The sequence below is a fragment of the Ascaphus truei genome, chromosome 2 (genome assembly GCF_040206685.1).
Source record: "Ascaphus truei isolate aAscTru1 chromosome 2, aAscTru1.hap1, whole genome shotgun sequence".
Classification (NCBI taxonomy): domain Eukaryota; kingdom Metazoa; phylum Chordata; class Amphibia; order Anura; family Ascaphidae; genus Ascaphus; species Ascaphus truei.
The window spans coordinates 421,901,108-422,023,410 of NC_134484.1; the positions used below are offsets into that span (position 1 = coordinate 421,901,108).

Here is a 122,303-nt window from a genome sequence, read left to right on the forward strand (position 1 = left end):
TTGCTGATGACAATGAAATTGTGTAAGGTAGTACAATTAGAGCATGATGTAATTTCTCTCCAGCAGGACTTGGAGACACTGGAAAATTGGGCAGGTAAATGGCAGATGAGGTTTTATACAGATAAATGTAAGGTTATGCATTTGGGGAACAAGAATAAACAGGCGACTTACAAATGAAATTGGGATAAATTAGGGGAATCCTTGATGGGCGAGAATTTAGGAGTGCTTGTAGATAGCAGGCTTAGCAATAGTGCCCACAGTCATGAAGTAGCTGCAAAGGCAACAAGATCTTATCTTACATTACGGACAATGGATGGAAGGGAAGTAAACATAATTATGCCCCTTTATAAAGCATTAATAAGACCACACCTTGAATATGGAGTACAATTTTGGGCACCACTCCTTAGAAAAGACATTATGGAACTAGTGAGTGCAGTGAAGAGCCACCAAATTAATAAAGGGGATGTATAATCGAATTTATGAGGAGAGGCTAGCTAAATTATTTTGTTTACATTAGAAAAGAGGCATATAAGAGGGAATATGATAACTATATACCAATATATTGGGGGACAGTACAAGGAGCTTTCAAAAGAACTATTCATCGTAAGGGCAGTACAAAGGACACTGGGTCATCCTTTAAGGTTGGAGGAAAGGAGATTTCACCAGCAACAAAGGAATATACCTAATAAGAAAACATGGGAAGGAAGTTGATCCAAGGAGTAATCTGATTGCCAATTCGTGGAGTCAGGAAGGAATTTATTTTTCCCCATATGAGATATCATTTAATGATATTTCACTGGGGTTTTTTGTTTGCCTTCCTCTGTATCAATAGTAAGTACGGATATAGGAAAAAGTATCTGTCGTCTAAATTTAGCATAGCTTGAACTTGATGGATGTATGTCTTTTTTTCAACCTCATCTACTATGTAACTGCTACACCAGGGGTGATGGAGGTGAAAGAACACAAGATTTTTCTGGTAATTTCAGACCCTGTGGCTGGTGACAGGGTTCCCCTACCCCCTTTTTTCCCCTTCATTCTTTGTCTGTTTTTCAGGTACATTATCATTAAGATTTCATTCACTTTAAAAGGTATTCAGGTTTCCCCGACGCCCACCAAACGGGACAAAACATACCCAGGATTCTCTCCACTGTGCCCTAATGCAGAGGTCCCAAACTCCAGTCCTCAAGGACCGCTAACAGTGCAGGATTTAAGGATAGCCTCTCATTAGCACAGGTGGCCCAATCATTTTGACTGAACCACCTGTGCTCTAGCAGGGGTATACGTAAAACCCGCACTGTTAGTGGTCCTTGAGGACTGGAGTTGGGGACCTCTGCACGGATCATACATGGATAAGCCTTTTTAATTCATGTACAGTGAGTGCATTTTTATTGTTTTTTATCATTAATAACCATGTTTTATAGTCTGTACTATGTTTGTTTGCGCCTTTTAGTATTTTCGGGCACCAGGCTGGGTGTAGAGGACCCCTTGACTGTTTCAGGCACACCTCACATCCCTGTGCCCTGTTTACCTTCCTGGGTTGTGCTAAAGCAGGGAACTTAGTGGTGAGTCACGCCCTATACAGCTTCTGGGTGACCTGGGCATTAAATGAGTATCCCCCTTAACCTAGGGACCTCTTGACTGTGTCAGGGACACCTCACATCCCTATGCCCCATTTTACCTTTCGGAACTGTGCTGAAGCAGGGAACTTGGCGGTGAGTCGCGTAACTGTTTTCAAGGGAGGATTTTGACCAGAGGTCTGTGCCTATATGTCCCCGGGAATTTGACTTGATTCCCGGATACATTTTTGGGGTAGCCAGCAACTCTGGGCCCCGTCTATCTAGACACGAGACAAAACTTTTTGAAGTGAAACTTCTTTAGTGGCACCTCTGATGGGATAAAACTGGATGGATGTGGGGCGAAATGTGAAACGGAAGTGACGTCACGTAATGGACGCCGCTCCGCTCACACCGCCCCTATCGCCGCCGCTCCTAATCACCCCCCACACCTCCCCCCCCGAGCCCCACACCCCCCACACACCGTGACATATGCGGCGGCGATAGCCGCCGCTCCTAACGGCCGCTGCCATGCCGCGCAGCCTCTCTCCTCCCTACCTCTGCTTTCCTGCGTCCCGCTGAGTGTGAGGGCATTTGTGGGTGAAGGGGGAGGGAGCTGCTTACCTTATGGCAGACCGCAGCAGCTCCCTCCCGCAGCCCGAGCCGAGAGGAGGGGGGCAGGAAGGGGAAGAGTAGCGTGTCCCGGGTCCCTTCGCTCAAGCCACGCCCTCCCGCTGACTGAGGGAGCGGGGCCTGATTAGCCTCATGGAGCAGAGCAGGAGGAGGCCGGCGTCCTGCTCTGCCGCCGTGATCTGATGTGCAGGGGTGAGGGGAGGTGATGTGAGGTGAGGTGGTGCAGGGGAGGGATGTAAGGTGCAGGGGGGGTGATGTAAGGTGCAGGGGGGGTGATGTAAGGTGCAGGGGGGGTGATGTGCAGGGGGGGGGGATATGTGATGTGCAGGGGGGGATGTGTGATGTGCAGGGGGGATGTGTGATGTGCAGGGGGGGATGTGTGATGTGCAGGGGGGATGTGTGATGTGCAGGGGGGATGTGTGATGTGCAAGGGGATATATAAGGTGAAGGAGGGGTGATGTGCAGGAGGGGTGATGTGGAGGAGGGGTGATGTGGAGGAGGGGTGATGTGGAGGAGGGGTGATGTGGAGGAGGGGTGATGTGGAGGGGGGGTGATGTGGAGGGGGGGTGATGTGCAGGGGGATATGCAAGGTGCAGGAGGGGTGATGTGCAGGAGGGGTGATGTGCAAGGGGATATGTAAGGTCACACTCAGTCACAGTCACACGCACAGTCGCACGCTCGGTTACACGCGCAAACTCGGTCACACGCGCGCACACTCGGTCACACGCGCGCACACTCGGTCACACGCGCGCACACTCGGTCACACGCGCGCACTCTCGTTCACACGCGCGCACTCTCGGTCACACGCGCGCACACTCGGTCACACGCGCGCGCACTCGGTCACACGCGAACAATCAGTGCAAATAGCTAATACAGGGGATGTGTGCCGAGCACGCGCATTCTGTCAAATTTATTTGCGTTTTGTCAATGAACTTGTATTTTGATTTTTAATTAAAACATCACCAACACAAATACAATTTCTGTGACAAAAGTCAAAGAAGTTTCACTTACTATGCGCGTGCACTCAGCACACACAGCTTTTTTTTTTTTTTCACAAAACCCCCCTTGAAACTCATAGCCTGTGAATCTCCACTGGTTACCACTCCTGGAAAGGTAAAACACACATACATTCTTTATTGTTGCACAATCACATACATTTCATGTACAACCATTGGGTCCAAGAGCTGAAACTCTAAACCCACAAATATGGTTCAGCCGGGCGTAATACCTTTATTGATGGCCTGGTTACCCCTTCACCGTCACACCTCCCCCCTCAAGAGGAAGGCTCGGTTGCAGCCGCCACGTCCGGCGGTTCAACAAGCCTGACACCTCTTGAGGCTTTTGGCTCGCAAGGAATGTTTTGTCAGGAAAGTCCATCAGCGTTTCCATGCTCGCTGCCTTTCTTGTGCTGTATAGAGAAATCAAATTCTTGCAGTGCAAGACTCAAGCGAAGCAATTTGCCACTCTCCCCCGATACCCTCTGGAGCCAACTTAGTGGGTTGTGGTCCGTGATTACAGTGAATGTTCTGCCATACAAATAGGGCTGCAGTTTCCTCAAAGCCCAAACAATGGCCAGGCATTCCTTTTCAATTGTGGCATAAGCCACGTCCCTGGGCAGCAGTTTCCTGCTCAGGTATACCACAGGATGTTCACCCCCCTCCTCCACTACTTGGCTGAGCACAGCACCAATACCATAGTTGGAGGCATCAGTTTGTACCAGAAACTTCTTGGCATAATCTGGTGCAGCCAGAATTGGAGCACTAGCCAGTGCTGTCTTCAATGCTTGGAAGGCACCTTTATTGATGGCCTGGTTACCCCTTCACCATCACAACTCCTTATCCAGAAGCAGCAACAGCGCACCCACTAAGACTGACTGATATACATTCTACTATACTGTAGAACTCCTGCAACTACGTCCAGAGAGGTAATACTGGACACATACATGTCTAGTATTACTAAGGTGACCAGATGTCCCGTTTAGCCCGGACAGTCACGGTTTTTAGGCCTCGGTCTCGACTTTTTCGGGTGCTGTCCCGGTTTTCTATCCCGCTGGCCGCACATTCGCAATTGCGATTTGTTGACTGCGCATGTGCGAATGACGCTTGCCGGCTGCTCATGTGCGAACGACGCTTGCCGGCTGCTCATGCGCGATCGACGCTTGCCGGCTGCACATGCGCCTGCTCGATCGGCGTTTGTCATCATGCGCATTACACGACAAGTAAGGTTCGATCGCACATAGGCGACCGGCATACGCCGATTGCGTATGTGTGGCCGCCAAGCTCTCTTGGCGCATGCACAGTTGGTGCTCGCCACTCGCGCATGCTTGACATTTCTCCCGGTTTTTGCCGGAACAAATATGGTCACCCTAAATATTACCTCAAATTTTTAATTGACAGTTTCCAAATACAGGGCAATCCAGTTAAATACTGGACACCTTGCAACCCTACCAACATATGTTCAGTTGGAGAGTATGAGCAGATTATTATCCAAGAAGTCATCTATCTCCTTCATTAAGTGAAGGATCCGAACTTCAGCTACTAGGAGAAATAGGTACACAAGGTTCAGTTGAATGTACATGACATGACAAAGAGGTATAGTGCCTACTAAATAGGTAAAGGTATGGGTATGGTGTCCCTATTAGAAATCATCAATTTCCTGTTATTATATAACTTTATGGTTCAGAACCCCCACATTTTACTACATTTTGGTCCCTACAGATTGTTTCACAAATACCTTTTGGCAACCGAGAGGCACAATGCGACAAAGCAGCAGAAAGAAGCTGTTGACAGAAAATGCTGACAGACTACAACTACCCATTACATTCATAGGCACAACCTTTCTGCTCCAGGAAAACATCATCTCAGAAATACACAAGATGGCGTCACATGAGGCGCTGGTGATTGGTTGCCATTGGGCTGTTCTGTTCGTTGTACGTTGCTCTGTTCTTTTCGTTGTTTGTTTAAATAAAGTTCTTTAAAAAAAAAAAAAAAGTACGGCCTGGGTGTTCACGCGTTGCTGTTCCTATTGTTGGGCTTTGAGAACTACGTTTCCCGGCATGCTGTGCGCGCGGCGATGGCAGCGGGGGTACCCTGTGACAGCTATGTGCGGGGGTCCGCAGGTGCACTGACAGGTGACCGCTCCCATCACAACCTCTCACCTTGCTATGTGGCCGGAGGGCAGCGGGTCCTCCGCTCTCCAGGAGGGAGGTCTCTGTTTAATGTCCCTGCAGCTCAGCATCTCCGACCTTTGTAATCCTGGCGGTAGTAACACGACCCGTCACAGGGCCGGAGAGGGGCACAGAGGAAGTGTGAAACTGTGACATGGGACTGCTACTTCTGCTGTTGCTGGAGGGGACGCGATTGGTTGCTTAAATATATATTTATCTATCTATAGAGTGTGTGTGTGTGTGTGTGTGTGTGTGTGTGTGTGTGTGTGTGTATGTATGTATGTATATATATATATATATATATATATATATATATATATATATGCGCAAATATAACTATATATATATATATGTGTTTAAATATAATGTAAGCTTAAGGCTACGCTTATAGTGTCGGGGAGGCGACGGTGACGTCAGGCTGCGGTCGCTGGAAAAATCAAATCGAGATTACTTCTAGCGATCGCGACCAAGCCGTCGTGCTTACTATATAAGCGCATGCGACGGCGGCAATGCATTTGTTTTGACGTGACGTTGCTGTCGCCGGCACTGCAAGCGCAGCCTAACAGTTATAGGCTGATTAGCTGTCAGTTTGGTTTGTGTGTTACTTCCTTCGTCCTTTCCTGTCATGTTAACCCCCAGTAAGTGCCAGTGTTGCAGACTATGTAATTGGGAAATGCTGCCATCCTGATGATCATCTCTCTTTAGTTTGATGCAGGGTTGTAATAGTGCAGGATTTGCTGCAGCACTTTTCTCACCCAAGATATGGCGGACACCAAACCCCTTCACCAGACGAGATTTGAAGCAGCGGTGAATGTGATACAGAGTTTACCCAAAAATGGTAGGCACCGGGAAGCACACTACCTATGAACATACAGCAAATGTTTTATTATAAGGACTGTCAGTCAGCATATTGAGTATGCGCAAGATCCTCCTTAAAAGAAGGATTTGCAGAACGATGTACTTATTTAACAGTGTAGGAAACAATTCCTTGTACGGGATCGGCACAGCTTCAATGTGGATTGTACGTGTGTTTTCTGGATTTCACAAGACTATACTGTAGTTCACATTCACACCGAAAGAAAATACTTGTTGTAATGTCTTACAGTTTAACAAATCCATTTTTTTTAAGGAGCTGACATTTTGACTGCTGCTGTTCTTAAAAGTATTCAAAAACCTCAATATTTCTTTATCACATCCAGTTGGATTTGAACATTGTATTGCTATATTTTCAGATTTATTACCGTATATAGCTCTTAGAGTAGAGAAGCACACAGCAACATCACGAGCTAGCCAACAAGTTCTGCTTTTGTTGGTTATCATTTTTTATTTTGGTTTGGACTATAATTACATGGTGTTGAGTTATAGGCTGTGTGTAATTATGTGATATGCAAGATCTTTATAATAGTGCACATTTTATTTTAAAACAAGTGAAATTTGTTAAATGTCCCTATCATTTTACGGAACCCTTTAGCTGCCATTGACAAGCGACACACACACACACACACACACACACACACACACACACACACACACACACACACACACACACACACACACACACACACACACACACACACACACACACACACACACACACACACACACACACACACACACACCCCCCCCCCCCCCCCCCCCCCCCCCCCCCCCCCCCTCCCTTTTAATCGTTCCTGAACTGCAGGGTCCCGCTGAGCTGATTGGTAGTCCAGGGACTGTCTGTTTCTGGAGAGATGAGTCTGAGGGTCCACCTGACAAACAGGAGGATCCAAAATGGCTGTGGGATCAGGGCTCCCTCCGGAGGCCAACAGAAAAACACCGTCCATCGCTGCTTTCTATTGATGACATTGTGGCGGCTATCTTTGTTGTCTGGATATATATCTATATATCCAGACAACAAAGATATATTCCTTACTTATATATTACCTCCAGGTAATATTGTTTTATATTAATATTTATGGGACAAGCACCTTCATCTGCACTGACTACCAGAGTGGCAGTTGGTAGTCAGTGTAGGAGCTGGTGCTTGTCCCATAAATATTAATATGAAACAGTATTACCTGGAGGTAATGAAGAGACAGCACTTAGAGTTGATGAACAAATCAAAATGTATTCTCTGAGTGCTGTCTCTTCATTACCTCCAGGTAATATTGTTATATATATTATTATTTATTTATTTTTTAAACTGTCACACAAAAAAATCAAGAATCAGGGGAACTGAAGGGTCCCCAAACACCTGGGGACAACCGATCAGCTCACGTGGACCCCTGGTTCAGCTAAGCTAAAAAATAATTGGAATATGTTCTTACGTAGGATTGCTGCTTTGGTAAAATTGTATTACCCCGGTAGGACAAAATACAATCGCATACAGAAAGGAGAGAACCGATTTTAATGTAACATTTGCATCTTTTTGTAGGCTCATTCCAGCCATCTCATGAAATGATGCTGAAATTCTACAGCTTCTATAAGCAAGCAACACTAGGACCATGTAAAATTCCAAGGCCTGCATTTTGGGACCCAGTTGGACGATATAAATGGTAATTTGAACTAAGCATTATTTTGTTTATTTTGTAATCTGTATCTTCTGGTTTCAACTTTTAGATATATTTGTAGATGCGGATATTTCAAGCACTCGGTGAAAATGAATCAATACAGCTATCAAAATTCATATAACCGTTCATTAAAACGGACTAATTGAAATAGGCTAAATCAGTCTTAAATATGTTTGTGGTTTTATCTTTCTGACAAAAACAATACAATTATTTGGAGGACCCACTATAGCCAATATGTAGTAAGCAGAGCTCTGCCAAGAGAGACACTTTCCAACAACTGGCATAAGCCATGAGGTGTCTTGTGGCAGAACACCATTTAGCAAATGATTGGCCTATATGACTACACACGATAGTTTATTGTCTTGCCTTTTTAGGGACGCCTGGAGTTCCTTAGGGGAAATGTCCAAAGAAGATGCTATGATTGCTTACGTCGATGAAATGAAAAAGGTACGATTTGTAGAATGAAACGTCTACTCTATAATATGTTAATACTCCTTTAGTATATTTTTACAATATTACTCGGTGACTTAAGTGAATTTGTTCTTACTGCAAGCCTTGTATCCTCCGAGTTTCTGCAAAACGGCTCCATAAACTGCATGTCAGGCGATACATGCTCAGCTTTAAGTTTAATGTTCAGCCTTTCCTGCTGTGCTAACTCTAAACTGTGTGCTCTGGCTGAGATGTGGGATATTCGTCTTTAGTTTGAGTCTTGACGCTTTTGTAATGTTTATAGAGAAACCATTCTAAGTAGAAGTTAAGTGATTTTCTTGGTTTGTAAATCTAGAATGTGTAGTCAGATCTACTCTTTAAATACACAAATTCACAATGACTGTATATTACAAATGTGTTATTACTTGCTTAGGGGCGCTGCTAACGTGTGATCAGGTAAGTATGCAAATAATGTAACTTATTATTGTATCCATATAACAATGAATTCATTAGTTCACTTTTCATTAAGTGTTTTGTATCTTTGTGGGAAAAATTATTTGACCATCCAAGCTAATTGAAACCACCTATATATACTATTCACTTCTACTCTGAATATTTACCATGCCAATATGAGTTGGTCCCCCTACTTGTCACTGCGAGAAGCACTGGGACCTTTACATTATACATGGGAGGTGCAGCTCCCCCTGCACGTTAATTTAGTTTTAATTCTCTAACCATATTATACAGTCTGTTTCCACCTCTATAGTTTTTTTTTTTTTACATCTCCCTGATTTTGAACTGTTTTATTCCTAGAAAATAAGAAACGATCATGGCCGCTCATCCCCTCCCACTAAGTGACTTCAGTGAGACCTTTTTTAGAGGTTTAGGATAAGACCGTTTTCTTTGATATATTCATTTTTTGCTTATGTCTTCATGGAAACCCGCTCTCTGCTACCTGGTGTGAGGGAGCAAGTAAGAATTGACAGTATATGTTGCCATGTCAACACTATTGTAGACTTTTGGCCTTAAAAACAACCAGGAAAACATAAGAATTAGTCGGTAATCTAATTTGACGGGCATCACATTGAGTTTAAGAAAAATGTTGGGAAGGAACTGCACTTGTATTTATTTATTTTTTTATGAGAGAGAAAAGCAGATGAGTACATGTCACAAAAGGAATGGTACTTTATTTAGTGTAAAAACTATTTTTCCACTGTTTAACATGCTGTGAATGGAGCAAAGCTGAACTCTACCCTAGCACGGGAGAGGCGTCCTCACAGCACATGGAATAGAGACCTTTTGTGAGAAACTAAGCCAGTTTACTAATTGGAATAAACGATGCGTCTGTGGTAGCATAACTGAATGAAAAATAAATTTTTGAAGCCTGTTCCTTAGCCTTTACATGGGGTATGCGCTAGTGGGCAAAGGAGCATGAATCCTATCCGTATGCCATTTTGACATCTTGCCTTTTGGACACTAGATCCTTGAGACCATGCCAATGACGGAGAAAGTGGAAGAATTACTCCAACTCATAGGTCCATTTTATGAAATAGTGGAAGACAAAAAACATGGCAGAGGATCTGGTGTAACATCAGGTTGGGCTAACTCCTGCTTTGTATTTTAGTACACACGTAGTCAATGCTTTCCTTCTTCGCTTTCTGTCCATTTCCAGCAATCAAATCTTTCTGTTCTTTTTCCTTCCGCATGTCAGTACGACTGGACAAAGTTTCCAAATCTTTAGAAGGTAGGAAGTCTAATGAAAACATATTAATCACTTCTTGTTACTTTTGATGTCTACTTTAGCCATGTTTTGTTTGTTTACGTATTTATTACGTCTTAAGAGGGTAATTCGCTTCTAAAGAATGGCCAATCTTGTAAGGCAGTAGCCACAATGGCTTATTGAATGTTTAGTGATGCTTTCCCATGAATGTATTTGAGAAAGAACCGTAAAATAAATGTACAGATGTGTGTAAGTGTAGTTATGTATATGCTTTTTTAAATTTTTTATCTTAGATCAACACTTTGTTTTTGTGCCTCTTCCTGGAAATTATACAACACAATATGAATGGTGTGTGCACGTGAGCTAAAGATATGTATTGCATTATATTAGACCAGTAGAAATGGTGACAGGAATGCTGCCTTTAATATGGGAGGCTTCTGCTCTCCTTGCATGGTGACCGCACAATATTAGACCATCTTGAAATGCATTTTTGTTTATGGGCTCAGTCACCACGGTGATTCGTTGCCAAGTCAGTAGCCATCCCAAAGGGCGGTACATAAAGATCCAGTGTTGACGAGTATCTTTTGCAAACTGTGTTTTTGATGTGTCCCTCTGCGGAACTCTTCCTGATAATTATCGCACGGTGGTGTCACTACTTGTATATTCCCAATGAACATCTCTGGACTATAGGTGGCTCTGATTTCCAAGTGCTCCATTCAGAGCGTGAAATAATATAAAGGACCATTCATGTATTTGTGCAGCTGTTGCAGCATTATTGCAAGTTTAAAAAAAAGGGAAACTATTCAATTTTTAAGATGCATCAAAAGACCAAAGGCTTTCTATCCATTACACTGGTGCTTTGCAACTAGTGAAGAATTATTCTATATATACCGGAGTGCCAATTGCCACAATGACTATATATCAAATAGTACAAATTGCTGATTAAATTTTAAAAAAATATTTGAGACAATCTATCTGCACTTGAACATGCTTATATGTAATTTAACCTGTGAGTTTAGTACATGAATATCAGGTGTTGCCTCTCATGCAGGCCAAAAAATGTGCCAAATAAAATATTTGGTTAAAAAAAAAAAAGGTGTTTTCCTTTTTTTACGTTTTTCTTAAGCAAAATGTTTTCATTTGTGAAACCAAAAATAGGGAAGTCCCCAAAAGGATGAGAAGAAAAGTGTTTATATCTATATATCTCTATCAGAGATACTGTCTCGATCTTTCGAATGCACTGTAGTTTAGCAGATGTCAAGTGAAAAGATTAGGCTTGCTGAGCGGTATCGCCATCTTGGAATCCACCACAAACGCACGTTTCACTTCCTCCTAGGAAGTGCCAGCATTATAATTGTGAAGATATTTTGTATGAGAAAATGTAAAAACCAAAACACCTCCTTTTTTGGGGGGTTGGCGCTCTGAGAGGCTACACTTGATATTCATGTACTTTGAATCCTGAAATCCTGCAGCTGAAAATTATATAAAACAATGTTCTAGGGGAAAATTGAATCATGCGGATTATATTTCATAATATTTGTATGATATTTTGTGTATATATTATTGTTCTTATCTTTTGAGCACTTTTTTTTTAATAGTCATTTTCTTTTATTTATAAAAAGACAATAATGCAACAACTAATGGAATGTGAATATTAACCTGATGTGAAAGGGGACTTGCTTTGTTCCAAACTTCTAAGCCATATATCCTTGTACTGTATGTCTACACAATTTCACCTGCAAGTGATATAAGTATGTATTTGTAGTGTCAGGCAAATTGTACTCGTGGTTTAAATAAAATGTTCACAACCCTTTCATTGCTGCTTTAAGTAAGTTTAGGCGTAGTCAGGGATAGGCATCACAGACCTTTAATATTTAAAAAAAATAAAAATAAAGTTTATTTTTTGCTGCAGCATGCTCATTTTCTGATGTACTCTATACAACAGAATGGGAGTGTGCAGGCGGTGAGTGAAGGGCATGGAAGAGAAGCAAAACAGAGAAACACCCTCTAGAAAACCGTTTATTGTTTATATGGAGTGATTTGTGACTGATTTACAGTATTCACTTCCCTCAGAAAAAAATGGATGGAACCCTAGCACTCAATGAACACACTACTCCGTGAGGATTTAAAGAAAGCAACACTTTAGTATAGTTTATATCGGAGAATGAGAGTGTACATGTAACAGATATTGCACCCTATTAGAGATTAGTCACACCTGCAGCACAGTATAGTCCCAGAATGTGCCAAAGAGTAAAATGGTCAAAAGTAAATGTTTGTCAGCAAAAACGATGGCACAAAAGGAAAAAGGTTACCCATCTGGCAGGGGTGCTCCTTGTCTCGATGGACAGATTGCAATTTGCAGACAAATGGATATATGTATTCCCTGTCGGGTAACCTTGGAGTCGACTAGTAATTGCTTAAAAGATAAGCCAACAAAAGATCAAGAGTCCTGTTGAGTCAAGAGTCCAAATAGTCTGTTGGCAGAATACACAGGAATAAAGTCCTGCAACATCACTGTTGTAAAGCAAATCCTCTGTTGTGCCCCCAAAAGAGGAAACATCCTGCAATAATAAAACTATACCACTCCATCAGATCACATCTAGGGGGACACATGTTTTCAAGCGCAACTTGCCCTCTTGGCCCGTTCCCACTCAGAAAAAAATGTGATATTTTCCTGTAATCACAGTCCTTTTGAGTGCATCTGTAGGAACCCTCAGTCCGCAAATACAGCTCTCTATTGAGAGCAGCAAAAGTGTTGTTTTGTACGCTCCGAGCCGTTGTCAGGGATATCCTGCACCATGACTCCTAGTGCATTGCGGTGCAGAACATCACAGACAACGGATTGGAAACGTACCGACAACTATTTTGCATTTTACTCTAGCACATTCTGGGACTATACTGTGTTGCAGGTGTTACTAATCTCTAATAGGGTCTGGTATCGTGTGTGTGTGTGTGTGTGTGTGTGTGTGTGTGTGTGTGTGTGTGTGTGTGTGTGTGTGTGTGTGTGTGTGTGTGTATGTACGTATAATTTGATTTATATGGTACTTGAGGAGAGGGGTTCCTTCATCCCGTGCACTACCCATGTTTTGAAATTGATAGTTTCATATGTTATATGACGTGCTGTCTTTTTACTATTGTGTATATATATTCACTTCCCTTTTCTAGGGTTGGGCATTAATTTTTTCTTTTAAATTTTCACAATGATATAGAAAAATGTACCCTAATATCAATATTTATCACAATATATAGCTGTTAAATAGGAGGGGAAAAAAAACACAACGTTTTTACATTTTTTTTCAACACAGAACATGTTTTGGAAGTGTATTACAAATTAGAGGGGTCTGTGAATTAATTATATTTTAAAATATGTAATCTATCCCTCTGCCTATTGGTGAACATCAGAGATGGGATTGGGACGACAGTAAGAGGAAGGGGGCAAACTGATGTGGTCAAGTGCAGGAAAGAGGGTGCTGTTATCATTGAGGACTGGAGAGGGAAAGATAGGGGCCAAGATGCCTGTTACATTGGCAGATATGCCTTCTATGAGGATGCTGTGTCTTAAATTGCAGAGAACCAACTGTCTCCATGACATCAATGACTCTCTTGGTTAACTTCCTGTAGTATTGCAATACATTGATATTGAATTTATTTATACATTTTTTTAAATTTTTTTATGGGTTATTACTATCCTATCGATATTTTGCCCAACTCTGTCCCACTTTTGGACAAGGAGATTTAGATGGAGTAACTTTCCTGCTAAATTATAGTCACAGTTTGTGATGCCATGTGAACAGTATTTTATGCAACTCGCTAAACCAGTGGTTCCCAACCCTTTTTTTTTTTTGGTTAGGGAACCAACCCTACGTGAAATTCTGAGGAACCCCAACCCTCTCTAATAGCGCGTCTGAGATCAGATGCATTGTAAATTCTTCTGTATTTGATACAATTTTCAAATGACCAGAAAATTGCAGGGAACCCTTCAGGGGTGCCCGGGGAACCCAAGTGTTCCTATAAGCCCTTGCTGAAAAACACTGTAGTTACATGGTACAATAAAGCAAGTTGAAATAAGTGTATTTGTACATTGGGCAATAAAATAGCATGTCCTTTACCTTTTTATAGGTCAGCTGAAAATCCAGATTCTCACTAGCTTGCTAAATCATGAGCTTTTCCACTTTTTTTTTCTTCTTGTATATTTTTTTATTTTTTAAACATCATAATATATATGCATTATGTATAGATTAGAGGAGGATAGTAACACTCCTAATGTGTATTGTCACTTTTTCAGGGTGTTGGAGTTCTTACTGGAAAGTTCGTTGTTCAAAATGATTTAGATGGGGTATGATTTTCCATGTTACTTAACTGAAAAAGAGTGTCAGTTTACTAAAACATAAGTGTCTACTGTACAAACTTTACTTTGAGTTTAAAGCTGCAGTTCAGTCTTTTTTTTTTTTTTTTTTTTTTTTTTACTTCAATAGTTTCATGTGGGCAATCTCTAATTACCTAAAGAACTGTATAGCTGCAGGTCAATTCGTTCTCCATGTATTGATAGGCGAAATTTGGTGACATAATTAGAGCTGGCATATGTTTTTCTTCTGCTTCTGTCAGTCAGTGGAAGCTCATGAATATTCATGAGCACTCCTGCACTGACATGTGCTAGAGGGAGGGCGGGGCTGACAAAGGGCTGTGCCAGGGCTTGTGACAGGACATGAGGGGGCAGTGCCTTAGCAAATGGCTGTTAAAATAGAATACAAGAAAATTGGTCTTTCAAAGTTGTTTTTTTAAAAACAGAAAATGCTAAAAGTATTTTTTCTTACTACAGAACTGATTTATTAAAAAAAAACACACATGCAGGATATTGACTGAACTGCAGCTTTAAGAGAAAAAAAACCAGAGGCAACATTTGTTTTCAGTTTAAATGTGCCGACATTTAGAATACAATTAGTCAATGTATCTCGGTTTTGCAACAACAAGGCAAGGAGCCAGTGTTTCCTGCACTGACTCAGTCCAACTTTGAGCCCTTTCTTGGCAGTGCTGATCTTTAATCATTAACTCCTTCTTCGAATATGGTACAAAGAGTTTTCACAGCTTTTTGGCAGGTTGTAGAGAATACTAAAATAACAATCCTACCAAATTTTCCCAGGTTGAAAACAGTCGTCCTATTTTTTTATTATTATTATTATTATTATTATTATTATTATTATACTGCTAATCTTCAGGTACTTTCCAAATTTGTTACAACTTTTCATGATCTCAATAACAATGATCACAAAAGGAAATCTGAGAGAAATGTAAAACAATTTTTTTTTTTTTTAAATCCCATGTCATGATCTCCACTCGTGTTTCTCGTTCAATGGCTCTGAAAGGTCTGGTTCTGACTGGACTGCAGCAGTCAGGGGCTATGTGTTTGCTGGCATCAAACCTTAGTTTAAATTTGAAGCTAAGTGAGTGTAGGACTTTGATTAGTACTTTCTTTCAGATCAATAAAGGCCGCCCCAGAACCTTTGTAGCTTTATTGGAAGCATACACGTTATGGATTTGTGTGGCAAATGCTTTTAACATTCAGTTTTAAAACGTATTCTTTCAGAATACAATTTCTCACTGCTGTTTGCAGAATGTAATGCCATAAGATTCAACTTGTGACTCTGGAACATTCTGCATCCTTAAACATCACTTGTTTTCCCCCCCCTCTCTTTGCCTTCAAGCACATGTACGGTAATACTACAGAGGGAAATATACAGACTGGTTACAACACAAGTTCACTAAAATGTTAAGTTGAAAATCTGAAACACTGAACAACAAAAATAAATGAATCCAGCTGCAGTCTAAAAAGTTTCTTCTTGCATATTAAGTAGTTCATACTTGAGCATGGGTTTATCGCGAAAGCCTGGACATTTCCCACCACACGGTCCAAGAGAACTTCCTCCTTATAAAAACAAAACAGATTACATGGAGAATTGTGTGATTTTTAACACGAGGTTTGGAACATTGGCAGACTATGGATATCACATGTTGTCATCTTCAATAGCTATCTTTTGTTTAATGTTTTGCTGAAAATCCAAGGGTTTAGATATCTCAGAGGTCATATTTATGGTCACTGTGTCTGAGCTGTATAACATTTTTAGCTGAGGTGGGGTTGGATCCCCTCAGTGTTTGTGTATTTTAATAAATTACAATTATCTAATCCCTGGTGCGCATTTGTGCATTTTTCTTACTTTGTTTTGCTGAAAACTTTATTCCATAAATTTATTTTTATTCAAATTACTTCTCCGCTAACTTTCTTGAATTTCACCGAAACACTGATGTCAAATAGTTGCTTTTGAATATGGGATGTCAAATAGTTGATTTTGAATATGGCAGCCATTGAAGGGGAAAAATGGCTTACACATTAGCCTAAATCAGCATTGTAGGTAGGAGTCTTCATCCAGTCTCGAATTTAACAAGTATATTTTGGATAGCACTTAAAATATGTTGCTGCTTTTTTCACAGTTGGACTCTGGCTACATTTTGTTGAGCATGCATACATGCACACATGCATACATGCACAGATACAGCCTCAATTGGGACCCAGGTTAACATGCTAGACAAGGAGTTCTAAGCCTAAGTGCCTTCACTTAGTTGCGCATCAATATGTTTGTTAGTGGATATGGGGCATAACACTATAATTTTATAATGTAGCTGTATTATTATTTTTTAATTGTATCAATGCTTTGTCTAGTTGCTCTAATGTACCTGACAATTACGATAACAAATCTATAACTCCTTTCAATGCAGACAACAGAGGCTTGAAATTATTTGAAGTGGCAATCTGGACTGCTCTGATTTTCAATTTATTTATTTTTGTTACTTAAATTTTTTATTGATCATTTTGTAAACATAAAGAAATAGGGTATACAGAAAAGAAAAAAAAAAGGGGTGGGGGAATACGATAATACAAATCTACTGGTTGTGAAACAATAAAGGGGAGGTAGGCTGAAAGTTTTTCCATATAAACTATATGCCAAATGTTGTTATTTATTTGGTTTAAGGATGGCGGGGGGAGGGGTCAGGTTGTTTCCAATTTTTGGCAATTGTACATCTTGTAGCGTTTAAAATTTGGGCTATTACCAGTACTTTAGCTTCTTTTTTGGTGTGATTGGCCATTGGTTTTCCTAACAATATATTTACTGGGTCATGTGGGACAGTGATTTCTAGAATCTTGTGTATTAGGGCGAACACTTCCGTCCATGTTTGTTGGATTTTGGGACATGACCAGAATATGTGCAGTATATTCCCCACTTCACCACAACCACGCCAACACAAAGGGGAAACACCTGGTAGAAAAGAGTGCAACCTGGCAGGAGTCATGTACCATCTGAATATTAACTTGTAAATATTCTCCTTTATCACGACGCACGATGAGTTTTTGGAAGTGGCTTCCCAAATATCTTTCCAAATATCGAGGTCTATACTGACATTAAAATCCTTTACCCAGGATACCATATAGTTATCAGGGGCTTGGTTGTTTTTGATAGGGGATAAACTCTGGTATATTCTGGAGATAATGCCCTTTGTAAGGGGCTGGCGCAGACACCAGTCCTCATATAAGGTTAAAACATGGGATTGTTTTGGTTTGTAGACTGATTGAATGTAGTGTCTAACCTGGAGAAATCTGAAGAATTCAGAAGAGGGGAGATCATGGTTTGTTTGTAGCGAGGCGAATAAAGGGACTTTCCCTTGAGTGAGAATATCATTAACTCTTATGAGTCCTTTTTGAACCCTGATTTTGAATTGTGGGTTACCTGTGTAAAAAGGAAGGGAGGGGTCCGAGAATAGGGGTTGCATGAGGGAAGGGGTACCGGGTTAGTTGGAACCTGGATTTGAGGCAATGCCAGAGATTACAGGCAAAAGATATCACTGAGTTCTTGTAAATCTCAGCTGGTCTAGATTTTTTATTCAGCCAGAGAAGATTCTTTATTTTAAATGGGGAACAAATCAAATCCTCTATTTCGACCCATCTTTTGTCAGTTGGGTTTGAATGCCAGCTAATGAGTTGTGCTAGTTGTGCAGCTCTATAATAGTTTTGTGTATTCGGGAGGGCTAAGCCTCCTTCTGATTTGGACTTACAAAGGATATCCTTGCGAACTGTGGGTCGCCTGTTTTGCCAAACAAACTTCAAAAAGTATTTTTTTTACTAACCGGAGCCGAGGTCCGTATTCTCTCTCCTTCCCCTCCCCCCCCTGATGTCTGAGGACCCCCTGGTTCCCCTGACATTTAGACCAGAGCTGACAACGCCAGTCTTCAAGGGCTACCAATAGGTCAGATTTTAAGGATATCCCTGCTTCAGCACATGTGGCTCAGTCAAGGACTAAGCCACTGGTTGAGCAACCTGTGCTGAAGCAGGAATATCCTTAAAACCTGACTTTTTGGTGGCCCTTGAGGACTGGAGTTGGCCACTCCTGCATTAGACATTTTGTCCACTGGGCAAGCATATTTGACCTTGCCTCTGGCAGCCTCTTGTCGCTCGGGGAGTGGGGGTTGGGGAAAGGAGGAGGGGGGAGGGGAGTGTGGGCAACTACTCCTTTACCCAAAATGTATCCGATGCATGTTTTTGATTTCTACATAACACATTAGATACATTCACTGTAATAATCACAGGTATTTTTTTTTATCGCGATAGGGATATATATTTATTTTCACTGTGCATCTATATCCCTCTTTAGACCTCAGCAGTGTCCTGACCTCTACACCAAATGGCAATGCCGTTAATGGTAGGGCAGAGAGCAGTGACAGCGGAGCCGAATCGGAGGAAGAAGAGGCAGCGGGGCAGGAAGAGGAAGAAGAAGAAACGGAGCAAAGCGAGCAAGGTATTACAGCAAATGTGGTGTTTGGAGTCATGTATCATAGTCTGATGCTGTAGGACCCATACCTGCCGAGACATTCAAGAAATCTGCTGTGCATTGTCTGTCTGCTGTTTGGAAGACTACATTGAGATTATACATTAATTTGTGTATCTACATCAGCAGTGTCCCTCTAGAAAACAGACACCCAACATCTTTCTTCTCCTCTTCCTTTTGTTTATTAACCAAAGCCTTGAACGATTCCATTGTACCATAGTTTAATTTAAGTAACCCACAAATAAATCATCTTAAATTTTTTTTATGTTGCTTTACAGTGACTGTTATTTTCTGAAAACGGAATTTTTTCTTTTGCTAAATAACATAGTGTGGAAACAACTTTTCCCCACTGCATTTTGCAGCCACTTAACACTGCAGATGCTAACTGTTCAGTATATGCATTATATATAATGTTTGTGTCTGGTTTAGACTGTACAAGTTTATTGAATACATGCGCATACACAGGTAGCATGTCCAGGCTCCTCTTAAAAGTGTTACTGAATTTCCTATAATGGATTAATCTTTAGTCCATGTAGAACAAAGTACAGATGAAATCTATGTCTGCTGTGTATTCTGATAGAAGAGAAGTGTGTGGAGCAGGACTCCGTTCCTGAGCAGTGTCCGGACAGCATGGTGGCAAGTGGTTTACACGGAAATCACACCGACTTTGTTCCAGATGTGTTGAATCACATCCCCACAAAATCTGCTCTCAACGAAACCAGCGATGAGATGGGCGCAAAGGAAAAGGAGCTAAACAAAGAAGGTGTTGTGAATGATTTGGAAGGCGATAAAGGTATTTGTGCAGAAACATTTCATTTTGATATCTAACCTCTCAATGCAAAAAATGTTGTCTCAAAACTTCAAAAGGCTATTAGTGGCCTTTGAACGCGGACAGCCTAGTTTCAGCTCCTTTCAGTGTTTGGGCAGTCGTATCCCATGCAATTAAAAGTTACATTGCAAGACTTTTGAAGCAGATTCTCATTTTTCTTGTAAATTGTAATGTCCGTGCTCTATAAGAAAAAATAATATTTTGAAATGAAATGGGGATTATATTTTTCTAAATCTCTGTGTTATGTACGTTCTGGTCAGTCTGCCCTGAGAGGCTCATGTTGGCATAGTTGGTATTACAGTGCAAAACGATGATATGCAAAAAATATATCTTGTTGGCTCCTTGTTGAATCAACTAAAGAATAATGTATGGAGTCGCGTAGAGATGAGCACTCTGTTATTCCTGTAGAAAAGTGCTGAAGAGTTTGAAATACAATTGTGATTGAGACCAAGACATCCCCACAATCAATATCCATTATTCTAGTCTTTACAGTGTTTTGAAGATGTATGTTTGCATTGTATGGTTACAGATTAATTTTAGTTCCCAATTTTTTTTTTTTTAATGGGTTTTATTGCATATATTATAACACCAAAGCGAGGTGAGAAGAATATGTATCGCTGATACAGCCCACAGAGACATGGAGCTGTAACATATCACTTTAGCCCCTAGCCCACTGATGACAGGCTGACCCACTATCACTGATGTGTTCTACATGCCACACTTGCCATTTAGAAGATCTAGGTCCGATTCATTCGTCACCAACACCTAACATGAATTATAATTACATATTAAATATTTTGACAAACAAATGGGAATGGTGAAACTTGAACTTGCAAATGCACCTAATCCATTTGCCTAAGTTATACAAAATAATAAATAGACATGTCAATGATTCACTGTAGATATCCTTGTAAATTACAGCCAGCTTCCTCAGTAAACGTAATTCAAGTAATGGTGCCTCTAATAGTATATGTTGAGAGCTGAAAACGAATGAACATGAGAACATACAGCAGGCATGTGAAACTAGTCAGTGTCATGCACTTCCAAAGTCTACATTGTTAATTTAATTTCACTTAAAGGGACAACTTTTTATTTTATATGCTGAGCTTCACCACATCAGTTAAGAAGCCATCTTACGTTGCCCTTCTGCTCACCACTGCCCTCTAATTACATGCTAATAGCCATTAGAGGATTCTAAAGAGCAACTTGTAGGTTGGTTATTAATTGGTGTAGAACAGGGGTCGCTAACTCCAGTCCTCAAGTGCTACCAACAGGTCAGATTATCAAGATATCCCTGCTTCAGCACAGGTGGTGCCATCATCTACCGAGTCACTGATTTAGCCACTTGAAGCATGGATATCCTGAAAACCTGACCTGTTGGTAGCCCTTGATGACTGGAGTTGGCCACCTCTGGACACTAGAACATTTCTTTTGAGAATTCCTATAAATACACTGTACTGTTTTTATTTTTATTAACCAAATGCATTAACGCTGTACTTGATATTCCATCGCTCTCTGTGAGAAGCGTTATCTCTTGGTCTGCCTGAGAACTGTTTCTAACAAAATACCACAGAGAATAGGAATTGTGTGGAAGGGACTTCTGAACAACAATAATTGCTTTGTGATATAGAAGTGTAGATATGAACTGATGACTGGTATTTCATACCTATTACAGAAGATGATTGTGCAGAAGACCTTGTTGTAATGCAGCATCTGACGAGTGACTCGGACAGTGAGATTTTCTGTGACTCTATGGAGCAGTTTGGACAGGATGAGGTAAGCAGAACCAGCCATTGTATCTTTATTGTTTCCGTGCCATACAGATATTTTGAATTACCTGATTAATCCCTTTTTTATCAGAGGAACCAGCTACACATTGTCATATGATGCTTCTCGTGGCAGCAAGGGGTTCCTTACTGTGCTTTTCTTTTCCACATGTTTCACACCACAAGCCAATGTGTTTTATACATTTCTCAAATGGATTCCCCCCTCCCGCCCTCTCCCCCCGCTCGACCCAGACGGCAAATATGACGCGCGCAGGGTCATGTGACGCCACATCGCCATGGTAACGTCACGTGACCCCGCGGCGGGTTACCAGGACATGTCGCTGGAAGGTAAGTGTATTATAGAGGCCTCGCGCGGTCCCCCGGCATTTCATTTAAATGCCTGGGGGGAGAGAGTGGGACCTCTATAACTGCCGCTCCCCCACCCCCCAGAAAATCTAGCGCCCCCCAGTTTGCGCACCGCTGGGCTAAGGGTAGAGTAAACACTTGACTGTCGTCAACGCCATTTAGAGGCCCAGATGAAAAGAAAGCTTGATTTTCTTCCATAACACCAAAGCAGCTAAATATGTGCCTTAAATATTATTACATTTGTTTTAGGAAGACAATTAGAATTGGATTATATTTACATTCTTTTTTTTAAGATTTCACCTACAAATGAGACTTCAAAACAAATATAAGAAACATCCAAGAAGATATGTAATGCTTTGCATCCCCAGTATTAACACTGCTGTTTTACATCACCGAAAGTTCTCTGGTGGGGGAATATTAGTGCAATAAGCGCTCCGGTTCAGCTCTGTTCCTGTAGTGCTCTAAAGAAATCTACAGGAGCTGAACCGGAGGAGCAAACACCAGAACGGGTTTGGCTGCTATTAAGAACATTTCCAACAAGGATTATCCGTCCGGTTCTGTTTTCTCACCGAACGTTCTCTGTTCAAGAGATATCAATTTTTATGACACCTGTAAATGGTAAAAAAAACAAAGATGGCTGATGGGTTTCCCAGTGATATTGTCTTATTGGCCCTTGAGAGAAAATGACACGAACAGACATGTAGTTCTGCCTGATAAGTATTGATGTCTGGATCCGCGAGTACCGCCTTTCAGTTCCAAGAGACTCCTGTTGTGGATAACGTGAAAATAGAGGAGAAGCACCATTTGCTGCTTTAACAAGTCATCAGGAACCTGAGTCTGTACCTGGGGGCTTTCCATCAATATTGGCTGATTAGTGTGGTTGGTAGGAGAGGTTAGGGAGGAGTTATGTGGCACACATTGCTATGATGGACTTTGGATTGTCACTTTTGTGTTTATCAGAACCAAACAAAAACACCTGATAAGTCTTCCAAAACACAAATAAAAGCATTATTTACTTTCACCAACTGAAAAGTCTGGCTCAATAATCATCATTAATCAGTGCTCAGTGTAGTTAAGCCAGCAAAATACATAAAAAAAGAATACATATTATTGATAGTGGAGTTCTCGGCGAAGTGGTTTTTGTTGGCTTGCGTACTCCTTGAAAAGTTTTCTGTTAGGCTTTGTCCATAGTGCAGGCTACGGCGTGAGCTATGTAGCTCGCGCCGAAACAAACACTACGATGGCAATGTAGTAGTGCATAGTGCGTGCTCATGCGCTGCAGGGAGAGCGGTGCTTCGCAATACAAACAGGTTTGTTTTTCAAGCGCGACGCCGGGGAGGAGTAGCGCGGAAGCTAGCGCGTCCTACTATGGACAAAGCTTTGTGTTTCTTCCCCCTTATAGACGAGAAAATATGCTCCCGTTGATGTTTGGTTAGCCCACCATTTATAAACCGATACCTTAAGACGAGATGCACATTTGCAGAGCAATGGGTAGCAGTAGGGTCTGATCCCTCTGACCCATTCTCATATTTATCTCATAATAATTGCATTATATGGTACCAATGGTCATACATTTGGATTATGCCACCATATGGCTTAATTTTTGACAGACTCATATGTGAAATAAAGCGTTTTTGGAGATTCCCCAATATCCTGTCCAATAAATCTAGTTTTAGAAAATTCCTGACCGATTACATGGAATCAATACCGTGACAATAATAATTCTCATTTGGATAATTTTGCTTTGTTTTGTGAGGTAGGGAAAGTTATGAGAGACAAGGTCGTGACCTGTCTACTGTATTAAACGCAATTGGAAGCTCAACAAAAAATAGATAGCTTCAAATAACATACGCACTGTGGCTTATAATACATCTAACAAGCATTCCTCTCCCAAAAATACAAACCTATTTTCTCTTAACAAAAACACAAAGCCAATGTAATTTTTTTTTTATTCAATTTAAACATTACAAATATGGAAATAAGTTGAGTAAGCTCCTAGCCAACTTAGTCAGGGGCTTACATCCCCAAGCATTTATCACAGCCATAGTTAATAAAAATATAAATAAGCGAAATACAGTCTGAATATATTGCCTTCTAATTTTTAAAGAACTATACTCTCAAAGCCCCATTACTTTTCTAAATCAAATATTTGGAAAATAATCTCTGAGGGGTTAGAAATTGTAAACTGTTTCTTACAGGACGAGGTGGTCTGGAAAACTCCCAATTTCTTAACATGTTTAAAAGCTCCTGGTCTGGACGATTTCCAGGCTGAGTTCTATAAGCTGGGCACTGGTCGCCCAACTAACTAAATTATCCAATGATCTCTTAAATGATTCTGGTTGCCTAGAAAGTTTTAAAATGACTGCATAAAAGTAATTCATAAAACTGATCGAAACCCAGAGGATGTCTCCTTCTATAGATCTATTTTCCCTACTTAATCAGGACTACGAGATATGTTCTAAACTATTAGCCAATGGATTAAAATTGAATCTGCTATCTGGTATCTTCTCAAACAAAACAGGTTTTGTGTGGGGAAGAAGTTTACGTCCAATATTCGTAAAGTCCTTGCCATAATACAATTTCCGAAAAACTGCAATCCCATACTATCCTTTTCTCCCTGTCTACTAAACATGCAAAAAAAACTGTGCACACATACAAAATCAAAATGTGTGTGTGTGTGTGTACTTTCATTCAAATGATAAGCATATATATTGAAAATACAGGCAAGAACTAACTGCTGTTGCTTGGTGTGCTTACTGGTTTACCCTTGGTTTTCCGATTTTGATAAGCCTATTTGGGGTAAGGCTAAACCTTGATTACCCACGTATGTATGTATGTATGTATGTAAGTATGTGTGGGTAATCAAGGTATAGCCTTACCCCAAATAGGCTTATTAAAATCAGCAAACAAAGGGTAAACCAGTAAGCACACCAGCAGTTAGTTCTTGCTTGTATTTTCAATATATATGCTTATCATTTGAACGAAAGTTCATGATTCACCTGGAAAGAGGCACTTGTCAGGGATGTCCCCTCTCACCTCTCTTGTTTTCTGTTATGCATTTCAGAAAACAAAACACATACAAATTGTATTGTATGTCTTTATATAGCGCCATTAATGTACATAGCGCTTCACAGTAGTAAAACATGTGGTAATCAAATAAATAACAGAGCATGGGAATAAGTGCTTTAGACATAAAAGTAACATTAAGGATGAGGAGTACCTGCCCCGAGGAGCTTACAGTCTAATTGGTAGGTAGGGAGAACGTACAGAGACAGTAGGAGGGAGTTCTGGTAAGTGCGTCTGCAGGGGGCCAAGCTTTATGTATCGTGTGTTCAGAATATTCACAGTGCTATTCATATGCTTCTTTAAGCAAGTGTGTCTTAAGGAGGGACTTAAAGGTGGATAGAGAGGGTGCTAGTCGGGTACTGAGGGGAAGGGCATTCCAGAGGTGTGGGGCAGTCGGTGAAAAGGGTTTAAGGTGGTAGAGGGCTTTAGATACAAAGGGGGTAGAAAGAAGACATCCTTGAGAAGAACGCAAGAGTCTGGGTGGTGCATAATGAGAAATTAGGGCTGAGATGTAAGGAGGGGCAGAAGAGTGTAAAGCTTTAAAAGTGAGAAGAATGGAGGGTGAGATGCGGGATTTGATCGGAAGCCAGGGGAGGGATTTCATGAGGGTAGATGCTGAGACAGATCTAGGAAAGAGTAGAGTGATTTTGGCAGCAGCGTTTAGGATAGATTGTAGGGGAGACAGGTGAGAGGCAGGAAGGCCGGACAGCAGGAGGTTACAGTAATCAAGACGGGAGAGAATGAGCGCCTGAGTCAGTTTTAGCAGTCAAGCAACAGAGGAAAGGGCGTATCTTTGTTATATTGCGGAGGAAAAAGCGACAGGTTTTAGAAATGTTTTGAATGTGAAGGGCGAATGTGAGAGAGGAGTCGACTGTGACCCCTAGGCAGCGTGCTTGGGCTACTGGGTGAATGATCGTAGTTCCAACAGGGCCAGGTTTGGGAGGAGGTATGAGGAGCTCTGTTTTAGCCATGTTGAGTTTAAGGCGTCGGAGGGCCATCCAGGATGATATAGCAGAGAGACATTCAGAAACTTTGGTTTGAACAGCAGGTGTAAGGTCGGGTGTTGAGAAGTATATTTGTGTGTCGTCAGCATAGAGGTGATAATTAAACCCAAAAGATGTTGTTAGGTCACCTAGAGAGAGTGTGTACAGAGAAAAGAGAAGAGGTCCCAGGACAGAGCCCTGGGGTACCCCCACAGAGAGATCAATAGAGGAGGAGGAGGTGTTAGCAGAAGAGACACTGAAAGTACGATGGGAGAGGTAGGATGAGGTCCAGGATAAAGCTTTGTTCCGAATACCAAGAGTATGGAGAATGTGAAGGAGAAGAGGGTGGTCCACGGTGTCAAATGCTGCAGAGAGGTCGAGTAATATGAGCCGAGTGTAATGACCTCTGTCTTTGGCAGTATGGAGGTCGTCAGTTATATTAGTGAGGGCTGTTTCCGTGGAGTGAGCAGTGCGGAAGCCAGATTGTAGAGGGTCTAGGAGAGAATTGGTGTTGAGAAAATGGAGCAAGCGAGAGAATACAAGACGTTCAAGGAGTTTAGAGGCAAAAGGCAGGAGGGAGACAGGTCGATAGTTAGAAAGACAGGTAGGGTCAAGCTTGCTGTTTTTGAGTAATTCAATTCAATGATATGGAGTTAAATTTCGTTTATATGCAGATTACATTTTTCTCTTTTTATATGAGCCTTCTTTTTGATTCTTTTAAACTATTTGGTTCCTTTTTTAGGTTACAAAATTAACATCTTGGAATCTGAATGTAGTCTCCAACAAAAACGCTGATTGGATGGGGAACGGCACCTGTAATATAGTTCCAGATGCTAGGAATAAATATCCCCTTAAAACTAACAGAGTTAAATTATTTAAATCTTGGTCCAGCATTCTTCAAGCTGTAAAAGGTCTATGTAGTTGATATCTCTCCCTTTAAGGCAGAATAATTTTACTAAAGATGTCTTGCGCCCCCAAATTATATTATCTTCTCATGATTTAAAAAAAATGACCAGTCTCTAAACGGAGAGGTTTCTAAATTGCTGTGAAGATAGAGGAAACATACAGTAGGATTAGTCTAGAGAAATTCAAATTAATTAAACGATGGAGGGTCTCTCTTGCCTAAACTTAGACATTAAAATTGTATACACTGTTCTGTAAAACCGTTTATTTCTTCTCTTGTATCCATAGAGGGATTGAATAAATATCTAGATAAGGTTTCTACTATGCCAGACCTTTCAATTAAGTAGGGAAAATATTGATTTTGCTAATCAAGATGGAGCTTTCACTCTCCGGCTTGCTCATGACTGTGGAAGGCATTTTTAATCTAATAAGTATAAAATGTATACATCCATGACTATACTGTATCACGACCCATATATTTCATGTTTCTTCTTTTCATTATCTCTCTACACTGGTTTTTACTACTTTATATCCCCATGTTATCGCCATTAGTTTGTACAACTTAAAAATCGTCTCCTGACCGCTTCCAAGAGTTCCAATGTGTCCTTGGCATGAACCATGAAATACACTCTGTATTAGGATGTATGATAGATATAGAAACATGTATTGGTTCATGTAAACCCTCTTTTTTTTTTTTTTTTTCTAGCTTCACTTGAACTATTAACCAATTTTTTTTTATTCTGTTTTTTAAATTTGGTATCCTATATGCCCCATTTGATTTTAGAAATATTGCGTTGGTATTGTTACTATTGTTATTATATTACTAATAACAATATATAATTGTATTAGTAATAACAATAGTACAACAAAGCATTTCATTTTGATTTATGGCTTGCTGTACAGAAAAGGTAGTCTTTCAATTGCTAAGCAAGGAGTACTAATACTAAGGTCCTTGTTTTTCTACGAATCATTCCTTTGTTTCTGTATCCTTGCAGTCAAATGACCTAATGATGGATTCTGCACTCATCTCAGAGGTAGATCACAGTCAGCTGCTACAAAATGCAATTTTCACTGGGGGTACTGTGGAAACTTCAGCTGGCGGAGAAGTGAAGGATGGAGGAGAGGATGGGAAACCATCTGGCCGTGGGCCCCACAAGGAGAAGACCGGAAATGAAAAGACAGAATACTTTAGTTCCAGGCGAGGAAGAGGTACATGTTTCAGCAGTAATTCATTATTTCTTAATGTAATCCAAGCACTTTAATTTGTGGAATTGCATGTTTCCTTGTAATTGATTAGTCTAGTTTCCAATCCTGCTTTTGAAGAATATATCAGATGTGCGTCCTAAGTTACTGTTGAAAAACAGGACCAGAGTTTACTGTGTGGTCAACTTAATTTTTACAAGGACACCTTTGCTTGGGCATATCCCCATATAGATCCCAACAACAGCAAGTTAAATAGTACAGAATATGGTTTATATCATTAACGCAGCATGACTTGTTAGCATGACTTCTGAATGTCCTGTGCAAACAGGTAGTGTTCAGTGAATGTTGGTCTACAAATGGAGAGCGTTATTTAGCTGCAACACGTTGGGATGAAGTGTCGAGTAGCTGTCAGATAAGATGTGTGTACACAAGATTGTGGGTTAATTTACTTCATCATCGACCATCATGCTGTATCAGCTTGGTCAAATTATTCCTGGCACCTCAGCAATTCCACCCATAATGGTTCTGTAAGAATAACATTGTCCATGTAGTTGAGGACACCCGATCTGAATTAGAATTACGCTCCAGAGGTGGCCTAACCAATATTTCTGAAGTTATAGTTGTAATGGGTTTGGCAGTGAAAATAGCTAGTGAAATAAATGATAGTTATAGATCGGTGATTATAATCCCATTACAATACTGTTTTGTAGCTAGTCGTTTGCAACCTGTGGGTGAAGGATCCCGAGGTGGACAGATGGGCAGTGGTGGAGATGGAGAACGTGGAGGGTCAGAGAGAGGACCAAACAGCAGCTTGAACGAGCAAATTGCAGTTGTACTCATGCGGTTACAAGAGGACATGCAGTGTGTCCTTCAAAGACTTCATACATTGGAGGCCCTTACTGCCTCACAGGTATCAGTTCATCCAGCAGAAGTCTCCACCATGTGTCACTCTCTTATGCCTTTTTATTGTCTAGCATTGTATTATTTTTAACAAAAAATAGTGTAGTAAAAAACTTTGTGCGTGTAATGGTAAAGTCAGAAACAGTCTTTAACAGAAAATCCCAAATATGTGTCCTATTTTCAAGCAAAGAGAATATTCTTCATACTTTAAGGCACATTCAGAATTTTTTTTTTATAGTGCTTATCTTACAAAAGCAGATCTGTCATAGGCCATCCTGCTCTGTGAGAAAGATGTATCTTGGATAAAGGAGAGCTATAATAGAAGTTCAAGAACTACAGTTTGAGAACCAATGCTGTCAGCATAAGACTTTTTTCCCCCCACAGTTGATATACGCACTTCTTACAATATTCTGTCTGTTTCTAGGCAAGGTCGGTGCTTGAGTCTAATCATCAACAATCTGTGAACAAGGTAAAAGTAAACTCAAATGTATTTCATCATTTTGGTCTCTGATTACAACCAAAGAGAACTTTTTATTAGGACAGTGTTAACCTGAAGATATGCATGTCTGTTTCTCAGTGATGAAATGGAGATTGTTTAAATACTCCAAAGCTTCCTGTTATCAGGGGAATCATTAGTTTAAAAGTCAATTAAACTATTCCCATTACTGCCATTTGTTTACTTTAGCCCTAGTTATTTTAAAGGCACATTGCCTTTAAAAAATAAATAAAACTAATAATATTCCCCTTTGGTTTGAAGCAGGGAGTCTTCAGAGCTGAACCGTGTTAATGTCAGTGCACTGCTCCCTTAGATACATGCATCTGAAGTTGAAGCCGTTAACTCACTGCTTTTTAAAGGTCACGCGGCCAATAGGAAGCCATAATGGAAGATGTTGCAGCTTCCTATTGGCCCGTGGGACCTTTTTTAACTTGACCTTTTCTGTGTGGAGTCGGAGCTGCCCCGGCAGCCGCTTATGTAATTATCTTGGGAAGCTGGGGGCTCCCAGAGCTGAAATCAACGCAGTTCATCTCCAGAGACCCCCTGCTTCAAACTTAGTAAAACAAAATGTTAAGAATACCACTTTGCAACTCATGCTGGCTCCCCTCTGAAAGCATCTAACATGAAAACAATTCCCAGTGAAACTTGAATACATTTATTTTTTGATTTGTTGATTTTGATTTGTTACGGTCTTTTTAAAGTAATATGGTTTTTGAGGAGTTACATCCCCCCCTTTCCCTCAACAAGATAGGGGTTAACATATGAGCTTCCTCACTGGTTTATTTTTGGATGTTGCATACTGTAGATGTTTTATTCTGACCCAGGGCATGTATATTGTAATTCAATGTCATAACATTTGAAGTAATATAGAACATTATATCTTCTCAGAAACCCTCCTGGTGGCCCTTTGGGATATCTCCTGGCACTTTGGCATTTGCTATCACATGGCCATTCATTGCTCACTGGTTAATGCATGTATACCTTCAAAGGAGGAGAAGGTAGGTCGTTCTTTGTTTGAAGTCTCTTGCATGACTTCTTGCACGCTGGTTAGTTTTAGCAGCCCAAAAAGTGCACATTTGTCTTTGCAACTTATCATATGATAAAGAATTAAAGATGTAGAGAAAGTATGTCATGTTTGAGCACCTATGTTGTGTCTGAGCTGTTGCTTAGCATTTTATGTGAGTCTATTTTTGTTTAGAAACTTAATATGACCTAAAAAACAAATCACTTGGGTATTCAATGGGGTTTATCCTTTTGCTCACCTTGGTAAACTCAGCATTACAAGAAAGCTAAATTTTTTCCTGCATGCTAGCATCTAGCTTTAGCATTCACTAACTAAATCCAACACTTAACTATGTTTATTTCATTCTTTAGAAAGCCGACCTGAGCATGTGGTTCAAGTCTACTTGGTATTGGAAGACCTAGCGGGGACGACATCTAATTGTCTTAGCGTTGGCTCACAGTGGCTCGAAGATGTTCTTCTATTTGCTATAGTAATTTCCTTGCACTACACGAATGATGATAATATAAGGACTCATTTTTACTAAAGCTTGAATAAGCAAAATATATACTTGGTTGATAGAAGGATTAATCTGTATTATTACCACATTTGAACTGAATTGAAACTAAATTATTTTTAAAGCTATTGAACGCATGTAATATATCTAATAAACTCCTCTAAGGGCAGAGGAAAGTGCTTAAAGTATCATGGTTTTGATGTAAAAATAAAGTATGACTATGCAATTGGGCAGTATAAACCTAGATTTTTTTTTTTTTCTCTCAGAACGAAGACTTATAAAAAATATATCTATGCTAAGGTAATAGCAGAATATAATATAATGATCCAGTGTGGAACAATTTACTGTGATATCCATTTGGCCACTAAAATGTGGTGGGCAACTTTTTATTGGCCCTATTTGTTCTGCAGCTGTTAATCGAAAAAAATGTTGACCCGCCACTAAGCGAATGATTTAAGTGGTCACTCATCCCAGCAACTGATGAATAAGAAGCCATATACTGTACTGTCGGGCCAAATAGAACATGCTGTACAATGCCTGTAATCATGTCAACCAGTCCAGATTTTGTAACTCTAATTTTATTAGAGGGCAATCGCCACTAGTAAAAAAATAAATATATGATATATACACACAAAAATAGTCTCGGCACTCCGATATCATTAAAAAAAAAAAAGTATTTTAAAATATCAGCTCTTCTTTATTATCGCAACAATTGTTAAAAAAATGTTTTCAACAAAATACATAGTGAATAAATATTTCAACTTACAGATACAGCCTCAATACACACAGATTCAGACTAGACCAGGAGAAGGGTGGGTGAAGCAAGAGGCGCTAGTTTCAATCAGTGTGTATTGAGGCTGTATCTGTAAGTGGAAATATTTGTTCACTATGGGTTTTGAGAATTTTTGTAACAATTTTTGTGATAATATAATAAAGAAGAGCTGATGTTTTAAAATATTTTTTTGTGAGTGTGTACACGGTGAACGGACAGTCTATGGGTACCCACTGAATGAATGACTGGTAGAAACCATGAGTGCTGTACCCCCTGCAACTTTACACAGTCACCACTAGGTGCAATATACTGAGGTGAGATGTAAAATACCAAGAATGTGGTCCTGTACTTATTTCTCTGTAGTTACTTAATCACACTTAGGCCCCGCGTATAGTGACAGCAACGCGACATCGCGGCAAAACAAATGTTGGTCGCGATCGCTGGAAGTCAAGTCAATGTGATTTTTCCAGCAACCGCAGCGTGGCGTCGCTGTCGCCGGCACTATAAGCGCAGCCTTAAGGCGTCCTTGCTTCAAAAAGTACATTCTGTTGAAAACGATGTACCCCACAACTACAAACCGCATGGTCTCAGAGAAGTCACAGACTGTGGCCCTGCACAGATGTCTATTTTCTTTGGACTGCTGGAACTATAATGTGCAGGGGCAGGGCTACACCATACTGCATACGGGGCTATTATAGGAAGTCAGAGATATGTATTGGTAGTCTCAGGACTAAATTCTTTATTTCCATTTTCATAACAGTGTACATACATTTCCCAAATTTCAATCCTTATACCATTCTGTTATTGTGTTGTGTTTCTTAATGATAGCATTGTCCTGTGGTTGAAAATCTGAGCCATGGAAAGTCATTACTACTCAAATGACCACTTGCCCAGTTAGAAAAGCAGAGATGGGTTGGATGGCCGAGCACCAATTTGTGAAAACAAGAGAAGCCTGTTACACTCGCGTACGCTTACGTCCCATGTCTCTTCTTGTTAATCTTTCTTGGCTGTCTCTTGTGCTGCTTCCTGCCCATGAGTACTTAGTTCTGCCATGGGTCTTCAGGTCATTCTGTTCCTGGCATGCACCATCACGCAATAATGCAGCTAGTAGATGTCATGCTGTCGACCCATGGAAAATCTGTACTTTCTAACCTAATTTATTAGTCGGTTATATGTTGGTTGGCTGTTGAGCTACAAACAGTTAATTGTTAAAATGAAGTCACGTCGGCACTTTACATAATGTGGATATATTGGGTATAAAGCTTCATCCAGGTATCATTTATATACTGTATATCATCCTTGTCCGTCCTGTTCTTTTATTAAAAATGCAAACAGTGTTTCATAATTTAGTGAGAATGAGTCTAATCTGAAATCTTCCAATATCGCTTTTTTTCTGATCTTTTATAAATAAGTTTATAGCTAGTCCTATGACTTTGTGTTGTGTATCCCACAGCAGTCAGTTGAGGACAATTCTGAGCATGCTGTATATACAATTATTAATTGCAGTATACATAGTACTAAACATGTTAATTTGCTAGATCTTTGTGTACTTTGTATGGGTGGGACCAACTGATCAGAATACTTCATTCAGTACAACTCCCACATCCCTATATTCCAGCCAACACAAGGTTCAGATGCATAGAATGTCCTGAACTAGATCACATTGGCTCAGGCAATTGTCACTGATGTAACTACTGTATATAGTTTAAAATTGCTCTAAGAATGTGTTCCATTATTCATGACTAATGGGGGGAGTGCATAGGACATTTTAACCTCAAGCACATGAATGAAGGTAATAAAGCTAGGGGAAAGTGCCTTGATACACCACTCTAAAATATGTTCTTGGACCCTCTGGCAGTGAATGTTGGTACTTTAGACATAATGTGATATTCCCCAACTAGTAAGGTAGATCATAAACATTTGTGTTATTCATGGCAGCGTTACCCCAGCCAGGGCATCAGTGACCAATAAATGCTCATTCAAATAGCTAACTATTATTATTTTAAAGTTGACATTTCATGGGACAGTTGTATGGGTAGAAATCTAGTGGTCTCAATTTTGTTAGCAGAAATATAAATTGAAGCATTTGTCCAATTCACATGCATTTGTTTTATGACACCCCCATGAATTAGAATTAGCATTTCATATCGAGGAATAAAGTCTATTGCTTTTAACGTGATTTTTGGGTGATCCTGATGCTGTGCTTTGCACCAGGAACATTTTGATCAACAGCATTTTGTGGCTTTTAATCACTAAGCTGAAATACTGGTGATCACAGGAAAAGCGCCATTTGAGTCAATGGGTGTTTTTCTGCCAATCACGCTGCAATCTGCACTATTTAATGAAAAGGCCCTGTGTGTTTTGCTCAGAGTACACTTTTCAGGGTTCGAACGAGCACATGTTCACATTCCCACTGCCGTAATAAGGCATTACTTTCCACTGGCAATTTACCCAAGCATGGAGCTGCAATCACAGCCCAAGAGGCCTGCAACAAAGTGCAGTGTATCGCAGGCCGCTCTAGAAGTGGAGGGGTTAAAAATGTGCCCAGTAGCTTTACAAATGAAGGCTTGAAATCCTTTAGGTCCGTTCTATACTGCACGCGGCCGTACGTGCCTATGCGAATGCGCGTTCACGTGCCGCATGCTTTTCCGTTATAGAGCCGGGAGCTGCAGGTACTGTGTGGGTTGTGTGAGTGAAGAAAGTCACAAATAAGATTTTTTTAAAGAAAAAAAAAGGTTTAATAAATATTTTTTTATTTTATTTGTGCAATCACACACACACACACACGCGCGCCGGTAGTGGCGCAAAATCATCTTTTCCCCGTCTTCGCCACTGTCTGTTGGCTCCCCACTCCCTGCCATGCGCGCGCGGCCCTTGTATAGAAGGGCTGGCTGACCTCAGCCATCTATAACTGCGTGCGCGCACGGCGTAGCACGCCCCGCCACTATAGAACGGCCCTAATACAATTGCTCAGCATCAAACTATCAGTACTTACTGTATACAGTGTATATTGTTTCAATAGTGGCACAGAAATTGATGGCAGATCAGACCCACTTGGCCGACCTACACGGTGCACTTTCCTTCTGTTGGGAAACCTTGCACCAGTTTAGATACTTGCATCTTTCATATTTAGAATATCCGTATGTTCCAAACAGTTTTGAATTCCTTTACTGTACTTTCTTTTATATCCTCCACTGGGTGGTTGTTCCATGAATCCACCACCCTTTCTGTACATAAATACTTCCTCACATTTCCCGTAAGCCTCTCACCCTCCAGTTTTACAGCATAACACCTTGTTATACGGGGGGAGGGGGAGAACCAGGCTCTCAAAGGTTTTAGCCCGTTTGGTTACCCGTAATAAGGGTTCAAGAAGAGTCAGCTCTTGAGCCCAGTACTGTGTAATACATAAAACGTATTGTGCGACAAAGTATTTTGTGTTTTTACCTTTCCAGGAGTGCCAGCAAGCAGAGATTGCTGTGGTATGAGTTTCAAGGGTTTTTTTTGCAGAGAAAGTGTTGTCAGATTGTGCTTAGCTAGTCAGAGTCTACAGTTGCTGATTCCCCTAAAAATGTACCCAGGAATCCGGTCTGATTCCTGGATACATGTAGACACAGCCTCCCGGCAATATCTCCCCTTTTGCGACTCATCACTAGGGATTCCCTGCTTTTGCACAGACCAGAAAGGTAAAAGGGGCATAGGGATGTGAGGTGTCCTAGGTTAATGGAGATGCCCAGGTCATCCAGAACTGGTGTAGGGGTTCTGAGCTGGGGTGCTCCAACCATACATATAAGGTTGTGAGGGGATTCTTAGAATCCATACTTAGTCTATGCAATAGTGTGTGGGGAAAATGGCTAGTGTAAAGTAAAGTGCAGCTTTTTATTCTATTTCCCATACCAGAAAGACTTAGGTTTTTAAAGTGTATATTTTATTAACAAAGTGTGTTAAGTACATATATGCTTTGTGCACAGTAAAATGAGGCACAGGGATGAAAATGATCCCTTTAGCTGAGGGTATCCCTAGGTTAAGGGGGGTACCACAGTTGGTGCCAAGGTGTCCCAGAACCTGTATTGGGTTTGTGTGTGCCCCAACCGAATGAGGTACCCCAAAATGTGTGCTGTAATAAAGTATGACACTTATGGTGTTTTGTTACAGTTGCTATAAGTCTCTATGCAGTCAGCCTGGGCATATGTTTAAGGTGCCAGCTAGTCTGCATAGAATCTGTAGGATGAAAGAGGAGACGGGATGTTGAGAGATGTCAGGGTGCTAAGTGGACGGCAGGGCGGAGGACTGGATCCAGAGAACAGAGACCCTCTGGTCTGCTAGACTCAGTGGCGCCTGCCCAGCGGGAGGCAATGTGCTGGCTAAGGAAAAGATGGCGATCGTAGGCGCTTTTCCTATTGGCCAGAACATATGTCCTGCCCACTGGGCGTCCCGAGCCGGCTCAACATGCCTCATGCCTCTGACATCATCAGACAGTTGAGCCCTGCTCTGATTGGCTGCTGAGAAAGTTCTCACGCTTCTGATAGGGCTGTAGTATTCTGTGAATTAAACTCAGAAGTATTCTAAACCCCTGCGCCAATCAGATTTTCAGTTCTCTAAGATTCTAAGCACCAAGTCCAGTGAGTTAAAAATCCAGACCTCTGGAGAGAGGGGAGGGGTGGCGTCTGGAACTGTAGGTTTTTTTCAGTTCCACGACATGGCAGGCTAAATCTCAGTCGGGAAAATTCTCAGGTAGAATTCCATGCACCTAGGAGAGTAGTTTTGTACCCCAGTTCCCAAGTAAGTGTGTCTTTTCTTATGTCGTTTGTGTAACATTGTGTTTGCCTTTTCCTGTGAATAAATGTACAATTTATTTCATTAACTTGTTTTCCTCAATGCATGAACCTGGTAAAAAGTGTAAATGCCTGGTCTCCCGTGACAGTTATAGCACTTCACTTTCTTTGAAATATGCTTCCCTCCTGTACCTTGTTGCTACCCTTGATGTATTAAGTTTATATATACTGGACACCTAACAAGCTCCTATTGAACCCCCAAAATAACCACAACACATATATATATATATATATATATATATATATAAGCATATGAGTGTCACATAGGAGTGCTACTGATATATATATATAAACTCATCATGTATCCCTCTTCTTTCTCTCTTCCAAAGATTACATGTTGGGGTCCTTTTAATCTTTCCTGGTGAGATTTATGATGTAGAGCAGTGGTGCATAACCCATGGGTTGCTGGCAAATTTCTGGGGGTTGCCGAAACAGGATTAACTCTTCAGGGGTCCCTGCTTCTGAATAGGACCCCCCACAGCGTTCGTTTCAGTCAGAAGATTATCTTTCACTACAGCAGCAGCAGCCCGTCTCTCTACGTGTCTGTCTCCACAGCAGCAGTCAGTAGGAGTCTCTCCGACTGTTCATTCAGTCTGGATGACGTAGATGCCCAAGTATGGGCATATCCATATTTGGGCATCTACGACGTCATCCAGGCTGACTGAAGTCGGAGAGACTGCTACTGCTGCTGGGGAGACGGAGACACAGAGAGAGAGAGAGAGAGAGACGGGCGGCTGCTGCTGCACAAGATAGTTTTTCGATAGTTGGTCAGAATATTAACGTTGTGGGGGGTCCCATTCAGTAGCAGACACCTGCAGAGTTAATCCCACTGTGTTAGGGGGCTCGCCTAGTGTACATTTCAATTTTAGGGGTTGCAGGTTAAACAAAAAAAAGTCGCTCTCCACTGATATAGAGCATGTAGTGTTTTAGTAGCTCTTCTTCGCGCAACATCTAGTTTATTTCTGTCCTTTTGCAGATATGGGACATATTTACTAGTCTTTACAATAAGGCACTTTCTGGTGCTGGAAGACCTCTTACAGCCCCATGACTGGAGTGGGCTGTATAGTGTCTTCCAGCGACATAAGGTGTCTTATGGCAGAAGATTGTTTAGTAAACAGTACCTCTTGGGATTGCCACCTCTATTTCGGCTGCTAATAAATTTCCTTACACAACCCTGCATCCTAGTGGCTTTTCTCTTGCGTTGTTCCATTGCTTGTCTCCTTTAAATCAGCTGAAACAATGACTCCCAGGCCCTTTTCATCAGTTCTGGTTGACATTCTAGTGCCACTATTCCTGTATTCTGCCTTTCGTTGTTCTCTTTCATGTTTTCATTGTCTAACTCATGTTCTAGAACCGTTTTTCTATAATAAATATTTCACTAATGATTTTATTTTTATTCAATAAGGTGAGGTGCAGAATCCATGATGCACAATCTTGCATTCATTTGAATGGAGGTTAATGAATAATTTACTGGGCATTGAGCCGCTTCTCACCATATTGAATATACAGTAGGGCAAATAGTTCAGTTTACCTCGAACTGTTGGGATTAGAGATACATTTACAATTCAGTGGTCACAGGTAAATTGATCCAGTTCTTGCGACGTATAGGGTGATGAACGTGAACCACTTTGTGGGACATTATCCCCACGTTTTAGGATTTAAACCTGCATCTTTAATAGCCATAGCACCCTTTAGGAGCTCCGGAAAGATATTACTTTTTCTAGTAAGGGAATATGACTTGCTTTATAAGATATTGTGTGCATTATAAACCTAGAAAATGTCTGAATTATAATTACAGATCAGTCAGTTAGGGGCAACTTTTGCTCTTGAAGTCTCAGATTATACTGTATCATCTGTAAATAGATTCCTCCTTATAAGTATGTGTATAAAAATGAGGTGTAATTTAAGGAGTGCTATATTAAGTCTTTGCAGTGGAATGTAATGTCATTTTAAAAGCACCAATTCCTTATTCCCCACTTGTTTTGAAAAATAAAACCTGTATGAATCTTACCTTTATACTTTATTACTTTAGTTTAACTTGTGAAACTACAATGGTTGAATATATCCAAGATTCCCTTCATTATTAAACAATTTTTCACTTGTATACACCCAGAATTCCTATATCTTTTCTAGGAAACATTTAATTAAAATATAGTCTTATGAATAATTTACTCCCGTTAGAAATGCAAGGTTATGTTCCTAAAGCTGGCTGCAAAACAAATGCCGTTTCGAATAACAAAATAATAAATTAAGTTATTAAAACCAAATAATCAAGAGGTTATTGCCAGTTTTCGGATATATATGTAACTATCCTTTATAGGTTATCATTTGCTAATGTTTTCATAAAAGGATGAAGCTGCCACAATTAAACAACTTGTCAATGTACTTGATTTTTTTTTCTTCAAGAAAGACAGTCACCCTTAAAATAAGGTTCACATTTGCTTAATTGATTTGTAATTTGTAATTCTTCTAATTGTTGTACTTACTTTTTTGTTTGGCTAAAATTACATCACAACTACTTTACAGAAATTAAAGTGTAGATAAAATGGTTTACAGGTAAATTATTTATCACATATTTGGTAAAGATCCTCAAACATTTGAAACAAGAACATTAAAAGTAAAAATAAATAAATCATACAAGTATTTTTAAACATTGAGTGTCGATAACTTACATTTATGCTATTAAACACATCGCTGCTATTAGTGATTTTTGGTCCTAGAATAACCATGCCATTTAACCCTTTGAGTGCACCAAAATGTACCCTGAATGCCACGTGGGCTGATACGCTAGGGACCGTATGACATACAGCGTACTCCATGCTAGAAATGCTAGTTTTCTAGGGAGAGATTATGTTCAGTGGCGAACGCGATCCGAAGGGGAGTATTCCCCACTTCAATTCCTGTACTAGGGGGCATATTTGCAGCCATGTGATTGCTACAACAAGCTAAGCGTGGTTGAGATCAAAAAGGCTGGTGGTACTCCGGTTCTGCTGGTCTGGCACTCAAAAGTTTGAAGGTGTATTTATACGTAGCCAAAAGGGAAAATGTGTACACATTTCATTTACTCTCATCCTTTCAATTCTGGTCATGTGCCACATTGAAATCATTCAATACTTTTCAGTTTGAGAAAGAAGAAAATTTAAAACAATTTACCGTAATTTTCTTTTCCTGGAACCATGGCAGTGGGCACCTTTGGGTTAATCCCTTCTCACTCTAGGTAGGACAGGAAATAGACTTTTGCAGGTTGGCCATATAAGGCCCCTTCCTCTACCTGCACTTTAGTCTTACGATTCTTCCATAGCTGAAAAATATAACTGATAGGCATTAGACATACACAGGGAGGGTAACTATGTGCCCACTGCCATGGTTCCAGGAAAAGAAAATTACGGTAAGTTGTTTTACATTTTCTCCTTTCCTGATCACCCTGGCAGTGGGCACCTTTAGGACATACCCAAGCAGTGACAATTTTAGGGAGGGATACATCAGAATAAACACCACCAGTTAATGCCTTTATCAGTTTGACCTTTATTAATACACTTTACTTCACTACAGATTCTAACACTCTACGACCAAAGCTTGCGTCAGCTGATGATTGTACGTCTAGTCTGTAGTATTTCAAGAATGTATTGAATGAGGACCAGACTGCCGCTTTGCATATCTGTCCTGGTGTAGCCTGAGCTTTAAATGCCCATGAAGTAGACATGGCCCTTGTAGAATGAGCTTTAATGTTCAAAGGTTTATCTTGTCCTTTGCTTTCATAAGTTTAATACAAGACACTGTCCACTGGGAAATTGTTGTCTTTGATGCTGCTTGACCTTTCTTCGGTCCCTCTGGTATGATGAATAGTCTGTCTGACTTTCAGATATCTCGCATCCTTTCTATGTACACTTTTAGACATCTTACCACGTCTAATTTATGCAGTCTTTCTTCTTTCTTATTCTTTGGTTCTGGGCAGAATGACGGAATCACAATTTCTTGATTCATATGGAAATGCGATACAACCTTTGGCAGGAATTGATGCACTGGTCTGAGAACTGCCTTGCCTTGATGTATGACTAGGAATGGTTCCTTGGCTGATAGAGCCTGTAGTTCTCCCACTCTCCTTGCTGAGGTGATTGCTATCAAGAACGCCATTTTCCATGATAACCATTTTAAGCCTATCTCCTGTATCGGTTCAAACGGAGCTGCTGTTAGTACATCCAATACTAGGGACAAGTCCCATGTAGGTACCCTGTTCTTGATTTGAGGCCTTAATCTTTTAACTGCCTGCAAGAACCTGATGACTAATCTTTCCATTGCCAGATTTCTTTCCAATATGGCTGATGGTGCAGAAACCTGTACTTTCACCGAGCTGAGACTGAGACCTTTCTCAAATCCTTTTTTCAGGAACTCTACTATTGATACAATTCTAGGTGAAAGGAAATTTTGTTTTTCTTTTTCACACCAATCGCGAAAGCAAAGCCAGATTCTATGGTATACTTTCGATGTGGAACCTTTCCTTGCTTGTAAAAGTGTCTGGATTGTTTTGTCTGAAAACCCTTCAGTCTCAATGTTTCCCGCTCAATAGCCATGCTGTCAAGGCCCATTGTTTGGCGTTCGGATGACATATTGGCCCCTGTCGCATCAGCCCTTTGCGATCTGGTATGTGCCATGGTGTATCTACTGCCATATTTACCAAGTGTGTGAACCAAAGCCTTCTTGGCCAGTATGGTGCTACGAATATCACCTCTGCTTGGTCTTCCCTGATTTTCCTGATTGCTTTCGGAATTAGGAGAATTGGAGGGAACAGGTATGCCAACTTGAAGTCCCATTTGAAACTGAGAGCATCTGTACCTTGTGCGCTTGGATGAAACTGTCTGGCACAGTAGTTCCTTACCTTGCGGTTCTGATGTGTCGCCATGAGATCTATGTCTGGCTGACCCCATCGCTCTACCAGTTCTTGAAACACCTGTGGATCTAATGCCCATTCTCCTGGGTGTATGATGTTCTGACTTAGAAAGTCTGCTGTGACATCTTCCAGTCCTGGGATATGTATGGCTGTAATTTCCGACAAGTGGCGCTCTGCCCAAAAGAGGATTTCTGCTGTGAGGTTCATCAGCTTTCTGCTCCTGGTTCCTCCTTGCTTGGCTATATACTTGACAACTGACCTGTTGTCTGATTCTATTTTTATATAGCCACCATTTATTTGGTCTTGGAAAGCTTCTAGGGCCCTTTGTACTGCTTTTAGTTCCAGCAGATTTGATGGAAGATGCTTTTCCTGGTTTGTCCAGGTTCCTTGCACCAATGTTTCTCCCATTTGGGCACCCTAACCTGCGTTGCTCGCATCTGTTGTAATTCTTACCCACTGCACTGGGTGTAGTGTTTGTCCTTTTCCCAGGTTTCGGGTATCTTCCCACCACTTTAATTCCTGTTTTGTGTGTGGGTGTAACAAGATTCTTTGTCTTGTGTCTTTGTGATTCCCGTTCCATTGTTGCAAAAAATTGTTTTGTAATGGTCTCATATGTAGTGCTGCCCATTTTGTGACGCTTAATGTTGACGCGAATTTCCCTAGGAGCTTCATGCATTCTTCTGCTGAAGTCCTGGCAGCTTTCCTGAGCTTCTTTGTTTGCATGGCTATGTCTTGCCTCTTTGCATCTGGTAGTCTCACTTCTCCTTTTGCTGTATCGAATTCTACCCCCAGAAATCTTAACAGCTGAGTGGGCATGAGATGACTCTTGTCTCTGTTTATTAACCAACCGTGCTGTTCCAGGAAGGTTATTACCATCTTCTGGTCTTGTTGTAGTTTCTCCAGACTTTTTGATTTTACCAGGATGTCGTCCAGGTATGGGTATATTTCTACCCCTCTCTCATTTCTGCCACTAGAGGGGCTAGAACCTTTGTAAACGTCCTTGGGGAAGTCGCCAGACCAAATGGCAGTGCTGTGTACTGATAATGATCTTGATTTACTGCAAACCTTAGAAATCTTTGGTGTCCCTTTGCTATGGGCACATGTAGATAAGCGTCTTTTAAGTCTATCGCCGCCACCCAGTCTCCTGGTTGTACTTCTTGAATAATCAGGTTCAACGACACCATCTTGAATTTTCTTATTCTCAAGAATAAATTTACCTTTCTTAGGTCTAGGTTTGCTCTGTAATCCCCTGTAGGTTTCTTTACTAGAAATATTCTGGAATAAATGCCACTTCCTCTGTCTTCCTGAGGTACCTTCTTTATTACTTCTGCTTGTAATAACTTCTTTAAAGCCGAATTCATTTGCCTTCTTTTTTCCTTGGACTGTATCCATGTTATTAGGCCCATATTTCTTCTTGGCATCTCTCTGAATTCTAAACTGTACCCCTGACGAATGGTTTCTAATACCCAATTGTCCTGTATTGTTTGGGCCCATGTTGCGAAAACTGCTTCAGTCGCCCTCCTACTGGCAACTGCTGGGCCCTCTGACCTTCATGTGGACTTGTTCTTTGCAAATGATCCTCTTCCTCTGGCGCCACGAAAAAGCCGGTTCTGGCCGCCCCTCCATGTTGTTTGTCTTGGAAATGACCTGCCAGGTCTATATGCCTTTGCTTCCTTATACTGGTTTCTATTAGCCTGTTGGAGACCAAATCTTCTGGCCCTGTTTTCCTGAGGTAAAAAAGTGATTTTACCTCCTGATGCTTTTGTTATTATGGCATCCAGTATGTTGCCGAAGAGGAATTCACCTTCAAATGGTAGTCCACATAAGCTGTTCTTTGATGCTGTGTCAGCCATCCACTGTGAGCCATAAAGTCCTTCTTGCTGATACCGCTAGCGCCATAGATTTAGCTGCTAATTTTACCGCATCCAATGAGGCCTCCGCTATGTAGTCTGTTGCCCACTTTACTTCGGACAGTGCTTTAAGAATAGCACTTCTTTTTACACCCTAGTCTATTGCCTCTTCAATGTTGGCAATCCACACTCGCATAGCCCTTGCTGTTGACGTAGTTGCTATGGCTGGTTTGTAGGATGTTCCTGCTGTAACGTATGCTTTCTTCAACACGTTATCCATCTTCCTATCCATAGCGTCCTTTAATAACGCAGCTTCCTCTATAGGGATTGTGGTCTTTTTTACTATTCTGGAAATAGCAGTATCCACCTTTGGGCTGACATCCCAAAATTTTACCTCCTCTTGTGGGAATGGATACATCTTCCCAAACCTTTTAGGCGTAAATACTCTGGCGTCTGGTCGCGCCAACTCCACCTGAATGAGGTCTTCAATTACTTGATGGATAGGAAAGACTCTACCTTTTCTTTGTCTCGCCCCAAAAAGTTTATCCTTCTTGTGGGTTAACTCCTCAGTATCTTCTAGTTCCAATGCCTGTCTCATGGCTTTGATGAGTGGATCCACCATTTCTACGTCAGATTCAGATTCCTCTTCCTGAATATCTTGATCTGATGAATCCATTTCACCCTCTGATACTTGAAAACAATCAATGTCAGACTCATCTGATGAAAAACCCTTTCCCCTTATCCAGACTGGTTTGGGATCTAGATCTTTTCTGCGCCGGGTTAACTGCTTGCTGGACTGCCGCATCAACACTCTGTTTAACAGCCTCCTTCATCAATACAAGGAAAGTGCTCATTTGTTCACTGGTATCACCTGCAGGTGCCTTAAGACAATCTTCACATAATTGCTTCCCTATTAGGGCTGGTTTCTCGCAAGCTGCGCACCATTTAGTTTTCTTAGCAACCTTTCTTTTATGTTGCAGGGATTCCCCCGTACCCTTTGAAGATTCTGCTTCTGGGAGGGTAACTGCCAAACTATTTTATAAAAACAAAATAAATACTAAACATACACCCTAATGTATATAGACCTTCTCTCTTTCCCATGTAGAGCTAAAAACTAAGGACTCACCTAGTCTTGGGAACTGAACTTTTAGGTGTCTCCATTTTCAAATCCATTTCCAGCACTTGGCTTCTCCCTGCTGAGCGTTCCATGCTGCAGTACCTCACTCACACATACACAGTGTGTCCGTCGCTTCTGTGACGTCATCAAGTGCTCGTGCACGGCCCACGTGTCTGTGCACGCATCTGCCGGCCGGAACGTGACGCGCGCGCTCCCGTGCACTGTTCCCTCTACCGCAGCGTTCCCGACGCTAGCGCGGTCAATTTGAGCATTTTTTCCGGCTCGCAGCTATGGCTGTTCCCCCCTCCGCGATGTAGCGGGCTCCTGGGGTTCCTTTTACCGCAGCGTACCAGACGCTAATGCAGTGAGTCTGGGTCTCCACGGGCTCTCAACTGCAGCTGCTATGCTCCTCCTCCTTTCGTTTGGTACTGGGGCTTCCTTGCATGTAAGCTTCCACGCCCGCGGCTGCAGCTGCTCCCCACCCCACGGATGTACTGGGTTCCTGGGGCTCCCCCGACTCTTATGAGGTCTCCGTCTTGCCACCAGCAGGGCGCGTCGACCGGAGCTTCAGGGCAGAGAGGCTGAGGTCCCTGGATATCTGCACAAGGTGCAGTAGGTGAGTCCCTTTACAAAATAAAAAATCCTACTCCTAGCTGTGAGGACAGGAAAAAGACAAAGGTGCAGGTAGAGGGAGGGGCCCTATATGGCCTACCTGCAAAAGTCTATTTCCTGTCCTACCTAGAGTGAGAAGGGATTAACCAAAAGGTGCCCACTGCCAGGGTGATCAGGAAATATCGATGTAAAAAACTTTCCTCTAGAGCAGGCCTGCACAACATACGGCCCGCGGGCCGCATACGGCCCGCCTGGACTCTGTGCGGCCCGCAATGAGATGAAAAAAAAAAAAATGGTGGCGATTCCCCGCGGTCCCGGGGGTGATGTGAGCTGCATTGAGGTGAGGTGCAGGGGAGGTACAGGGGAGGGGTGATGTGAGGTGCAGGGGGGGGAGAGTGGTGTGAGGTGCAGGGGGGGAGAGTGGTGTGAGGTGCAGGGGGGGAGAGTGGTGTGAGGTGCATGGGGGGAGAAGGAGGTGCAGGGGGGAAGAAGGATGTGAGGTGCAGGGGGGAGAAGGATGTGAGGTGCAGGGGGGAAGGATGTGAGGTGCAGGGGGGGTCGGATGTGTGTGGTGTGCAGGGGGGTATTGTGTGTTTGATGTGGAGAGGGAGTATTATGTGTGTGGGTGGGGGGGAGAGATGGGGGTATGAGAGATAGATGGGGAGTATCGCAAAGGTTGATAGTGAGGGGTTCTGGGGGAGATATGAGGATGATGATGAGGTGCTGGAGGAGAATGATGATGATGATGATTTTACCCGTGCGGCTCAATTTTTTTTTTCCTTAGAGCAGTTCGGCCCTTCTCGCTTTACGAGTTGTGCAGGCCTGCTCTAGAGTTTATTAAATATGGCTACCATGGTGACAAAGAAATCAGCACTGATCTTTTTAATACTGGAAATAATGCATTTTGTTTCCAGTTAGGCATGAGCTTAACATGCCCTTAATAAAAGCGTATGTTCTTGAATATTTGCTACAGTGCTTTTCACGTTATTTTTCTCTTCTGTAACTTTAGAAAGCTAGTAAACTTGCATTCGGAAACAATCAGTAAAAATGGTACAGAATGTTGTATTGCTTAGATCTGCAAACTTATTGCCATTTCCCTACATTTTTACCATAGTGCTCTTCTAGTTTTTAAATGGTCCGGACTCCACTTTTGGGAGTGATGATACCGTCTGGGTGGGGCCAGTGGTAGGCAGGTGTGAGATGAGAGGCAGGAGGGGACTAGGCGCAATGGAAATTAGCAGGAGATTGGATTGGTGAGTGGCTGTGCCCACGATATCAGGAGATAATGGGAAGTGGAAATACTTACCTTCTGCTGCACCGGAACAGGGGCAGAGCTAACTGTATGTAACAAATAATTGGAGATTCTCTCCACCCCCTTGGATCTTGATTTTTTTCCCTTCAGTTTATAGAATGCATTTACACTTTGATAATTAACGTGACCACTAATTTGCCCTTAACCTCTAGCATACCACACCCTCAACTACATTTCAGCTGTCTTATTTTTTTTGCAAAATTTTTAAAATAAATAAATAATAATAATTTAAATACAGTTTACATTAACTGCTCATTTATACAACATACTGAGCATCAAGCATACTGTAATGAATTTACTTACTGCAACACCATCACAGGACGGTGTAGGTTTTACCTAATCTTACACCAAATAATGTGTCCTATATAGAGTGCTCGATTCACATCAATTGTAAGAATTTTGTAGTAGTGTCACTGTAAGGAGAACCTTCTTCTGCAATAAAACTTAAGCAGGCGTGCATGACTAGTGCAATGACCACCAGGAAAACTGCCAAGGAGGTCACCGCTTCCGCACTTGTCACTAGTTCCTGGCTTTCACCAGCTACTCCAAATGTTGTCGGACATACCAGAATGTCAGTCAGTTAAACACCAATGCTTCCTGCGTAACACCTTTTGCAGCAAGTAGAGTAAGAGTTGTATTGTTGCTGTATAGCGTATACCATTATTTTTGAGAATGTTTGAGAGGCATATTCCCATGGGGTGGCATTGTTCATGCCACTTGTGCTGCAGAGATCCTGGGGGATGTGATTAACCCCTTTACTACCCAAGGTCAGCAATGCACTCAAGTCTCCTCTGGCCAAAGGGTTAAGATTAAAAATCAAGGCAATTTATGCAAAAATACAATTTCACCGCTGCTTTGACAGTTGACTCACAATTTAAGATACATTAGACCACCAACTCCAAAAAGGCACAACACACTAGTGTTGTTAGTAGCTTGTAAGAAGCTCATGCATATCTGAGGTTAAAATGCTGCAATTATTATAAAGTACAGTAATCGCATACAATATATACTGTACTTTCTAGAAAATACATGATTGCAGACAGTGTGCCAAACTATATCAACATTTCTGCAAAAAAATAATAATAATTGAGGACTTCTGTAATCGTGAGAATGTACATTGCAGATATTGTGGACTTGGTAAATGGGATTGTAAAATTAACTAAAACGGAACATACATGTAACCCATGTTTCCCCCCCCCCAGACACAGATGCCATATCTAGGGTGTAGTGAGGGCTGGCTACATGTATGTTGGTGGTGCATACCTGCCGGTAACAGGAGGGCCTGAGTCTCCTGCGGTGATGTCGGGGATACAGGACCAGGCTTCTGGGGTTTATGCCTCCATCTTCTCCTTAGCAACGGTGCAGCGCCTCCATCCTCTATAACTTCCCAGAATGTGGGGTAGGACCCTTATAGAGAAGTAACCCTGGTCCCAGGGTGAATGCTCCAGAACACACACACAGTCTGATGTAAAACCCAATGTCCCTTTATTGTCTCTGATCACAGCAGCAGCACACAGTAGCAGCAGTTCAGATATATGGGTATTCCTCCTCGCCTTCCCTCCAGCAATGTCTCCAGACAGGATGGTCTGGATGGGGCCTCAATACCCCGGCCTCCACCTCCACCAGGGTAGGCCCTGTGGGTGAGGCTAGATCTCCTGCCTCTCACCCCCTGAGCATGGTGAGGGCATTGGTCCACCTCTATATAGGTCTGTCCTTATCTCCTCTTGGTCTTACAGCACTTCAGACCGCATACTCTCCTCAGCTCCCATCTGATGCTCCCAGACTGACCAGCTACCCGCGCAGCTGTCACAGGGTCATCTCTCCTTTCTCTGATTCAGCAGACACTGCTCTCCAAAGACTCCAAACTCTCACAGGCCTGACAGACAACACTCAACTCCATGCAGAACTGACTCTCCAACAGACTGAACTTTCCAACTGCTCTCTCAGAACTGACTCTCCAACAGACTGAACTTTCCAACCGCTCTCTCAGAACTGACTCTCCAACAGACTGAACTCACAAACACACACAGGACAGCCTACTAAATCGACTCAGCCCCGTCCCCTATGATGTCAGCAGGACCTCCCCTCTGTCTAACCTGCACAGAGCTCAGGGGCCTGCCTCCACCACAAAGGCGGGGCTTGGTGAGGGGGAAAAACCCATGGTCAATACTGGCGCCTGCCCTTACCAAGGCTTACTCCAGTAGTAGAAGGATAAGTAGCCTGTTCTGTTTACAGGGGGCTACATACATAATTAGGGAAAGTATTTAAACAAATTTTATTTAACAGAACATAAAATGGCAAAGTAGATAGAACAAAAAAAAAAAAAAGTGCGCGCTGAGCACGTGCATTTTAAGTGCAACTTTGTTGTTTGTCACAGAAATTGTATTTGTGGTGGTGATATTTTTAATAAAAAAAGTCAAAAACTATATTTCAGTGACAAAACGCAAAGAAGTTTGACTTCGAACGCGCGTGCTCGGCACACACCCCGTTTTAGCTATTTGCCCTTCTACTATATGTATACAAACTGAATTCCGTGTGTGCGTGTGCCTCGGCTCTTTCACAGCCCCGGGGCTTGGTCCCTTCCTTCTTGCTCCTTTTTATCCCTGCTCCAGTGTTCGCGTCCAAGCGGCATGCGCGAGAAAATCAGTCAAACTGATTTCTCAGCGCGACAGACATGTCACGTGAGCGGTTCGCCGAATGAGGGTGAACCAGCTCCGTGATATCACTAGGAACACCCCCCACAGCCCGTCTAGCATGGCCAGGGAAAGCACCCGCTTTCCCTCAGCCTCTGCGCGCAAGAAGGCACCATGGCCCCAGCCTTACATGTTGCGCATATGCACGCGCTGCGCATGCGTTTAGTGTAAGCTCTGTGCGGGCTAGAATTTTTTTGGCGCTTGCGCGAGCACCGCACACCCATTGGTTCCATGATGTCACCTGAGTTACGGTTTTTCGTTACAGGACGAGGATTTTTTCCCCCCATGAAAACCCTGTGGGTGACAAAAAAGTTTCACTTAAAAAATAGTAAATTCTTAAATATTGTATTACTTTATTTTAGTGTTAGATTTACAAATGCAACAATGGAGTTTATGAGCTGCATATTCTGGGACACCAGCCCTGTAAAGCAGAAAATATTTACATGCATAGCTTTGTTTAAATTCATTTCAAACATTCTTTTTAACGTGAAATTACACATACATGGTTAAAGAGATCAGATGGTTAAAATAAAAAAAAAAGTAAACGGTCAAAAGATGTCGAGCCCCCTTCACTGCCAGAGGAGTCGCTGCCTTGCTCAATGCATTTACAAGCCCCTTTGGCATTGATGGGCTATAAAAACACAGAAAAGACAGACAAGGACAAATAATGCCATTTTATAGACTGAATCCTGACACTTTGAGATGCTGAGCATTGTTTCTGGCTTCAAAGTAAGTAGTGTCTGTTTCGCTGTCTGGCTGCGGTATGAAAGACCTGGGCTGGTGTTGTAGGTCGTCCCATTTAAGGCCATGAAAGAGGGGGTGAACTTTTAGATCTACATAAGAAAAGAAAAACCATGACAACACAAGTGTGTACCTCAAATCAATTCTCCTTATTATAAGCAACACAAATAATGAAGTCATACATTGGTTAAAAAAACAAGTCTTTTGCGTTGCTGCCCTACTGTAGTAAGTAAACTGTGCTAGGAAGCAACCCAAAAAGCCAAGCAGTCTCCAGGGCAATACACAAAACCAGAGAGGAGTTGCAAAGGATACAAAGAAGCTTGAGGTAGACCAGAAAATCAAGAGAGACATACAATGAGAGGGAAATGGGGGTGAAGGAACAGCATAGACATGGGACATATAAGAAAAAAGGGCAGAGATATGAGGCACATAGGGCTTCTGAATGGTGGTGTATTACAAAGTGGTCAGCATCATACAAAAGGTGAGAATAAATACCAGATGAAAACATTCTGAAACCCCCTCCATATTTACTAAATGAAACACACTGCAGTCATGCTCTGCCAACAGATACATGTGCTAATGAAGCTGCACTGGGAAAACTGAACACACACTTTGAACTGGAAGCTAACTGTACATCAGCACAGGACACCCGCAATTAAACAGAGCAAGGAGAAATAAGCACAATATATAAAAACCACGTACGTTTTAATCCAGCCCTCTTAGTATTATCAATGGTGAGGAGAATGTCTATTGCCCCTTGCGCATTGACTGAAAGGGTTTCTTCTTCTCCTGGCCAAGGAATGTCTGCAAAAACAAAAGCTCAGATACATGCACAGGACACATCTCAGTTCTTTAGAGATTTACATATTTTTATTGTTTCGAAATATGTCCTGTGTACAGTAATGCGCTTTCCCTATAAAACCACCAAACCGGTTGTCATTTTAAACAGAATATGGCAAGCTGGAAATGGTTTTTAAACTACAAAAAACATGCATACAATATATACTGGGTTTCAAATCAGTTTTAAAGAGCCGTTAACTTTCTAAAAAGACAAAACATAAGAAGACATACCTCTCTTTAAAATATTCTGGAAGACTTGGGCTGGAGTGTCGTCATTAAATGGGGGAATGCCGGTTAAGAACTCAAACAGGCAAACTCCAAGGGCCCACCAGTCCACACTCGGACCTAAACAGACAGACAGGCACATACTGGTGTCAGACCAATGTTGTCCAGGAAACAAAAAAATTAAAAAGGAGGACGACTGGTCCTACAAAATTGTACCGGTCATTCTTACAATTGTAATAACGTTGTAAAGGTCGTTTGGGCTCTTGTGCGTTACCAAACCAATCCAACCCATGCATACCATGCGACATAACCCAGCAGATGTAGCTTAAGCCGGTCCTATAGTAAAAGCATTCACATGCGACAGTGCTAAATGCTTAGCATTGCTGCACAGCTGAAACAGATAACAAAATACACTAGTAGATAGTGATGTTGATCAGCCTTCACCATTTAAAGAAGAGGGTGGTACCATCGTAACCCGTAGAGTAGACCGAAAAAAAAAAAAAAGTCAGGTAGAAGTGATACCTTTAAATGGCAAACTGATTGGAGGAAAAAAAAAAAAGGGGGGGGGGGAGCGTTCACGCTTTCAGGACAACTCATGTCCCACTGAAACTTGATCGCACATACAAAATCAATACCATAAACACATCAAGATGACAAAATCCTAGACTGCTTTTCCTGCTGTCTCATGTGCATGTATTGCCCCAACATAGGACTTTATGTGGGTGCAGTGGGACAGACTGTGAGAAAAGGATGAATATGCATCGCCACAACACGATCAGAGAGAGAGAAAAAAAACAGTGGGAGAACACTTCTGCAGGACTGGTCACAACATTAAAGATAGAAGTCGCCATACTGAGGGGAAACTTCCAACAACCAACAAAATATGGGAATATAAACGAAGACAAAAAAAAGTGGCAGTCTACATGCAAGCTTGAAATGGGATAAGTATGAATGTCACATTATTCTCTATAACAGCGCTGTGCAAACTTTTTGAGCTGAGCGCCCCCCCTTACTGGGAGCCGGAGCGTTCGTTCCCCCTCTTTCCCAATGTCGCTGTTTCAAATGACGTCGCGAGTCATGTGACGTCACATCACGTGACTTGACCCACGTTGCCATGGCGGTGCGTGACGTCACATGACCCCGTGGCGTCATTTGATGCCGCGTCGCCGAAGATCCGGCTGGCAGGTGAGTTACAGAGGCCTCACGCCTCCCCCGGCATTTAATTTAAATGCCGTGGGGAAGAGTGCGGGGCCTCTAATCGCCCGCGCACCCCTATGAAATTCTCCTGCCCCCCAGTTTGCGCACCGCTGCTCTATAAAATAATTGTAGCATTCATTTTAGATTTGACTAATCTTATCTTTATCTACAGTCCATGGGAGATTTTTCTGCACCAAATACTCAGACACTTCATACCTCTACCATAACTATAGAACGCCGCTGCCTTCACTCGGGAAGTAGTGTGTGACACTAACCATTTGCATGACAACGTTCACATATGCACTTTACGTTTGATATATTGTGCCGTGTATACATATATCTTACTGTATCAGTTTATATTGCAACATACCTGAAGGGACACGAGTGGTCCTTAAACACTCTTTTTTAAACATCAGTTAGCCATTAAACAAAACAAAAAAAAAAGTGTATAATTTCCATCTTACTATTGTTTTTATTAGAAAATACTTTTTATGTATCTAAAAAGGAGATTCTATGAAAAAAATACAGGATTTGCAAAGCAATAATCCACATACCACTCTTGGCATTTAAGGCGGTGTAATAAAAATGGCAGGGTATTTTAAGTATTAAGTATTTTAAGCAATGTGGCTATAGTTTGACTTAAAAAATACAAAGATATCGTGTTTATGACAGGTCAAGACCCTTCTTGTGTCTGTGCTGATCTACTAAGAGGGCTCAATTTGGGGGTTTGGAAAGCTATCGACTATAGCCAGATGATGCTCCGTGTGTCTCAAAGAAAACCATTACATTCTTGAAATATCCCAAGTGCATCACAGAGAAGTGTGACAAACAGGTCACCACTTGGTTGGAGGGCTTTATTAAAAATGAGGATATCATGTGATATCTCTTCTGAAGAATAAAGTTTAGATATTTGGACTCATATGCAACAGATGCAATGAGGCCAAACACCAAAGGTTTAGGAAGTGGCAAGGGACAGATATCCATTTGTCACTTAAATATAGGTGCACAGCAATCAAAATTCGTATTGTTACAGTTAGCAAACTCGCCTGAACCTATTGATAGGACTCGTGTTTGTCCAAGTATTAGAGAAATAAAGATATGAGGTCTTTTATATATTCAGTCAGATTTTAAACATTACAAGAGAGGAGTTTTACTTTTAAGTCGTAAAATTGTCAACGCAGTGGTTTATTGATAACGGGTGGGCTTATGTTGTTGACTTAGGTTGTTTCAAAGGGGAAAAAACAGTACATAAGTCTCACCAAGTTAATATGAAAATCAGTACTCAATAAGGTGTGTTTTGGGCTCCGACACGCGAGTTCTCATCTTCCCTACGCCAGTGACCTCTCTAGGAAAAACCTAGGACATATGGTAACGGGATTTCTGTATTTAGGTTGGTCAAGATAAGTCAATAAATCGCTGTACACTTTTTCCCCAGAATATTTTTCACCGTCATGGATGACCATCCTAACCCAACCATTAGTTCTCTCGTGACTTTGTCCAGATCAACTTTGTGTGCAAGGGTGGCCGGATAAGGATGAGGCACTTTCACAACTGATGTCTTTGATCTCCTACATGCTGTGTAGGTGGGGGAAGTCATCTGATGTCTCCCCCAGTCTTTTGGGAAAGTCACTATTCCAGCAATTACATTTAATGACTTGGGTTTAAAGTGGATGCTGCCAACTCCCTTATTGGTGAACAAGCAGCAATGTCACCAGACACACCCACTGCTTATCCTAAGACTGTATATTAGGAACAGGTCCAATGCTGCTAGCACTGGCTCAGTAGCAAAGAAATTAACGGTATGAAGACGCAATGTATTCAACCAAGTGTATTTAACTCTGTTTTCTAAATAGTGTCAGTTTAAATTTAGCTGCTAAAGCTTGGGTACGGCTGGCACATTAGAATGTATAATTAATCTTAGTACATGGGGAAAAAAAATATGTATATCCCAGAAACTTTTACCAGTCTACAGCATTGTGCATTCTTCTGAAACTTAGCTAGTTGAGATTCGGTCGTCTTGCTTTAAAATGGCAAATACAGGATTAGTTACAGAACCTTCAGAAAGCCTCCAGAAGACAGTCAATGTGCAATTTGGTCACATATCCAGAAACAAGATACAAAGTTTCAGTGGTTATAAAACATTTAAAAAAGGGGGGGAATGTTGTCCAGATACATTAATCGCTGAAGCCCTGACTGTAATAACTATTAACAAACATTTCACAGACATTGGCTCATCTTGTTGCTAGAAAGGAAATGCATCTGTAGCTCAATGTGCTTCGTATAGTGCAGGCATAGAATATGTTTTAAATCGGGGTTAAAGACTAAAAGATTGAGCCCCTAACAGCAGGGCCAGCAAAACATTGTATGCAGAAGATAAACTAAAACAGATGTTTGATTTATTTTGTCTATAGTGGCTTTGTGTATTAAGAGTTGGGATTAAGTGTGATTTAATTCCACTTTGACTGTACATAAAGCAGCCTCCAGTTAGCACAAAGCGGTGATGGGTAACTCACCACATGTCAGCAAACCTGTGTACAAGACAAAAAAGGTTACACAAATATTTATCTACTAATGGTCTGAAATAAACAAGCTCTTTCTTTCAGGGAGGAGGTGGGGGTCGAGGTATAGAGATTTCCATATTTTTGAAAAAATATATATTAATCTCAAGTATCAATGTGAATCCTTGGCTACAGACATGCAAGATGGAGGCGGTTTTGTGTTCTAATGCCATCAACTCTTCCTCCATCTTGCCACCAGGTGTGGTTTAAAGTTGCACACCCATCTGGCAACATACTGCAGTTGCAATTAAGTAGCGATTTTTAACCAGGCGCGATTGAGCTTCCTCATGAAGTGCTGAAAATACATAAAAACCTCTTAGGTTGTAAATGGTAATATGCACATTTATAACTCCCTGTAATATGTATTTTGGAAAATGATATATATTTTTATATAGTGCAAATGTATGTATCAGCATCTTTCTGAATTTGGAGCCAAGAGGCTACATGCAGTATAACTGTCATGGAATGCACAATGCAGACTCAACTTCACTTGAGGCGAGAGAAGGGCTCATACGCAACAGAGAAAAAAAAATGCAGTTGCAAAGTTGCTGCGATTATAAATGCCAAAGCAGCTTTTAGAAAAATCACTGTAGCGGCCCCCTTTTTAAATTCCCCACCAAAAAATAATTAAAATATATGACCCAACTAATTTCTTCAGAGTATAAAACTACACAGATTCCACAGTAACTTGCGCAATAAGAAATTAAATATTGTAGCGGAAAAGGACCAGCAATTTGTAGACTAACTATATGTAAACAAACTAAGCAGAACTACATGATGATAAAGATAAAAAAAAATTAAAAAAATTGCCATATCAAAAGAAAATAGAAAAGAACATTCTGCCTCATGTAGTAATTTCTTAAACCCTTCAGTGACCGTTATTGGATAGGATGCTGTTCTTGACATAGTATAAGGTGATTGTGTGGCACATTTTGCTTGGACTTCCAGAAAATATTACTTACCATGAGTCTTTCCTAGAAGCAACTCAGGTGCCAGGTAGTCTGGGGTTCCAAGGATTTTCTCCATTTCAACTTGTGCACCCCTCCGCACACTCTTTGGAGTCCTATAAGGCGTTTCTGCAAATCCCTTGTGGGAAGACAAGTATTTACAATGTGAGTGGTTTCCCCACCATTTAAACTCCTACATGAGCAGTTTTCTGTTGCTACCGAGGAAACATGTCGGGAATAAACCAACAGAAGAATAATGTAATTCAGTATAATAATAATAATATATATAAAAAAACTATAAGGCCATTTTGAAACAAACACAAAAATCAGTGTAGCAGAGCAGCTCAGTTGCACCCATATACAGGCATACCCCGGTTTAAGGACACTCACGAGTAAGGACATATAGCCCAACAGGTAAACAGCAGCTCGCGCATGCGCCTGTCATCACGTCCTGAACAGCAATACCAGCTCCCTACCTGTACCGAAGCTGTGCGCAAGCGGGAAGACTATACAGCCTGTTACAAATGCGTTATTTACATAAGTTATGCACTTATATGACGATTGCAGTACAGTACATGCATCGATAAGTGGAAAAGAGGTAGTGCTTCACTTTAAGTACATTTTCGCTTTACATACATGCTCTGGTCCCATTGCATACGTTAATGCGGGGTATGTCTGTACATTAAAATAGAACATTTTATTCAGGTCACCCAATGTTTTAATATGCAGGGCTTACTGTCCTATATATTTTTTTTACTCTGTAATATCCTTTAACATTCTACCCATAACAAAGAGAACAGGTCTATGCACCCGACTTCATGGAAGACCACCTGAGTATTGCCATTTGCCTTGAGTGCATGAAAAAATAAAGAAAACCTCACAACCTACAAAAGAGCGAACTTTCCTCCAAGTCTAGTACTGCTATCATGCCTAATGAAAGTCATCAATATTGTAGCAACTTGTACCTGGTAAGCGTGGTTAGGTCTGCCATTTTGTGCTGGAGTAACAGCCATGGGATAAGAGCCAGTACAAACCAGAGACAAATCAATGTTGTCTATTGAACCGATACTGATTTTGGAAGGTTCTGAGAGATTGGACCCATTGATAGGGCTATTATAACTTCGAAAAGCTACCATGGCTCTCTTTTTGGGATTGGTTAAAGTTCTGGCCAAAGCTGGTGAGGCCCAGTTGTCATTGAAGGGTTCAGGCAAAACAATTTTCACAGGCTCCTCGAGCTGCAAGTGTTCACTATTATGCTCAGGCCTTTCTGTGTCCTCCGATATGAAGTCCACACAGCTTTCAGTTTGTGACTCCTCAAAGGAAAGCTCTTTCATGCTTCTATCCACCTCAGAGATCTCCTTTTCAATCTGGTTTTCTGTAACAGACATACTGGGGGAGAACGAATCAGAATCCTCACTTTGGCTCCTCAAACATCCCATGTCCTCAGATACAGAGTTCCGATCATCCTTCTCGTATTTTTCACAATGCTCATCTAGCTCACACAGCAAATTCTTGGCTACTGCATTTTCGAGACTCAACTTCTCCAGCGTCGGAGGAGCAAAAACATGCTCCTTATCCAACTTTTTATCATTGGTGTCATTTTCAGAACGACTTCCGAGGTCAGAAATTAAGAGGGACTCTATTACCATCGTTAATCCTGTGCTCTGGCTGGCCTGAAAATCTGATATTTCGCAACCACGTTTGTATTCTGCATTTTTCTTCTTGCCCTGAAGATCTTGACAAGGACTCTTCTCAACTAGCTCAAAACTCCTTTTGACTCCCGTTTTCTCTGAAGCCTTGTCTTCGTTATATTTTATAGGATCTAGAGATGAGCTGGCCAACCAAGGTGGAGATTGTAGACAGCTAGATAACTTTTCCAGCTCACATACATCTTTGCCTATATCCTGTGCCTTGTTTTCATAAAGGCATTTCCTGACAAAGCCTTTTGCATTCAGAGCAGTAGGGGGAGTGTCCCCAAGATCACCAGCCTCCTCTTGGGTGTCAGGCTTCTTGTCATGGCAGCCATCAACAATAGGGGAGATCGCACACTTCAACTCCTTTATCTTCCTGCTTTGGGCAAGTTTGATATCCATATGCTTCCTTCTGCTAGGTTGATCAGATGTGCTGTTCTTTAACCGTCTGGAGCTCAAACATGCAGGTGCTTCAGGGTCCTAAAGGAGGAAGAGAGAACAAAAAAAACAAAAAACAAAAAAAAAAAACTTTTGTTAATAGCAATGAAAATATATATTTTATAAATACACTAACAGGTTATGCAAACACTGAATTCCAGCAAGGAATAGCAATTTCTTTGGTGCCTTAGGGTGGCTAAAGATCTCCAGTAACAAATATTAGGTCTCAAGCCAGGTTTTGCCGTGTCAAGTACACATTCATAATACACCAACATTCTAATGGAATTAAAATATTAAAACGGCAAAGGCTGAATCCGCTGCCTAGTGAAAGGGTGTGAAACACCTATTGCAACATGAACATTTTCTTGCCTCTTTATACTTAACTAAATGTGCTACCAACTTCATTAGGACATATTTGACAATATTTTATGTTCTAGGTTTTTACTTTTACTGGAAAGAACAAACAGAACAAGACCTTCTGTCCATCCCATTTGTAACAGAAGTCTATGAAGGACCTGCAGTTTTGTGGAAATTTTCCCTAACCAAAGGGTTCATTGCTTCTTCTTTGGTACCTAGAAGAATTTTGGTACGCCATCCAATCTTCAGATGTAGCCAGACTTACTGGCCCCGGTGCTGAGATTTACACTCCTCTGGTGCAGCTACAGCTCTCGGCCCTGTGCACAGCAAGCTGCCCAGCAGGATACACTGTACTGGGTTCCATTCTTCTGAATGGGACTCGCGGTTCTAATGCTACTGGGCAATCTGCCGGGAGAGAATACTGGTACTAACCTTACTAACCTTTTAGGTGAGCGGTGCAGCCGTCTCTGCAACTCTCCGTCTAGATCCATGTCCCCACTCACTGAAGGCAAGCAAGACTGCAATTCCTTCCGCCTGGATAATGTATATGCCCTTATTTGGGGCTCGAAATCATGAGCAGGAGGCTAGATGGCCATATTTTGTCACCTACATCAAGGGGGCTGGACAGGACACGCAACACTGTCCAGCCCCCTTGATGTAGATGACCAAATATGGCCATATACCTCACGAAGTAGGGCCCCATGTAAGGGCATCTACAGGTAAGGAATTACAGTCCTGCATTTTACCTTCAGCGAGCGGGGACACCGAGCCAGGCGGAGCAGCTAATCTGAAAGATGAATACCGGGTATTTAATTCCCTGCAGATTGCCCATTCAAGCAAAGGTTTAATGCTGTGGGGTCCCATTCAAAAGCATGAAACCCTGCAGTGTTAAGCCTTCTGGACCACAAGACTTGCTGTCGTTGTGGTCATGGGTTTCCCCCCCCCCACCTTTATTTTTGCACCCGCAAATCTGGCTACATCTGTATTACACGCCATCCATTCTATATCAAACACAAAGAACACTGTATAAGGCAAAGACACTGTACATACAGATAAGGCCCTATATAGTGCACTCGGAGTCTGAAGGGAGAGAGTACCCTTTCCTTGTCATCCATTTTATATGCAACCGAGGATAGCCAGAAATACATAAAAAGTTACTAACCTGATGACCATTTTCCCACATAGGACTGCTGCAGCAATCTGACTCCATGCTGGACAGACCGGCGTGGGAGTGACTGCTATTACTGGACGTACCAAACTGAGACCTGCACTTGAACAGGTTGGGGGTCAGACATTTCACAGGCATACTAGGACTGGAGATTCTGGCATTAGCACCTACACAAAACAACATGTAGAACTATAAGCTCTAGAAAATAGTCACCAGTTGAAATCGAATATGTGGCTGTCCAAGTGGAATGTCTACAGTATGTACACAGACTACCAAATACAAGTATGTAAACAAACCAAATAAGCAAACCAAAGCAACAGGAAACCAGTTCAGCAGACAGCATGCAGTCTGGCACGAGACAAAGAGGCCCTCTTTTACATGTTTTATTTCCACCTGACACAGCGTAGTGCATATAATAATTGCATTCCAAGACAGACAACTTACCCTAAGCAACTCACATGTACCAGTAAGGCCCTTTTAGAGTACTGTATTTACATCTTGAGACATATATGATGCTCTAGTTTAAAAAAAAAAAAAAAAAAACACCTATCCAGCCCTTTGTCAAGGGCTATTTATGCTCAAAACATCACCCGGTTTAGTACATTACATACTTTTTATGGATTGATTAAAATAAATTTTTTTTTTAAATGGGTGCTGTCCCAATTCCTGCTTAAGCATCCAAAACCCTCTATCTGCCAATGCTTTGCAGGCCCATCTGGCAGCAGATGGGTTAATATAAACCCTTCATTTTCCCCCCTGGAAATAAAGTTTTTTTTTTTTTTTTATAACTGCATGATGCCGGTCAATTAAAAATATGCAATCTCAAATAGTTGGCCAGTTGAGGTTCTTATGAGCCTCTGAATTAAGAATTGTTTGTCATTCAAGTGTTTTCTTTACTCTAACTCCAGGGTCTTATCAGAGAACAAATAAAGTTAAGGGGGGGGGGGAAAGACTATACAAGCACTTGCTGATCAGAGTGACATCACAGGAGTAGCCACAGGAATATAAACCCCTCCCAAGCTTAACTTTAAATAAAAATACTTCTGAATGTCATATTTGGGTTAAAAAAAAAAAAAAAAAGTATCAATTCCAGATGAGCCCCCTTAAATAGGTCAGTGGAATTAGTGAACTTTGGTCCTAGGAGGGATTGCAACTTTAAATGGTCACTCCACCCTTTGTCTATCCCATCCTGGTCAAGAGGACACCAAGCAGATAAGTAGCCGGTGAAAAGGCAGCAGATGATGCGCCTAAATATAGGGCCTGGCTGGTTCGCCAAATAAACATTTGCTCGTTAGATTAGGTGCAAATAAATGTCCCACCTTTCAATTTGTATCAAATAGTCCACTGTCTGGTTCTTTTCTCAATTTAAATCAGAGACAATAGAAAACATCTTTCACAGCATCATTTCAGTTGCATCATTCAGGCATATAGAATTTAGTTAGAGTGGAGAATCTTTAGCTTTGTTGTTCTTATATTGGTGGTGTTAAATGTTACTGAATTCTATCAATCCAAATGCAATCTTTATAGATTTGAGCAATACCTGTTTCTCTCACAGCTAACCAAAATGTTCTTAGTCAATAATTAACATTAGAACAGTTTCTTCATTTACTTTGATTTAAAAGAACCTATTTGTTCTGTCACCAAGTAACTATAGGTAATCCTATGTTCCTTATCTTTTAAGACCCATCTCTATTGTATTGTCTTTTACTACTATCGATTTCAAAAACCTTTGATTCCAAACTCATGATCATATACTATTTAACTCAGAAGCATTAAACATACGAAGTTTCTAAATCACATATAACATGTCTACTGTACATCTGTCCGTTTTCAGATTAATTTAACTTCTCATCTTTGTAGAGGCAGCTTATCATTTTCCAATATAATTTCTAACTTAATACTAAATTACTTATTTTAACCAGTTACATAATACAGAATATATATAGGAATATAGAGAATATACAGTAGCATAATATTTAGGCTTGAAATGGTCCTATGTTCAGCACCCGCCATGATATCATGCATGAAGGTAAAGGTAAGGTGGTAAAGGGCAGTCAAGACTCACGAGTTGAAGGCCATCCTGGCATTGACGGGTTTAAATCAACCTGTCTTATTTGCAACACCTAAAATTTCTACTGCCTCCTCCTACTTACTGGATATTAGCAGTTTGCTGCGATTCACTGAATTCTCTTTCCTTTTCATTAAAACGGGAGTAGAAAAGTTTCCTCGGACATTCTCAGTTGGCATGGGGCTCAGCGGTGAAACAGGGGCCTGGATTTTACCTTGAACAGGAGTGTTCTAAAACAAAAAAACAACGAGCAGAATTCAGTACTAGATTTATTTTAAATCTATTATAATTGCCTAAAAGGGGATTCTAATGCATTGCAGAAAACAAAGAAGAAAAAAAAAAACCTCACACGAGTACTTTTTGAAGTGAAACTTCTTTAGTGGCACCTCTGATGGGATAAAACTGGACAGAACTGGACAGATGGGGGGTGAAATGTGAAATGGAAGTGACGTCACGTAATGGACGCCGCTCCGCTCACACGTCTCCTGTCACATGTGGCGGCGGCGATAGCTGCCGGCGCCGCTCCTAATCGCCGCCGCACCCCTCACCCTCCCACACACCCCACACCCGGTTGCTCACATATGCGGCGGCGATAGCCGCCGCTCCTAACTGCCGCTGTTCCGCCGCCATGCCGCGCATGCGCAGTTGTGATGGCGCCGCTGACGGACGCCACACATGCGCAGAAGCGGCTGGCAGCGGCGTCGTTCCCCCCACACGCTCCTAACTGACGTGGGGGGGGGGAGGGGTGTGCAGAATTTGCGTAAGTGTGGGTCGGGGGGGTTTGCGCAGAATTTGCAGAAGGGGAGGGGGAGAAGTGGTGCGCAATTTTACACCCCGCCCCTGGCTGAAGCAGGACACACACACACACACTGACTGACCCCCCCCCACACACACACACACTGACTCCCCCCCCCACACACACACACACACACACACACTGACTGACCCCCACACACACACACACACACACACACACTAACTGACCCCCACACACACACACACACTGACTGACCCCCACACACACACACACACACACTGACTGACCCCCACACACACACACACACTGACTGACCCCCACACACACACACACACTGACTGACCCCCACACACACACACACTGACTGACCCCCACACACACACACACTGACTGACCCCCACACACACACACACTGACTGACCCCCACACACACACACACACACTGACTGACCCCCACACACACACACACTGACTGACCCCCCCCCACACACACACACACACACACACACACACACGTGGAAAATAGCTGAAGCGCTCAAATGCAGGTATAATATCAAAAATAATAAGCCAAACCACTAAACCAGGGTACTAACAATTAATATAGTACCTATTGTGTGATATTGTGGGTACTATCCTCCTGAAGACAGGTGGTATGTGGTGCAACCCACTCACCATCAGTCTCATTGGCAGGTTCCCCTGAAAAATATGCAAATACTCACATCCTGGTAGGGTAGGTAGGCAAGCTGTGCAGCTACTCAATGCAATACAGGGAAAAAGGAGACCAAAAGCGCACCAGCACAAACGGAGCAGGAAGGACCCTAAACGAAAAATGATTAAAAGGGCATTTTAATGTGACAAAAGACCCATCCAACGCGTTTCGAACGTCACAGCGTTCTTTTTCAAAAAGAACGCTGTGACGTTCGAAACGCGTTGGATGGGTCTTTTGTCACATTAAAGTGCCCTTTTAATCATTTTTTCGTTTTGGGTCCTTCCTGCTCCGTTTGTGCTGGTGCGCTTTTGGTCTCCTTTTTGACTGACACACATACACACACACACTGACTCACTTACAGACTGACACACACACACACTGACTGACTTATACATACACTGACTGACAAACATACACACACACACACACAAACACTGACTCACATACACACACACTGACACACATATTCACACTCAGTGCAAATAGCTAATACAGGGGATGTGTGCCGAGCACGCGCATTATAAGTCAAATGTATTTGCGTTTTGTCAATGAAATTGTATTTTGATTTTTAATTAAAACATCACCAACACAAATACAATTTCTGTGACAAAAGTCAAAGAAGTTTCACTTACTATGCGCGTGCACAGCACACACAGCTTCTTTTTTTTTTAATTTGTGTTCCAAATATATGAAGAATTTTGTTAAATAAAATAATAATATTACAACGCAAGTGCAGATGCTTGAACTGTGAAAGAGACCTACCTGTGTAGTCTTGAAGGTCAACAAACAAAATATACAACGTATGTTCTGCACATTAGTTTTTTCAAATACACGCATTTTGCATCGAGTCACGTATTTACCGAATGACAAATGTAGAGAGATTAATTTTGCCGTTTAAGAGCACTGAAGGCCTCACTGTGGTAAGCCGGTTTTTGCTCCTGACTAAATGAGAACAGTCTGGCGCCACGCACAGGCCAGTGCGAGTATTGAGAGTCCACTTCGTTGTGATATCATCTCCCGCAACATGTCGGCTGGCGCACGCAGAGGAGAACCGTAGCAGCAGGCCAACAAACGGCAGTGTACTGAAGGACCGGCTACAACGTTGGCCAGGCGGGTGTCCACAGGTGGGAAGAACAGATTTCCTGTTTAATCATGTTTTTTAATGGGAGTGCAATTCTTTGCACCTGAAATAATAAAAGTTACTATTCTACGATAGGTGGTGTGTTGTGCTCTTCCATTATCTAGTTATTATACGTACAAGGAGTTTGGGAAGGATTACTCCAGGAGGCGGCACCAACCACACCTTCAACCAATCTTAGGGACCGATTTTTACGGACGTTTCATTCAATGACAACCACCTGTGCTGAAGCAGGGATATCCAGAAAATCTAACCTGTTAGTGGTCCTTGAGGATTGGAGTTGGTCACCCCTGATCTAGACTACTTGACATTTTACTTTGCGCCTCGATTTTTAAAGCGCATTTGGGTTTATTCAATGTATTACCCGTGAGTGATCCTACATTATGTTACTTTTAAGGCCGCTCTCTTCACCGGCCAGAATTCCTCCAGAATTGTAAAAACCTATTAACACCTTCATGATCTGTCTCAACTCTGATCAGTTTTTAAATTAACCGCCTCATTGCCAGATAGGCACAATTACAACCCAACATAAAAATATACATATACTTTATAGAAAAGAGATACTTACAAAGCCTAGAGAGCTTATTAGGGAAAGCACTTGCCCTGGGGTACGGAAATAATCACTCTGAGGTTTAGCCATGGACGGTGTTGTTAAAATATCCATCATATTGATATCTAAAAACAGATGGGTTAATGAAAACCGTAATAATTTGAGGCATGTATTAATAAATATATTGGCAAAGTAAGACTGAAATGTCTTGCTATACGATAACTACCAGCCAAATACATGCAATTTTAAAGCACGTTCAAATTAACAGAATAGTCCACATTTCTGTTCATATACAATGCTGATTAAGAACACATCATAAAGAATATTTTGATCTTTGTTCTTACCTCGCTTCAGGTTAACTTTAGAGAGACCGAAGTCTGTTAGTTTAATGTGACCTTCATTAGAAATCAACATGTTATCTGGTTTTAGATCCCTGCAGGAGAAAAAAAAAACCTATTACCTACAATTGTAGCCAGCTCTTGTTTCAACACGTCATTAAAAAAAGTACACCTGCAATTCATTCAGATTAGTGGTCAAATTGTGAGAAAGAGAAGAGACACATATACATATACATATACATATACATAGCCATTAATGTGCATAGCGCTTCACCGTAGTAAATCATAGATAACAAATGATATAAATAACAGGTCATGGGAATAAGTGCTTCAGACATAAAAGTAACATTAAGGAAGAGGTGTCCCTGCTCCGAGGAGCTTACAATCTAAGTGATTGTGCTTTGTCCAAGCACACCAACTGTTGTGCTTTGTTTTAAGGAGGATTTGTAGTTGCTTGATGTAGTGCATCTCTAGTACCGTCTTCCTCTACCTTTTGTAGTTGCTTTTAGGACAGGGAGCGTCATATTTTAATGACATTCTCATTGGCAATGCCACACGTTGAACTAAATACCCTCAGAAGCCACAGCAGACCTGCATACTTTTGACTTGGCAACCCTGTTGTAACGAGAGAGGAATCCCTGGTGCCTGGTCACCTACAGCATGTAAAACTCCAACCTTCACGACCCCGGGTGCGGTCACTGCCAGAGGCACATGGACAGCAGTAGGACAGGGAGGGACCAAATTATTTTACTGGGCCACAGACAAGTGAACATGAGCCTACTATGTTACTATATAACCATTGGGAGAGTATCTGTGGGTCACTAGTTTGTTTCTCTGCAAACATTAGGACGTTATTTGCATGGCTGCAGGTCCTGGTTCTGCAACAAAAAGGTAGATATGGAACAGGTCACCCCGCAGACAAGGAGTTACAGCTTGTGCTACAGTACGGCACCCAGGCAATGGCTAATAAACAGCAAAGACACGCAGACACAGACACAGACACAGACACAGACACAGACACACCTTATCCAACATCAAATAATACAGGATGAAATCCTTAAATTGGTCTCAGAGATTCTGCTCTAAAAGTGCAAATCTAGCTGAAAGGTTTATTATTCTTGTTAAGATTCCTTACTCTATTTTCACCTAATTTTTCCCGTTTAGCTGAATTTAAATGGTTATATATATAAAAAAAAAAAAAATTATGAACTCAAAATGTAAGTTAACGTGGCGGGTAACCCACTCCCACTTTGTGACATCACTGCACTTGAGTTTTTAGCTGAAAAGCTCAGGAAAGTTAGTTTGTTGATACGTGACTGAAGTATGCAGAGAACCCAGCACTATGCTGCCTGGTAGGCTGAAGGGAATAAACCAGTGGAGGTCACCATGTGAGCATTAAAGCAGCAGTTCAAGCTATTTTCTACATGTGTGTGTTTTTTTATTTATTAAATAAATCAGTTCAGCACCATGAGAAAATACTTGTAGCATTAAAAAAAAAAAGGTTTAAAGACATTTTTAACTTTTTGCTGTCCAATCAATTTTCATTAAGTGCGCCAGTAGGTCTAATTTAATTCTCGGGAAAAAAAAACCACATACAGCTTTTTTTTGTTGCACACACTGCCCACACGACACGCGCTGCGCGCGCGCGCGCACACACACACGCCGCACACTCACAGCCCCCTACCCCCCTTCCTCCAGTGTCAGCTGCTGAAAGTCATCGTTAGGCTGCCTGCGGGGATCGGCGCAGAGTTGGAGGGGTGGTCAGATCGGCGCAGGGCTGGGGGGGTGGTCAGATCGGCGCAGGGGGGACGGGGGGGGAACGGATCGGCGCATCAGTGCGGTGCAAGGAGAATGCGGGGGATGTGCTGCGGGCGCCTCACTCCACAGCTTTCAGCTTTCCTCCCTCCACCCGGTCCGACATTGGACCACAAGTGGCAAATATTAGTGTCAGATATACTCTGACTGAATGGGTTAAAATTGTAGGTCAGCTCTACAAGTCTCAGGGATTGAAAGGGTTAATATAATCTGCTAGCTTTATCCTTCTTAAATGAGCTGTTCCAGTACTGAGAAAATTAACTCACTATGCTAGTTGTAATCTTTATTTACTTCTGTTGTTCTCAGTTTGTCTTTTATACAATAGCACAAGAGCAGTAAAATGTCCCAAACAATACAGCTGCATGCTCTTGAGAAACATTCCCTGTATTTCTCTTTGTAATGTAGAAGTAGAAACTGCCGGCCAAACACAAGCAAGATGTAGTGATTTACTAATGCTTTGTCCAAAGACACAGATACATAACCTCTACAGAAACTTGTTATTTCTCATTGTTAAACATGATATGTAATGTATTAACATGCCCTTGGTTTTCAGTATAAATGTCGGGGCACAACTGAATAAACTTTGAAGTGTGGAAGCAGCAGCCCTGATGTCTGACTCTTATCTTCCCGAGCTCAAATTTGTCTGTGTTTCGGAGACTGCTAAACCAGTGCTGTCCAAATCTCCCTAGGTTGAGTAAAGTGATTCCTACCAAAGTGAAAAAGTAACGCTTTCACTGACATTCGACCGGAAAGGGTTAATGTTTCTAATGTAGGAAGCATTTCCAAAGTAACAGCCCCCTTCCCCTTCTGGTAGGCTCTGGCTCTTGAGCCCCCAAACCCTACCCTCTCTCTAGCAGTGCACCAATTGTATCTAGTAATTGCCCAGTCCATCATATTCCAGGACTACATTGCCCAGAATGCTGTGCTAGAACTGAAATAACTATAACTATATAAACACACACTTTTTTTTTTATTTTTTTAAACGGCCTCTTGAACTGCAGCTTTAACACAGGCCTTCAGCCTTCTTGAATAAAAATGGTAAGCGAAAATAAAAATAGAGATGGTACTCTGCCTAAGAGGGCAGCACATTGAGCTTACAGACAAGATATGTCTTCGTTGAATGGAACCAAAACTGAAGCCAATATTGGGATTTATTTACCTGTGAATAATACCATGTCTGTGCAGGTAATCAAGAGCCGTAGCAACCTCAGCGATGTACTTTACAGCCATTTCTTCATCAAAGTAGCCGTAAATGTGGAGAAGGGATTTCACGTCCCCGCCAATGAGATATTCCATGATCTGACAGGCAAACGGTTCAGTTGTCAATAAAAGCATTTTAACTGAAGGAAAACCTCAAAGGCACAGGTCCTCCTTAACAGAAGTATGAGGTAATTAACAGATGTGTTCATTAGTATATAAAAAAAAATTAATACATATTTTGCCTTCACACTGCATTGGTTATATGAACGAAAGAGAGAGAGATACCAACACTCCAAATAATGAGGAGGGGAGTATAGATGGTACACTAGGGGAAATAAGGTTATAGAGACAGCACTCAGAGTCTACTGTGTCCAGATGGATGCAGTAGGCCAGAAAATCCCCAGATTACATGTGCTCAAATCCATACTGTAGTATGTATAGCAGTATTACAAATGAAGGTGTACAGTAGTATAAATAAATGAGAGAAACCCCCAGAACAGATATTCAAGAAAGGTGAGTGCATGTAATCTGGGGACTTTCTGGCCTGCTGCATCCATCTGGATGCAGTAGACCGAGTGCTAGATAGGATAGATAGGATATTAAAGCAGGCTACACAAGTCACAGGTCTGTTTCTTTCAGGTTTTATTTTCAACATATATTGCCTTTATGGCTATGAGGGAGTTACAAGGGAACTGTAGTGTTAAGGGACTGAACATTATTAGTTTGACTTCTTTTTGGCAAAACCCGGTTCTGCACGGTAATCCTCATAAAAAGTCCCAGATGTAATTAGGGCTGAAAACACAAGGGTCAACGTGCACGTGGCGTGCAGTGTTTTACAGGCCAGAATTACATGTCAAAAACAGCAATCTATGCCGGACTGACGCTCTTCTACTCTGTAACACGACAGAATCCTTGTCCAGTGCTGGATTCTTACACCACTTGCTGCATGTACATTACTCACCAAGTATATGTTGTTGGCCGACTGCAGTGAATAATACAAATGTACGATAAAGGGGCTTTTACTCAGAGCCAGCGCGTTCCTCTCTGCCTGCACCTGGTGAACCATGTTCTTATTGATCATATCCGCCTTCTTTACCACCTGAATGAGAAAAAAAAAAAAATACATGATAGGAAAAAGTATGTGCTAATGCTTCCAGGCTGCATCACACAAATACATATATTTTGGGGGAGGCCTTTGGCCAGCAGTGGATCGACAATGGCTACTGGTGCTGATAATGATTATGTGCATTGCTTTCTTCAGTCAGAGATATCAGGGACGGCTTTGAAACTTTGACCTCTTGCTACAATAGATCTGATTGGTGTATAATTTATTTATAAAATGTTTATAAAATGTTTTACCAGTAAGTAAACAAAAAACGGAGGGTTCAGGGCTCTACGGATTTAAAGAATTTATTAATCAAATGCACAACGTTTCAACCATCTAAAAGTGGTCTCTCTCAAGTGAAGATAACAATAATGAAATGTCCAACATATAAAGTCCCCAACCCAGGTGTAAATACTTAAAAAGCATCCGGTCACTCCCCAGTGTAAAGTCTCTTATCTCTTATGGGATACCTAGATCCACTGATGCTGGAGTTCCTATGACTCTCTGGAAGGCGGGACTGCCTACAGATGAGGTCATCAGAAGACGACAGAGACCCGGATGTGCGCCTGCAAGCGCAACACTACATGGATAAGAGACTTTACACTGGGGAGTGACCGGATGCTTTTTAAGTATTTACACCTGTGTTGGCGACTATATATGTTGGACATTTCATTATTGTTATCTTCACTTGAGAAAGACCACTTTTAGATGGTTGAAACGTTGTGCATTTGATTAATAAATTCTTTAAATCCGTAGAGCCCTGAACCCTCCGTTTTTTTGTTGACTTTGGAGTCTGCCTTTACAGGAATCCCCCTGATCAGGAGCACAGGTAACAGCAAGTATCATTAGATTTTTCAGCTTATGGTGTGCAGCATTCATTCTGTTTTTTACCAGGAAGTAATACATTGAGAGTTACCTCTCGTTTTAAAGTATGTCCTGGGCATAGTTAATATGACAAATAATACATGGTTACAAATACAGTTACATAAATGAACAGGGTATACATTATATACAAGACATTGCATGCACAGTCAGAGAAGATGTATATTATAGGCGTATGTAACAGTTACAGACCAGATTAAAGTGTGAGACAGGCTTAGTTTTGAAAGAACTTAAACTGGTTGTGGATGTGAGAGTCTCCGGTAGGTTGTTCCAGTTTTGGGGTGCTTGTAAGAGAAGGAGGAGCGGCCGGATACTTTGTTGAGCCTTGGGACCATGAACAGTCTTTTGGAGTCAGATCTCAGATGATAAGTGCTGCATGTGGTAGCGGTGAGGAGCTTGTTCAGATAGATGGGTAGCTTGCCCAGAAAGTATTTGAAGGCAAGACAGGAAAGGTGAACTTTGCGCCTAGACTCGAGTGATGACCAATCTAGTTCTTTGAGCATTTCGCAGTGATGTGTGTTGTAGTTGCATTGGAGAACGAAACGACAAATTGAATTGTAGAGGGTGTCAAGTTTGCTAAGGTGGGTTTGAGGTGCCGAGCCGTATACTATGTCTCCAGTCGATAATTGGCATTAGCATCTGCTGTGCAACACGCTTTCTGACCAGCAGGCTTAGGGAGGATTTGTTCCTGTAAAGTACCCCTAGTTTGGCATAGGTCTTGGTTGTCAGGGTATCAATGTGCATTCCGAATGTTAAGTAGGAGTCAAACCATATGCCCAGGTATTTAAAACTGGTAACAGGAGTTAGGGTGGTGTTAGTGTTGGTTCTGATCTGGAGCTCAGTCACTGGAAGCTTTAAAAATTTAGTCTTGGTCCCAAATACCATTGTTACAGTCTTGTCAGTGTTTAAAAACAGTTTGTTTTGGGAAATCCAGTTTACGAGTTTCAAAAAGTCAGACTGAAGTATGTGTTCAAGGTCAGAGAGGCTATGGCTGTGTGCATATAGGATTGTGTCATCTGCATACATGTGTATTGAGGCTTACTTACAAGCTGTGGAAAGATCATCGATGAACACTGAGAAGAGTAGGGGCCCCAGAACAGAGCCTGGCGGGACACCACAGGTGATATCCAGGGGGTTAGAGTTAGAGCCTGAGATGGACACATGTTGGGATCTACCCGATAGGTAGGACTGAAACCAGTTTAAAGCATGCTTCCCTATTCCAGAGCTCTGGAGTTTGTCAAGCAGGATAGCATTATCAACAGTATCAAATGCCTTTACAAAATCTAGGAATATTGCACCAATTCCAGTTCCATTCCACACTGGATTTCATTGCAAACTTTTAGCAGGGTAGTTACGGTGGAGTGTTTTGGGCGAAAGCCAGATTGGAATTGGCTAGGGAAATTTGTCTTGTTATAGTAATCGCTTAATTGGGAGTGGACACATTTTTCCATGACTTTGGATAGGATTGGGAGAAGGGAGATTTGCCTGTAGTTTAAGACAGGGTTTTTTTGTCCCCACTTTTGAAGATTGGGACAACTCTGGCAGTTTTCCAGGTCTTAGGGATATGGCTTGCAGACAAGATAAAGTTGACTATGGAAGCAATTGGTGGGGCACCAAGTCTTAGGAACCTAGATTGTAGTAGGTCAGTTCAACATTGGCTGCTTAATTTTAATTTGAGGAGCGCTTGTATAATCTCCTCTTCGGATACTGGGCCAAATTGAAAATTGTGGGCAGTGTTGGGAGGGGGTGGGGCTATAGGGGTACTCCCAGGATGAGATTCCTGTTTGGGGTTTGTGCTGCGTTTCGCTAATAAGTTAGTAGCACACCCCACAAAGTAATCATTGAATGCATTTGCAATGTCAGTGGGGTTTGTCAGAGTAATATCCCCCTTAGTAATATTACTTGGCTGTTGATGGTTAGAAGGCTGGAATATGTTGTTGATAACCTTCCAGAAGTTAGCGGGGTTTGATGTATTCTGGAGGAGATTGTCAGAGTAATATTGTGCTTTTGTGTGCCTTGTTTGCCTTGTGCACATGTTCCGCCGGCATCTGTAGTGATTGAGATCCTTGGTAGTGCCAGTCACTTTGTAGCTTTTCCACAAGGCATACCTGAACTGGTAGAGTGCTATAAGGTCAGGTGTAACCCATGGAAGGTGGGCATCCCGTACCCTTATTCTGCGTAGTGAAGCATGGGTATCGCAGAGTTTTAAGAACTCTGATTGGAAATAGTCGAGCGCAGAATCAGGGTCGGGAATTAAATCAATTCTGTGCCAAGGGCAGTTGGTAAGGTCATCCAGAAACTGTTGTGGGTTAAAGTTTCTAAATGTTCTAGTGAGGAGAACTTTAGGGCTTGATTGGGGCGGTTTAATTTTCTTTACACAGTACACTATTGCATGGTCACTGAAAATGTCAGGAAGGATGCCACAGGATTGGATTCTGCTGGGATTTGAGGAGAGAATCCAGTCAAGCAAGGAATTTTTGTGCGGTTTCAGGTTTGTCCGTGTGGGTTGGGAAATGAGTTGCGATAGGTTAAGTGACTTGAGTTGTATCTGGATTTTGTGGTTTTTAGGGTCAAGACAATTGAAGTTAAAATCCCCAAGAACTAGCAGCTCACTCTTCTCATTCAGAGAGGAAATGGAGACAAAAAACTGGGTGATATCAGTCAGGGATTGTAGAGGGGCGGTAGATGCCAGCAAGCAAGATGGGCTTAGAAAAGGGGAGGCATATTCTGCCAACTAGGATTTCAAAAGAGGGTGGGCTTGGGGGGCAATTTAACAGTGTAAATTGTAAGGTGTCTGCAATATAAAATAACACCCCATCTCCTCTCTTTGACCTCTCTCTCCTAGAAATGGAGTATCCCTGAATGGCAATATGTGCATCAGGGGTTTTAGGGGTTAGCCATGTTTCTGTAAGAACGATGGCTTTTGGTTTATGCATAAGGCACCATGCTCTTAGTTCATCCAGTTTGGGCAGCAGACTCTGGATATTTATATGGGCAACCGATAGCCCTTTTTGGAATTTGAAGGGGGTATTCTCAGGGTTATGGGACAGAGTTGTAATGGGAGGGCCTGGGTTAGGTTCAATATCACCTGCTAAAGAGAGTAATAGTACAAGTAGAAATTTGAGTAGTTGTTTGCAAGTTGTTACTTTATGATGTTTGCCATTTGAGTGTGCGGTGGTTGGTGTGCTGGTTTTCAGGGTTCTCCACCAACATTCTAGATAGTGCAAGGCTTTTGAGTAATCCAGGGTGTATGGTGATGTTGGGCGTGGACCAGGAGGGGGGAGTTTGTAGTGGATAGAGAGAGTAACATTTCAATGAGGCCAGGAGAAAGAACAAAGTGGAGGTAAAAAGCAGGTTCATTATACCAGAGCTAGGTATTGCTGCATGGAGCTGTTTTGAGTCAAGTGTGTGCAGACTAAACAGCAGGGTTGTGCCTTTACCTTGTCAAATGTGTATCTGAATTGCAATGCTTGGGTCTATGCAGTGGGCTGAGTTTGTAGTAGTGCAGGAAGGTAGTTGTGTGTAGTCAGTGTTGGGAGAGGCTGTAGTGAAATAAGTTGTAAAGGGGTGGGGGGTTAATTTGTGCAGGCAAACAAGCATGGGATCATAGTGTGGTCATATATGCTCACCGTTTGTTGCCTTGAGTAGAAGAGTTAGTAGAAAGATGAAGTCCCCAGTCACCTCTAGTCTAACTATATATTCTCAGTTAAAAAATGTCTCACTATCTAATGCAAATGCAGGGGGGGGGGGGGGGGGGTATTGGTTTTATACAGCTAAAGCAGTCACATGACCCTCTACTATAATTCAGCTTGTTCCAGTTGGTCAATTCGCAGCACACAGTTATATTAAAAAAAAAACACCTTTTGATATTCAAACATACCAAAATATCAATACTACAGGCCAGTTGTGTGTGCCGAAAATAAACAGAAGACTGTGAGGAACCTTTTATAATGTAAATCTGTAAACAATGCAGGCACAACAAACAAGGTGATAAAATATTGTATACCTAGCTCAAGCCGTGAATACCCTGTGGTTCGCTTGCAGATTAGAAGAGACAATGGATAGTGACATATTAACAAGAGTCATGTCCAGACATGACCTGGGTTCCATGATCTTGTAGGATTTCAGCATCTGGCAGGAACAGCCAGAACTCTGAGCCCGAAGGACATTATATGATCACATGGGACGGGTATGTCACGTTCATTGAACATGCTGGCCCAGGATATCGAGAAGTGACAGGGAGGCGTGGTGGAGTCAGGGCCGTGACGGTCACGTGAGTGGCTCGCCCTCGTTGGCTGAACCGCGCACGGGACCCGGCCGTCGCACAGCAAAGACAAATTCATTTGTCTGGCCGAGAATGGCGCGCTCTATGGCCTGCCTCAGAGGTGCGGCCTTTTGTTCACGGCACGCACTAGAATCGCGGCCTTAGCCTGCGTCCATAGTGGTTGCTAAAAGCAAACCAATGGAGGCCAATGTGCATAGTGCGCGCATGTGAGCGGCGAAGCGACCGATGCGTGGCGAGACAAACTTGTTTATCTGCCGTGCGTCGGTGCTTTCACGTGCGCGGTTCAGTCAATGAGGGCAGTATACTGTTGTGACATAGGTCTCCATAAGATCTTCTATAGTACTTCAGTCTTTTCAACAGTTATTGACACTTAATAACCATTACATCGATCTTCCACACGTCGTAGAATACACCAGCCATTAAGTCCACCAGCCTATCCCCACATTGTACTGCACTGTGAAATATGTTGGCGCCATACAAAATACAATAACCAACTTCTACTATAGTGCAACTCTCCACTAACCCTGCAAACTGTGATTAATATATTACAGTACTGGGGGGGTACAGGACACCACTACTATTATTATTACTTAAGAGCCTGTGTGTGTGTGTGTGTGTGTTTTTGTATTTTATATAAACAAAATATTTTACAGAAACCCCCTCACCCAGTAGCACCAATATCTCAGCAACCTGTAATAAATGCAGCCCACGAATCTTTGCTCGAGTGTGTTAACACATCGAGAGACACACACACACACACACACACACACACACACACACACTCTTTATGTTAATCGGAGTCAGTGCCACTACGTTTCAGATGATAGCACAGCTGCTGCCAGCCTCCCAGGCCCCGCTCACCTTGACAGCGAAGAGCCGGCTGCTGTTGTCCCTGCGGGCCAGATACACCTTCCCGAAGGCGCCGCGGCTGATGGGCTTGACGATGTTGAAGTCCTCGATGGACGGCGGGTGCGGGACCGGCACCCTCCTCTCCCCGCACAGGGACGCGCCTGCTTTCTCCGCCGTCTCCCCCACCCCCATAATGACCCCAGGTCCCCGGACCGCACTGCTGTCACTCAGCCCGCAACTCCGCGCCAACTAGGTTCAAACGCAGGCCACGCCTCCGAATTACGTCTTCCCGGCAGCCAACCAATCCGATCCTCTCGTTAGCAGGAAGGACGCGCGGGTAACACACCTGACGGAGTAGGCGGAACCATAGGTTGCAGTCCTCAACCAATCATCTGCCATCTCCTGGTTTACATCTAAGGAGGGCGGGGCTTAAGAGCTGTCGACAGTGCCCTGGTGACATTGTATCAGGCATCTCCTAAGACAGCTGGCGTGGAACGTTCAATGCATAATGCATGCGCGGCCATGTTGGATACGGGCAAAATATCCATCCTTTCTAAATATATTATGTTTGCTACCAGGTTCTGGGAAAGCTGATCCTAGTTTAAGTTTTCGGAATTGAGATTGCAGTTACATCAGACACCCCAATTCATACTGACAATTTCTGCTGCCCCCTTATAATTAGATGAGCGAGTGCCCATCAATCGTTAACCCCTCTGCTGCTGAAAGGGGTCAACCTGATTTGTGGTGTTTAAGAGGTTGAACTAGGTACAATGTAAATAGTGCCAGTCACATGGGGAAAGAGGTTAAGGTTGTAACATTGTTGCCCTGGTTACAGAAGCAGGCACTCCAAAATGTGGCACATTAAAATAGGCACAACTTGGCATCCTTGGAATACAAAATAGGGGCGCTACCATGCCAAGCACCGGGACCAGATCTATTAAATTGGTAGAGGGAGGAGAGTATGTATGTATTAACCCTTTTGCACTTATTGTTTTTTAACGAGTTACAGACCCATCTGGCAGCAAAACAGTTAAGGGGTGGTAGCCATGAGTTGGCCTAGGAGAGCCAAAGGCTGCGAGAACCTGACTAGTACACCTTGGAGTGGTATGTGACACCCTCTTTGTGACAATTTAAGACTGAACGGTAGTTAAAAGGTTAAAAAAAAGTTAAAGATCGTTATGTTTTCATATATGTGTTTAGCTCTGCACAGTCTAATTCAATAAGGTCCATTGTGGCCAATCGCACACTAATAATCAGAAAGCGGCCATCTAAGTCAAGGGCAGTTTGCTTAAGATTTTAATAAATAATGTATTTACTTAGCAATGCTACTGCATAAAGCCACGATAATACAGCGCGCGATGGCGCTCACGACAAACACAAATGCCTATGAGGCTGCCCTGCTGCGAATGCACGGCGGAGCGCAATGGCACGACCGCGATTTGAAGGGACAAAAATGTTTGTCTTTTCAAGCGCGGCCACGTGATGTCCGTGTCACGTGAGCGGTTCAGCCAATGATGGCAAACCAGCTTCGTGACGCGTCTGCCACACCTCCCCAATCTCCTGTAGCCAAGTTCATTGATCGCTTGGGCTGCAGGAGTGCGCAGGCAGTATAATCTAAGGCTGCGGCCCCAGTGTTCTACAGCGCACGGCTCGGAGTGCTAAGTGCATACAAGTACCACCCCTCAATGGGGCTGGGCCCAGTATGCACCTTCGTGCGCATTTAGCAGCCGCGCTGCACTACAATTTTTTCAAAAGACCGGCAAATTGTGGTTACAACTTGCGTCGGAGGTGTGGCTTCGCCCCCACTGGCGGTTCAGCCAATGAGGGCGAACCAGCCGCGTGAGGTCATGGCCACGCCCCAGCAAAAGCCACGCCCCCGTTGCAATCTTTGATTTTCTCCACAGATCGCAGTGAAGCGCTGTGCACGTGACGACCGCCCCCCCCACCGGGCGCGCGTGCTAGTTCATACTGGGACCGCGGCCTTAGGCTTGGTCCCCATTGGCTACTGCAGGCGCAGCGGGGACTAAAGCCATCTCTCAATGGGGCCGGGCCCGCTGCGAGGGGGGGCTGCCGTGCCGCAAGTTTTTCTTCCAGTCCCGAAAATTTAGATGGACACGGGTGACGGAGCACTAGGCCACGCTCCATGGCAGTTCAGCCAATGAGGGCAAACCGCACCGCGTCACGCCTCCCCCGTCTTTCCCCCTGCTGCTCACTACAGACCGGGGAATTCGGCTGCCCGCGCCGCCAGCCTCGCAGGGAGAGGGGGGCAGCTATAAAAATGACAGGGAGAGGGGGGCGGCTATAAAAATGTCCCACCCTATCCCATCCCCCCCTTTTTTCCTTCCCCTGCTTTTCTCCCATTATTATTTTTTGTTTGGATGCATTGTGGTTTTGTCTTTTTTACTTACATAACATTAGGATTTGTGCTTTTTTTGCTCATGAAACCTTTTTTGGCATATTCCCTTCTTTTTTGATTCTTCTGTGTGCTGGGAACATTGGATTCCTTTTTAACATTATGTATATCATTACATACAATGCTGAATCTATAAAGCATCGTTATGTGATCTCTCCACCGCAGTGGGATTTCCCTGTGACACATATACAGGGTCCCAGAGCTATTGCTAGGATCTCTATACACTGCTATTTGACAGCCGGTTACTGTGAATCCCTCCTGACACATGCAGACAGGGGGAGAGGTGTAAGCCGGAAGTGACGTAGGAGTCCCGGAAGTACCAGCCATCCGGGTCACCTTTGTCACGTCACGCCGAACCGCTTCCTTCCGTAACGACTGAAACCCAGCAGCGGCCGGCGCTTCACCCGGCTCCCCGGACTCGCAGCATGTTCTCGCTCTCCAGCACTGTGCAGCCGCAGGTGAGCGCGGGGCGGGGGGGGAGAGGAGGCGATACCGGTGACGTCGGACCGAACCGGTGCGTGGCGGAGTGACGTAACCGCGTCACCCTGTCCTGCACCTCGGTTAGGGTGACGCAGTTAAACTGTTAGTGAGGCAGGAACACGTGACCCTTACCGGCCATAGAGTTTATATGTAAACAATGTATATACCGTATCATATATACAGTAGCTGTGTATACGTGTGTGTGTGTGTGTGTATATGTATATATACATACACACACACACGCTTATATATGGGTGTACATAAAAAGGAGTTGTCAAGTATGTACCTATGCATTTACACACACCTGTGTAGGTATATATGTAGGTATATAAATGAGTGATTATGTATGTACACACATGTCCAGTAGTTTTTAAACGCCCTTTCTCCATGATCAACAAACTCGTGGACATGTTCACTTAAACCCCTGATGTTGTGTTACTCTCCTGTTCTGCATTGTGTGGTGATGGCAGTGCAGCACTGCAGGGGTTCAGCTAAAATCAAATAACCCACCTTTCAGGCATTGTGCTAAAGAAGTTTGCAGGTTGAGGTCAGGAAAGATGGCTGTAGCACAATCACAGGTCTCCAGTTTGCTTAGAATCTGCTTGGTCACACGTTCAGGTTGTAGATTTTACAGAAGTGACAATAATAACTCGCTCTCTAAACAGGTAAATTATTACAGCTTCAGCCTTACCAGACCTGTACCAGATCGGTGGTTCAGACGCTTACTCTACTGGTTTTGCTTCTTGTTATTGGACACACAATGGGTTGATTTATATAACTTTTTTTGACTTGACGAAATAGCTGTGTTAGTCGAGTTGCGATTGTGCAGAGTAAATCAGTACTTCAGTATTAGGGGATGCCTTTTTATTTAGACTAACCATTGATATTATAAGACCAAGCTTTCGAGAGTTTTCTCTCTTCATCGACGTGACGGAGAGAACTCTCGAAAGCTTGTCTTATAATATCAATTTAGTCCAAAAAAAAGGTATTGCCTAATACTGAAGTACTCATTTACTCTGCATTATACTTTTTTTTTTAATTGCCAAATATCCAAATTAGGGGGATAAATGGACCAATGTTAAACAGAGGAAATATAAGTGTATCCTTACCAATGTAGAAAAGTCATTGTTGGTGCGTGAAGATAATTCAGCCAAATATTGGCCATAACACTGCACTTCTTTCTTCCCACATTAAATAACTGAGTTTAGGTGAGCTCTTGTATTTTTGCTATCTGCTTTGTAACGAGAGGAGACCGGGTTGATATATTTAAGTCTTCCCGATTAGTGCTTCTAAAAGCCTATAAGCAATGGAGGCCTAATAATAGATTTTAGGCTGTACAGTACTGCAATATCCAACAACATGACCTGAAGTTTTCTTGTAATAAGTTGGAAGACCATGTACTCTTTTATGCTATTAGCATTCACTTGCCCAATAGGCATCCATTCAATAGTGGCTACAACCAGACACAAAATAAGTTATGGTGAGTAAAAAGTGCCAAACTCTCCACCATACAGTGTACATCAAATAAAAATACCACTTGTGAGCACATTCACATGTCCCAGACAGGTCTGAAACCCTGACTTTCCCCATTATACCTTGGCATACAATGCTTCCACTGCAGCCAGGGATTCTGTGTAATGACATGCAAATGAGCACACAGTGTATGTAACCTGTCGCTTCTTACATTTCAGCATGGTCATAAGTTTAAGCTTGTCATATTACACAGCTTTTTCAGCATAGCTGCCTGTGAGCAGGGTTACTGACCATGCTTTAGCCCAGGCTGTGCTGAGAAAGCTGTGTAATGCGACAGGTATAAGCTTAGAGGGATCCATGCTAAAATGGAAAAGAAGCAAAAAGTGTCACACTGAGTGCTCATTTGCATGTCATTTCCCAGAATCCCAAGCTGCCGTGGAAGCTGAAAAGCAGGATTGCAGACCTGTCTGACGTGAATGGGCCCTCACGTGGTATTTTTATCTGGTTTCAGTAGTGGGAAATTATTCAATATGTTTAAGAAGGAGGTGATTAATTGTTTGCGCTGAATTTAATTACTTTTGCAACAAGCATCTTTTCACTGGGTTGGGGCACATTAATATATTTACATAAGACACATTGACCCTCAAAAGACAGTTACTCCTAGAAAATACCCTGGTACTCATTACTGCCTGTCTTGAAATAATGAACACGATAGTTCAGTTGTTAACATCTATTTATTACAAGGTCATTTGTAGTTCAGAGACAAAAACTTTGGAATGAGAAGTATTAGGAAGCTACCATTTGTTTAATGTTTTCAGCATACTGTACGTCAACAAATGTATTGTTATCACAGTGTTATTGTAAGTATAAACATTACACGGGATACACAATGTTCTGTATTATAAAGAACATCTTGTGTGTGTAGATGTATGGTTTAAGATAACTTGTATTTCACTGAATCATACATTGTAAAAAAAAAAAAAAAAAAAAAAAAAAACCTATTTATGTATGTATATGTACATGTTGCCCATAGCAGTCTATAAGTAAGTAAATATCCATTTGCAGCATTTATCACATGCCAATATTTAAATATGATGCAAAACACTTATCTTGTGTAAATAGTCAATTGTGGATATTCTTTTTAAGCAATAGATAGCATCAGGATGGCTTTGGAAACTGAGAAATAAATACTTGGCATTTCCTAGCTTTATAGGTTCAACCCTGATTGTCAGTGTGTGTTGCAGTAAGGGGAATGCACTCGTCCACACAACAGCTTCTCTTCTTTGACAGTTCTTTCACAATATAATAATAACTTTATTTCATATAGTGATAAAAAATAAATTTGGCGAACGATATGTGATAAAAAGAAATGTTATCACATGTTTTTTTTTTTCTCTGACCAGGCGGTCAGTGCTTTATTTGGCAGCCACCCTTCATTTACATATACTGTATGTAAATTTCAAGGGAATTGTTTTCTTCACAACTATTTAAGTTGTAGATTGTTATTGTTGGTTAGTTTTAGAGCTTCCTTACCCTTTTCTTGTTTTTATTTCCTATTGTGCTTTTTTATCTCAATGGAATTCCAAGCCCTTCACAATTATAAAGAACTTTGCAGGCACAGTCCCTGCCCTATAGAGCTTACAATCTATGATTTTGGTGCCTGATGCACATCGAGATAAAGTGACTTGCCCAAGGTCACAAGGAACTCACACCGGGAATTGAACCAGGTTCTCCAAATTTCGTGTCGGTGTTCTCAGTCAGTGTTTACTCACTGAGCTGCTCCTTCTCCAAAAGCCACAACAGGAAGTAGTCTGGAATGTAAAAGGGCTCAGTAGCTCAAAAATAAATAAAGAGGCACTCCACTGGTCTTCCTATGGACTATTAATATAGGGCGAAGTAGTTCGTTTTACATAAATATTCCTCCAAAATACACATATTAGAAAGACGTACCACATGGGCCTAAGATAGTTAGAATGAGTGCCAGGTTTATTTCTCGCTGCTTGTGTTTTTTTTTTTAATTTTCTTTCAGAGATTCTTGAGGGTACAGGGGGGAAGTTTAAGTAGATGGGGGTTTAGAAGATGGCCACTCGTCGTCTTCTGCCGTGCTGGCTGTTACTGTGCTTAAAATTAGATGCTTAGAGATAAACATAGATTGCACGTAACTACAACATTTTAATATAGCACACGTCTACAGTATTTTACATAACTCACAATAGAATATAGTGCAGCACAGGGAAGATAAGTATCCAAGTCTGTGTGTGTTTTTTTCCCTGGCTTTAGTCACATGTGAAATACTTCTTCTTGCATAAGCTTTGTTATGTACAGTATGTTTGTCCCCAACAGGAGAACAATTCTTTATTTACAGAACTGTTTTCTTGTCGGGACAGAGCTGCCCTGATTCCTAATGTTTTCACTTCTGAAGATCTCACAATACATTCTTTTAGCAGCCAGGATTTTTGGAGTAGTTCTAGGACAAATACATGAAGACTGTGACTGAAAGGAAAATCCGTTATTTCCTCCCCTGGCTTCAGAACCAAAAGGAACCTATTCTCTGCAGAGCAAAACTGAAGCCAAACTGAAGGAAAATCCGTTATTTCCTTCCCCTGGCTTCAGAACCAAAAGGAACCTATTCTCTGCAAAGAAAACTGAAGCCTTGTTTGCAGCAGACTTCCCAGGAAGCTTCACGCCCTGCAACTGTTATCTCCGGTCTTCGGTGAACTTTTCAGGCCTGGGAGACGAACAAAATGAAACGTAACGCACGCCAGGTTTCAAATCCTTTGTCTCAATTTATTACTCATAGGGTAATGGTTTTTATACAGAATAAAAAAAGATATTGGTTAGAGGCGTATCATAGGCGTGTCCTGGGCGTATACTAGGTGTGTCTTGGGCGTAGCTTTGATTAGAGGCGTGATTTAGGGGATTATTGCTCCTGAGGAAGCTGCTGATGCAGTGAAACGCGTTGAGCCAAGCTAAGGAAGGAGACAGAGTACAGCTGCATCATACACTGACGGTCTGATAGCCTGCTCCAACCCCAGAGGCACTGCTGCTGCGGCTCGGCGAGTCTTCCATACCCCCTGATCTTCCCGTCCTTACCGGAAAAGGCGTCACTCCGAGGCCAGGAAGTGACGTCAGACGCCATCTATCCGGACGAGGGGGCACCCTCGAGGAGGGGATTTCTGAGTGGAGCGGAGGACATTTCCAACTGCCAAGCCGTGTATGTAGCTGCCTGATATCCAAGAAACCTTTATGTGAATGTGCTCACACGTTGCATTGTGAGTACACATTTCTATGCTTCTTCTATAAAATTTTTAGTGTTACCTGGTACACACTATGTTTCCCTCTTCTCTCTGTATAAATGCGGTTGCTGGTTTGTGAGAGCGAAAGCCCCGGCGATCACACTATCCAGCTTACAATCATCAGTGACTGCTGTATGCTGCTATCTTAGGCGGAGGAATATATTATCCAACTTTACATATAAAAACGCTGTTTTTTATCCTGCTTCTTGTAAGTAGGCGATCCATAAGAGCCAAGTTTCTTCTTGAATTCTGACCCATAATTGTCCATAAGTACTACACTATGATTTGTTATTGTATGTTTTTTTCTGGGTGTTCCTGATGATCCTGCTCCCTTCCTGTCCTGTGATTTAGGGGCAGGACATATTAGTGGCGTGACTTTTGAGACGTGTCTTTTTTCAATACAAGCAATTGTCTAAATACATAGCTTATTCATTGTCTGTTATCAAAAGAGACCTTGAGTCTTAGCAACTTTTTATTACATTATTCTTGCTTCTTGCAGAGAACCATTCTATTATATTCTACTAAAACACCAGGAAATTGACCTTACAAAAGTATCTAGTAGTATCCTGGCCAGGAAGAATGAAATGCAATTTAGCAGAGAAACTGAGTGCATTTATGAATTATATTTCAGCAAAAAGCTGACTACAGAATCTTAACTAGTTATGACCAGACAAAATGGAAGCTTAACATGAGTGCACATTCTGGCCTGACATACTGGTCCTAACAATCCCTCCTTTTTGTTCTCTAAAAGAACAAATACCCTTACTAGGTACGCTTCTCTATGACAATGGCCTTATGGGGACCAATAGTATCATAGACTCTGTTCATGGCCACATATGAATTATTAGTTGCATACATGGCGTGAGATGAAACTGAAGGTTTCCTTGAGACAAATGAAAGCATTGCACACTTAGCACAGTGAAAAATAACAAAAATTGCTGCGATTATACTAATCACTACAATAAAACCATAGAGAATTTTCATACCCAATTCTCCAATCCAACTAGTGAGTCCTGACATCCAATTTAAGTTAAGGCCTGAGGATTCTTTACGCATCCTTGCCTGAATTTCCTGTAACTTATCCATATCTTCATGAATAGCGCCAGACTCATCTTCAATATAGGCACAGCACTTCTGTCCTACAAGTTTACAAACACCTCCTTGTGAGGCTAGCAGATAATCAAGAGCCATTCTATTCTGTAATAATACTGTCCGGATCTGCTCTTGTTCATTAGTCAAACGGATGATAGCACACATGTCTGATTAAGAGCATCATTAATATTTACCATAAGATTACTTAATTTAGAATAGAGATCCAGAACACCTAAACTAGGTATAAAAACCCAAGCTGCAATGCGGTTTGAACTAATGGTCCTGGTCAGATCTTTTCGATTTCTCAGCTTCCCTTGGGGTAACGTGTCAGATACATAGAAAGTGGGAAGAATGAAACCCAGATAACAAAGGGCAGTGTGATTGCAGGGTACAATCTTAGTGGCCCACATGCCACACAACCAATAGAGAGATATATATATATATATATATCATTAAATATTTCTATAGATTAGAATATGTCACATAATCTAAGGGTCAGCTATTTGTGAGAATTGGTGGGGGTTAATTTCTGCTAAGAGCGACTGCACAAACATTCTTCTTGCACACATCTTTCATACTGCATTTACTCAGAATGGCAAAACGGACCAAGATGGCTGCTATGGTCACAATGGCTGACGTGATCCTTTCCTTGTGGTTGACTCACTTCCCTTTGTGACCTCCCACCTTCCTCATATCCAGTCTTCTCAGTCCCCCATATCCTTAAGAGACAGTCTATTTAAAGAACAGAACAGTTAACCATTTCATAGTCCTGATGGACCAAGATGTCCAAGTTGTGCATAACTTCATTCCTTTCTTTTCTGGCCATTATATCAGCCCAGTTGATTTCTTCTTTGGTCTCTTCTTCTGGGGGACTGGCGACATCATCACCGCAGAGAGGCATAGCGTCGGTGGGGGTTGCAACGCACTTCTGGATCAGAGTTTTGCTGTACTTAATACATAGAGAGCAATGAGTAGGACAAACACACACATACAAAAACATTCGCTAGCTTCGCTCAAAGCAAATCAATCCAACCACCAAGTCCCCATGGTCCCTAAATCCTGGATAAAATACATAACATTGTGCTTTAACTAGGGCGCATACATGCCCCTCCTTTTGAGGCTAAAATATAGTCTAGAGCTATTTTATTCTGCGGGGTCATTAATTTAAACTAAACCTATTCTTGGTTAAATGAGTAAATGTCTGTGGCTGTATGATTTAGGATATCCCTGTAAACCTGTCATACAGTAACCCAACTCCTACATTTGGGAATAAATTCCTTGAAACATATTCTTCCCATAGACTACTTTTTAGCACTTGTGTATTGGGTGCATCTCTTCTGTTTCTAACTCTACCTGTGAGCAATTAACATAACCGTGTGTTTGACTGATAAAGCATTCTCCCACCGGGATATCATTCTGCAGGGAGATTCTATTAACCTAGAAATCCAAACAAAATAAACAAAGTTAAACAAATAATACCTTATACTATTTTGTCATCCTTATGGGACGCCACTTACACAAACATAATGGAGCATACATTGTAACTGAAAAATAATAAAAACCTGTAAAAATAAAAAGTTCAAAGTTCGTGTGTTGAGGCCTGGACATTTTTGCCTATAACCTTTCTCCCTTGATTAGTGGTCAGAGAGTATTGTGTCCATCAAAACACTTATTTGCAGGTGCTATGTCTTTGTCTTTATTTGCTGTTTGTGCCTAGGCTGGCACTATTTTGACGTGCTTGATGTGTATCCATGATGATAAGAAATTTTTACTGCAATGCTGGTGATGAGTAGCATCTAAATGGCCTTTTCATCTGGGATGAAGAGCGTGCTTGCGTAGAAAATGCTTGACCATTAACCCGTCATGCGTAGGTGCACTTTCAGCTTTAACCTGTGCCTAGAAAGACTCAAAAATATATATTAGTTGCATGCAATACTTATTGTTTTATTACCAATAACATAGTCCTTAATTCGTTACTTTGAACTACTGATGGTCATAACTCATCCCATAAGTGTCTCATAGGGAGAGAATTTATACCTAGAAATAAATTCTTGTATTAATATGGTTACTACTATTATTAGCATCCACAATATTAAACAGAGATATTCCCTATTAACGCTCCTCAAATTTTAAATTAAGCAACCAATATGGACTTGATTTTGCTACAATCCAAGTTCCTAAAACTTGGTACCTCAGCCTTTGCCAAACCAATTGCTTCCATAATCAACTCTATCCTGTCTGCAGGCCATATCCCTAAGACCTGGAAAACTGCTAGAGTTATCCCAATCTACAAAAATGGAGACAAAAATACTGTCTCAAACTACAAATCAATCTCTCTTCTCCCAATACATACTTACTCTCATTCATACCTAACTGCCATCTGCCATTTTCTCTGATGCAAATGGTGTCAACCTTTTAGTCTTTTAATACTAACTAACCTTAAAAATCGCCCCACAAGTCAAGCATCCCAACAGCCTGCACTCATGGCTATTGTCCCACCCTGGCTTTCACCTCAAGCACTCCACTGTAACTATTCTGCTAAAAAAAATGTGAAATGCCCTGTATATAATATATACCCTGTTCACTTATGCAATTACACTTGCAATAATATATCCCCTGTCCTTTAACTCTATTTCCAGGATATACCCAAAAACAAATGGTTACAAAATGATAAATTTGGCAGATATTATATATCCCTCAACATAGGGACGGCTTGCTACCTGCTTTGCTGTGACATCTGCAAAGGTATTATTATTTACCAGGGGCCTGTCAGCTCTTGGAGTTAACATTGCTATAATAAATTCTGAACCTGCTGTGCATTGTGTATCATTTACAACATATCAATTTCTTGACCCTCTATAGGGATTTCAGAAAGACATTCAATAACCTATGTATGTATCTCCCCTCTTTTGTTCATATATTATCTATATATGTGAACAAAAATACAAAAACACAAAAACACAAAAATAAAAATTATGAAAACAGGTTGCTTTGATATATAGCAATATTAAACTGGTAAATAGATTTGTATGTGTTGTGACTACAAAATTATTTACTGCTTGTGTTAAAAGAAAAAGCCTGCAGTAGGTCTTTTAACAACTGTGGCATTTACAATATAAGAAGAAATCCTGAACAAAAGATTTCCTTTTAAAATAGACAAATAATTTTGAACTCTTTGCAAAGTGCGGAGCACACGGCCAGCATTAACTTTAAAAGACACTCTGACTTTAAAAAGAAAAAAAATTATTTTCAAAGCGCCTTTTTTTTTTCTTCTGGGAAAACAGCCAGAAATTTCACAGTACAGATAACGGGTTTCGCTGTCTAATTCATATTAACTGCTGGATTAATCCTCACGCAGGGGATTCTAACGTTAGTTTAATGTTAAATATGAAGCTTTCCACGCTGTCCTAAAACTGCATTTTGTATGGTCTTTCAAAGATTAAATAACGGGAATATTTTAAATTACTTATAAACACCAAGTCTATGCCAACAAGAGCATGCAACATTCTTTCATTCATTCACCTGAATGCCTTCTGAAAGAAATCTCATACTCCTGCAAACTTCCATCAATACAATTGCTATCCCGTTTTAACTATGCCCTCTCTTAAACTAAACAAAATATCTTCAAACATGCAACAGTTATACCATGACTAAAAAAACAGCAAGCTTGACCCTACCTGTCTTGTATGGCTTCTACACTGCTTATTTAACGGAGACAATTCTCGCTAAAATAACTGACCTCCATGCTTCTAAAGACATATATCACCACACTCCCCTCACACCACTCAACCTCCCCGCAGCATCTGCCACCACGGACACCCTCCTTTTGAAGCGCTATGTACATTAATGGCGTTATATACATATATAATACAATATATTAATTCAAACAGTGCTTATGAGCTCTTACCAGCATTTTAAACAAAAACAAACCAGACATATCTTAATCCTGTAGAAATAAAATTGAAATGTGTTATCTTACTGCTTTACGGAAAAGAAGACAGTTCTACATTACCATTTTACTCATGAATAAACTGCTTAAGCACAGCTAGTTAATTTTAATGTGAATGCTTCACATTCTTTAAACTGTAAGAGAGAGGCTGTGCCCCTCCTTTTATTAAGATAGAAATACCACACACGAAAAGAAATGTGTCCGGTTTAAAAAGTATCCGCCTGGCCAGGACGAATAACCCTTTTAAACTATAACCAGGGACTGAGCTGAATATACTCCCCTTCCGTTGTGAGGTATTTCTCTCTATATTCGGTGTACACCTTTTTTTTTTTTTTTTTTTTTAAAACCTTTTAAAATTTAGATTTCATCATGAGCAACTAATATTCATATTTTTTGTACAGATGTTAATAAGCATGACCATACAGTGTCTCACACAAGAAATCATTCAGGAGAAAATTCATCAGGGTTACAAACAAACTCTACATAAAGTAGCGGTGTTTTTTTTTTTTTTTTTTTTTTTTACAGAGACTTTCACTCTGAGCCCCACGGGCAAAGCAGCACTTCCCTGCTTCTGACTGATAGTGGCACACTCTCTGCCAATGACCAAAACCACCACAATTAAAACAGACACCATTATTCTGAGCTATTATTCCTGATTGATTTCTGAGACCAGCATAAGATCTCCGTCTATTCTGCCCTCTGCCTTGTAAATACATTGCCTTATTTTCATGCCGATAACAACCTTCTGCATATTCGACAAACGGGTAATGACTAGCTGTCTGAGCAACAAATTCCTCAGGAATCAGACCAGATTTACACTCGCATTTAAAAATTGTACATTCCTAGGCTTCCGTCCAGAGTCATTCTTACTCATGCAAGCACCCATTAGTGGCTTAAAGAAAAACAGCTAATTTATGACAAATAATTGCAATATTTATACTTACACAATATACAATGGTCGTTCAGCTAGATCAGAGATAACAGTCCAGTCGTGCACAGAATTTACTGGACTCTTACCAAAAATTCTGTTTAAAAGGGCCTATCCCAATTCTTCAGTCACAATTTAGGTCTATTAAATTCCCAGAGGGGGTGAAGCATCATATATAAAAATTTACATATATACTCACCACCTTTGTGAATTTCCCACTTCTAGACACCAAAACTGAAAGGAAAATCCGTTATTTCCTCCCCTGGCTTCAGAACCAAAAGGAACCTATTCTCTGCAGAGCAAAACTGAAGCCAAACTGAAGGAAAATCCGTTATTTCCTTCCCCTGGCTTCAGAACCAAAAGGAACCTATTCTCTGCAAAGAAAACTGAAGCCTTGTGACCGGACACACTATCTGCACCTGTTTGCAGCAGACTTCCCAGGAAGCTTCACGCCCTGCAACTGTTATCTCCGGTCTTCGGTGAACTTTTCAGGCCTGGGAGACGAACAAAATGAAACGTAACGCACGCCAGGTTTCAAATCCTTTGTCTCAATTTATTACTCATAGGGTAATGGTTTTTATACAGAATAAAAAAAAATATTGGTTAGAGGCGTATCATAGGCGTGTCCTGGGCGTATACTAGGTGTGTCTTGGGCGTAGCTTTGATTAGAGGCGTGATTTAGGGGCAGGACATATTAGTGGCGTGACTTTTGAGACGTGTCTTTTTTCAATACAAGCAATTGTCTAAATACATAGCTTATTCATTGTCTGTTATCAAAAGAGACCTTGAGTCTTAGCAACTTTTTATTACATTATTCTTGCTTCTTGCAGAGAACCATTCTATTATATTCTACTAAAACACCAGGAAATTGACCTTACAAAAGTATCTAGTAGTATCCTGGCCAGGAAGAATGAAATGCAATTTAGCAGAGAAACTGAGTGCATTTATGAATTATATTTCAGCAAAAAGCTGACTACAGAATCTTAACTAGTTATGACCAGACAAAATGGAAGCTTAACATGAGTGCACATTCTGGCCTGACATACTGGTCCTAACAGTGACCAACCTTGGCCCTAACCCCCTTTTGCATATGACCTTCAATGCTGCTGTTTATTTTGTATTGATCTCAAGTTAAGCATAACGTATGCTAGAAATCAGTGACTGCTAAATTCTACAATTAATACACACGGCGAGTGCTCATTTGCATGTCATTACCCAGACTCCCTGGCTGCAGTGGAAGCATTGTTTGCTAAGTGATAATAGGGAAAGACTGGGTTACAAACCTGCCGGAGGCATGCAAATGTACCACAAGTTGTATTTTTATTTACTGTACAAAATGAATATTAAAGCCTTTCTAATGAAGGTGATAGTTGTGTTGTTGAGACTCTGTGTATGTCTGACCTCTGCCTCCTCTCCTGTTGCATTCCCCCCCCTCCCTCTTCCCTTTAAAGCCCAGTCACAAGGTTCTATGGTCTTGCCTAACCAGCACAAGTTTCCCTTTAACCCTTTGTGTTCCCCATGGGCATAGCTACTACATCACGGGGTCTTGCACTCCAGGGGCTCATTTTTGTAGAGGAGATCGTGTGCGGAAAACACGATCTAGGGGACTCCTCTTCCGTTCTGTCATCAGTGATTGAGCGATCACGCGGTCGCGCCGGCTCCTCTGGCACTGAAAGGCGTAAAGTGCTCGTCCTGTCTAGAAGTCTTGAAAGTATTTTTCTTTTAGGTGTTCTCTTGTTATTTATCCTAATCACATGCTATTAGAGATGGGCGTATGTGTCAAAGTTCAACCCACAAACTTTCGGGCATTTGTTCACCGACGCACAAAAAATAAACGTGCAAACACATGTAATTTCGCTTGTCTTCAAGTTCACAGTTTTGGCGCTGCAAGGTTGTTGTGTGTTGATTTAGTTTGTCGAATCAACCTTTTTTTTTTTAATTGTGACTTTCTGCATAATCAAAGTATATAAAAAAATATTTTTTGCGAAATTCCCCACTAGTTTGCAACTTCCAAGAATGATTGATTCAGAATGTGTGTGAGCCAGTCACAGCTCCGACCCATTCTTTTTTTTATTTATTTATTATTATTTTTTAAAGCATCAAGCAATATCTTACATGTGTTTTTTTTTTTTTTTTTTTAAATAAATCAGTTCTGCACTATGAGAAAATACTTTTTAAAATGTTTTAAAGACATTTTTAATGTTTCTAATGTAGGAAGCATTTCCAAAGTGACAGCCCGTTCCCCTTCTGACAGGCTCTGGCTCTTGAAACCCGCCCTCTCTCTAGCCTGCATCAATTGTATCTAGTAACTGCCCAGTCACTCAATATTCTCCAACAAATCAGGGGAGCTCGTCTCGTAGTTATGAAATAAAGAAACACTACATAGTGTAATACTGTTGTGAATAAATTTGTGCAAACACAGCTCAAAAAATGACTACTCACAATAAAGCAGTCAAATTCAGGCAGTCATCCAACTTAAGGGGTGGATGTTCCCTGTGTATACAGCAGCCACCAGCCCCCAACCTCCGAGAAGAAAAGAGACCATATAGTGCAGATGGTATTTAGTATTAAAAAGGATTAAAAAAATGCAGGCTTACACTTCATATGATCGAGGTAGGCAGTATGATATTATAGGTAGTGGGTGCTCATCTGGTCGCGATATTTTTGAGTTCCTCACTATCCTCTGCTCCACCGCAATACTCTCGCGTCCACGCCAGGCACTCCCGTTGCGTCACTTCCTGTTGTTAAGTGAACTTCCGGATCTGATGACAGGGGTGGACCTCAGTTGTTCTTCCTCTTCGGTATGGGCTGAAACACTCTACATGTTTCGCTGTTGTTACGGCTTCATCAGGAGTGTCTGTTGGCTGCTAAACTGGGTATTAAATACTCTAAGGCCCTCCCTCTCTGTAACATTCTATTGGCCAAACAATTATGACTCACAGGCAAACAGAGATAGTGGGCGTTGATTAGGTGCATACACCTCCATTCATTTAAAAAGGGGCATTATTTACATACATTTTTGCCTAAATCGGCACATATAATAAAAACAACCTATTTTTATGATTCCAAAAGGAGGTACAATTTATACAAATAATAGCCTAATGTGGCATATAAAAACAGCATAATAAATTATATAAAATTTATAAAAAATTGTTAAAATGATAAAAACTCAAACCTAAATCTAACTTTATTTTTAACTTCATTAACGACGATAGTGGTATTTCTCAAAAAAAAGAGACATAAAAGAAAACATAATTAATAATTAATATAATATCACACTTAATGTATATTTATAACATCAAAAGAAATCTTTATATATCAATCCTTAAAGAAACACTCCAAATTCAATGTCCACATTGAGCCCCCCTGGAGTTAGGGTTTTCAATGTGAAAATCCAATAGCTTTCTCTTTTTGTTAGTGAAAGGCAGGAATCCGGCGACACTGCGCATGACAGACTGTAGAAACTCCCGGATGATCTTCAATAAACTTTATTGCACAATACACATAGGGCTACACCACGATCTCCTTGGTGCCTGGCGTGGACGCGAGAGTATTGCGGTGGAGCAGACGATAGTGAGGAACTCAAAAGGATCGCGACCAGATGAGCACCCACTACCTATAATATCATACTGCCTACCTCGATCATATGAAGTGTAAGCCTGCATTTTTTTAATCCCTTTTAATACTAAATACCATCTGCACTATATGGTCTCTTTTCTTCTTTTTTTCTCCTTGGAGGTTGGGGGCTGGTGGCTGCTGTATACACAGGGAACATCCACCCCTTAAGTTGGATGACTGCCTGAATTTGACTGCTTTATTGTGAGTAGTCATTTTTTGTGCTTTGTTTGCACAAATTTATTCACAACAGTATTACACTATGTAGTATTTCTTTAATTCATAACTACGAGACGAGCTCCCCTGATTTGTTGGAGGATCACCTGGTGCAAGACGAGTGGAACAGTCTTTATCAAGGGTTGCAGTTTGTTTCTAAGTTTCTTAATTTTTCCTTTATATCACTTGATTGTTATTATCACATTGCTTTATTATTTACACATATGTGGTTGAATTGTATATTGTCACATTTAGGGTGTGTTTAGAGCGCTATTGTTAGTTTTTTTTCACTCAGTCACTCAATATTGTTAGACTACATTGCCCAAAATGATGTGCAAGAACTGAATTAAATAACCCGGAGCAAGCGATCACTTACAGGAGAACGGATTGATCTGCAGTTTAGCTAATCCCTTGTCAGTGTGCAGATTGTATTGATGCACATATTGAATGGGAAAAATATATATATATATTTTAAAAACGGCAGCTTGAAGTTGCAGCTTTCCCCGCTGCACGTGCCGGCCCGCCCGCCTTGCATCCTGACGGCTCTTCACTGCGGTCTGTAGGGAGTTTGTTTAGACGGGGGGCTGTGCCAAAACGAGTCAGGTGGGCGTTGCCATGACGGGGGTGGGGTAATGTGCGAGATTGCAGTAGGTAAATACAAAAACACACACGTTTCCCAAAACTTGTGACAAAGCTAACCTAACCCTTAACCAGGGTGAGCTGCCATTGTGAGTCTCCCAGCCCTGAAAATCAATACACCCCCCCTCCCCCCCAGCTGCTAGATACAAGACGGAGGAGCAGCACTTAATTAAAAGAAAGTTGAAAGGTGGCGGAGGCAGAAGCTAGGGTCCCGCTGATTGGTGCAACACGTGACACGTCGATTACCATCCTGTTGTCGCCCCTGCTGGCTGACGCGTCACAGTGCGCAGTGAGCCTGGGAGCGAGACGTCACTGGGGACAGCTAGGGAGGAGGTGAGAGGCGCACAGTGGGGACCGGACCTAACCTAAGCAATGTCTTGTAACTCAGCCCAAATGACTGCATCTTCTGGAATCGCTGCAGCACTTTTCCTCCCTTTGGTATGATGTAAAAGTAACAATCCTGCCTGCTCATTTATTTCGATATTTTTTGTTATATTGATTCTTCTTTACAAAATTCGAAACGGGCCCCCCAGAGCGGAACCGTGCAAATTTGTTCAGCTATGAGGACTCCCAGTCTCACCAAATACATACTGGTTTAGTTGCTGGTGTTTCTGCTCCCACTGTGGGACTTGCAAGCAACTAGGCAGCTGCAACAACATTGGAGGGATGACGCTGCGGCTTCCTATTGGATGACCGTAGGTGCTACATTTTTGGAAAGCTAGAAAGTAACATCTGCAACTAAACCGCTAAGTATCTTAGAAAGTGTGGTGTCCCCGGTGCTAGAAATGGCTCTGTTCAGCTAAAAATATGTGGAATAGGCTGGGTCGCTGCTTTAACATTAGCATCATGTATTGGGTATTAGTTAATACGTCCAGAAATCACACACAAATTTAGGCCTTAATGAATATCTTAAACTCTGAAGTGTTAGACTATGTGGTATGTGGCCTGGTTGCGTTGTTGCAAATCCAGTTTATATTTCCAAATGGAAGTGATTTTCTAGGTTGACTATCAGGAATCATTCTGGTACAGAAGAAACCTGGCGTTATTTTTAAAAGTTGTAGTGCTACTGGCTTGTCCAGTTTTACTCGTGTTGCAATGCGTTTAATTTTAAGCCCATCAGAAAGAGTTATCCAACTCTTAGTAAACAGTGGATAAGCGCGCACCTGTCCTGCCTTCAATTTTACCTGATATTAATTGGAGGTTTCCGAAGAGCCAATATATTTGGAGCTCAGCCTGAGCTGCCGAATGGCTTCAGTACTGCTGCCGTGTGCTGTTATTATACTTTACTGTAGGAAGGAAGTCCAGCATTGCCGACTCAGAGCAGTGTGAAACAGTCAATGTCTTGGGTTATCTTCCCTAATTCTTAATTTTCTTCACAGGTAACTGTACCTCTGAGCCACCTCATCACTGCCTTCCACTCTCCCAAAACCGCAGCCTACTTCCCCAGCTCATCATCTGTCCAGAGCCTCCAGCGTGATCACGTGTGCGCTGACCATGAAGCTCACAGTTCGGAGGTAAGCGGCTACATCCAATTATCCCAGGAAATAAATCAAGGTCTGTCTCTTAGGTGGCATTTTTTTTTCTTTATCGTCTCCTGCAGGCCTTAATCATTCTGACCACATCATTCATTGTGCAATCTACTGCAAATATAATGTGCCACTAAACATAGCATGGCATGTGGGAAGTGTGTTGGCGATATTAGACACATGCTACACATTCATTGTGAGGTGACCTGCAGTGTATGTGGAATGGTAATATAAATAGATAAGGAATACGTAGTCGCACTGCGAGTTTAAAAGGGTCATCAGACCATTTATTCAATATGTAAGAGACGTTTTGGAGTAAAAGTTAACCCTTCAGGTGCATAAAAGATTTGCATGCTACCAGATTGGCCTCCCCTGCAGCCCATGTGTGGAAAATAATGTATGTGTTCCATGCCTTTGCAGTTACCATTCTAATTCCCTTAGCGGGATTGCAGGCTCCTCTGGCTCAGAAGTTTGTATTGTCTAACTTTAAAAGCTATAAAACTATTAAGTCTGAAAACAAACTGAGAAAATTGACCTGTGTGCTGTATGCTAGCAAATAGATCAGCAGTGCACAAACGGGGGGGGGCGCGGGCGGTTGCAGAGGTCTATGCAACCTCTACTTACCGGGATTCTGCCGGCTTCAGCACGAATGACCATGGCAACGCGGTGTCATGTGACATCACACTACACAAGACACTCCGCGAGGTAAGGCAGGGGGGGTGCTGCAAAAAAAGTTTGCGCGCCCCTGAAATAGATAATGATCCTCGCCGAGTTTTAGTTAATGTAGTTTTATAGCTGAAAAACAGATGTAGAGTAGATAAAAACAGATTTTTTTAAAAATATATAAATCTCTTTGATTAGAGTATCCTTGTGCCTGTGTATTGTAGTCATAAGGCACCAAAATGGGGAAAACTGAAGGGCATGTTCAGGCTGCCTTTTTACAGCGTGTTTGGCCAGTACTCAACAGAGCACCTTCCAAAGTGTTTCTGAAAGGTGCACGACTGGGAAAATGTAGAATCCAATTTAAAGGCCCTTTCCTCTCTAGACTTTAAGTACAGTGACACCGATCTCTATATATAAAACTGAAAAGTTTGGTTGTTTGTCCATGCCTCTGGACAATCTGATTGGTCTGTCTGGCCGGCCACGGCCCGCCTCCCCACGGCTGTCATTGGCCTGCGGGGTTCGCTGACGTCACGGACACCACCTACCCCACTGTGACGTCACGGACACCAGCACACTCACTCAGCTTTGGGAGTACGCTTAGCTTGGAGATTTGTGACAGCATCCTGCTCTCACCTCTGACTCTCACCCAAGGACATTTTCCCGCCTGTACGCCTGCTCTCACCTCCTGAGGTACCGTCCGCTGGCGCGTATCCGCCTTACCTCGTCCCCCGTCACCGCCCCCTAACGGTTTAACAATGAAAACTAGTCTTACCATAAATTTTGCAAATCATATCACCCCCCCCCCCTCTCGCACACCGCCCGGTGCCGTGTTTACCCATTACCCCACTACCCGCCACCCCCCTCACCCCTGCGTAAATCTCACGTTTTCAACATGTGCCACAATCACAACTTCAACACCGTCCGATGCCACGGGTGAGGAAGAGAGAGGGGAAGAGAGAGAGTGAGAGGTGAATGGGGGGAGAGAGAGACGGAGAGCGGAGAGAGAGAGGGGAGCGGAGCGGAGACAGAGGGGGAGCGGGAAAATTACATCCCGGGCAACGCAGAGTAAATCAGCTAGTATTTGATATATTCAAAGGTAGTGCCACAGGTATTTCACTTGAAAGCTGCAATGCTACTTTCTTAGCCTCTTGCCTGTAGATGCCGAGTGCGGTGCTGTAAAAAAAGACCTGGAAATAGCCAGCAGCTAGACGACCGGAGCAGTAGACCAGACCCTTTTCACATATTGCAAAAGCACCAGCCAGCACACAGCGGAGTAAACTTAATTTCATTCTATCAAAACCAATGATATAATTACATTTGTTTTTCAATAATTCTATTAGTGCTTTCTGATGCTTTTGCCATGTAACTTAATCATTGGAAGTGTGCAGGAAGGTTTCCAGGCACATAGGAAACCTCAAATAACATCTAGAAACTGACTTGGACTGGTAGGTTGAGTTGTGCAACGATCTTTAACATCTGGGGATATTACTTCAGCTACTTTTGACTCCTCTGTCTATGGGAGGCTGAGTATCTCCTGGAAGTTGTTTAGCTACAGGATTGTTACATCATCTGCCTTCCAAGAAGTGATAGTTGATGCATATATAATAAAGGCTAGAGCCTCAAGGGATTCGCTTGCCAGCACTTTTGAGGCTCTTTACTACTCTTTACATCCTCGCCCCCTATGTTCATCACATTTACCAATTCACAGTACTGCACCCTTAAAATGGTACATTTGCTAAGGCAAATGTGATTAATATCTAACTAATGCGTTAAGTTGATCTACTGCTTCCTTTTTGTTTTCTCCATATATAATAAAGGACCCGAAGAATACTTTTGATTAGAGTACGGGTAAAGGAACTGGTGCTTCAAGAATTAATTGTGTCCATATGACTTAATGAACGCTCTGCAGCTGGATTCCACATATATTATGAGTAATAACAGCATCCCATAGCCAGGGAATGGGGGACTAGTACCTAGTGTTGCCAATGTCCCATACACAATAAGAAAGTACAATATGTGTCCCACACTTAAATCATGAAGAAGAAAACAAAGCTGAGGTAACTTACTTAGTGGGTGTCCATAAATCCTGTCAGATGAAGTCCATAGCGTTGCTCAGAAGTGTATCTTATGGAGTCAGTTATTACCAAGTAAATCGGATATCTTCCCCACAACTAAATATTTCACCTAAGCTTTTCATCAGTTTTATTTCTTTTGCTGTAGATATCTGTTTTATTTTTGCTTTTTTTTGGCCTCTTTTAAACATTTCATATTGTTTCCTACCGCGTCATAATTTCCCTACAATTTTCTTATTTGATTAGTCACATTGTTTAATTGTAAGTAATTATTTGGAGAAATATTAAGCGTAAAATGTTTTGATCACTTTCTAAAATGAATGACACATGTGATTGTTACTGTACAGCACCCTGATAATGACACATGTGATTGTTACTGTACAGCACCCTGATAATGACACATGTGATTGTTACTGTACAGCACCCTGGTAATTGTTGCCACGTTCTTGCCACAGTTCTGTTATTACATGTTTTGTTTAATAATGAAACCGATCTGCAGTTCTGGTGATGTAGCTACATCAGAGAGTTATTCCATAGGGTTACGTATTGCAGAGTGCTCTAACCAGGGTTTCCTTCTGCTCTTGCAGCCTGTCTTCAATCTAAGAGACTTGGGCTTGTCTGAACTACGAATAAAACAACTTGATGAGCTTTTCGACAAGCTTCTTCCAGGTGTCCACGCAGACAGGAAGAAAATGGCCCCCCACTGGCACACATCCTACGTCTCTGCACAGTCCTTCTTTGAAAATAAAACCGGTACGTGACTGTGTTTGTTGTTACATCTGCTAATGTAAATGTACAGTCTCATTCCTCCCACACAGCAGAGTAACAGGTGGAGACTAACAGACATATGCAATTTAAGCTGGGTGGAGTGAATTACAGTACATGATTCCCAATTGGGATTTCTCTCTTGAGTATCTTTATGTAATGTGTTGCTGGTTACAGCATATGTAACAAACCTTTAACTTGCATAGAGCTGGGCTCCGGCAGCTGAGTACAGTAGTTGGGTCAAGGAAAATTGTCCCAGCTCCACCCAAATCCCCCGGTTGGCGGCTCTGCTAGCAGCGACCCAGTAATGGGACGCGACCCTGAGTTTGAAAACACTGGTGTAACTTATTACTTTCCAACATTTGTCATCTGGTGCAGTTCCACAAAGGACCAAAAGGTGTACATAACAGCTTCATGATACTAATTATTATTTTAAATAAGATCAATAAAATTATATATAAAAATAATTTACATAAATCTGAGCATTTCCCATTGTTTCCAGTCACCTCCAACAAGGACTTGAAAGGGAAGTGGGATTATGAAGGTTTTTTTTTCTCCATGTCGGTGATCAGATTTGGTCATATCCATCGTATTTAAATATGACTCGATAGTAAAGCAGGCTGCAGGAGAACAGCGTAAGGAAATAGATCCAAGTAGTAAAACCCACATTTAATCTCCTATTTGAAACTTTTACATGAAACCTTTTTGAAAATAATTTTTATTATTATTATATCGGTCACCTAAGTTTTAACTTATTCCACATCTTGCTCCAATTAGTTTAATCTTGGGTTGGACTGCAACTTAGAAGCGGTGATGGTGAGTACATTGTGAAATAATTTGTTCAGGTTACATTTTGAATCGCGCTACAGCGCGTAATGTTCTGGAACACGATTGGAGCGCTCTCAAGTGGAAAGATGTCAAGATCTGGCACTTTGCATCTCATAAAGAACCCAGTTAAGGGCAGAAACATGATGTTGCAAGCTGCCCAAAGAATATTTTACACATCCTGTGCTTTCAGTTGCCTTCTAATGTATGTCTTTTGTACAGGTTATTCCAGTGTGTTCCGGGCTTTGCGCTCAGGCTCTGTGCACAGGCAGCAGGCCAGCCCGCTGAAGCAAGTCTGCGCAGATCTTCAGTACTGGCCAGGTAAGACATGTTAACTCCTGCTGCCTCAGGGACCAAATACGTAATTTAATTATTATATGATTATCTCACTGAGGCTAGAATTAGAACGAGTTCAAACTTAATGGACATGTCTGGGGTTTTTCAACCGTAAATCAGCAATCCTGCCCGTTGTGCGTTTGGCTTATTTTTTTTCCAGTCGGAAGCCGCAATCCATTGTGGCTTCCTATTGGCCCATGTGATTTGGCAGCCATTTTGATCTTCCAAATCAGAGGTGGGGCACTGGCAACTAAAACTGTAAGTTTCTCTGAAATTTGTGGGGTTCCTGGAAGCAAAAAAAGCTGTGTGTGCTGAGCACGCGCATAGTAAGTGAAACTTCTTTGACTTTTGTCACAGAAATTGTATTTGTGTTGGTGTTGGTGATGTTTTAATTAAAAATCAAAATACAATCTCAATGACAAAATGCAAATAAATTTGACTTAGAATGCGCGTGCTCGGCACACATCCCCTGTATTAGCTATTTGCACTAAGTGTGAATTCCGCGTGTGACTGTGCGTGTGACTGTGCATGTGACTGAGAGTGTGCGTGTGACTGAGTGTGCGTGTGACTGAGTGTGCGTGTGACTGAGAGTGTGCGTGTGACTGAGAGTGTGCGTGTGACTGAGAGTGTGCGCGTGTGACTGAGAGTGTGCGCGTGTGACTGAGAGTGTGCGCGTGTGACTGAGAGTGTGCGCGTGTGACTGAGAGTGTGCGCGTGTGACTGAGAGTGTGCGCGTGTGACAGAGAGTGTGCGCGTGTGACTGAGAGTGTGCGCGTGTGACTGAGAGTGTGCGCGTGTGACTGAGAGTGTGCGCGTGTGACTGAGAGTGCGCGTGTGACTGAGAGTGCGCGCGTGACTGAGAGTGTGCGTGACTGAGAGTGTGCGTGTGACTGAGAGTGTGCGTGTGTGACTGAGAGTGTGCGCGTGTGACTGAGAGTGTGCGCGTGTGACTGAGAGTGTGCGCGTGTGACTGAGAGTGTGCGCGTGTGACTGAGAGTGTGCGCGTGTGACTGAGTGCGCGTGTGACTGAGTGCGCGTGTGACTGAGTGCGCGTGTGACAGAGTGCGCGTGTGACAGAGTGCGCGTGTGACAGAGTGCGCGTGTGACAGAGTGCGCGTGTGACAGAGTGCGCGTGTGACAGAGTGCGCGTGTGACAGAGTGCGCGTGTGACAGAGTGCGCGTGTGACAGAGTGCGCGTGTGACAGAGTGCGCGTGTGACAGAGTGCGCGTGTGACAGAGTGCGCGTGTGACAGAGTGCGCGTGTGACAGAGTGCGCGTGTGACAGAGTGCGCGTGTGACAGAGTGCGCGTGTGACAGAGTGCGCGTGTGACAGAGTGCGCGTGTGACAGAGTGCGCGTGTGACAGAGTGCGCGTGTGACAGAGTGCGCGTGTGACAGAGTGCGCGTGTGACAGAGTGCGCGTGTGACAGAGTGCGCGTGTGACAGAGTGCGCGTGTGACTGAGAGTGCGCGTGTGACTGAGAGTGCGCGTGTGACTGAGAGTGCGCGTGTGACTGAGAGTGCGCGTGTGACTGAGAGTGCGCGTGTGACTGAGAGTGCGCGTGTGACTGAGAGTGCGCGTGTGACTGAGAGTGCGCGTGTGACTGAGAGTGCGCGTGTGACTGAGAGTGCGCGTGTGACTGAGAGTGCGCGTGTGACTGAGAGTGCGCGTGTGACAGAGTGCGCGTGTGACAGAGTGCGCGTGTGACAGAGTGCGCGTGTGACAGAGTGCGCGTGTGACAGAGTGCGCGTGTGACTATGCGTGTGCGTGTGACTGTGCGTGTGACTGTGCGTGTGCGTGTGACTGTACGTGTGCGTCTGACTGTGAGTGTGACTGAGTGTGACTGAGTGTGAGTGTGACTGAGTGTACGTGTGACTGTGAGTGTGCGTGTGAGTGTGACTAAGTGTGCGTGTGACTGTGAGTGTGTGTGGGGGTCGTGGGGGTCAGTGTGTGGGGGTCTGGGGGGGTCAGTCAGTGTGTGTGGGGCTCTGGGGGGGTCAGTGTGTGTGGGGGTCTGGGGGGGTCAGGCAGTGTGTGTGGGGGTCTGGGGGGGTCAGGCAGTGTGTGTGGGGGTCTGTCAGTGTGTGTGGGGGTCTGGGGGGTTCAGTCAGTGTGTGTGGGGGTCAGTCAGTGTGTGTGGGTCTCTGGGGGGTCAGTCAGTGTGTGGGGGTCTGGGGTGGTCAGTCAGTGTGTTTGGGGGTCTGGGGGGGTCAGTCAGTGTGTGTGGGGGTCTGGGGGGGTCAGGCAGTGTGTGTGGGGGTCTGTCAGTGTGTGTGGGGGTCTGGGGGGTTCAGTCAGTGTGTGTGGGGGTCTGGGGGGTTCAGTCAGTGGGGGTCTGGGGGGTTCAGTCAGTGTGTGTGGGGGTCTGGGGGGTTAGTCAGTGTGTGTGGGGGTCTGGGGGGGTCAGTCAGTGTGTGTGGGGGTCTGGGGGGGTCAGTCAGTGTGTGTGGGGGTCTGGGGGGGTCAGTCAATGTGTGTGGGGGTCTGGGGGGGTCAGTCAGTGTGTGTGGGGGTCTGGGGGGTTCAGTCAGTGTGTGTGGGTCTCTGGGGGGTCAGTCAGTGTGTGTGGGGGTCTGGGGTGGTCAGTCAGTGTGTTTGGTGGTCTGGGGGGTCAGTCAGTATGTGTGGGGGTCTGGGGGGGTCAGTCAGTGTGTGTGGGGGTCTGGGGGGGTCAGTCAGTGTGTGTGGGGGTCTGGGGGGGGTCAGTCAGTGTGTGTGGGGGTCTGGGGGGGTCAGTCAGTGTGTGTGGAGGTCTGAGGGGATCTGTCAGTGTGTGGGGGGGTCCGGGGGGGGTCAGTCAGTATGTGGGGGGGTCCGTCAGTGTGTGGGGGGTCTGGGGGGGGGGGTCCGCGCGGGTTGCGCCCGGGTTTTTGTAACACCGCTTCCTGGGGGGCCCGCAAACGCCCGCGTCACTGGAGGGCTGAATGGCGCCGCTGCCAGCCGCTTCTGCGCATGCGCGGCATGGCAGCGGTAGTGGAAGTTAGGCGGGCACATGTGTGGGCTGGGAGGGAGGTCCCATTCGGGTTAGGAAAGGGGGGGGGGGCTGTCCCGGTCGGGCGGTCTCTGCTGTCCCGGTCAGGCGGTCTCTGCTGTCCCGGGCAGCAGACGGGGAACGGCAACACATGTTTACAGCCGTGGCAGCGGGCGGGGAACGGCGCCGCTGCCAACCGCTTCTGCGCATGCGTGGCTTTCCTCCAGTCCCCATGATTACTGAGCATGCGCGGCTTGGCAGCGGATGTGCGGGGGGAATGGCGGCCGTTAGGAGCGGCGCCGGCGGCTATCGCCGCCGCCGCATATGTCATTAGCCATGTGGGGGGAGCAGCGCCCGTTAGGAGCGGCGCCGGCGGCTATCGCCGCCGCCGCATCTGATTTGTGGAGCGGGTGTGATGTCAGTGTTGGGGTCGGGCTGAGCCAGAACACAGCCCGGCCTCAACTGCCAGCACTGACGTCACATCCGTTTCATTTCTGTCTCCACAATCCATTTTTGCCCCATCACGAATGAGGTGCCACTAAGGAAGTTTCACTTCAAAAATAGCATGGTTCAGCTAAACAAAAACTGTGAGGGGGTGAGAGAGTAGGCAGGATTGCTGCTTTTAAGCAATGTTTTAAAATCTTTTTTTTTTTTTTTTTACCACAAAGTACTTGGTTACTAATACTGCTAATCCTCTGAAGGAGGATTTGGTCAGATTTATAAATAGTACTACGTTTTGGAACACTTGTAAGGTTTAGCACCGTGTACTAAATGTAAATGGAATGCAAAAATCTTCCAATATCTCTTAATAAAGTGTAAATATGTTTTTTGTCTTTTTAATGCACACAAATACTTATTTACCATTGTCCTGTAAGTTTTTATACAGTCTCGGGGCTTTAAAACTTTCAAACCAAGAGTTAGACGTCTTCAATCAACCTCTGAGCGTATTGCTGGGGCAGAAAATGCCGCCCCATCTTTTATGAAGGTATGTCGTAGTCTGTATATAAAGCTCTCCTTAACATGTAACATTCTCCTTAATGAGGAGCGTTTTGCATTTTTATTTGCAGTTTCTTTATCGCCTTTGAAGTCTGTGACATAATTCTTTTATTAATTAATTTATTTTTTATTAGAAATATTACAGGGAACTTTTGTCTCCTTTGATGGCTTTTGCTAGTCATGGGCTAGCCACCTCCAGTACTCAAGTGCCACTAACAGGTCAGGTTTTTAGGATATCCCTGCTTTAGCACAGGTGACTCCGTCAAAGACTGTGCTGAAGCAGGGTATACCTAATACCTGGCCTGTTGGTGGCCCTTGATCACTGGAGTTGGCCACCCCTGGTCTAAACAGATGGCTGCCCAGGAGGAGAATTCTCCTCTGCATGTTTCTTATTCACTTGCACATAATTATTGGTGTCAACATCATCTGTGTGGAAAAAGCAAGTAAGCAATGATGATCTGAAAGTTTCTTCCCATATCTTTGTATATCTAGTGTCGCTCAAACGTGTGGATTATATTGCGAGCTTGTGTAAGAAACACACTGCCGTTTTGGGCACATTACTTTATCTCCTTGTGCCACAGATGACCCACTTGTATCTGAGTAATCGTATATATTTGTTCCGTCCTCTCTCCTTTCAGTCCCACAGACTTAAGTACCAAAATTGTGCTACAGGATTGCAATCTAATCCTATAAATATAGGACGAGTATAAATATAGGATGTGTGTCGCCCAATTAGAATTGAACAAGGGGTGAACTCGATAGCTGTTTGTCTTTCTTCACCCCTATCTACTATGTAATTATTTCACTTTAGAGATTGCTTCCAACGTATAATTAACAACGTTCTTTGGCATTTGAAGATGTTATGTATACATCTATTGTTACTAATAATAATCATGAGCTATTTGTGTTAATTAAAGCAATTAGAACTTGGGTACAGTATGTATGAATAGTTAACCTCTTCTGTTATCACAAACTATTGTGACTCTGAGTCTATGAAAGTTAATATTTTAATTCACTTTTTTTTTTTACCAAACTATAACATAATGGAGAGTATATACAATATTTTACTATGCACAATTCTGTTTATTTGTGAGGTGAGTTCTTTGCAGAACAATTGCTTAACCTTAATCACGGTTTGTTGCAGGGATTTTTGTTGAGAGATCGGGCAGCAGACGTGGAAAACCTGGATAAACTTGTTAAAAATAAAAATATCCCGGAAGGACACCAGGATGCATTTAAGACTGGCTTTGCAGAGGGGTTCTTGAAGGCACAGGCCCTCACCCAGAGAACCAATGGTAAGCAAACACGTGACCTGGAGAAGGGACTGTGAGATCAGCTGCCCATCTTCCAGAATTTGAACTGCCTTCTGCTCCTCTGACCCAAGGTTCAGAATATTCTGTGCTGTCTCACAAAGGAGGGGTTGGATTACCTACCAAAGAGACGGCAGATTGCTCTACATGCCTTTGTGTTTGTCAAGCTGTCTAATTGAATAAAATGTTTTATGTTTATAGGACAACATAAAGGTCTATATTTACTCAGCTGTAGAAAGCCATAAGGCACCTTATGGAATAACACCACTTGGTAAACATGACCCTTCATGCCCTGTGAGCTGGATTAGGTATTCTTATTCTGTAATTTCACTTGATGATCTCTCATATACAAATGGATATAACCAAAACAAATCGGGTGTTACGATCAGTGCAAATCACCTGGAATTGCCTCTTGGTATTCGTTTATGGAAACATAACGCTCCATCTGTAGTTCTGGAAGATGCCACTACGTGGGTATAGATATTGGTCTACCCTCTCTTTACCTTGCTTTGTTTTCTCTCATACCGGTAATTGAATGAATCTTTGCTAATCTTGGTATTGTGCATTCTGATATTTGCGGATTCCTTTTCCAGACTCGTTGAGAAGAACACGGCTGTTCCTGCTCGTCCTGTTACTGCTAGGCATCTATGGCTTGTCCAAAACACCATTCTTATCAGGTACAGACATCTTTTCTAATACGTATTTACATACAGTATTTAGTTCTTATTTCGATGCCAAAAGTTCAAAATCGGAGAATAGTTGGTGTTGCACACTACCCTCTGGACTTCTGTATGTATCTTCTATGCAGTGAAGAACTCTTCTACTAAAGAAGGTGGTTTCTTATACAATTCCTTCATTGCTATATAGTTGTGGTAGCAGGTTAGTGTCATGGGGACATCATGGTATATATCATCTGTTTGCTTTGCAGTTCGTTTCCGGACAAATTCAGGCCTCGATGCAGCAGTAGATCCAATCCAGATGAAAAACGTCACTTTTGAGCATGTTAAAGGGGTAAGTGCCACGTATGTTCTGCAATGGTCATGAATAGAAAATATATCAAACACCATGCTGCATTTCTCCATGTACCCCAGGCAGTAAAAAGAAAAGTCCTTATTAATCCCATAGGGTGTGGAAGTGGGGGAGGAGCCACAAAAGTAAAACGAAGAATTAGTCCCAACTAAATCTGTTTCTGATCGGTTATGAATGGCAACGTTACTTTTATGTGCAAGACCTCCAGAGGTCTTTGTGAGCAAGATGTATCCCCTTTTTTCCTGAGGGGAGGCAGAAGAGGAGCGGTTTATAATGGCCACTGATAATTCCTGTTAATGAAATCAAATACTATGAGATGGGATTAGCATCTGGAAACCCTACCTGTTGGTGACCTTACTTTGAAATATAGCGTTTAACCTTTTTAAACTTGTCATAGCTTCCTTAAGTGAAATCCTAAACATATTGGGCCCTGTAGTGATGTTCAACTTTACATATCAAATTGTCAATGATAAACTGTAAAAGACAAGTATGCAAATATATATTTGTGTGTGTGTGTGTGTGTGTGTGTGTGTGTGTGTGTGTGTGTGTGTGTGTGTGTGTGTGTGTGTATACACATATATAAATAACTCGCTATCAGAGAGAGAGAGATATCTCAAGAACTATAGTTGCACTCCTCAGAATTAGCATATACTTCCTGGGTGCAAACTGTGAAAGATCAGTGGATAAAGCAAATGGAGAAACCGGCGAAGCAGGGCATGCAAAAAACAAAAACAAATTTAGACTGAACATGTTGGCTCCCATCTGAGCCGTGTGTGTGTAAAAAAGTGTTGATTTTTAGAATCCTGACACGTTTTACTGTTTTTTTTTCACATTAAGTAACTAATCTTAAATATGACTTTTGTTTGTGAGCAGATTGAAGAAGCAAAGCAAGAGTTGCAGGAGGTTGTAGATTTCTTGAAAAATCCACAGAAATTCACAGTGTTGGGAGGAAAACTTCCTAAAGGTGAGTTCTTTTATTTTGTTCTAACACTTACGTCCTCAAAGTGACAGTCAGTAGTATTTGAGTATCAAAGCTTCGGCCCCTATAGACTTGTTTGCATGTAAATGTGTTAAACAGTTGTTCCCAGCCAGTGTGCAGTGCATTTAGGGAAATAAATGCCTTGCATTAAAGCAGGGGTGGCCAACTCCAGTGCTCAAGGGCCACCGACAGGTCAGGTTTTCAAGATATCCCTGCTTCAGCACAGGTGGCTCAGTTTATTGCACCACCCCTGCATTAAAGTGTCCCTCAATAAGGGGACAGAGGAGAGATGGGGAGCACTGCATGTTTTACTTCATGAAACTTGGACCTTGGAAGTTAAATAGTGTCAGGTATATCTAAAATATGCAGAATAAGAAGTTCCCACTGGGCGTTAGAAAGTCATGTGAACAAGTGTATACATTGTAATGAGCGGCGAGAGAATACGGAAATAGGTGGAAATTTTAGCGCTGAAAATATTGATATACCTGTACTGAACAATCCCTAAAAGAGGGGACACGAGAGAGGTGTGTTACAATGTTTAATACTAGTTGCGTCTTGGGATTTTTGTTGTTGAGGAAACCAATTGTGTATTAGATTGCCCCCCAATAAATACTACTGTATTCGCATGTAGCATCTCTGGGCGCTGCAGGTGATAGATTAGTGTGGTCCATGTGAAATCTCCATTGACATTAGTGACGTGTAAATCCTCCGTTCTACCTTCTTCCAGTTCACAATGTAAAATTGGCTTTGTTTTTTTTTTGCGTAACATTGTTACAGATATTTGTGGGGCACATTAAAGATGGCCCCCATAAATGTTCTCAGAATTTTAATACCATAACTGTTGATGGATAATTTGAAACACACTGCACCAGATTTCCTCTTCTATCTTTTATATGTCTGAGGAAACCTCCAATCACTCGCATTTTAGTAGTATTTGCCACTTGTAGAACCGCTTTTAGATCAGAATTAAAAAAAAATAAGATTAGCTTATGGTGCATAATGTTCTTGTATGGCACTGACGGTGTACGCAGCACTGTACATATAATTAATTTTTTGTAGACACAGTCCCTGCCCAGGTGAGCTTACAATCCTATATTTTTTGTGCCTGAGGCACAGGGAGATAACGAGACTTGTCCAAGGTCACAAAATGCTCACACTGGGAATTTAACCAGGTTCCCCTTCTGCAAACTCACTGAGCCGCTCCTTCAGTTCATCAGGCGTTACTTGGATGTATATGTACCCGTTATTGGCGCAATCCCGAATATGACAATATTGAGCTAATGAGTTAAATGTTTCATAGGCTGGTGTGTGTGTGTGTGTGTGTGTGTGTGTGATTAGGTTGGAATATGGGTGAGAGTTGATTGCCAATCTTGTTTGCTCTACCATGGTGATGACGAAATCCTATGTATTCGTTGTACCCTACCTGTTTGAGGACTGCTTAGGTGAGGCTGTTGGAAAAATTAGGCTGAAAGAATGGGCATAAAATCTGCCATATGCTTCAGATTCCAGTTTCTACAGGGATAACATTTAAAGAAAAAAAAAAATCAACATTTGTAAACCTAAAAAATTATAAAGTTGGAATAAAAGTTTAATTTCATTAACTTGTGGTCTGTTCTAGGTATTCTTTTGATTGGACCACCTGGGACGGGGAAGACCCTCCTCGCCCGAGCTGTTGCAGGGGAAGCTGACGTCCCGTTCTATTATGCATCCGGCTCTGAATTTGATGAAATGTTTGTCGGAGTGGGAGCTAGTCGTATTAGAAATCTATTCAGTAAGTCACTTTGGTCTCTTGTTGTCCACATTACCCACAAGAGTAATTTCTGGAAATATAAGGTGCAGTTCCTGATAGCTGACCTGAAAATAATATTTTGTCAACATCTCTTAATTGTCCTCCTTGCACAAATATAACAATGCGTCAAACAAACATTTGGCTGCTTTTTTGTGGTGGTTTTTTTAAATAAAGCAAAAAAATTTTGGCTTTTTAAACATGTCACTGCAATTAGTACACTTATATGCTGCCGCTTTGAAATGTGAAAATACCAGTATAGTATCTTAGTGCATAACTGCAGAAGTTTCGGTCAGTATTTGCTTTGGTATTTTTATAACTAAGCAGTCACTATATACGGTTGCAGTACGTTGCCTTAAAAGTACATCATTGGCTTAACACTAAAAAAACAAGACAGAAAACCTTAGGGCAGGGGTTCTCAACTCCACTCCTCATGTGGCAGGTTTTCAGGATATTTCTGCTTCAGCACAGGTGGCTCAATCAGCGGCTTAGTCAAAGACTGAAGCAGGGATATCCTGAAAACCTGACCTATTGGGGAATCTTTAGTACTGGAGCCGAGAACTCCTGCCTTGGGGATCTATCAATGATTAGCAATTGATTGATAGCTGATAGTGCTCATTCCTTCTTACCCATACAGTAGTTATACACAGCCCTTAAACTACTATTGTGATGGAATCCATTGTCTAACCTTGGGGAATGTGTATTTTATCAGTAGTTTACTCTGTTACAAAATATTAAGTGCCGTATTTACGACGCGGTTCTATTCCATATGGCACTTCTGTAGCCGGAAGACGTCACATACTCAGAGAAGGGAAGGTGTCTTATAGAGTAACTAAATATAAACCAATGTTCCAGCACTCACTGACTTAACCGAAAAATTGTAAACCAGGAAATAAACCAAAAATGAAAACAATTTAATGTAAACACAAGATAACAATAACTTGGAGAGATGTCTCACCATGGATAATGACACTCCAGGGTATACGTGGTATAGGGAAAGAACACAGGGTAAGTGAGAGACAAAAAAACAAGGCGTGGGGGGAACGAACACACTGGGGGAGGGTAAAATAGGGGGGCAACGTTTCGAGGTGAATACCCCTTCAGGCCTGGTCCAAAAGGACCATAATGTATTCCCTTATCCCACTTTCCCCAACCAATAATCTGCCAGCCCAATCCCACAGTCAAGGATAATATGATGTACAGCAAAACAGAGCAACAGCTTAAATTTGCTAGAGTCCAGAACCAGCAAGAGTTCCAATCCAGTGAACAGCAAATAACAGAAAATCCAACCCTATGATCCTTGGCAGCAACGCACTCTCTTCCTCACTCCTGCTGTGTGGGGCTGGTGATCATGTCCATGTCCTCCTGTGTATATATGGGCTCACACTGATGGCATCAGCTGTATATCAATCAATTTCTCTACTTACTCAAGTCGTTTAGGCAACAGATGTGCAATCAATGTGAGCCCATATATACACAGGAGGAGTGAGGAAGAGAGAGTGCGTTGCTGCCAAGGATCATAGGGTTGGATTTTCTGTTATTTGCTGTTCACTGGATTGGAACTCTTGCTGGTTCTGGACTCTAGCAAATTTATGCTGTTGCTCTGTTTTTCTGTACATCATATTATCCTTGACTGTGGGATTCGGCTGGCAGATTAGTGGTTGAGGGATAAGGGAATACCTTATGGTCCTTTTGGACCAGGCCTGAAGAAGGGGTATTCACCTCAAAACGTTGCACCCCTATTTTACCCTCCTCCAGTGAGTTCGTCTCCCCCACACCTTGTTTTTTTGTCTCTCACTCCCTTACCCTGTGTTCTTTCCCTATACCACGTATACCCTAGAGTGTCATTATCCACGGTGAGACATCTCTCCAAGTTATTGTTAACTTGTGTTTACATTTAAATTATTTTCATTTTTGGCTTATTTCCTGGTTTACAATGTTTCTGTTAAGTCAGTGAGTGCTGGAACATTGGTTTATATTTGGTTATTACTATAGGGGAAATTAGGGTCCTCCCTGTTCCTATTGCACCCTGCATTAAGCTAGTTATCACTCGTCTATCACCCTTTGTTTTTTGTCTTATAGAGTAGCACCGTTTGGGAAATATTGTCCCCGGTGTCAATATAAGGAAAGCTACAATGCCAAAACCATGTACCTTCTTCATTTTCTGTATGTTAGAGTTAAATACACACAGTCTATAAATTAATTGTTTTCTTTTGTTAGGGGAAGCAAAAGGCAATGCCCCTTGTGTTATATTTATCGATGAGCTGGATTCTGTTGGCGGTAAAAGAATAGAATCCCCAATGCACCCTTACTCGAGACAAACCATTAACCAGCTCCTTGCAGAAATGGACGGGTAAGGACCTTAGAATCGCTGGCATTTTTAGTCATATTTCCTTTTCAAGAATAGCAATTTGGTAAGTTATGTTTGCCAAATTGCTCTGGCTAATAGAGTCCGCAGTGAATTGCTTTGAACAGTGCCTATTGAAAATAAAATATTGTCCTAATTAGCAACGCCTGATTTAACAGCAACATGTTGCAGTCACTTCTGGCAACAAATGTGTTAAAACTGTTATACAGAAGGAATTTAGTTTCCATCGCTGCTGTTTTCAACAGCCCCGGTCAAATGTTTACTTTTGATAACGTTCCTACAATAATCCTTTAGCGAGTCACCAGATCATTAGATGTGAAGTGACTTAAGGGGCATAAGCTCATATATTGAGTTTGAACGGGAAGATAATGGAGGTCCTCTTGAGTGGACTTAGCCAGGGGTAGCCAATTCCAATCCGTAAGGGCCACCAACAGGCCACGTTTTCCGATATCCCTGCTTCAGCACAGATGGCTCAATTAGTGGCTCAGTCAAGACTGCATCACCTGTGCTAGCTGAAATAGGGATATCTTAAAAACCTGACCTGTTGGTGGCCCTTGAGGACTGGAATTGGACATCCCTGATTTAAGCAGTTTGGCGGATGATGTGAAGAGCCCTCCTGTCAGTATGCACATTTGGTATGGGGAGAACAAAGTCAATGATATCAGTTCTAATATTTAGTAATGGTCTCTAATTATTTCACTGCTGGAGAAACCAAAAACTTTCTTCTGAGAATAGTAAGCCCCGCTAAAGGAAAAAGGGTCACCGCTTTGTTGCAACAGATACACTGTGTAATGTACTCCACTTTCCCCACTTCTCTTTTTTAGGTTTAAACCCAATGAAGGTGTCATCGTTATCGGAGCTACAAACTTTCCTGAAGCACTGGATACGTATGTATTCAAATGCAGCAATATTTTATTTGTAGCAGCTTTTGGATTTAAAAAATAAAAACAAATATAATGCCAATAGCCATTTAAATAAGATAATTTCAAATGACTTGAAATAATTGCAATGCGTAGAGAAAATGCCCCCGATTTTTCACTGTTTCCTGTTTTCAGTGATTCCCTTTCTTCCTACGCTCAGGGCTTTGGTGCGCCCCGGACGCTTTGACATGCAGGTTACGGTTCCCAGGCCAGATGTGAAGGGTCGAACTGAAATCCTCAAATGGTACCTCAACAAAGTAAAATGTGACCTGTGTAAGTTGACGTACATATATTTGTATTTTGTGGATCATTTCGCCCATGTTTGATGTTGGAATGGCATATGGTTCTGAGATCTTTACAATTCAACTGTCTTGCCATATCGCACGCATCAAAGTTAAGTATTTTATTTGACATCAATTTATGGCCACCCCCTTTAATTAAAACAATGGCTGTCTTCTATATCACCATTTAAATACCATTTTACCATTGTGTGCGATTTCACACGTGCTTGTGATTGGGATTACAAACGAGAACATTTGTGTACGGTTTTATTTAACATCTTCCCAGTGACTTCACATAAAATGTTGACATCTGAGAGGTTTCAGACAAATCTAAATAAATCCTGCATGTAAATAAGTTTGAGCACAGTCAACATCTGTGTTTGATTAGTGGTAGTCATATTATCTCTTGTATGGTTAAACCTGTTTAGTGCCTGACAGAATAAATTTAGCCTAAAGAGCTTTTGAAACCTTCTCATTGGTTCTTATCTCATTTATACAAAACCGGGACCATTATCTTATGTTATTGATTCCAAATCATTTACAAACCTGTAAGGAATGTTGGCGATATGTAGAAGTGATAGAATATGCACCTCTGGCGGAAACATACTTGACACTTATTGTTTTTCCGTATTTCTTTTATTCATTTCTGTAGCTGTTAAGCCAGACATTATAGCCCGGGGTACTGTGGGTTTTTCTGGAGCAGAGTTGGAAAATCTGGTGAACCAGGCTGCATTAAAGGCTGCTATAGATGGGAAAGATCTGGTCACCATGAAGGAGCTGGAGTTTGCCAAGGACAAAATACTTATGGGTAGGTTATAATTGTATTACTGTGCAAGAAACAAATTAGACACGGCGGGAAAGACCTGAACATTTGTAAGTTCATTCAATTATTTGAACCAGGTGTTTTCAACATAGCGAAGTAGCATACGTGCAACTCGGGAAAGGACACAACTATGATATTTATTACCATGTCCTGAGCAAGTCGCAATGGTCTGAATAAGCTATCAAATGACTCCTGCTTCCAACTATCTAATGCAGTTTGGACACTGAGTTTTATTCAAAGACTTTTTTTGTGTGTGTGCAGTCATGGCACAAAAAGTTGCTTTACTACTATAGAGGGCATATTTTAACCAGTGGCGTAGCTAGACATGGGCGGGCCCGCAGGCAAAAAAAATTCAGGGCCCCATTAATATTAACGCTCATCCTCATCAACTCTCCCCCGCTCATCATCAGCTCCTCCTCACTAGCCCTCTCTCTCTTCCCCTTAGCTCTCTCTTCCCCTTAGCTCTCTCTTCCCCCAGCTCTCTCTCCCATGCCTACCTTTGGCAGGAGGAGATCCTCAGAGGAGCAGCCGGCAGAGGAGCTGTGGCAGCAGACGCCGGAAGTTATAAAGACTTCTGGGTCAGACTTCTAGAGGGTGCTCCTCCCCTGCCTTGCTGATTCCTCTCCCGGCTTCTGTTTGCCGGTGCCCTCCGCCGCATACCATCTCCCCCCACCTGTCTCTACGGGGAGGGCGGGGTGGGGGAAAGCGGGCCCCTGGGCTACGCCCCTGATTTTAACCATTTTGCTCTCAGAAGGGATCCTACAAGAGCTGTTTCAGGGTAAAAGTGTCCAAATAATAAATAAATAATAATTCATTTTTTCTGATGTATATCTGCTTCAGGACCTGAGAGAAGAAGTGTGGAGATAGACAAGAGAAATAAAACAATCACTGCTTATCATGAGTCGGGTCATGCTATTATTGCGTATTATACCAAAGATGCAATGCCTATTAACAAAGCGACAATCATGCCCCGGGGACCGACGCTTGGACATGTGAGTCACTATCTGTTTGTTGTGCCATGCTCATGGAATGTTAATTAGTGCGTCTTACCTCGCTTAATGAAGCATTTTAGAAATGCATTCTCTGTCAAAATGCATGATATGCATCTATTATGTCTATATATGTAAATGAAATCCCATAGTTGAAAAATGTCTTCTCCAGTTTATAGAAAAATAAAGTAGTGATAAAATCAAATGGGATGAGGTATAATAACCTTGTCAGTAATAATAATAACTTTATATAGCACTTTTCTCCCAGTGAGACTCAAAGCACTTCACAGTTACAAAAAGGGGGAAAAAAGAACACATTTAAGGTTCTAAAAGAGACCACAAGGAAAGATACAATATAGGATGGGGCGGTACTATAGCTATTAAATGCAGGGCAGGTTGTGGTTCATGAATTAAATGCCTGGGTAATCGGGTAGTTCTAGAGCCAGTTTTTCTAGATTACCAGAGGGGGGGCCTCTCGAACTGTACGAGGCAGATTGTTCCAGAGAGTGGGAGCAGTGTGGCTACTTATCGTTTTGAGAATTCCTCTTCTGTTTTCTCACTAACAGTAACTTATTTTATTACATCATAAAAGACCTAAGAAATGTTTTACCTCCAGGGGTGGCCAACTCCAGTTCTTGAGGACCACCAACAGGCCAGGTATTGGGGATATCCCTGCTTCAGCACAGGCGGCTCAGTTAGAGTGATTGAGCCACATGTATTGAAGCAGGTATATCCTTAAAACCAGGCCTGTTTGGTAGCCCTCAAGGACTGGAGTTTTCCTTACCTATAAATGGAATATGGTAATAAAATCTTTAGAAACATTTAAAACCCATTGCCTTGTTTGTACTTTCAGACCAGTGCTCTTACACTTTCCCCCTCTGTTGTAGGTATCTCTGCTGCCGGAGAATGATCGATGGAGTGAGACCAGATCCCAGCTTCTCGCTCAGATGGATGTCAGCATGGGGGGAAGGGTGGCAGAAGAAATCATTTTTGGAGCAGAGCAGATCACCACAGGTTGACCAAACTGACAGTCTTGTAAATATTTGTGTGATGCAGTCTGACAACAAGGAGACCTGATTGTTAATTGTGATTTTTCCATCTTGTTTAAAGGTGCATCCAGTGACTTTGACGGTGCTACAAAAATAGCAAATCTGATGGTGACCAAATTCGGAATGAGTGAAAAGGTAACGAGCTGTGACATGATTATATAATTTCTTTCTTTTCCCTTCCTCACTACCCTCTTTTCACAGTGCTTTCCTGTAATTTTCTTACATAAAGCAACAGTCCTGCAATCCTAAGTAGCTCACAAAAGTAACAACGTTTATAATCGAAAACTGTGAGACTTTAGAATAAATTACATTATCAGAAAGCTGTCGCAAGTGAGTGTAGTTTGTGCTGATCTATTGTTTTAATGGTGTGAACGAGACTACTAGTGTTAGAATATAGCAAACACACAAAACCCCAGCAAGCTCTTTTTGGGAACCCCTGAGCCCCCACAAAATATATATGTATATATGTGTCAAAAAGGAGAGCTATTGAGCGTGGCATATGTATACAACAATCGACAGAAGCCCAATGCTACATCCAATATGACAAAAATACACAGTAAAATACTTATATATTCTCTTGAAAAGGGGTCATTTAGTTTAACCCTTTGGCCAAAGCATTGTAAGCCTGTGAGCCACATCAAGGCAGACCCTGTTCACAAGTCCTAACACTACCAGATAAAATACTAATATATCTCTATTAGGATTAATATCTCTGTTGTTTAGTGTTAGAATATAACAAGACTTCTGTTTTACGTCCTGTCCTCATGAGTTGTCCCGCGGTCTGCTTTCCACAGCTCGGTGTCATGACTTACACTGATAAAGTAAAAGTGAGCCCGGAAACTCAAGCCGCTATTGAGCAAGAAATCAGGGTGCTTCTGAAGGTAAGGATTCCATGATGAAATAGTATATCCATAACAATGATAACTTTTAGAAGAGATGCTGTGACATGACATTTTTTAACTTAATCATATTGGCTTCTTCACAAGTCTGGTGCTTAATATGGCTTTTTTTAACTCCCCTCCACCCTTCTCCCTCCCCCTCCACCCTTCTCCCTTCCCCACTTCGCCCCCCCCCCCCCCCCAACCACCACATTCTAAATGGTTACTTATTTATCTTTATCTTGTATGAAACTACAAGAAACAGGTGGTCCCTGGGATTGAACCACAGTTCTCAAATCCCGGGGACCCTGATTACTGAGATATTTAATAGTTTACTTTTGCTAGTACTTGTAAGGGAAAACGAAGATGAATGCAGGTTCACCCAATCAGAAACTGTAATGTCATCTCACAATATTATGGCTTTCTATTGGTTGCCAGAGTGAGGCTGATACCAGTGACAATATTTTTCCTCCTGGACAAGAATTATCGTAAGAGAATTTCAACATTTAAATATCTCCAGGACTAGAGAATCCGTGTGACAGCTCCATGGTTCGACTCAATATGGTATCCCTTGTTTCAGATAAAAAAATTTAAAAAAGTGTGTGTGTGTATAAAACGAGCAGCATGGATTGCTGCTTTAAGATGTGTAACTGCAATAAAGCAAAACGTTCATCCTATTAAAGGACACTGCAAGAAACTGCTGTGCATTTCATTCACCTTTTGAGTATTCTCAAACTGATTAGACCTACGACTATGCAGAACTGGGGGAAGGGGAGAGAAGGGAGAGAGTTCCCGCATCAGCTTGAAGTAATAATGAAGTAAATGATATAGTCAAAGAATCTCATCAGGTGCCAAAAGGGATAAGGGGTCATAAGCAAAAAACAAACAGAAAGATTCCCTCATGAATGCACTCAGACGGATGAAATGGATAAATGAGTAATGATAAAAGTAATTTATTAAATAATAAAAATAAATTTGTATAGAGGGGTATGGTAAGAAGACCGGGGTGGTCTTGGACCTTCTTACCATACCCCTTATCATTACTCATTAATCCATTTCATCCGTCTGAGTGCATTCATGAGGGAATCTTTCTGTTTGTTTTTTTACCTACGACTATGCATCAGTCTTTAAAAGTAATTCCATTTGTTTTACACTAGTCCAATAGAAACACAAGGCAATGAAGTACTTTATTCATATTTTTTTTTTCCAGGACTCCTACGAACGGGCAAAGCTCATCTTGAAAACTCATGCCAAGGAGCATAAAAATCTTGCTGAAGCTTTACTAATGTATGAAACATTGGATGCCAAAGACATTCAGATGGTCCTAGAAGGAAAGAAGCTGGAAACTAGATGATCTCTTCCCTTCTGTTAGTAGTACTTGGTAGCTTAAAGGACTATGAGTTTCTCATTGTGTTATTGTCACTTTGTAGCACATTAATTCTTGATATTAATTTACACACTTTATTTTGGGTTTGCCAAAATATTCCCAAGTTTAGATATATACATATATATTTTTCATTGTTTAATATTTAACTCCATTGATGTTAAAGTAGGCACTTCATGCAAACCAGAGGTTCCTGTTCAACAAATAATTGGTGACGTGTGAAAGATTAACATAGGAATAACTTGGTAGTAGCCTTGTAAGCATTGCACAGTTTCCAAACTGCATCATGGAGATGTTAAGTTGCTTTTCTGACATTGCTATACTGTATGTACATCGCACGTCGATCAGTAATTCATGTTCTGTGTTGTATATGGCCACCTAATGCTCTGTTTAGCTACTGCCACCAGTCAGTGTTCATTTGCTAGTGGTTTTGCACAGGTGCATAGTTGCGCTTACCAGGCTTATTTCCCTGCCTATTTAATAGGCAGTGGCATTATTGTAGCTCTGGTGCATGGTGGGAATATGGTTCATCAGACGATAGTCTCTTAGTGACTACACGTTTTTTTTAATCACAACCTTATTACTTGCACAACATATCATGCCTGCTGTAAGTAAATATCTCACAAGCTTTGAAGTGGTCAAATGCTGTATTCGGTGATCATGAGCAAATCCCTCCGATGAGGTGATTTTGTCTAAACATTCTTCCTTAAGCTTTCCTCAGGTCCATGTTAAGGGTTTGTCACAAACGTTTTTGTCAAACTATTGACTCATAATAATGGGGCAGCTTTGGAGACTTCAACCTTAAGTGCTATTATCTCTGTATCTTCATACTCATCAGCAATTTGTGAGACTGATGTCATTTAATCTAATTGTATTCACAGTCTTGGGCAGTGGTGTTAAAAAAAAAAAAAAAACCCCACATTTGTTTCTCCTTTTAGAAATGTGTTTAAAGACACCAATGCTAGAACGCAACGTAAATTGCACTGTGTAAAGTAATCTGGGAGTTGAAGTAAAAGCAGTAAAATTCCCAGCATCTCCCAAAAAATTAACATTTTATTAATGTAATATGGCACTCAGGAGTTTGCTTTTAATATTGGTTAATACCAATATGCATTGATGTGCCTACTTCTGTGGCATTGTAACCACTTGCATAGTATGATGTAGCTTTGTTTAAAATATTGGCCATATTCATGTGCTCTGCTCTGGATCCAACAAGAGATAACAAGAATAGTGTTAGGCCTTTGAAAATGTTACATAAGTTACCCAAGAATGCTAACCTTATCGATCTAACAGAGGGTAGGAATATTGCGGATTTAAAGGCCCTCTTTTTGAAACGATATTTTGGTGTTTTCAGAACACCTTTTGTGTAGCAGTTGGGGGTTCTGCAGTAAAGTGCGTTGGGCATGAACTCATGGAAACTGACTTGAATGGGAGTTACTGCGCATTCGTGCCTGATTTTAAGGATGTAATCAGTATGCTGTGAAACTGCTCCTCAGAACTGGAGAAGAGAAGCGCTTCATTCAGATAAATGGGGCTAACCTCTCCTGCAGCAAAGGGAAGCCGCTTCACAACATATTAAATAAGGGCATTTTGTGTGTTCTGCCTCTGTACAGTATATTTGTTTTTTCTCTAGCTTCAGTTTCCTGGATTCAGTCACCAGGTTTGTTTGATTAAGAGTAGCCATTTTTTCACTTACTTATTACATAATTGTTGCTTTTTAAACGTTAGTTTTGATATTGCCTGAAGCAATCACTTCAAAACTCCAGCCATCATCTCTACAACAAGGACAAGTATCTTTACCGTTGCCCCATCTCTCTTACTGGAGGACTGCTGATTTGTTGAATGTTTTCCTTGGATATGCAAATAAAATCTTGAGCAAAACATTAGACATGCGAGTGACCTTTTGAAAATGTTTTTTTTATTTTTTTTTTCCCCATTTGGCTTGGTTTTTTTATTTGATCGGATGCTGTAATCTACTTGTGCAGCTCTTTACTTTGCAGTGTATTTCATACCTACATGGCACTGAAGTGGATCTAAAACAAAATTATGTGTTCCTCTTTGTAAGTGATCTGTTCATTTCAGTTGCACAGTGATTATTTACATTACGCTTGTTTTTTTTTTTTATAAACTTGGCAGTACAGCGACGAGCTATTTAACATAGACGTTCCTTTACCAGAGCAAAACCTGGCAATGTTACACAGTGCAAAGTTTTTTTTTTTTTTTTTTTCCTTTCTTGATTGTAGAGTTTAAATGTTATGACTGTGTTGGATTTCTTTTGAAATGTTACTGTAAGCAGAGTTCAGCTGCAAAATTGGGTAGGCAATGTGACCCTATTATGCATTGCAACTTCTAGACATCCTGCTTCCTGTGCTTTTTTTATTATCTTTTAATTTTTTTTTTTTTTTTTTTCAAAGTTCAGAATGTAATCAAAAAAAATATTCCGACTTGTGTAAATTGAGGTGTATGAAACATATTTAAGAATGTAAATAAATTGAACATCTTAAGGCAAATGTTATCTTGGTTTTTGTCCAGTATTTTTATATACCATGTCCTATCCACATGAAGATCTCTCCCTTGTGAAATGGTGACAACGTCTTACAAGCTCCACGCTTTCTATCATAATTCCCCCCGTTAGTGCTGGATGAATTGTGTGGCTCGAGGCACATCTCTCAGCTTATGGTGGCCTTGCCCCAAAAATTTCCCAACTTTGGATTCATAGTTCTTCAAGATTTATAGTGATTATTTCACAGACTATGACCACTTCCAGACCCAAATACTTATGGTACTTTTGATCTCTGACCCCACTATTGCATACAAAAAAGCACTTGATTCAATCCTGTCATGTTACTCGCACACGTTAAATCACTTCCCATTATCCCTCCCGATATTGTCTTCGTTACACTAGAAGTTGCCAGTCTGTACACAGTCATCCCCCACAAAGACGGCCTTAAATCCATAAAATCTCTCATTACGGATAATCTGCTCTTCACTGGTCCTCCCATAGAATTTTTTTTTTTCTCTCCTTACTGGACTTTGTCACACAGCTACCTTAGATTGGAGAGTACATACTACCTGCATGTCTCTGGGGTTAAATGTACTTTTGTTATTATGGTCTGAAGGAGAGTGATGTCTCGGTACATTACCATTCTGTGCTATGCACTTATTTTTTTATAAAATATTTTACCAGGAAGTAATACATTGAGAGTTACCTCTCGTTTTCAAGTATGTCCTAGGCATAGAGTTATGATGCAAATACATAGTTACATAAGGAAACAGGGTATACATTATATACAAGACATTGCATGCACAGTTAAACATAATATATATTATAGGCGTATGTAACAGTTACAGACCAGTTAAAATGTGAGACCGCTTTAGTTTTGTAAGAACTTAGACTGGTGGCGGCTGTGAGAGTCTCTGTTAGATTGTTCCAGTTTTGGGGTGCATGGTAAGAGGAGGAGGAGGAGTGGCCGGATACTTTGCTGAACCTTGGGACCATGAACAGACTTTTGGAGTCAGATCTCAGATGTTAAAGCTGCAGTTCAGTCAATATCCTGCATGTGTGTTTTTTTTAATAAATCAGTTCTGTACTGTGAGAAAATACTTGTAGCATTTTCTTTTTTTTTTAATAAACTACTTTGAAAGACAATTTTTAATGTGTTCTAATGTAATGGGCATTTTTGTTTCTATAGCAACCCTTTAGAAAGGCACAACCCCTTCCTTTTCTGTAACAGGCTCTGGCACACCCCTTTGTGAGTCCTGCCCCCTCCACAGCCGTGCACGTGCATGAGCACAAATGTATCAGTCATTGCCTGGTCACATGATCTTCCCCACAGAACTGACAGAGCAAAAGCAGCAGAAAAGAAGAGTAGTTCAGAATTAATTAATTAAACCATATTTCATTGCACTTGTGTAGTTAATGTTAAATATTAACAACTCATTTAAAATCAAATCTGTATATATATCATACTGTAAACAATATGTATATTTAATTTTGTGTGAATGTGTACAATTCAATGTGTGAGTTATTAAAATTAATAATGGCTTGTTCTTATATAGCGCTGCTAGTTTTACATAGCACTTTACAGAGACATTTTGCAGGCACAGGGCCATGCGGAGCTTAGGTGTGTATGTATGTGTGTGTATGATATAGATATATATGCGCACGCACGCATATACATGCACACATACACATATACACACACACACATGAACATGCGCATGCAAACATGCGCACATGCACATGAACATGCGCACACGCACACATACATGCACAAACGCATACATATACACGCACACATAAACATGCGCACACATACATAGACACACACACACACAGTGTTACATGTGTAACGGGTATTCCACCCCACCCAATCGCATATATAGTGTGGGTGAGTAGAACATGCGGTGTTACCGGTGTGGTGCGTATACCTGCAGGCTCACAGGAGGTCTGAGCCTCCGCTAGTGAGAGCCTGGGGTGAATCCTCTGGAACGTTTCTTCTTTCAGCGCCTCCACCTATGTAGGATTCTAGGGAAATGTAGAATGACCCTAACATAGGAACCCACTCAGAAACCACATACACCAGTATTATGGATAACCGGTTTACTGAATGAACAAACACTTTACTAACACACATATAAGACATTACACAACATCATAACCTTATGCTATAACCGTATCACCTTCTGCCCAATGTCTGGTGTTCCCACCCAGTGTCCGGTAATCCCCACCCAATGTCCCATACTCCTACGGAGGTCGTGGGTGACTGCGCAGTCACTAAGAACTACTAGGCCTGTTGGTGCACATAGGATTCAAAGTTACCTGCCGAGCACTCCGGTGCTCGGGCCTGCAACAATCTTCTCAAAGGGTCAGACGTGCGATGCATCCGTCTGATCCTATCCAGGTGATATTCTCCAGAACCCCAACGTGGGTCCAACCGCTTCACGGGGACAGCAACCGCCGCTGAATCCCTATCTCTCTAACGGGCAGTAGCGTGACAGGAACCCTAACCTAGGGCCTGTCCCTGATGTACCACAACCTGAGGTGACTTGGGGAAAGCTCCTAGGGCCTGCGGGGTTAATAACCTACCCCCCTCCCCTACTACCCCAAGTCCAGAAACCTCACTAACCACTAGCTCCTAACTCGCTAGTACTACCAGCCTGCAGCAGACACACAGCTCTCACAGTCAGCCTGCAGACTCCCACACACGCTGCACACACTGCGCCCAGTACATGCAGTGACAACACACACACAGTCCTATTTGCCAGTGCACACAGCATTACCCGCTGTGGCACTGCAAAACCTGCACCTTACACACCTAAGGGTGACCTCCCTATCTAGGGCCGTCCCTTCTATGGTTACCCACT

The 122,303-nt window shown here is 42.0% G+C and overlaps 3 protein-coding genes across 8 annotated transcripts; 2 read left to right on the forward strand and 1 right to left on the reverse strand.

The window, feature by feature from the left end:
• Positions 1-5,178: 5,178 nt before the first annotated feature.
• ACBD5 (acyl-CoA binding domain containing 5) lies at positions 5,179-31,137 on the forward strand. Of its 4 annotated transcripts, none has more exons than XM_075587643.1 (14): positions 5,179-5,316; positions 6,058-6,190; positions 7,766-7,886; positions 8,276-8,348; positions 9,811-9,925; positions 10,042-10,074; positions 18,750-18,893; positions 19,504-19,716; positions 21,428-21,528; positions 27,832-28,045; positions 28,750-28,949; positions 29,364-29,408; positions 30,324-30,433; positions 30,810-31,137. In XM_075587643.1, exons 2-14 carry the CDS (start codon positions 6,115-6,117, stop codon positions 30,820-30,822), a joined length of 1,458 nt encoding a protein of 485 aa, XP_075443758.1. In that variant the 5' UTR covers positions 5,179-5,316; positions 6,058-6,114; the 3' UTR covers positions 30,823-31,137. The 4 variants fall into 4 exon arrangements, with proteins under 4 accessions (XP_075443758.1, XP_075443762.1, XP_075443761.1 ...); XM_075587646.1 differs by lacking the exon at positions 5,179-5,316 and adding an exon at positions 5,375-5,392; XM_075587645.1 differs by lacking the exon at positions 5,179-5,316 and adding an exon at positions 5,399-5,548.
• Positions 31,138-49,358: 18,221 nt separating this feature from the next.
• Positions 49,359-77,568, reverse strand: MASTL (microtubule associated serine/threonine kinase like). 3 transcript variants are annotated; one of them, XM_075587650.1, is made up of 13 exons: positions 77,295-77,568; positions 68,727-68,864; positions 67,725-67,864; positions 64,757-64,845; positions 64,431-64,537; positions 61,344-61,488; positions 59,185-59,357; positions 56,502-57,707; positions 55,552-55,675; positions 54,545-54,559; positions 50,841-50,954; positions 50,472-50,573; positions 49,359-49,861 (listed from the first exon to the last, which is right to left on the reverse strand). In XM_075587650.1, the coding sequence occupies exons 2-13, from the start codon at positions 68,844-68,846 to the stop codon at positions 49,704-49,706; spliced, it is 2,493 nt and encodes an 830-aa protein (XP_075443765.1). In that variant the 5' UTR covers positions 68,847-68,864; positions 77,295-77,568; the 3' UTR covers positions 49,359-49,703. The 3 variants fall into 3 exon arrangements, with proteins under 3 accessions (XP_075443765.1, XP_075443763.1, XP_075443764.1); XM_075587648.1 differs by lacking the exon at positions 77,295-77,568 and adding an exon at positions 74,899-75,260; XM_075587649.1 differs by lacking the exons at positions 54,545-54,559; positions 77,295-77,568 and adding an exon at positions 74,899-75,259 and having other exon boundaries at positions 49,360-49,861.
• Positions 77,569-77,614: 46 nt separating this feature from the next.
• Positions 77,615-120,585, forward strand: YME1L1 (YME1 like 1 ATPase). Its single transcript, XM_075587651.1, has 19 exons — positions 77,615-77,757; positions 94,367-94,501; positions 97,836-98,001; positions 99,061-99,159; positions 103,020-103,129; positions 104,285-104,435; positions 105,044-105,127; positions 105,379-105,461; positions 106,353-106,443; positions 108,077-108,229; positions 110,465-110,597; positions 111,437-111,499; positions 111,693-111,805; positions 112,466-112,621; positions 113,477-113,628; positions 114,513-114,639; positions 114,736-114,809; positions 115,469-115,555; positions 116,763-120,585. Exons 1-19 carry the CDS (start codon positions 77,725-77,727, stop codon positions 116,904-116,906), a joined length of 2,154 nt encoding a protein of 717 aa, XP_075443766.1. The 5' UTR covers positions 77,615-77,724; the 3' UTR covers positions 116,907-120,585.
• Positions 120,586-122,303: the final 1,718 nt, after the last annotated feature.

Coding starts and splice junctions, on each gene's coding strand:
- MASTL (XM_075587648.1), bottom strand. CDS start 75,078: ATGGGGGTGGGGGAGACGGCGGAGAAAGCAGGCGCGTCCCTGTGCGGG. Junction 67,865..68,726: donor CGGCCAACAACATATACTTG/GTGAGTAATGTA, acceptor TTTGCCTGTCAG/ATCATGGAATATCTCATTGG. Junction 49,862..50,471: donor TAAGAGGGCTGGATTAAAAC/GTACGTGGTTTT, acceptor TTTCTTATGTAG/ATCTAAAAGTTCACCCCCTC.
- YME1L1 (XM_075587651.1), top strand. CDS start 77,725: ATGTTCTCGCTCTCCAGCACTGTGCAGCCGCAG. Junction 110,598..111,436: donor CTCCTTGCAGAAATGGACGG/GTAAGGACCTTA, acceptor TCTCTTTTTTAG/GTTTAAACCCAATGAAGGTG. Junction 111,500..111,692: donor TTTCCTGAAGCACTGGATAC/GTATGTATTCAA, acceptor TCCTACGCTCAG/GGCTTTGGTGCGCCCCGGAC.
- ACBD5 (XM_075587643.1), top strand. CDS start 6,115: ATGGCGGACACCAAACCCCTTCACCAGACGAGATTTGAAGCAGCGGTG. Junction 9,926..10,041: donor AGGATCTGGTGTAACATCAG/GTTGGGCTAACT, acceptor TCCGCATGTCAG/TACGACTGGACAAAGTTTCC. Junction 18,894..19,503: donor AACGGAGCAAAGCGAGCAAG/GTATTACAGCAA, acceptor GTATTCTGATAG/AAGAGAAGTGTGTGGAGCAG.